Genomic DNA, 137,762 nt, shown 5'->3' with positions numbered 1-137,762 from the left:
TTGGCGCACTTGCATTCATACCCTGCAATTCAATGGGTAAATTTTAAATTTTCCACTGTTAAAGAGTTTCCTCGCGTGTTGCTCGGCAACATCCACCACAGCGATTTATTGGCCTCGAGCATTACCAAAAGTAGTACCTGCCGGACATTGATTACCTCTGGATATTCACGCTTTATGGCCTCCCCCAACTTTTTTGTGAGGCAGTCAAAATCTCGGATTTCTAGAGAGCATATGGACACTAGAGTAGAGACGAGAGCCTTCTCTGTCAGTAGCCTCTTGGCCGTTTCGGAGAAAATACTCTTGGCTTCGGATCTAATTCAACAAAGACCCTTCATTTTCCGTATAGAAGGCACTTCTGTTCCACTTCCGCAATAGTCTTGCTTTCCGTCGGTTTAATAAGCGAAACCGTCTGTCAATGATTTACTTTACACAGCGTCCTTGTCTGTAGACAAACGAATGTTTGACAGCGTAGCATGTTGGTTCCTTTTGTCCTTCTTTGCTTTCTTTTTTAGACCCTGGAGACTATTTGGATGAAGTCTCCTTTAGATGCGCCTGTAATGTGCGCGATCGATTGTCGTGTTGCGCCTAAACGCAGTCTACTCTTCCTCTTTCTCTGCTATTTCATCAATTTTTTGAGTTGTTTTAATTTGATTCTCCATTGTCTATTCAAGCTCTCCGCTTTGAATTTCAAATTTTCTCTGAAATTTTACTTCAATGCATCGTATGACAATAGCTATTAATTTCCCCGCAACGTACTTCCTGCGTAGACCATTCCAGATACACTCCCTGTTGACCCTGTCCAAGGCCTTCTCAAAATCGACGAAGAATAGGCGAAACGGAGACCTAAATTCCGCATGTTGCTCTACCATGATTTGAAAGGTGTTAATGTGGTGATTACAGGAGGATGGGGAGTGAGGATCGGCTTGTTCTCTGTCGATCAAGCTTCGATGTGTTCTTTGAGGGGTTCCAGGATGATTTTAGCTATTTCTTTCTGACAGCAAGAAGCGCACAAACGCCCCTCCAATTGTCGCATCTATCCTTCAAAGTCTAACGAACACCCCTTTCTTTTACTCTCTGGGAAAGACTTCAGATTGTAAAGAATTAGGAACAATTGTAAGTAGCACCCCCGTGAAAACCGCAAGGGTTTCAAGCAATAGTTCCCAGGGAGAAAGCGGCTTAACTTTACTTGAACGCATTGATGGCAAAGATAATTTCGCTTCTGTTTGGAAGTGGAACTTTACTGGGTGTTATACGATTGAGAAGCGTAGTGAAGCTCTCTTCCATCTCTTCAGCTGTTCATCATGAGAAGATAAAAAGGCAACCGTTAATAACCCTCCTAGGGCCATCGAAAGGCTTATAAACACCTGAAACCTCTTTCGTATCACGTTGTGGAGTAGCGAAATAGTTATTATTGGCTGCATCTACTGCTTTCCTAATTAAGGCAATGGTAGAATTCCTTTTGTCACATTGTACAATACGTTGCATTTCGCACATTTTTACGCTCGCAGCGATCATCAGAGATCTCAACTCCTTATGTTCACAAATCCGCTTTCGCATATCTGCGATCAGACAGGCTTTATGACATCCTTTTTGGAACATCGCTGACAATTTGTCCGGCGCCAGAGTTAAAGGCACTTTTGATGGTCACTAATCAATATTCTCGGGCGGTTATAAAATATAATATATGAATTGTGTTGTTTGCGCAGCAAATTCTCCTAATCCTGAACAATAACCATATCGTTCGATACCATTGTCAAGAAGCGTACGCACGTTCCAGAAACAAATCAGAAACTATTAGCGTGTTAGGCCAGTCTCAGTTCTTATCTAAGACGTTGTTGTCACTTCCGTAACAAGAAAGTTCCGATATTTACAGATTTGCTAGCTCACAAATTTCTATTCCTTTTAGTTGTTTTATACGACAAGAAGGAGTTACTTTGAAGGTCTTTTTAAACCCCATATCCATGGGTGACTCTTATCTGGATGGAATCATTTTGGATGCAAACTTTACAGTTGTCTCGCGTGAGGGAGCCACCTCTCGCTCATTTACCTTCTAAACATATAGACGAGAAGTTGGATATACTCCTTCAGCTAAGGCTCGATACGTTTAGTATTTTTCCCAATTTACATCTCCTGGCATTGTACGGTATAGCATGTATTCCGAGAATAAAGCGGATAGTCCGGCAATAGTATAAATACCTGCGTTACCCTGGACGTGATCTCTGACCCACTAGCTTCTCATTAAGCAGGGAGCAGTTTCTTAGATAATCCCTTAATATTCGCAAGAGATATCTCGGCACGTGTAAAATATTGTCTAATGCGCCTAGAATATCTTTCTATTTTATGGGGTTGCAGGAATTTCTGACATCAGGCGTTACGAGCAGCACCACCCGTCAAGTCCTGCTACCGTGTGCCTCAGTTCGATGAACTACATTAATGACTTGCCTGTCAGCATCCACTGTGGATCTCCTTGCTTTAAAACCCAACTACCGTGGGGATAAGTCTCCGACAGCACGTATCGCTTCAGCAGGGTCCTGGTGCATTTTTTTTCGCCGAGAGGACTGTCTCTTTATAGAGAAAAGTGAACAGTCCTACGCCCTTTCCGCGCCGCTGTCATCATTCCATCGGTCCACCTTCTGGGCCTTAAGTGAACAGGGCTTCCGCCGAGCCCCGAGCTTTGCTCCTGTTTATTGCGCTGCGGAGTCTTCTTTTGACTAATCTGTACCATCCCATTGTGGTACATGCCTCTTTCCCGTCGTTTAAACTTTGTATTATGCGGTAGAATTTGTGATACTCACACGGAGCAATTTCCGCCGTCCACCACTATATTGAAGGCTTGCCACACATCAATGCCCTCCTGGGAAGCTCCGCAAGTTAAGTTACTATCATAACTGATTTTCCGACAGTGTCAACTACAGCGTCACCACCCCCAGGAGTGCCTTCCTGAGGCAGCTCCAAGAGCTTCAACAAATCTCCCGGTATTCACGTTCACGACGTTCCACACAGAAAGAGCGTCTATCTGATATACACCGGGAGGTCGCCTTAACCACTTCGAATATGGTGTATTGATGAGGCTTGTTGAGAAGTCTTTTAACGATACCCATAATTCTGGCGCGAAGATTAAGTTGAGGTGGATCCGATGCTTGAAACTACGAGCCCTGCTCACACCGCCATTTTGAGAATTCGTTTCCCTCTGGAGTCGGGGTAACACATGTCCCATTCAAGTGCTCTGTCATTGAAGTCACCACTGGTTTTCACGCTGTAGAGTCTTCTTTTAGCTGATCCGTTCCTTGTAAATGTGATGTGTGACTATGCGTCGTCTAAACTTTCTGCCAAACAGCGAAACTAATTATTCTCTTTTTACAGGTCGCCAGTAGAAAGTCTCCTCCTCCTCCCGTAACACTAGAACCTCCTGAAGTGTCCTCCAGCGTGGCGTTGCCTGATCTAGGAGCTTTGACAAATTTCCCGATGTTCACCTTTGCAACATTCCACGCGCAGGAAGACTGTCAGGGTGGTGCATGTCGAGAGGTAACTTCACCCATTTCGAATGCGATGCATTGATGGTCGTTCGCCGGAATAATAAGTCAACAATGCTTTCTTCGTAGTTTGGGCTGACATGGTTGCTGAAAAGCGTTATCCCTAAACACCAAATCCACACAATGCGAACTCTTTGGCGTTGGCCCCGAACATGAAGTCAAGCTCGTTCCCGAAACCAGCGACGACGACTCGTAGTAAATCGGGATACCATGTGGCTGGATCCGAGGTGTTCCGGTACTGTTCGGTCACTAGCGTTAGATCCGCTTTTTTCTCGGCAAAGCTATTCTGTTTTTAAAGTCCGCTTGGAATCCAGTTTCTCAGATTATACTGCAATCGAAGTGGAAGAAACTTTGGATCACTAGACCGGTAGCACTGTCATAAATATAGCGGAGGAAGGTGGCTTTTAAGAGGAAAATAATATTCCATTTGCTAGCAAGCAAGCGCTTAGACAGGAAGTACAGATCAATACTACACACAATGTAGGGATCCCTGAGTCACAATGTCGTCTTGTAGGAAATAACAGGAGTTCGGGTCGAAAAACAGAAGATGATATTATTGATCAAAAGTTAAATTCATCGATTGGCTACGATTCCGAGGACGAGGAATTAAATAATATATATGGGTCTCCAATGCTTGCTTAGCTATTGAATTGATAATGAACTTTCTGCTGAAGATAGGCAGATATGATGCTTAACACCATTCACATCACAGATCAATCAATTATAAACCTATTGTCTCCGTGAGCGCTCGTCCTTATGAGCCGTTTATCGAAAACATATCTTTACAGGAATGCATTCTTACAAAGTATTTTATGTTCACCTTTTTATTCTTGCCCAGCTTTTCATCTCCAAGAGTTTATTAATGCACTTTCAGGTATCCTTCGTTTGTAGTCCGCGAACTCATTCCAGCGTCTTATTGCAGTATGTATTGTGTGTCCTTAATGATTTCAACAAATTAGTAATTTTAGTTTTATTTTTTTGCAGTTTGCAGCCCAGTTCCGAAAATATCTTTATTTCTGTTTTTTATTTCTAGAGAGAGAGAAATTTAATCCTATAATATGGAAATATAGGAATCAGCGTCTCCTAAGTATATTTTTAGCGCATATGAATGATAAAAGGTAGAACTTGAGACGGGATTATGTAGCCCAGTTGAAAAAAAATATCGGATCGCTCGTAACCCACTCTTTCGTTCAAGTTTTGTTGGAAGGAATAATACTATATGCTCAGAATTTCATAAAACTTTTATATAATTTTTCTAAGAAAGTTTGAAATAAGGACACGTCCTTGAACTGACAAATGCTCAGAATATTTTCTACTTTAATTCCTATGAATTTGTTAGAGAGACATTTTGAGAGAAAAATGCTAGAGATCCTTTTTCTAAGTGATTAGAGTATTGAAAGGAAGAAGTATCCATATTGTATCATTGCATGTATACCTTAAAGGTTGGAAGTTTCAATTCCGAAACAATATCAATACATTTTTTACAAATATTTATGAATATTATGCTTAACATAGTATGGTTTTGTGATATTGGAGCAAATAAAATAAAATATCAATTCGAGAAAGTCGATGTAGATTTAATTGTCTGAATGATGAGATGATGTGGATTTGTACCATTCTCTCTAGAAGGGGGAAATTTCATCAAACAAAAAGCAGAAATGTATTTTTTATTCTATACCATGCAACAGAAAACTTTTCTACTAAATATTCTTTTTAATTATTGTGAAACACAGTTTTACAGAGCAGTAGAAATGTTTTTTGATAAGTTGTATAAGGCGAAACCAGGGGACCAAAATGCAGATGATTACAGCCCAGCAGCATTTTTGGCAGACCAAGTCAAACAAGTAACACAACAGCTAAAAAGCACTTAAGTGCAGACGCTTAAAGAATGCATATGCGTTCGAGATGCTTCTTATTGAAGTACTCAACTCCAACTCCTCCTTTGCCTTTCATATCGAATATTATCACCATTTAGTACTATAGGTCTAGAACACTAATTTCGCGCCGGTGTCGTTATTTGTTGCGTATCTCCGTCGAATGTGGTGGATATTGAAACCTCTCATGTTTTCCTGAGGTACCTGCACTCCTCTACTCACTCGTCGCCGATCTAAGGAGAGTTGATTCCATTGCATGGCATAGCCCGCAATGCAATTGTTGTCCCTTCTTAATATGTAACCTATCCACTGCCACTTCCTCGTTTGTGATAATATTAGGCCAACGTACTCCGATGATAGTAGTCCGCGTAGTCGAGGTGTTTGGGGAAAGACGTCATAGTCCGTTGAATTTCTAAACGTCCGCCGGACAAAGCAGCATGAAACCTGTAACCGATATTTTGAAGAAATACTATTGGCGATAGGATACAATCCTGGCGGACTCCTCTTTGGACTTGAAAATCCTTTTAGATTTTACCTCGGTGCAACACGTGACATTTTGCGTCATTATATGTATGTCGCTCTGATAATAGCTATTCGTTTCTCCGGAATATCCCTCCTGCGTAGAGCACTTCAGATACACTCCTTGTTCATGCTACCTAAAGCTTTCTCGAAATCGATAAAAAGCAGATGAACTGAAGATCCGCGCACTGTTCCAAAATGATCCTGAGGGTGTTGATGTGGTCAATGCAGCATGATCCGGAATGGAACCCTCCCTACTCCTTGTCGATCAAGCTTTCGATATGTGCTTTGATGCGTTCCAGAATTATTTTCATTATTATCAACGGCGAGGAGCACGCAGCATCTGGACTCAGATAATCTGGCAGCAATGAACGCTACAAACTCCACATTAAGATCTAGGGGGAGGAGGTATAGGAATACATTGAGAGCTTCTACTGAGCAGGACTGGCTGCCACCATACAGCAGAACCGTACGTTAGTATGAAAGGATTACACCCAGATACTTTACACTGAAGGAAAAAAACCAATCTTTGTTCATTTAGCCGCGGGAGAAGGAATTCGGGAACCCTTGTCTTGGTGGCGAACAGCTTCAGTTCCGTTTTGATTGGATTTATGCCAAGTCCGCATCTTGCGGCCCACAGATACACCTATCCCAACGCTCCTTCCATTATGTCATAATGAAACATCCCTGACATCAATATCATTAAGTCATCGGCATACGCCACCATCTACACCCAGCTCCTGTTGGATATGCGTAAAAATTCATTCATCACTATCAACCAGAGCTCCGGAGAAATGGCACTACCCTGAGAGGTGGTCAAGCGGCTACCTCTCACATCAGACTGGATTACCCAATGCGTTAGATACCAAACTAGACAGATCTTCAGTCCACCACGGTGGCAATATCGTGGCGACACATTTCCAACAGCTATTGGTCATCTCCATTTCAGTTGATCCCTAAATCAAACGGCGAATGGAGACCTTGCGGGGATTATAAGCATCTGAATGCTCAGACAATTCCCGATCGGTACCATATTCCACTCATCCATGACTTTGCGCATTCACTGATAAACTGCTGTGTTTTCACGACCTTGGATCTGGCCAAGGCGTATCACCAAATCCCTGTTGCTCCCGCTTGTGCAATGCTACGAAGACATTTCAGAGATTCACCCACTATGTCCTACGAAACTTAAACTTTTGTTTCGTTTACATGGATAATGTATTGGTCGCATCTTCTTCTGAACATTTAGATCACCTCGAGTACATTTTTCAACGTCTCTTTGAAGCCGGCTCCTTCTAAACGTTGAAAAATGCAAATTCCTACAGAAGCAGGTGAAATTTTTCGGCCACATGACTACCCCTGACAGAATTCAACCAGACCCAGACAAGGTTGAAGCGATAAAAAACGTTTCCCTGCCAACCACGGTGAAGGATCTGCGAAGGTTCTTAGGCATGTTGAACTTCTATCGTCGTTTCTTGCCAAAGAGCGCTCATTACCAAGCGATCCTCAACGTTTGCTTACCTTGTCCCAGAACCAGGTTGCATGGTTTACTGAGGCCGTCCAGGCGTTTGAACGGTCAAACAGCAGCTTGTTGATGCTACACTACTGGCATTTTATCGACCAGGCACCCCTAGCTGTGTTCGTCGATAACGCAAGCACGCAAGTATTGCCTCACAATCATCGACAGGTTTACGCGGTGGCCTGAAGCAATACCTCTGGCTGTCATTATGCCACAATCATGTGCCGAGGCCCTCCGTCGAGAGTGGATCCCGCGCTTTGGTATACCTGCCGTAATCATCACATACTAGGGAATGTAGTTTGAGTCTACTTTTTTCTCGAAGTTAGGCAAGTTTCTTAAGTTTAAACACTACAGAACTACTGCATACCATCCGCAGTCCACTGCGACGCTGGAACATTGGCACACTAAATGTCGGCTTAATGCTCGCGACGATCCGTCGTGGTCGCGGTCCTTGCCTTTCGTCCTCTTCGGCCTTCGCACAGCCCAGCGAGAGGAGTTCACGGCCAGCCCAGCGGAAATGGTGTGCGGATAGGGTCTGCGACTCCCCGCCGACCCGGTGCTGGACATCAGAGCAGCATGCCGGAGTTGCTGCGCCTGCTTAGGGACGCTGCCAACTTTACCTTCACGAAACACGACGACGCCGGAGGTCGACAACCCCCCGGGGGCCTCGAGACATGTTGTCCTCATTAGAGCGGACGCTTCCTGGAGGCCACTGCACCCCTCATACGAGAGTCCCTTTAAAGTCCTTCAAACTCGACGTTCGAGGCGGGATCAAATGGGTCGACTTGTCGAGGCTGAAGTTCTTCGCTGAACGCTTCAAAAAATCGCCCCCATTGGCGTAATCACGTTGACGGGCTCCTCCGCTGAATTTGCGCGGTTTCAGCTGGGGACAGAGTGATGTGGCATCACGTCGGAGGCACGGACTACGACAGCATTGCCGTGAGGAATTCGCTTCTACCGACGTGGCTGGCGGCGTGGCACGAGGCCCAGCGCGCGAACTTCCTTACTCGTGTATTTATCGCCGACGCGATTCTTTTGTAGTGAGAAAAGCAATTCATCTCTCACCAATGATTCTACCCCTCTTTACAGGATAAAGAAAGATTCGGAGTTTTCCTTGCTACCGAATGTGGAATAGTGGTTCCCTGCTATCTGGACTTCAATTTGCTGACGAAATTTGCACGCAGATAAAAGATCGGAACATGGGCCAAAGTGGATTTCGAAAGCCTTTTCTTGACCTTTGACTCCACTCTGTCATGCCGATCTTACTAATTTGCGCACCGGAAAATTTGCTTTTGATAATTTAACCAGACTTCCTCCAGTCGATCCTCCTCTCTGAAAGGGTTGAAGGCCTCTGCAGCGAGATCTAGACTGAAAAGTATCCAACTGTGATCTGAGGAAGACTTCTGGTCAGGTACGCTCCGACTCTCCACCCTAAGATTGCTTAGTAGGGTAATGTCAAGGACCTCCTCCCAACCGTCACAGTTCTCCGTGACACACCCACACATTTGTGTTAATAAAAAAATCAAAGAATGACTCAGTCAAGTGATAACCATAACGTATCGTTTATTCAAAAGTTAACTTAAACACTAAAGATGATCTTTTCCACTAAACAATTATGAAACTTGTCTATCTTCAGCTTCCTCCATTGGAACGTCGCTAGCTGTTGCTCCCCTGTCAGGAATATAATCATCTGCTCTCCTATCAGGAAGGTCTTCTGCAACAAACGGCGTCAGGGGTATATTCTCATTAGGAATAACGCGTGGAGGCACCGCGCCGGGCTTAAGGAGTAGATTCAGCGATTCAGAGTAGGACATGTTGGGCTGTTTACGAATCTTTAGTTCAGCAATTATATCGCAGTCACTTGTTTCGCCTCTATTGCGCCATTTCTCCACGAAAATCCGCTCCATTTTCAATACTTTCTGGGTTTTTGCGAAAACTTTGTAGAACTGATTCGGTGTGATATCGTAGAGCGGGTCGACAGCTGGCGGATTTGGTTCCTCTTCGAAGAAGACATTGGTGCCGATGGTGAAGTCGTAGGAACCTGGAAGACAAGGGAAAAAGAACGAGGTAAGTTTTCCAGATGGTTTTCTGGAAAGAAAACTTCGAAATTAGGATGATGTTGAGTGAACGTCTCCTTTGCAACTGGATGACGGGTTCTCAAGCATTTGGAATTTATACAGTCCCGACAGATAAAGGATTAGGTTGCAAAGACATAACTTCCGAAAGTACAATATGAACACAAGTCAAACACTTTAAACTAGGAAAGTTTACCTCGAAACAGCTTCCCGTTCACCTGCACGATTGGGTGGTTCGAATCAACCCCGATTATTTTGAAGTCCAAGTTCGGACTTTCCAGCTCCTCGGGCCCAACATACGACTCAAAATCTAAATAAACTAAATATTCCTTCTCTTCATACTCCTCATCGTCACTCATGATGCCGCAAAAAGCTTCGAATGAAAGTAAACGTGCACCACCACCACCTTTCTGTTTATATACAAAATTGACAGCGTCAGGATGACAACTTGGATGCTGTAAACAGTGGGAGACAAAAAGTGTAGGAGGATTACTTGGGATTGTACGAGTATGGTTTCTTGTAGAAATGAATTTTTATTCTTTGGGTTTTAAGGCAATTGTTAGTTGTTTTTTCGGTCTCCGTGAAATTGTAAATTTGTTTGAATTGTAATGAGCTGTGGGCTCACCCATTTTGACAAGCCACCACCCCCATCCACCTGCCAGCGGAAACGAAACACCCATAAATTCCCCCTAATCAGGCAACACAACAATTCGTTCCATTAAATGACGGACAAATTTTCTGTCTGCGCGACAGCCGTGAACGACACTCGTGTGTTGTGTTTTTCTTTTTTTGGTTGAGTGCAAAAGTTTTTCTTGGTTCCGATCAGCTCACATTGCGTACAAGTGCATGCGATTACCTGTCGCGCGTGAATCCAGTGCGTATATTTGCCAGTTGCGTAGTGCGAGTGAATTGTAATCGCCCGGAATTGCATTCACAGTGGTGACCGTCGCAATCGCGCAACACAATCGTCGCCTTGTGACCGTGAAGAGTGCAAAGGCGAACCGTTCGTGACGACCGCTAGCCGTTAAGTGTCGTGTGGTGGAATCGCAATGTCTTCGATGAATGCAATTAATCACAAATTGCAATCGCTCGAGCAGCGCTTGCTGGCCGAAACGGCATCATCACGTGATATATTCTCGACGCCGCAGCAGCCTCGGACGCCCCACCCGCAACAATGTAAGGCTCCCCATTTTTAATTCCTGATGCGCCACAGAAACCCTCGCTCCCGACCCGCAGGATATCAGTCGGGGAGCGCGTGAACGCGTTCCGCCCCAAATGCCGGTGCAGTGCCGCTCCGGGGACGAGACCACTCGTCCCGGGGTCAGTCTGATTGGAAAGTGCGGGCTGCCTGGCAAAATCGGCTGCCAAATGGTGGCCCCAACTTTTTTGTCATTTTGCGAAGTCGCAGATTTTTGACAGCTCGCCAGCCCAGTCGCCCCATTACGAAATGGGTGTTGCCAGTTGCCGGTCACTCGGCCGACCGTGTTCCACGGTGTCGCGTTCCTGGCCGCTGTGCCCGTTGGGTGTCGACGCAGTGTTTACACATGAAACTTTGATGTGTTTTTGTTGATGTTTTTCTCATGGACTTTTTGTTGATTCCGCTGAAAAACAGAAAATCGCGACAGTGATGCACGGCTCAGACGACAGTGACAGCAAAACGAGAAGTAAAAATAACGCAGAAACAAAATTCCATGTCTGCATCCGCACCCGACTCGGCGGCTGGAGCTATTTTCTGAATGCCATCGCGCCACGAGCAGGGAATATTTAGGAATCGCACATTTCTCCTGCCGCCGCCTTATCACAACGACATTCCTCCCGTTTTATGCGAAATTCCGACACCTACAAAAACGCAGGGCGACTGCTCTCGCATTAAAAAGTTGCCATGGGATGATTTCGAGCGTGCGAAATGTTTCTTTCTTCCACACGGCATTTGTGCGCCGCCTGCCATCAAGTTTTATTGTCGTCATAATTGTTTATTGCACACGATAGAGCGCTAGATTTGGATAATTGAATTCTTACTATCTTGTCGGAGCATAATTGTTTCTGGAAAGTCATAATGAGATACTCCGGAGTTGGGGCCATGGCGGCAATCTCGCCTCAGGTCCGTAGTCGGCCCGAGTGGAGTAAAAAAGCGGCGCGAATTTCGATAATGTTTATGCGAGAGACGCGCCGATGGAGTGGCATTCAAAGTACAATTTCCGGTTGGAAATTCCTCCGCATAGAGATTACCTACTTATTAATATTTTTTGCCGACAGTTTTAATAATTGCGAGAAGCTGATTTTTGTGAAACAAGGTCACGGGTGGTTGCGTTGATATTTGCGTTCTGCTGAACAATTCGAAAAATGTTTTTTTATGAGTTCAAAAGCAAATTTCGATTAAATGTTTCTTAATGATTGATGTGGCTGGTGGGAAACTCGGTTGCCGTTAATAATAAAATTGCTTGTCCTCTGCCCATTTTGTTGTTGTATTGAACGAGAAACTGCTATTGGACCAGCATCCATTCTCCTTAGATTTACAAATTAATTTGACTGCTTGCTAAAAAATGGCTGACTTCTTTCGAATTTCTTCTTTTTCGTCTCATTCTTTGCTAATTTGAAACATGATTATCGTAAGTGTGAAAATGGGATCACCGCTGTTGGTTGTCATTTACATAGTCCACATTTCCAATGGAGTCATTGATATGCTTAAAACCTCTTTCAATTGTTCTGCGCCAAACAATTTTCCGTGAATTACTGGAAATGTATCATTAATTGAATAGTATTGCTAGGAATAGAAAGGAATGGAGTCTGCCATATGCTCTTTCTGCTACAACTAATGAATTTGTCCGATATCTGAAGCGTAAGTCTGCAGGCTTCCGTCTTAAATTTTACAAGCCACTAGGGAAGGAATGCGAAGGTTACAAAGCTTCTTCTTCTCCTTTAGCCTTTATCCCGTTAACAAGCGAGGTCGGCTCGTCGTGATCGGTTGCGCCATTTTATTTTAACAAAGGCTTGAAATGGATTTAGTCGCGAGGCCTTCAAATTACCATCCAGCGTATCAAGCCACCGTTGTTTCGGTCGACCTTTTAGCCGCTTACCACTGACTTCGATGTTTATACCAATCTTCGCAAGCGAATTTTCCTTAGCGCCAACTACATGACCATACCATCGAAGACAATTCTCTTGCAATTTTTCCATGATTGATGCAACCCCATGTCGATCGCAGATATCCTCATTTCGGATGTGATCAAGTCATGCGTGCGCGCGCCACTAGTCCAACGCAACATCTTCGTCTCCATCACCGAAAAGACGCCGTTCATTGTCTTTTATAGTCGGCCAACACTCAGAATTTAAGATTTGAAAGGTTCGTTGATACATCGATCACAAAGAACGCCAGTTGTGTACCCGCACTTTATCTAGGTGGCGCTAATGCGTAAGAAATTTTATAACGCAGTTCTTCATTGGCTGATAGCATTGGCCTGAGATATTTAAATCGCTCAGTTCTGACCATGGAGATCGGTCGGCCAAAAATCCAGTTTTATTCAGATTCATTCCTAGATCGTGTTGCGTGAGGCGATCATTCCCTTTTTGGAGAAGTTGCTCGAGATCATTTTTGCTATGAGAAACCAGGCAAAACATTATCGACATAAAGCAGTGTATAGGGCGCTGGACGTCGGATGTTCCGTATGATAGTCATAACAAGAACAAGAGGAGTGGTGAGAAGGAACTTCCTTAATGAACACTGACAGAGACACGAAGCGGTTTTGATACGCCCGCAACGCTTCGAAATTTAGTTTTTGTATCTCGTAGGACAATTAATAGGGGGAATTGGTTCCAATTTCGTTGAAATCTGTTCGAAATATTCTCGCTATCTATCCGTCGCGGCTCGTTGGTATGTAAGCAAAGTACTGTCATTAACGCAACAAAAGTGCTCGATATCATGTGTGTCGGACAAGTCGATACAGATTTCTCACGCCGTCCCGACTGTTCAGTTTATCGGATAGGTGTTTGTTATGGATCGCGCACGTGACAGTGATCACATTTTTTGCTTCCCGGTTGGCATCCTTATAAATTTGTAAATTCTGTCGTTGAGAAACTTGTGGTAGAGGCATTTCTTTTCACAAAACCTCGTTGAACACCTATCCGCCTCGTTCCATGGGATTGCGCTGATTTGATACACCCGTGGGTGATTTGATCAGCAAAACGAAATAGGCCGTGGATAGGTGACGTATTAGGGAGAGGCGACAAATGGATTTCAGTGGAATCCCCTCCCCCAAAATGGCAGACAAGTTGGTCGCTCCAGGAGCACTTTGCGCAGAAAAGTGGAGGCGAAGCGCGGGCATCTCGGCAGCTCCTTGGAAAGCATTCCAACAAATTGCAACCGATGGTGCGTAGGTGTGGTTGCTGCGCTATGCTCCACCAAGGGGTAAATGGCAATCATATATATAGAGGACATTGAATAGCATCCTCAATTTCCTAAAATTTAGATAAAAAAATTAGATTCTGCAACTTCAGGCTTGTCTATGGTCTGAACCATGGACAATTCAATTGTATCACAAAACCCTTGCTCCGATACGACAATGCAATACATGATCCACAAACTCCTCTTTGCAACTTCTTTTCCTTGCAAGGATTGCATTATGTAATTTTTCCCCATAGTCTCCAAAATAATTTGAATAAATAACGCCGTAACGCGTTCGGTGATGCATCTGTGAAACTGCATCTGCTTGCGTTTTGCCAGCGCTGTCCTTGTGATTATGTTATGTAATGTAAATAACTTATTTGGGACTACTTTCCGATGAGCGAAGCAACGCCAACAAGAGAAAAAACTGTCCTTTTTTCCGGGTCACGTCAACTGAACCTCGTATCTCCAGATTTTTCGTCTTCCGGTTTTCCTTGTCCTTGTCCTTGTTGCATTTGCCGCTTTGTAATCATTTTCGATGTACGCATACAAAAGATTATAGTCAAGCTACTTCCGATGTCCATTAACCCGCAAACCAAATTAACACTGCGTAGTCTTTCTCTCAAAAGCCGCATAACCAGGACGATGCGTCGATTAACTTCAAAAGCACTGCTTATCTGAAGGCAGAAAGTTAGTAAGCAGCTGTAGCACTCAGGTGTTTATTACGCCCTTTATACTATTCCCAGAAATGACCTGTTCACAATCTGAGAACATTTTCTAGAAGCAGAGAGTGCGCAATTTCTTCATTGAAAAGAATCTTACCGATGTGTCTTCGTCTGAAATCTGAGTAACCCAGGCAGCTGCACATGAAGTGCAGGGTCGTCTTCTTCTCCTCACATTGTTGGGTTTTCATGTCCCACTTCTTAAATGACAACAGCCCCGGGTTCTTTCGCGAAGCAAGAGTTTCTCCACTCGGCTGCGTGATTCGTTGCAATTTCATCCTTCAAAATAGACTTGACTTGGCCCCATCTTTGTAGATCAGCTTCCTCATTAGCAACGATGTTTGAGTGCCCCTTCACTCATATCAGAAATGTTTCGTTTAGTAGGCCAAGTTTCAGTAGCAACTGAAAGCAACTTCACACCAACTGGTGGCTTGATATGATGTTGCTGTTTAGTGCTGCTCTATGAGTGATCCGTCGGTGAAAATTATTAGGTATGTAATCCCAAAAGACTTGTGGCCATTTATGGACCATTCTTCTCTGTTTGTGTTTACGATAAAGTATGTCTTTTCAAAGAGGGGGAGCCACCGGATGTTTGTCAAGGAATTTCTACATGGACTTGTGATCATATATGATTGGCCGAGCCTATACGGGCGTTAATTGCTTTCCGTTTCACCTCCACAAGAATGGAAGTAGGATAGTTTCGAGTGCTGCGGTTGATGCAGTATTCATTACTCCAGTAATACTTCGAAAACCGAGCCTTTGGATCTTCGCCAGCTGCTTCCTGCTGTTAGCAAAGTTCAGTCTCGACCACCAGACGATGCATGCATACATCAGAATAGGTTTTATTAGGGATGTAACACTTTGTGTAGGCACCAACTGTGGTTACATGGAGAGTTGCATTCAAGCGGTCGCAAACTGTGTCCGTAAATTTGCCAGTAACTATTACGCAAATAATTGGGGAAAGACCGTTGTGTCCTCCAGGAGCCATAGCAATCTGTCCATTACCAGAAGCCATAACAGGAGGGAAAATCGCTCCCTGTGAGCAATCCCTAATACACCCTGGCTCAATATTATGTAAAGGATCCAACTGCATATTCTTTTTGGGACATCGTCTATGCAATTTTTGCCGTCAGCTCATGGAGTGCTATTTGTCCGGATTTGCTTTTCTGGTAGGCGTGTTGATTTTGGTAAAATTGCCACTTAGGAATGCATGTATCTCTAATGAACCGATCTACTAGCCTTTCCAGTCTTTTTAGAAGAAAGATCGTTAGATTGATAAGTTGATAGTTTTTTGCGTCCGTGTTGGTGGGTTTCCCTGGTTTGGGAATGAATATTACCTCCATATCGCGCAATTTATTAAAACATAAGCATGTGCTAGACTTGCGAGGCATATATTCCGAATATGTATGTACGGCATCCATTCCCTATATTACTAGCGCTAAGAATGATGGCTCCTCCCAGCACATTTTACTCACCCGAGTTATACTACTTTGCATGCCAGATTTCAGTCTCTCAGTTGAACTCTTGATGCACCTGTCGGTCCGAGATGAGATTTTAGATGATGGGTGGGAAGTGGATTTCAAGCAAATAGTTTGCCGTTTCTTCATGGTTTTTTGTGTACTTACCGCTGTGTAAACATAGATAACACAGCCTCCGCTTATTTTTTTTTGTCAAAGATCCGCTTCAGCTTTGAGGTTGCCTCAAAATACTAAGTCTCTTCGGAAAAGCTTCCTCATGGTGATCTCATGCTCACCAGCTGAGTCTCTTTGTTCCAATTCCAGCCAGCGGCTGAATCAGACTTCAGAGCGCGATTGTTTTGTCAAATTCGAGTTCCACTATGGTGTTTTATTCTTCTTTGACGTATTGAGTGGGCAGCTCTCTCTCAAAAGCTTCTTTCATACTATTCGTGATCATCTGGGTTGTTTTTTTAATTCCAGCAATGAATTTAATGCGCCTCCCAGGGGTCGTAAATTGGGCGCTGAGTTCCGGGCGCAGGAAAAGTGAAAAATCCTAGTTTTGATGGAAAGAGACAGTATTGTTACAAGTTTTACATTTTACAGCACTCGTGGTTGTTGAAAATACTGTATAAAAATCCAGATGCAGTATCCAGCAATGTTTGAATTTGAGTGCTCCAAAATTCTTCTTTTGTTTCAATATCTGTTTGTCATACGCCCTTTTCTCAGAAACAGCTATTCTGATTCGGGACTTTTTTGCGAAATATACGTGGGCCTCTTCAGACGGGGCCACTTTCAGCGAAATAGACCACGTGCTGATCGAACGCCGTCACCTCTCAGTCTTGATTAATGTAAGAATGTATAATGGGGGGGGGGATATAGACTCGGATTCTTATCTCGTTGGCATAGTGCTCCGAGCTCGAATTACAACACCACATACAATTCCCTTTGACAATCAGGTAAAAGTGAATACTGAAGCCACTCACAACACATTCATCTATAAGGGGGGAAATGGATGCCGCAATAACCGCAGCTAACAGATGTCCTGGAGATGAAGCATCAACAAATAATCTTCACGCAAGAATAGTCGGAACGGCTGGTTCGACGATGAATGTAAGCTAGCAATGGAACGGAAGAATACTGCATTCTCAAAGAATGCGGGCACGCACAAAGACTTATCACGAACTCCGTCGAGCGGACAAGCGACTGGGAGAAACAATAAAAGTACAGGGAGCAATCGCACCAGGCACAGAAGGAGGAAGTTTTATCAACGAGTTAACAGGATGAAGCCTTATACACCTCGATGCTCATGCTGCCGAGACAAAGGGTGAAATCTAATTTCCGACAGACAAACGACGGACAAATGCTGCCACCACCAAGCAGCACCAAGCCTGGGAGAAGCACCAAGCACAGAAGAAACAGACCGTGCAATTCACCAGCTTAAAAACCATAAGCTGTCAAGAGCCGATGGAATTACATTCGAATTGGGTAAATATTGAGGCGACCAATTACACCAACTGATGCTCAAAGTATGCGACAGCGAATCAATGCCTGACGACTGGCAACGGGACATTATCTGTCCCATACATAAAAAGAGAGATATCACGCAGTGCAACAATTATAAAGGTATCATGTTGCTGAGTACCATCTATAAGATATTCTCCGCTATCTTTCTAGGCCATACCAAAGAGGCTTCATTCCAAGCAAATCAGCAGCAGATCAGATTTTCTGTTAAAATATGGACATCAGTTGCATCATCTTTTCATCGACTTTAAAGCCGCCTATGACAGCATAGCCAGGGTAAAATTTTGAGAAAATTCAAGACCATTCAACATCAACAACGGTCTAAGACAAAAATATGCTCTATCATGCGTCCTCTGTAACCTGGCCCTGGAGAAGGTGATTCGTGATGCAGATGTAAACGCGAGAGGCACCATACTCTTCAAGTTTACCTAACTACTGGCCTACGCTGATGATATTGACATCATGGGAAGAACAACCCGGGATGTACAGTCTACCTTCATCCAGATCTCGCATGCGGCGCGAGAGAAGAATCCTCTGAAGAATTACACGACTATATCCGGTGAAAAAAAATGTTGAATCCCCCCTTTGCATGTATACGGAGCCCCTTTAAACTCCACCTAAATTTATGCCGTTCGCTGTATGCATGGGATTTCATAGTTCCCATCTGTCTATCAAATTTCGTTCGCATCGTTTTAGCCGTTTTGAAGAAAAGTGTGTGTGACAGAGAGACAGACAGTGAAGCGATTTTAATAAGGTTTTGTTTTACACAAAACCTTAAAAACATAAAATTTCCGAAGAAAATATAACGAATAAGATACAGTTAATACAAGCCTGCATGTAGTGTACAGTTACAGTCTTGAATGAAGTGCTCTGACACACTTCAAGATCCTGATTCCATATGGATTGTTGCGCTAATGATTATTAACAAACGACGTGATTGAATATTAAAGTTTTATGTTTAACGTTATGGGACTGTTCTGAGCATATTTTAAATGTAACTCAATACTGTTTGACAACAAAATAATATCTCAAATTCGGTAACATATTTATTGCCTTTGCTAAAAATATACTGCAGGTTTTCAACAACCATTCTTTTGCTAATACATACCATAGTACCCAGCAAAACAGCTATGCGTATGAAGTTTTTATATTTGTGGAGGCTTTGAACATTTTTGAGTGACATCCTAATGTTGAGTGCTTCTCTGGTATCATCGCTTCTTGCTATAAAAATTTCATTCAATAATTGATAACCTGGAACAACTATAATTAATCTATCTTCAATTCAACAACAGTGAGGTATTTCCCAACTCAAATTCAAGTTATATCCACCCAACTCCTCTTTGAATTATGATAATTTTTTGACAATTTTTTCATTGAGAACTCCAAACCGCTTCCGCAATTCTTCAAAAGAGCTGCAGTGGCAAGCTTTTTGGTAGATCTGATTTCTCAAATCGAAATTAAAAGCTATCGCATTTGGGAAATGTTGACTTATTTTTGATCCTGAGACATTGATGACATTGAAGACGATTTGGTTAATCCGGGGAAAGAAATGTCTAAATCAGCAAGTGTATCGGTCGATTCAACAGTAGTCCCTTCAATGACTACCTCTTTTCTGGGTTTATTCAATGGGATTTTGATGTGTACAGTGATGGTTGAACACGAGCCTCTTGATCTCGTTACTCCGGGTCGCCATGCATTCATGAAGACTGGGATTCGAAGTCAGGGCAATGAGATTTCGAGGGCATCACGTCGGCTAACTTTTATCTTGGTCTCGTGAATTTCCTACTTCCAACTACCGTTATTTTGAATTTTGGATAATAATTAAGTTACTATATTTTGTAAATCAAATGCGTTCAATGGAAAACAAGACTTTTCACACTGAAATCTTTCCCCGTCGTTCGTCTTGTGGATATATGAAATTTTGATTTAGAAGACAATACATTGATCTATATTTTTTTCTTCTCATTATTTTACAGTGGGACAGACAACACCTACACCTCGCCGACCATTAAACTTGCCTGTTATACAGGCACAACAGACAATCGAATCCGAAACAGACAAAAAACTTAAGAAAATTATGAAACAGACAGGAATTTTAAAAATCAATGACACATCATATAAAACAGACATTAAAGACTTAGAATATCTCGGGGACTTAGGTAGCGGTACTAGTGGTCATGTAGTTAAAATGCGACACATACCTAGTGGGACAATAATAGCTGTAAAACAAATGCGACGTACCGGCAATTCTGAAGAGAATAAACGTATTCTTATGGATTTAGATGTCGTCCTCAAGTCACATGATTGCAAATATATTGTACAGTGCCTGGGATGTTTCATAACAGATCCAGATGTGTGGATTTGTATGGAGTTAATGGCGATGTGTTTCGATAAATTGTTGAAATTGATGAAAAGTCCAGTTCCTGAAGAGATTATCGGAAAAGTCACAGTAGCGGTAAGTAAATATAAAACATATAATTTAATATAAACAGATTCTAACTTGCTAATATTTTCCTCTCCTTTCAGACGGTCAAAGCACTCTCATATTTAAAAGAAAAACACGGTGTAATACATAGGGATGTGAAACCATCAAATATATTAATAGACGAACGAGGCAATATTAAGCTTTGTGATTTCGGCATTAGCGGCAGATTAGTCGATTCAAAGGCGAATACACGATCAGCTGGATGTGCTGCATATATGGCAGTAAGTATCAACTATCCACCTAGCTTTAGTTATAAATGAATGTACACAGATCTAATTCAGATTTTTCTAATTAAAAATAATTAACGTCAAATGTAGGAATGCGAACAAAGTTCTTACGTATTAAAATCCTATTTGTCTACTTGCTACTAGTAATCGACAAAAAAATTTCACAAGCAGACTATCGCTATTTTGGGTGGTATCATAGTTTCCCTTCTCCTTTAATTTTCTACTGCTAAAAAGTATACCTTTGAAGGTAAAAGAATTTCTCCTTTTGGATTGGGCTGTCACGAAAAAGTACAATGTACTGCAGAGACGAGTGGGGCTATCATTTTTACACCCCAGCAGTAAAGATGGGTAGATAACGTATGTGATATGGGCTCAAAGTGTAATGTTAGATTACCATCACCAAGCGCGAACCAAACATCACTAAACATCACCAGTTATCAAAGTGGTGATGATATAACTTTTGTGATAAGTAATCCTTTGTAATGTGATATCACATTATGAAACATCACCATTAATTAGTACAAGTGGCGACGGTGGCGCCTATCGAGTGCCGAATTGATGCCGGGTGTCGCTTGCGAATCCGTTAGTGTTATGATTCCATGTTCTCTTGCCTGGCTTTAGTCGGACTTCGGGCTAGAAAAATGATGTTGAGTGCAGATTCTTGGCTTTAAATCAATTATTTATTTGTGAACTTATCGTTTGTAATACACGTCGGCTCCTAATTGATGTACTTATGAGTTTGATCTAGATAATATTGTAGGAGTGTCCGGATAGCTGAGTGGTTAGAGCACAAGGCTGTCGTACGGAAGGTCGCGGTTCAAATCTCGCTGGTGGCAGAGGGATTTGTATCGTGATTTGACGTCGGATACCAGTCGACTCAGCTGTGAATGAGTACCTGAGTCAAATCAGGGTAATAATCTCGGGCGAGCGCAATGCTGACCACATTGTCTCCTACACCTACACCTACCTCCTACTGTAGTGTACCGTTACGGTCTTGAATGAAGTGCTCTAACACACTTCAAGGCCCTGATCCAATATGGATTGTTGTGCCAACGATTATTATTATTAATATTGTAGGAAATATATGTTAGTGTTATGATTGACGTGGAAAAATAACACTTTGGATAGCCAATTACGGCTGAGCTGCTATCCTGGCTCGAGGAAACGCGGTTTACCGTGAAAAAAAGAAAAACAATAATTTATTTCTAACAAGTCTTGAATGGAATCTACAAGCCCAGTGCGTCACCCTAGAAAATTCTACGCACAAGCAGTTGTTTGCACCGCAATGGTGGCGCATGCTTCGTATCTGGTTCAGAGCGTGGCTTAAATAGTTGCTCGCCCCGTGACGGTCGCGCGTGTTTCGTGGCCGGTTCAGTGTATGGCTTAAGCAGTTGCCTGCGTCGCGACGGTGGCAGGTATGTCGCATCCAGTTCAAACTCCACAACCAGCCCCCGCTCAGTGTTGATCGCAGGATGCGAGCAGAACGTAACGCGTTTCACTGTAGCTTGGTCCGTTGGCGTTGGTTGTGACGAGGACTGTCGATTGGTTGGGGAGTTCGGAGGCGATGGGAACTTCGATTTGTCCGTCTTAGGTAGGTCGGAGGACTCCACGAACGCTGGCTTCAACGAGTCGGTGGAGTAGGATCGTCCTTGTCCGTTGATATCGATTATGAAAACTCGATCGCTGATTCGACGCAGTACTTTGTGTGGTCCTGAATATGGCGACTCCAATGGCTTTTTTACCGTATCGACCCGTTTAAACACGTAGGTGTAGTTCTGCATATCTTTAAATATGAAGGGCTTGTGTAGAGCGACGTGTCTGCATGCAGGGATCGGTTTGGTGGCCTGAGTGAGGCGTCGCAAACTTTCTACGAACGATGGTGGATTGGCGAGGATGTGATTCTGCGTTGCAAGGAAGTCCCCCGGTACTCTGCAGTCACTTTCATTCGTGTTTCTTCAATCGCAAAAATGTTGCTATTTCTCTTGAAGCATCGTGTACGGTAGTTCTAGTCGTTCTCTCCCCCCTCCCCTATCGTTTTGATTATTAACCCACCTCCTTTACATCCTGTTTCTCAGTTCTTTTCGATCGAAACCTTCCATGCAAAACTACCTTTTTTATCGCTTCAACGCTCATGCTTTCGTCATAATGTTTTCCAATCCATCAGAGAAACCGTTGATTACAAAGAAGAACCCTGTGGGGACATGTATTATTGATGCGGAGCGCTTAGTTCTTTAGTCGCATAAAAAAGTTTAATTTATTTTTATCCGATATTATACGCCCGAAGGTTTCTGGGACAGTATTATCCATACGATTCGTTTCCAAATATTAATTAAATGTTTAGAGGTCAAATTATTTTTCTTTCTTCAATTTATTTGGCGGTTTCAATATCCCTAAAAGCTGTCTGTCGTCCTGCCCTACGCCATCGCTCCATCTGAGGCAGGGTCTATCTCGTATTCTTTTTCTACCATAGATATTGCCCTTATAGACTTTCCGCGCCGGATCATCCGTTTCAATACGGATTAAGCGATCACAAACGCTTATGTTTTCAAAGCCGATAACAACAGGTTTCATTTTGTTTTTCGTGTAGGGTTCAGCTCTACTGAACCCTCACCTGGAGAACCAGTTGGTACAATTTGTCCCGTTGTTAGGCGCGGGAGACTCGCGTTCATCCTTCTTCGTCTGTAGCTTTTCGTTGAAAAAGAACTCCCAATGTTCACCACGTGGAGGTAGAGATATGGTTTGGTAGTTGAGCTGTTGGTGTTGATTCAGCAGCATCCCCCACAAATATACATGCAAATTTGCTAAACAATGAGCTCCGCTGAAAAGTACTCAGAGCTGTCTGCAAAGATATTGGGATCTCATAATAGGAGTAGGAGGTAGGAAATAATAGTAAAATAGTTGCTGTGAAGATAAGGCGTGAGTGGAAGTTTGTTGACCTCCAGGTAATCCATCGTCTTATGGGGGTATAAATCCTTTAAGCATTTTGGGGAAAGTGCTGGAACAGGTAATATCTTGGTGGTCTATTTTCTGTAAAGCGGTCTTATTATTGAAACTTTGAAATTGACTGAAAATGTATAGATGTACGGAAAGCATCAAATTGGAGCAACTAAAACCAGAGGTGAGAAGTTCCTAGCGACGATTGATAGTCGCAGTTGCTTCGTTGCTTTTGCCGATAGCCCGGAAGAAGGGCCACTCCAAAACAACAGAACGAATTAAGAGAGTATACAGCATCATATAGCAAAACACAACTCAACCTTCTGAATATAGCATTAGTTGTGGTTCCAAAACATCTTATGAACGTCGAAGCCAGAAATTCGCGAGGTAGAAAATCCAAACAATAAATCACATAATCACACACTAATCATAAGCCGGACAATGTGGGAGTGATGATAAGTTCAACGTAAAATTTTAGGCACCTTAATTTTCTTACAAAACGTCCAGTGCAGTATGGCACAAGTGAGGATGATGCCGAAAGAAGGAGATATGTGGCATAATTATAGTTGCTTAGGCTTAAGAATAGGGGGAAAGGAAGAAGGTGATTCCCGTCGGACCTGGAATTTCCATGGGATAATAGAGTGGCCCGCATAGTTTTCAACCCTGTCCAGGAGCTTTAATCGATTTAAAATTTCTCCAAAACAATTATAAATAGAATAGTAGGTTTCGCTGACGACATTCACATCATGGAATGTGCAATATTAATCGCTAAAGATATATTCCTTACTAGTCTCCGATGTATATTACTCACAAAGTACAAACGGTTAAATGCAGTTGGTCTAAATGTTTAGATTAAGCCAAGAAAAAAATGGCAGACTTTTTGTTTTTAAATCGACATCGCCGCTTTCAGCTGTCCCCTACCTGACATTAAGAGAATGTCCGTTAACAGTCGCAGGTGTTGCTTGCCTTCTGATTGTTTCTGGCAATCTCGGCCAGCTACTCCATTCCTTTGGTGAACTACGGATGGCTGCACATTTGTTTGCATTGCATATATATGATTGCTTTTCACTCCTTGGTGGGGTATAGCAGTCAGCGACACTTACGCGCCATCGCCCGCGGTTACCTGAAATGCGCTTCAACTCCCCCACGACTTTCCGAGACGCTCGCATTCTTGGGAGAGTGGATTCTACTGCATGTCATAGCCCGCAATGCAATTGTCGCCCCTTTTTAATGTGTGACCTATCCACTGTCACTTTCGTCTTCATATCACATTCCATATGAGTGCCAGGGCTGTGCGCCGAACCATTTCTTCATTTGAGATAGTGTCCGTCCAGCATACGCGGATGATACGACGCAGGCAGGCATTGTAGCGCTTGTAGTTTTTGAGTAACACTGGAGTTCATCTTCCATCTGCTACTCCCATATAGCAACATCTAGTTCAGTGCCGCCGTCGGCAGAAACCACGCTTCCTAGATATACTATACTATAATCGCCGCTGTCGATGTTCTGGCTATTAAGGTTGGAAGAGTGTGATGACTCGCCAGACTGTGAACTTTGGTTTTGATAGTGTTTATCGTCAGGTTCAACTCTACTTGCCTCTCTTCCCAATTTCAGAGCCATTTGATCAAAGTCCATGACCCGGTGAGAGAGCAAACAGATGTCATCAGCATAGTCGAGGGGTTTGAGGAAAGGTATCATTGTCCATTGAATTCCTCAATATCCTCTGGACAAGGCAGCTTGAAGAACGTCGCCGATAAGAAGAAAAAAATAATATCGGTGACAGGATGCAGCCCTGCGGAACTCCGCTTTGGACCTTATCTTCCAAGATTTTGCCTCGGTTTACACGTGGCATTTTGCGCCATCATATATAGCTTTGATAATAGCTATTATATTTTCTCCGGAATGCCCCTCCTACGTAGAGCACCTCCAATACACTCTGTCTTCACGCTATCGAAAGCCTTTTCGAAATCGATGAAGAGCAAGTGTTCCAAAATGATCCGTAGGGTGTTGATGTGGTCGATGCCGGAGAATTCGGAGCGGAACCTAGCCTGCTCTCTGTCGATCAAGCTTTCGAGATGCTCTTTAATGCGTTTCTGGATTCCTAAGATTTTCGTACGAGTGGAAGCAGCAGATCTGCAGTAACTACAGGTGCAGTGATAAATAACTCTGCGGGGAAACTGTCAAGCCCAGCGGCTTTACTTCGTTTAAGTGCATTGATGGCCGAAATGATTTCTCTTCTGCTCGGAAGAACAGTCCGTATCCCCATATTACGGTGACTAGCAATTTCATCCGCAAGATGAGGGACCTCACCGGATGTAATACGGTGAAGGATTCTGATGTAATGTTCTTTCCACCTCTTAAATTGTTGATCATCGCGGATGAGAAGTCTACCGTTGACGTCCTTTACAGGATCATCGAAAAATTTGCGACCACATGCAAGCTCTTTCGTGATGCGGTATACAGTTCTGAAATCTTTGCGATCTGCGCATCTTCCGCTTCCCTGACCAGCGCAATAGCAAATCACGGCATTCGCTATGCTGAACTTCTCAGGTTTTCGGTCGGTATCGGTGTTCGAGCGCGTCACACCCAACATCACTCGCAGGGTCAGTAGAGCCTTCAGCCCCTTCCGTTCATCGATCCGCTTCCATGACTCCGCAGTCAGCCAGATCTTATGACGTTCTTTCGGGACATGGTCGTGGACGCCCTGTGCAGCACCCCAGAAAAGAACAGTTTTGATGGCGGGCCAATGCTTATCGATATTCTCAGGTGGGTTACTCAGTAGATTGGCCGTTCGGTCGAGCTACAGCTGGGTCGTACAAGCAGTTTGCAGCTTCCCAACCCTGCAAGAAGTGGCAAATACAACACGCAAGCGATCGTCAGCGACCATCAGATGATGATCCTTACGCACATCCAGAAGACAACTCCTAAATCTACCGTTGATCTTGAAGGGGTCGATCTGATTGCTCGTACGGCGTCGGTCAGTTGAAATCCAACGGACCTTATGGCAGGCTATGTGCTAGAACAATGTACCACCAATGACGAGGCGGTAGAAGTTGCAGAGATCCATGAACCTCCCACCATTATCGCTATCGAATACCTTCTAAAATCGCTTAAATCCAATCCTTCTGAATATTCTTTTTCTCCTTGCCAATCAGTCGCTGACAGTGAAATCACTTATTTTGGCAGCCTCGCTCAATGTGTCTTCTTAGTTTTATTGTTTGAAATGCTCATTATATTTTTGCACTGGAAAGATTTCAAAATAGAGTGATAAAAAATGTGATACCTTATTCCTAAACATTCTATTTTTCAGCCCGAACGAATAGATCCCAAAAAACCTGAATACGACATACGAGCTGATGTCTGGTCATTAGGCATAACAATAGTAGAATTAGCAACAGCATCATCGCCCTACGAAGGTTGTAAAACAGACTTTGAAGTACTTACAAAAGTTCTAGAATCAGATCCGCCATGTTTACCTAAAGATAGAGGATTTAGTAGAGAATTTAATGAATTTGTTAGCAAATGGTAAGTAAATGTCTTATTTCTCTTATTTTTCTCTAAATATTTGTTTTCAATTGTGTCTAACTTGTATCTTCTCAGTTTGAAAAAAGATCATCAATCTCGTCCTAAATATCCGGAACTTTTAGAACAATCTTTTATTAAAATCTACGAAAAGAAATTCGTAGACGTAGCAGCATGGTTTCAATCAGTTCTAGAACGAACTGGTAAAGTACCGCCACAACGCAGGTAAGGTATGCATGTGATATTCCTTTGAATAGATTACAACTCGTATTTTCCCCTTTGCCGTTATCGTTCTACAAATAAACAGAAGGTTTTCTTCTTCCATTTTGTTATTTTCTTTCTGAATTTGATTTTATCTTTTTATTATAATTTCTTTCCTTCGTAGAAATTTTCTCCTGATATGCACCGACCAAAGTGGAGACTAATTTCTTAGTGTTAGCGTAACATGAAATGTTGTAGAGTTAGAATAACCGTGATATGTTTGCCCCATTCCCTTGACATTTTTGATTTCTTTCTACTTAACTGGCAAAGAAAGGAAAGAGTTTTTGCATGTAATCTCACATTTTAAAAACATTTAGAAGTGTACTGACGTAATAAAAAGAGATAGTTTCGGTTTTATAGTGTTAGGTTGTCATTCGAATTGACAAATAAAAATTTAGTACTCGATAATGTAGTAGAAATAGATACAAATAGAGAAGGTCTCAGAGGAAATGAACCAAATTGCTAGTCACAAACCATTTTTGTTTTGATCGGACATTCCATATTTTCAAATTTCGTTATTAGACACATCTTTGAAGGAAAGGTAACCCGTTTTATTACATTTATTAGTATTAGGTTGGGGGAAAAAGAAATGTCGTATTTGTAATCGAAATTTGACGCTTCATTTCACATAATTAGAATTATCCGGTATGCGCCGTTTTGTTCGCAAACTTGTTACCATTTAGAAGGCAACTTCATTATCCCCCCTTATAAAACCTCCCCTCATTTGCAAAAAACTCAGACAGCCAGTTTTCGCAAGCCTCTTTTGAGGCCAACTTAGTAGCACCAAGAGCGTTTTGCATGGACCAGAAAAGATGGTAATCACTTGGTGCCAGGTCCAGACTATACGGCGGGTGCGATAGTAGCTTCTGGTTAATCGCTTGCTTCAAACGGTCGAGTTGCTCATAGTAGAGGACCGAATTGAGGGTCTGGCCATAGTTGAGCAGCTCATAGTGGATGATTCCCTTCCAATCCCACCAAATACACAGCAAAACCTTCCTGGTCGTCAATCCGTGCTCGGCGATGGTTTAGGCTGGCTCGCCGCGCATCGACCACGATTTTTTTCACTTGAGGTAGTCGTACGTGATCCACTTTTCATCACCAGGCACCATCCGATCCAAAAATGGGTCGAATTCGTTCAGTTTCAGCAGTGCATCGCTGGTGTTGATTCGGTCCAAGAAATTTTTTTTGCGTCAACTCGTATGGCACCCAAACATTCAGCTTTTTTTGGAATACAATCTTTTCCAAATGGTTCCAAACGGTTTTATGGTCTATACCCAGTTCCTGGTCCAATCGAGCGAATGCTCACATGCCGGTCTACTTGGATGATTTCATCAATTGGCCTACCAGTACGGGGTGTATCTTCGACATACACTATACCAGAACGAAATCGATCGAACCAACGCTGTGCTGTACGAATCGTTACAGTATCGGGCCCATAAACTTCACAAATTTTTTCGGACGCCTTCGTTGCATTTTTACCCCTCGGGTAGTAAAAACGTAAAATATGACGAATTTCTTGCTTGATGGACTCCATCTTTGACACCCTATAACTTGAGACTGAAACGTACGATCACAACACTGTCATAGAGACACTTGTAGCACAGATTGTCGTCTTCCATTCGCCTTATAGTATGACCCGATGCGATAAGTACAAGACAAAGGTCGCCATCTATTGACAAAATACATTTCTTTTTCCCCAACCCTATATTATCCCCATGTTGCAGTTGCTTAGAGTAAATCCGACACTCGAAGATACTTTTGTTAAAAAGGAAACGAATATATTTATGGCAGGACTATATATGTTAGGAAATCTTTTGGAACATTTCTCATAAAATTATTTTCAATAACAGGTTCAGGTATTGCTTTTCATACCCAGTCTCAATTCAACTCTAAAATAACGACTCTTTCCCCTTTTTCTAATCTCTAACTTTCTACGGCTAGGCTAACACCAACCAACGGTTTTTATATTAAAATTTTTACTTATTGGAGGCAAGTCCCAGTTCATCCTTGAATTTATGATGTAGGGCTTTGAATCATTATCTAATCGTCGTTGCTTGATTTACCGTTTTCGATATTTCTCTACGGTGCAAGATGCAGGATACCTTTCGACGGGGTTAAGTGAAAAAGGACTTCTCTCAATACGACACTACACACGCATTATACTCTCCATGCATACAAATATACACACCCTATAACATGATCTGATTAATCAAGCGAATCAACAAAATAATTACAGTTTGTTTTGTTGTTATTGTTACGTTTCCCCTGATTGATTTTTTTCATTTATTTGTAGGTTACTTAGTTCTTAATACCCCCCTTTTCAGTAAGTATTTTTATTACATTTTGTTTAATTTCAAATAATAATGGAATATGTTTAGTTCCTCATGTAAATAACACTAAAATGCACAATACACAAATCAAAATCATATGCACCCTCATCTACTACATAAACATGCTCGTTGTATACTCTCCTACTAACCCTTTCTGCACCGGAATGATAGTCTCGAACTCCTTTCCGCATTTTATTTATTTTTTTTGGTTCTCTTATTTTCTGTAGATAATTTAGTAACGCTTTACTAACTTTACCTGCATTGAAAATGTATGATATAAGCACTCACTTATTTGCACTGCAAGCAATGGAACAAAGTTTGAGGGGTTTTGTTGCTCATGGCAGACTATCTGAAATATTGATCGCTGCCATTTGAGTGTCAAACCAAGCTTTGATGAAATGTTCGACAATATATAAAAACTGTTCGCGCTCATTGTGTCCGATAAAGTTTATGTTTAAAAAAAAAGGAAAAAATTCTCTATAAATGAGTATTAATGCAGAGTCTTTTCGCCATTTAATGTATTTCAATTGACCACAACAGCGCCATTTTAATGATATTCTTTTTTGTGTATCCTGAACTGTGTGAAAAATTCAAAATAATTTTCAAAGTGAAAATTGTAAAATTATAACATTCACATCTGTATCAGCCGCAACTGAGCGTCACGATTTCTGCGTCTCCCTTCATATTGCAGGTAGTCCTACCAATACAACAGGTTACAGGGTACAACTTGTTGACTATAAGTTGAAAGATAAGAGTATTGCTAGACAATTTTTACTCTAAGAAAAACGGGTTTAAAAAATATTGCAATCCAAGAAAATATTTACCACGATTGGGCCAAATTTATTTTTTACAAATGAGTTGAATTTTTGGCTATTCACAGCGGTGGAATGTAATTGATCCAAAGCTGGCAGAAAGTTCTTGCAATGCACCGTAAAGCATGCTCTGAAAATCCATCTTTATGGGAACTTCTCTACGTCTCTCTCTCTCCAGTGTACACAGACTAGACAAGCTAATATCAATACGAAACGTCAAATTGCTGATGATATCACTCAGACCGATATTATGTGTAGTGAGATTTAATCAACATCTTATATCTCTGACACTATTATGGCTAAAGGAAAGTTATGAAAGTCTCAGAGATATTCGATTTCGAAATTCCAATTTGGTATGCTATTGCTAGGTCGGATAGCCCCATACATCATTGACCCATACCAAAGAGGCTTCACTCCAGGCAAATCAGCAACAAATCAGACTTTCTCTTTGCGGCAAGCGATGAAAAACTGTTGGAATATGGTCATCAGTTGCACCATCCCTTCATCGACTTTAAAGCCGCCTATGATAGCATAGCCAGGGTAAAACTGTACACGGGCATGAGAGAATTCGGTATCCCGACGAAATTGATAAGACGGACTCGGCTGACCCTGACCAATGTGCGAAGCCAGATAAAAGCAGCAGAATCACTCTCGAGATCATTCGATATCAACAACGGTCTAGGACAAGGGGATGCCCTATCATGCGTCCTCTTTAACCTGGCCCTCGAGAAAGTGATCCATGATGCGGAGGTAAATGCAAGAGGTACAATCCTCTTTAAGTCCACCCAACTACTGGTCTATGCTGACGATATCGACATCATGGGAAGATCGACCCGAGACGTACAAACTGCCTTCACTCAGATCGAGCAGGCAGCGCGAGATCTTGGGCTGCACATCAATGAAGACAAGGCAAAATATATGGTGGCCCTCGTCAGCCCCAAAAACCAACCAACCAACAACATCAAACCGGACTGGTCAAACGGGAAGAATAAAGATAAGAGACTACAACTTTGAGACCGTTGTTAATTTCTCCTATCTAGAGTCGAGAATCACAACCGATAACAGCTACGATGATAAAATCCGCGCACGGTTGTTGTCAGCCAGCAGAGCCTAGTTCAGCTTACAAAAACTGTACCGCTCGGAACGTCTTACTATAGGGTCAAAGCTCTTACTGTACAAGACAATCATCTTGCCAGCCCTCATGTATTCTTCGGAAACTTGGGCTCTTAGCAAGAAAAATTACGAACTCTTGGTCGCGTTGGAGAGAAGAATGCTCCATAGAGCCAGAGATGATTTCATAGTAATTTTATAAGATGCGGCACATCAAAGAAGAAGAAATTTTTTTATCTGGTGAAGTTTCAAACCATGGCTTATCTTCATTCACGACAAGTTCTCTACGTAATGCTACATTTGTGAGTTCCATATCTGAAAATACAGTTACAACAGTGAAATTAATACTCCGTAGTCTCTCAACTATATGTACAAATATTGAAGCGGTCGTAGCACAATCGTAATCGGAATATATGATTTGCTTCCAATGTTTATAGCAACTTGTACATATTTATATACATGTAAAACTCAGTCGTTGGAAATAGGAATTAACGGTGTCGTACAGGGCAGAGGCAACTCATCAGACGCTGCCTCACCTCTGCCCTGGGAGCAGCGTGAGGGAAAGTGGCAACAGGTGGAAAACGCTCCTTAATATATTCTCAAAAACACGACAATGTTGCGAATTATATCCAAGTTAGACCGCCAATAGTTTGAGCCTTAGCTAGACCAAAACTAGATAATAGTTTAGGATAATGAGAGATCCTAAGTCCACATCCACTTGATGTTGGACCGGACCAAATGAAGAGCAATTTATTCTCACGTTTTTTGGTCCATGGACCCCTCGTTTGGGGCATAGCACCCAAACACTCAAAAATAGGGACTAACGGTTTCGTCGAGGGCAGAGGGAAATCATCAGATGCACGCAGCATCGTGACTGAAAGTGGTAACAAGTGGAAAACGCTCCTTTATATATTCGCAAAAACACGACAAGAGTGCCAATCGTTGGTCTTATTATACTCAAAAGTATTTCTGATCTTCAAGATAAAACACGCAGTCGTTTCTTAATATACTTTGATTTTGATAGTAGTTGCAGCATAAAATCCACAATTCCAGGATTTAGTTTTATCTTTGAAGCCTATGTGTCCGGATAGCTGAGTGGTTAGAGCGCAAGGCTGTCGTACGGAAGGTCGCGGTTCAAATCTCACTGGTGGCAGTGGAATTTGTACCGTGATTTGACGTCGGATACCAGTCGACTCAGCTGTGAATGAGTACCTGAGTCAAATCAGGGTAATAATCTCGGGCGAGCGCAATGCTGACCACATTGCCTCCTAGTGTACCGTTACGGTCTTGAATGAAGTGCTCTAACATACTTCAAGGCCCTGATCCAACATGGATTGTTGCGCCAACGATTATTATTATTATTTGAAGCCTATTTCTTTAGTATCGGCAGTGCTACTTTTCTCTTGTATGAAAGCCCGTATGCTCACGGTCCAGCAGAGTAAAAAGAAATAGCAGAAGAAATATCCTCACTAACGCATCTCTGTATTCGGATAAATTTCATCTTCAAATTGAATGACATCTTACCTCTCAAAAGATTATATAGCATCTTGTACCACCTTTTTTGTCTCCTGAGCTTTATACTTTTGGATCTGTCGCTTTAATTACCCTGCTGCCGTAAATACTGGCTCGAAAAAGCGTCGTCCTTTAATCGCCTTTTGCTTTGCAAAGCCTCCAGAAGTATGTCTACGAGCTTATAATCGTCTTGCAGAAAATGTTTTGAACACACACGAGTGTTTTTGAAGTCGATCCTCCTACATTTTTTACCAAGTTTTCTCCAGTCTTCGCAAATTGTTTCATTCTTCGGAAAACGAAAGAAACTCAAAGTGCTTCCGCTTTTGCTTTTATAACAATGACAACCACCTCACCATTTTCAAACCCTCGAGAAAAAACTGTGTGATAAAACCAATCGAGATTAATTTCGCGGCCTTGGGAAAACAATAATTTTAAATACCTGCCTTTGTTCAAATCATAACATTGTCGGCCAGGGCGTTATTGTGGTACAAAGTCCACAAGTTATTTACCCACAAATCCTTTCGTTTTTGACGAATTGCTTCACGCAAACGTCTCATAACTCCCAAATTATACTCCTTACTCACTACCTTTCTAACAAAAATTCATGACGCATGTAATCGATGAAAACCGTTAGCATCGTTTGTGCGTGATTCATTTGATGAATGCTGGATTGGGCTCAGCCTTGAAAATCATGCTTTTTGCGATGTCAACGCGGCTCCTTTTTTGCAAGAAATTCAATTCTTTTGGCACCAACCGTACTGAGACGTAAATCATTAATAGAAAATGCATAAGCAATGTTCGGGGCCTCCACCATCTCTCTGATGATAACTTTGCCGTTGTTGACCAACTTGCTATTTATGTTGTCGATGTGTTCGTCGGTTTTCGATGTCGATGGCTTACCACTACGTTCATTAGGATCAGAAAAATAAACGAGCGTATCTAAACCATTTGTGCCACTAGTAAATGATTGTTTTGTTTAGAGTACAATATCTGTCCATTGAATTATGAACACTAAGAAAATATGTATGTATGTTCTTTTTCGTCGTGATCAGTTTCATCATTTTATTTTATCAAATGCCTGATCTGCAAGCAATCTCGAGGCTTTTAAATCCCCATCCAGTGTATCAAACCACCGTTGTTTCGGCCGGCTTTTTGGTGGTTTACCATCGACTTCGATGTTCAGACCAATCTTGGCAAATGAATTCTCATTGGCGCGAATTACGTGACCGTACCATCGAAGACGCCTTTCTCGCTGCAACTCCATATCAATCGCGGATATCCTCATTTCGGATGTGATGAAAACGTGTCACGCCACTAGTCCAACGCAACATCTTCGTCATTACCGCAAGGCGCCGTTCATTGTCTTTTATAGTCGGCTAACACTCAAAACCATAGAGAACGACAGGAGAGACTACATTCCGGTAAATTTTAGATTTGAGAGTTGCATTAATGCGTGAAACAGTTTCATAGCGCAGTTCTCCATTGGCTGATAGCGTTGATCCGAGGTATTTAGATCGCTCAGTTCTGGGCAGATCACTCCCGCTGACAGTGATTGTGCCTGTTTCATGGGGATCGGTCGTCAAAAAATCAGTGTTATTCAGATTCAATCTAAGATCGTGTTGCATAAGGCAATCATTCCACTTTTGGACAAGTTGCTCGAGATCGTTTTTGCTAGTATATGCTAGGAGAACATCATCTGGATAAAGTAGTGTATAGGGCTCTGGACGTTGGATGTCCCGTGTTACGGTATTCATAACAAGAGGGTGCTTCTTTGATGAACACCAACAGAGACACGAAGCGGTTTTAATACACCCGCCATACTTCGAACTTTACTTTTCGCAACATGGTAGAGCAATTGAACCCAGCATACGAGTTCTTCTGTTGTCTGTGTGTTGTGGTAGAGCATACCAGATGAGTTTGTGTGGCACATGGTCAAATGCTTTCTCTAGATCCAGAAATGCAATGTAAAGAGGGCGATGCTTCTCACGGTGTTTCTCCATGACTAACAGCACAGCAAAGTATCGTTCTTGTCATTAACTCAACAGAAGTATTCGGTATCCTGTGTGCGTTCGCTTCGGCTTTTGGCAAGTTGATACAGATCTCTCTCGCCATCCCGAGTGTACAGATTTTTGTAATGGTGCACTCGGGTGACAGCAACCGCATTTTTATAAATTTGTAAATTGGCCAGTGTTTTATCGTCAAGAAATTTGTGGTAGAGGAGTTTCTTTTCACGGACCTTCATTTCAACATCGCCATTCCAAAGCTAAGTATCTTGGTTGATGCACCACTTACCTGCCTTGGTGACCCCGAGGGTTGCAGAGGACGCTTTGTGGATCGTGTCTTTCATTTGGTTCCACGATTCGTCCACATTCGTAATGGTTGGTAATCGCGTGAGATCATTTCTTCTTTCTTACGAAATCGCCACCATTTAATCACGCTGTTTTATCGGGGACTTAATTCGCAGGATGACAATCAACGGTCCATGTTGAGGTGCGATGGTCTCATAAGGAACGGCTTTGCAATCAGTGACGGTGGTAAAATGTCGGCGTCTTATGAGAATATAGTAAACTAGCGATTTACTATTCCCACTATAAAATGTAGGAAGATGGTTTGATGAACCATGTATTCATAAGTACATGGGTGTCCGCAAGATCGATTATACGCTCGCCAGCCTCATTGCGCGCTCCAAACTCCTTCCCCCCATGGTACCTGTTGCCGTCTGCCTTGTTACCCAAAGGTCGCCGGCAACGATGATATAGTCGTCAGGCACGGGACAAGCCTTTTCATCGAGAAGTTGCCAGAAGGCATCTTTCTCGGCATCAGGTCGACCTGTCTATGTTGCGTACGCAGTGAAAAAGTGAATAGTGCGATCAGTTTATATAATGGTGAGGTTCATCAGTCGATCATCGAATCGTTCGACTTCTTTAATGGCATCATGAAAACCTTCTGAGATGGTAATGCCAACATCGTATTGAGTGTGTGGGCTACCAAAATAGAGAAGTTTATAGCCATTTTGACCGCGTTCCCGTTCAATGTCGCAGCTTTTGGCACCAGACCATCGGGTTTCTTGCAGAGCGCAAATATTAATGCGCCTTTTCCGAAGGGATCTTGCGAGTTCCCCGGTCTTTCCAGTTAGGGTACCAACATCTAGCGTGCAGACACATATTTGTTCGTTTTGTTCGGACTAACTTGCTTACGTCCTGACGCCGTCCTGTGTTGACTGAGGTGGACGCCCTAGCATTTCTCCGAAGCTTGTGACTCAATCCGATCATCATGTTTGTAACGACATTGTATGCATTTTCTTGGTCGGCCTGTCGCGGGACCTGTCACCAAGAGAGATCAGGTAGGATTTAGCATAGTGGAATAATTCCAACTATACTCTTATTTATCTCTTTCCCTGATCTCAGCACTTTATTTTTGTTTTACTGAGGATAGTACAGAGTACGTTCCCTCAAATCCTCCTCCTTTACCTGGGCTTGGGACCAGCATACTATGTTAATACCATGGTGGAGTTGTTATTTTGTCACGACGAATGATACAATTAAATTCAACGGAAGTGGACCATTTTTCCATAGCAAAAATTTTATTTTGTATCGATTATAACAATTTTAAAAATTGATCGCTTTTATCTTGTGTCCTTTCTTGTTACTCTTTTGTTAGGGGTGTGACATGAGAAATGAATCTAAATGGTATATATCTAAATGTGGAGCCAGCTGCTCTATTTAAATAGTATCTGTTTGTGATTATTGCTAGTCTATTATTTACATGCTAAATAAATAAAGTATTTATGCTTGCTTTTATATTATGTAATCGCCAATGTGAGCGTCTTAATATTGATAAAACGCTCAATGTGAATATATATCAATTGATATCTAATACAATGCAATGCTATCTCCTAATTTTATCATTCTGGACGTATTAAATATGGGACTCACTACTCCTAGCTTTCACAATAGTGGAATCAATCTTGCAATTCGCTACCACAATATCTGACATGTATTTTCGAATCCTTTTCCAGACAAACATCTCTATCGGAAATAAAGACATCATCATCCGCATCAGCATCAATAGCAACAGTTCCAACAATAACAACAATGAATAATCGTTTAGGGCAAATGAAAGCGTCGCAAATACCAAACTATCAATGCAATAATTTCAATAAGATTAGTCACCATCCGAATCAATTACAACCACAAACAACGCAACAACAGCCACAACAACAAAATATTTTAAGCAGCAGTAGTAATACGCATAGCAGTAACTTCAGTAGCAATAGTCAACCGCACCAAATCAATGCCAATAAATTCGAAACTACAATATCAAATAATCATCAATCGGCAGGAAGCAATTTGTTGCCATCATCGTTACCACAACCAATTACAAAGTCATATGCTTATCAGCCCTTGCCAAGAGATATTCCTACAACAAATGGCTATGGTCAGTCATCGCATCATAGCCTGAAAGGTATGAATGACTATAATAAGGACGAAGCAGATATTGTTAGTGAAATGAATAAAATGTATATAAAATCACCGTTTGGTCAACGTAAAAATGATTTCAAGTCAACGCAGCATGATAGTGGTAATTTTGTTTACGGTGAAAGCCCAAAGAAGCAATCGATGCTTAGTAGTTTAGGTGAGTTTTTCTTTTACTTTTCTAAATCGAATTTTACAAACTGCGGCGAGAAGTTTTATTTGTCTAGGATTATTGAAGTCTTATCTACCTTTATAGCATGGTGTTTGTACAGCGAGTAGTTTTAGGGCAGTGCTCATTTCGTTTGTGGATAATCACCATTTTGTTTGCGACTTCCTGGAGGAGATTTTCTTCAAAACTGATTATTGCCACTTATAATTCGTTGTACGGACTTTAGTAGTTGCGCATTTTAACGAAACTTAATAGCTTTCTTATAGATATTGGGGATCTTAGTTTTTTTAATTGGAAAAGAACGAAAATTTGACCTGAAAATATTTATCTACAAAGCCCTAAGTAATAATTCGAAACGTCATAGAAGCATTTTCCTTTAAATTTATCTGATAGACTTTGCTTGGAGATTAACGCCATATTCTAGCGTACGAGCGTTATAAATTTGTAGAGGGTTAGTAAGCAAGTAATCGATAGTTCGTCTCCGGGGTCCTGAAAGGTAGAAATTCTTCAGGACGACTGTTGCGTGCCAACCGACCGTGTATACAGGTAAACTTTTTATATCAAAAAGTTTACCTTTTTATACCAAAAATTCTGCACAGAAATCCAATCCAGGACTCCTCCAGTTGTTCGAGATGTTTATGGCTCGTCGAACCTCCTCTGCTGTAACATCCGCAAAATTAATGAATGGCATTGTGGCATGATGGGCGCCTTCATCGGTAATCCACTCAGCATGCTGGGTAGGTAACCGTCAAAATCCACCCCAATACTCTTTTGCTTCCTTTACTGAAAAGATATAGTACACTGTCTGGGCGCTCGGTTGGGATTTGTTGAGAGGCGAATAACTCTCATCTATCAGTTCTATGTCCTAAGTAGCTCTCCAGGTTGATGTCTCCAAATTATTCCCAGCCCACCATGAAGTATTACTTCCCGAGGAAAGCTCTGGTTCACACCAGCACGATTAAATTACGCATCCGTCGGGCTTTTCGAGCTCGGTTCAGTTCCTCCTTTTCTTGTATTGTTTCGTTTACTGTGCTCCACGTATCCACTAGATTATAGCGTCCGATAACTACGTTGGAGGTATCGTTTAACCCCCCTCTTTCATCCGTCAATCTCGGACAACGAAACATAACATACTCCAGGCTCTCACGTGTAGCGGCGCATTCGGGACAGTCAAGGCACTTGTCCAATCCACAGCGAAACAGGTACTTCTTCTGCGTACCGTATCCCGTAAGGAACTGTGTTTGGTATTAGTGGTGGAATTCTTCATGTTTTCGCTCGAACCATCTCTCAATGTACGGAATCGGTGTTAGGGTCCAGCGTCCTTTCCCGAAATTATTCCATCGTTGCTGCCATTTTCTGTATAGCTGCTTCCTAGTGGCTTTCGGGAGTCCGCATTCACATCGGGGGAATTTCTCCTTCTGTGGTAGAAAAAGTGCGCCTTATTCGCTGGGAGATCCAAGGGAATCTTTCCCGCGATTGGGCGGTATACCGAACTTACACTTCATCAGTCTATCACGTGTCTGGTGCTCTTCCCAGACAAAAGTTGAATTTCATTGACCCTGCTATAAGCAACCGCTGATTATCTTTTGGCCATTCAATATTGTTGATCATACTTGCTAGAGGTGCACTGGCGTTTGCTATCTTTTCTCGACATAGTCCAAGTGCCCCTTCAAGCTGAACATTACTTTCAGGTATCTAATGGTCGACTTTGAAATTGGTAATAAGGACCACTTTCGTCTTTCCGCCAGATTAAGTTCAACCAGTCGTAGCCATGCGTTAATGCCATGAATGGTTGCACTTCCACGTCTTTAGTAGTCTCCATCTACTACCAGCGTCAGGTCGTCTGCAAAACGTTGCCCCTGTTGGCATGCGAAACTGAAGCACTTCGTTCTATGTCGCACAGCAATATGGGACCTTGGGTACAGTTGCCGTCACAACATATTCTTTCCGAAAGGTACAATTCCAGTTGGTCGAATTAAAGGAATTTCTGACATCTAGTGTCACCACCGCACAGCACTTACCACACTTACTGTCTGCTAATTCGATGAACGGAAGTAGCCTCTTGTACATCACTCTCCAAATCTTCCCCAAAGTGTTTTAAAAAACCGATCGGGGGATATGAAGAGGGTGTACGAAGTGGTTTCAAATATGCTTATGAACTATGTGGGCCTGATTTTAGCAGCGAAATTGAAGGCTATGTTTGGAATCCTGTCCCATATCGGAGGCTAATTATCCCCAATCGATCACCCAGGGAATGGAGAAGTCGTCCTATTGAACCGTTGGCTGAATGAAGTCCGGTTTTTTTCGTGTTGTGGAAAAACGAATTGAAATTATTTTGAACAAATGTCGCGGGCACATTACGCGGAGTGGTTTTTGCCCACGAATCTTTTTCATTACAACCCCACGCGCCCCACATGTCCATATTTGCCTCAATGCATAGCTAATTCGAAGATGGTAGTATTTTTTCTCCATTTGCCGATATTCTAGCTGACTGACGTTTTCCAACGCCATTTCCTTTAGATCTCGCCCTTCTTCTGAAGCTAGCAGCAATGTCTCCTCCTAGGAAGCTCCAGTTAACCAGCCAGTTATTCTGGATTTTTTAGTTCTGTTACGCATTCGACTGTCGCCTTCTCCGTTTCTCATGTCGAAAGAGATAGCCTGAGGTAACTGTAGGTGTAGTGTTCACTCACCCGCCGCAGCATCCCTCTCGTCAACGAGGTATTGAGATAAGTCAGATCGACGATCAATCCTAGCCCTAATGTTGGCTAGTACAATGTCCAGCTCCGCGAAGGTTTCAAGTAGGATTTGGCCCCTGATGTTCCCAACTCCTTCCGCTTGCGATTCAGCTTCCTTCTATATGCCGGGCATCTGCCACTACCTGCAAGATTCCGGTCGTCCACTGCCTTTTTTCCCTCGCACAACATGCATCGTGGATCCACCCTATTCTTAACTTGTCCACGGTAATCAGTTTAACCTCTGATTTCACAGGTAAGCTAATAATAGCGGTCTGCATGCCCCCTTTCTTCATCGTTTTTATCGTACTCGCTTCCATTTCATTAAGGTTAAATTGATCCCTTATTGGAATACAAATATCTTCCGTGATGTAACCTCTAGGTGCTTGTACATGATCACTATCTCTTAATTTCGAGCTTTTACTTCTGCTTGCTCGTCTTTTCCATCTGCCCGCAAAAACTATCCACTGATTTCTCGCTGAATTTATTTAGCTTCAACATCAAATCCTCTCACTATCGCTCAAGTCTGTCTAGTCTGGATCAGCTTAGACTTTCCGAAGGATATTGACATAAGAAATATCTCCTTTGTAGGATATAATAATATGATTATAATCTGGAAAGAACTTCTTTTCTCCTTTTGCCGCTTTGTGCTGCCCAAATTTGTCCATGGCGCGGGTTTACGAATTGCCGATTCTTCCCCTTTTGTTAACGCTGGGGGCCAGTAGCTTTCCCCGAAATTTCCGCTGCTCAGTTTTCTTTCCTGAAGAGACCTTTTTCTTCTTGGCTACTTGTTGAGCACCAAGGGGTTCATCAATCCCATCTCTACTCCATTTCCCCGCACCAATTTGTAGCCATGAGCGGCATTTGCTCTCACCTCTCCATGCGCGAACATCTCTCGATGCTTTCATTTCCGAACTTTCCCTTATCCGCACGAAGGGACCCGCCTGATGGAAAATTTGGCAACTCCACACATGCTTCTTTGTGGGTTTTTGTAGGAAACGTGTGAGAATACTTTGCAGTGATATTATTACTTGCCCAACCTCATCATCATTTGTCTTACATGACCCTGAGCTTCCTAGCAAAGATAGAAAACTGATTGAACCAAGCCAATGGATAGCAATATATACTTCGTAGGGTAGCTAGGTATCAGTGGCCGCTCCGAGGAGCCCAATTAGCGCTTTGGTGCGCCGTTTTGATGCCACAAACTCCTAAGACCGTGACTGTTGTTATGGGAGTACGGAGGCAGAGTCCAGCCGACTCGGATCTTCAGAAAGCAGCTCTCCGACCCTGCAGCTCGAAATCTCTCTGAGATCACCAAAGAATGGTTTACCCAGTGTCCGTGACTCTAGACAGAACTGAAAGAAAGTACATGAGGGTTTCCCTTCCTTCTCCGCAGGTTCGGCAATGCGTGTTGTAGGGTATGCCGAGCCTGGCGGCATGGTCCCCTATGAGCCAGTGCCCCGTGCAGACCGCCGTATACTTTGTAGACGGTCTTTATTTTTCTCAACATATTTCCGGCAACTCTACCTAAAATTTGTAGACCGAAATCCTCTTTCAACTTTAGAGCTATTGGTAATATAGTATTAACTGTAAACTTTGTAAGATTATCTAACATTTTGTTAGGATCTCGGTAGCTACCTGCGAATATATGCATTTTTATATCTAAATATCTCTTCGTATCTTTATTAATTAAAACATTAAAAATAATAAACTGAAATTACAAAAATCGCAAACATACTAGTCATAATATGCATCTCACATTAAGCTCCCTTTCTCCCTCAAACTAACAAAGATCCTTCTCTCAATACTTCCAGGCCAGACGCTAATACGTAATTTAACAAATTCACCGTTCAGTCAGAAGAAAATTCAGCAACAGCCTGAGGGTTTTTGGAATGTATCGAATCCGCCGGATGGTGGAGGTGGAGGCGATTATGGAATAACTAATAGAAAACACTTTGATGTGAACAGTGGAATGTCAAGCGGTGAAAGTGCATCACCATCACCAATAGCTGCTCGCAAACGGTTTCAAACCACAGTACCAATCGTCAATGATGGCAGTTCGGAATATGCACGATTTCCAGGCAATACTAGTCCAATCGGTAAGTGGTTTATTTGATTAGTATTGATTATAAGAGGTTCGACCCACAGAAGGGTTATATCAATTGTAATAAATCGGAATACGTTTCAAATTGTATTGGATAAAATCCTTTCTTTAGTTCTTCAGCGATTTTATCACCAACAAAATCAGCTTCGCGAGAAAGAGCGTGAAAAACAACAGCAGAAACGTGAAATGAACACTAGCACAAATCCATTTGTCAATAGTTATATTCCGAAATATCACCCCGCCAACCAAATACCCTCACAACTGAACAACCAAACTACTAGTCAACAACATATTTCCGATGAGTTAGCGCAAAGTACTAGGAAGTATTCAACATCACCAACGCTACATCACAGTCAACAGATAGGAAGCCATGGAACTGAATCACTGCATCAGCAACAACAAGAGCACAATTGTAGCCCCAGCAGCAATTTCCATTCGAATATTCCTGTCTACAATAGTCAGAACTTAGCGAGTAGTCCTAAGCAATTTTACACAACAACGACTACCGTAGTGAATAGTACTAGCAAAAAATTTATGTCACCTCCCCAGACGCCAACAAACACCTATGGAGGTCACAGTGGCGGTACAAGTTCTGGTTATGGAACACAGAATGTCTACAGTAATAACCTTTATGGGCGCACTACGACGAAAAATGCCTCGAAAGAGGGTAATATAAAAGACGATCAAGGTAATATAGCGAGTAGTCTGCAATTTGGTTTCTAGTTAACTTTTCTGCTCGCTTGTATATAAGCAAGTTTCATTTCAATTAGATCACATATGCGGAGGTGGGTCCTAAGTGCATTGAATGGTTGTCAAGCGAACCTATTATTCAACCCACCGCGACATGCATATATGATGTAATTGCCAACCCTTTCAACTGCTTATCCAAACAAAATATATTCACTGATTTCTTTCGATTTTTTCTCTTTTTTTCTTTATCGCTTTTGCTGTTGTATATCATCCATCCTATTATGTTCTTCGACACGCTGTGCCCAACATATTTACCATGCACAATAAAACTAAAACGTTGCAATTCTTTTGAAACAAAATTGGAATATTTTTTCGGCCAATTAATATTTGTACAAAATAACCACTGCCTACAATCAAATCAAACCAAAAAAAACAATAACTAAAAAAAATACACAAACAAATCGACAAAATCTTCCATCTCTGGAATATAGGATGGTTCCATTCAATTACAGGTGTTGTCAAAAAACATTTTGCCTCTTATGTTAAATTACATTTAACGTCTGGAGACAAAGATCGAGGTGACAACAACCGCACATCTTGTAACAATTATTTACGAACGAATATGAATAACACAGCAACAACGACCGCAACAATACCTACTCAAGCGACGACGATAACAACTACTACAATACCGACGGCAACAACAATAAATCCTCTAATGACGACTATGACGAAAATGGCCGAAGGAGGTGAGAGAAATATATCGGTTGGTAGTAGTAATGGTAGCCAATCAAATACTTCGGTGAATGGATTAAAAATTCAATCACCAAGCCCGCATCGAGCAAATAACGGAAGCGGATTAGATAAACGACATCGCAGTCCTGATCCACCCCCACGATATAATCGTGGCCAGTCACCATTATTGTTACGAAAGAATCTATTGGAATTGGGGCAATTGCAAGGATCACCTTTACTAGCTAGAAGGTAAGTGTTTTTCTTTATTCGTAGAGCTCGACTTGTTTGTATTGAGCAGAAAGAAATTGGTGCAGCAGTGCCCTAAGGCCCAGGCATTTCATTTCATTTTAGTATCATACAATTAAATGCAAAGTTCTAGTTCCATCAGACAATATTTAGAAATGAAAATTATGTTTGTGCGATACCGAAAAAATGTATTTTTTTGTCGCGAAGTTTGTATTTTATAATACAAAATAAAACAAAAAAAAAATTTATAATAATTTTTGGCCGACCCTGATGTGGTGCCTTTGCTTTCTTATCGAAGCTTCTGAAATCGTTCTATTATTGAACTTTCGGCGATTGGAGGCAATTAAATGCATAGCTGCGTTATTTGTGATCTTCCATTCGTCCAGCAATGGTAATACCCGATAAGAGAAAACAATTTTTCTACCTCTTTTGCTTGGAGATGATTCTATTGCTGCATCTGAAATTTTTATTTCGTCTGGCATTCCGGCATTGACATCATTTAATTCCCAGAGGATGATATAAGTTGTGCACTGAGCACGGAAAACAACTTGTTACTAAGCCACAACAGGAGCCTCGGACTGAGCGGATGACACAACGACGAACCCAGCAACGACAACGGAATAACGATTTGCGCATTTTCTCATGAAAAGTGCGCACCCTGTACAGAGATGAAGCTGCTGAGCAGCTAGCCGATACCCTGTGCCAATATAAGGCTGATGTAACAGCGTTACCGGAGATGGTTTCCTGGAGAAGAGTCGCCACACCATATATTATAGTGGCCATCCAGTAAACCATGTTTCTCGGAGTAGGTTTCTTAGTTAGCCAAAAATGAAACCTGCTGTTATCGGCTTTGAACACATAAGCGTATGACTATGCACTCTGCGCTTGCGAGGCAAATTTAGAAATATAAGCCTTATTAACGTTCACGCCCCTACAGAAGAGACTGCAGAGTCGGAGACGGATACCTTCTACGAGGTAGTAGAACGAACCCTCGAAGCCTGTCCCAGATATGATATCAAAATCATACTTGGGGATTTTAACAACCAAGTAGGGAAGGAGTCCGAATTCAGGCGATACGCTGGTTCCCATAGCTTACACCAAAATACAAATGATAACGGAATGCGGATCATTCAACTGGCAGTGTCACACGAAATGGTAGTTGGAAGTACCTGGTTTGCGCGGAAAGCGGTCCACAAACATACATTGGCCTCTCCAGAGGGGACCACTTTCAACCAAATTAACCACGTGTTGATCGAACGCCGCCACTTCTCAGCCTTGATGAATGTCAGAACATATAGGGGGGCCAATATAGACTCGGATCACTATCTCGTTGGCATGGTGCTCCGAGCTCGAATAACAACACCACCCAGAATCCCCTCTGACAATCAGGTGAGAGTTAGCACTGAAGCCATCCATAACACAGCACTCCAAATTAAGAACTTTGGTTTTATTGTACGTGCCTCTCTTTCCAAATCCAAAATCATTTGGCCAATGTTCATGAAACAAACACAGGTCATCACCGTAGTGTTTAAGCGCAAAGATGCCATAGTCCATTGAACTACTCCAGCGTGAAGAAGAAATAATATCGGTGACAGAACACAAGCCAGACGGACTCTGCTTTGTATATCGAATTCTGAATCTGAGATTTTCCATCGGTGCAAGACGTGATATTTTGCGCAATCATAAGTCGCTTTGATAATAGCTAATTTCTCCTGGATGTCCCTCCTACGTAGGACACTACGCTCACCTCGCCGGGATTTCAGAAGGTATGGGAGCTCGAGCGCGTCACGCTCGCCATCTATCGCAGCGACGAAAAGAGCTTTCAGTCCCTTCCTTTCATCGATCTGTTTCTATGACTTCGCAGTCGGCTAGATCTTGTAACGTCCCTTCGGCACGTGGTCGCCGACTTGAGTAGCGCTCGAGAAAAAAAAACGTTTTTAATGGGACATCAATATTCTCATGCGGGTACCTTGAACCTGCTGTCCGATCAGCAAGAGCGCTCTTCCACTATCGAGCGAGAGCTAGATCATACCCGATGTGTTAAACTTGATGGTTCGCAGCTCTCCAACTCTGCGAAAAACGTCTAATGCAACACAAAAGCGAGCATTAGTTGGTGATCACTTTCGAGATCGCCATCAGCGCATCTCTTGTGACGCACATCCAAAAGATAATTCCTAAATCTACTCCTGATCGCAAAGTGGCGAATCTGATTGCCCGTACGGTGTCGGTCAGTTAAAGTCCAACTGACGATATTGCAAACTCTGTGTTCGAACAATGTACCACCAATGAAGAAGCAGTGGGAAGTTAAAAAAAACACAATACTTACACCATTGTCGTTCTCCAGAGTGCCACCACTTCGCTTGTCCAGCTTATATCGATGTAATTCTTGCCCGAGTTGCAGAAAGCGAGCGAAGCTCCCCATCGATACCGTTGGCAAAGAGCATATGCACTTCCCGGATATCAACCATTATCCATTTTCGATAAGTCGTAGCTGTGAGACCAGTCCTTACCCGAGGTGTTGTTGACGTTGCGGCAGCAGTAAAGTTCTGAAATTTGACACAAATGTTTATCCCTTTTAGTCACCTTGTTTCTACAACTAGACAATAATTTAAGTGTATTCTTAAACCCCAACTCACCAAACGAATTTCACCGCATTCTATTCTCCAGTAGTCCATAGGTGGATTTGGGGATATTGTCTGTTTGTTTTTAGGTGCTTTGGGGATATTGTTATGACTGACAACTTTGCCAAGACAAGGGGGATTGTTCTAAGTTCCCTTAAAGTTTCGAGATTTAGATCAAGATTAAACAAGCTATTTTGAGGTGGACGGGCGGATATTGGAAATGCCTTGGGCCTTTACATTAATTTCCTTCGGTGGAAGAGTATAAGTAAAGAGCTTGGTTTTGCTCTTCAATAGCAGATTCTCTGTCATTGCATGATCCTGTTTTACTTTTTAAGAAAATATAGTGACTGATTTTTCCTGATTTCATAAGCAGCTATTGGTTATATTAGGTTGTTGCATATGAAATGGCCGATTTGGTACTAACATTTCAAGCGTCTGTAAAGCTTACAAAAAATTATTTAATTAATCAAAATAGGTGCCAGTCGATTCAAAACACTTCTCCCAGCGAGATAGAGGAGCCAGTTTCGTAGAAACCCAATTTTCCTGCCAAAAATGATCCAAATGCTTAAAAAAGTGGTAGTCGGTTGGCGAAAGGTCCGATGAACCTTGAACCGTTGTTCTGGATATATGAGGTCGTGCATTGTCGTGAAGGAGTACCACACCATCTCTGTTGAACAATCTCGGCCGTTGAATACTCAATTTTTGGGACATTTCCTCGAGTTGGGCACAGTATTTCTATGCATTTATCGTTTCTCCAGGTGCTAAAAAAGATCACTGGATAACTCCAGCTGTAGACCACCAAACAGTCACTATTACCTTCTTCGGATGGAGGCTTGGTTTCTGCATATGCTCCGGTGGCTCATCAGCATCTAGCCATTGCGCTGATCGGCGACGATTGTCATATAATATCTACTTTTTATCACATGTCATTATTCTGTGAAAAAAGGGATCGCTTCTGTTGCCGAAGAGTAAAGGACTGCAAATTTCCATTCGAAGCGCCATGTTTTGCTCCGTAAGGGCATGCAGAACCCATTTGTCGAGCTTTTTCACCTTTTCAAGTTGTTGCAAGTGCAGAGAAATTGTCGAATAGTATCCGCCCAGTTTCTCTGCAATGTTTCTCACAGACTGACGTGTGTCGGATTCGACTAGCAAACGCAGCTGGTCGTTTTCAATCGATGATCCTGGATGAAGGTTTACGTCGCCTGACCGAAATTCTTCGAACCACCGCCGTGTGATTCGTTTGCTTACCGTATCAGCTCCAAATGCGCTGTTAATGTTCCTGTTCGCCTCCGCTGCTTTATGACCGAGTTTGAACTCATACAGAAAAAGTATACGTTTGGCTCTTGTCCATCTTTTTTTCCCTTTTATTTATTTACTATCACAACGATGGTCAAAACTGAAACGACTCCTTGATTAAATGTCTTTATACTTCATTATCCGACACCAACAGCGCCAGCTGGCGGTGGTTTGATACAGCAAAATCGCAACTAACTTCTCTTGATTGCCAAATCGGCAATTTCATGTACAGGGGTAGGTAGGTAGGTATCGGTGGCCGCTCCGAGGAGCCCAATTAGCGCTTTGGTGCGCCGTTTTGATGCCACAAACTCCTAAGACCGCGACTATTGTTATAAGAACAGGGAAGCAGAGTCCAGCCGGCTCGAATCTTCAGAGCCAGCCCGTAGCATTCACGAAGGAAAGCAGCTCTCCGACCCTGCAGCCAGAAATCTCACTGAGGTCCCCAAAGAATGGTTTACCCAGTGTCCGCAGCCTGGCTCGAGCCAGAGCTGGGCAATCGCAGAGAAAGTGCATGAGGGTTTCCCTTCCTTCTCCGCAGCTTCGGCAATGCGAGTTGTAGGGTAAACCGAGCCTAGCGGCATGGTCCCCTATGGGCCAGTGCCCCGTGCAGACCGCCGTAATCTTGAATGCATTTGCACGCGTCTGGCACAGGAGCTCTCGTGATCGGACTATGTTATAAGCGGGCCAAATTCTCCTTGGTTTGGCACAGCTTGTAAGCCTTCACCATCTCAGGCCTGCGGCTGCTAGGCAGTGCGAGTAGACTCAGCCCCCGACAGCCGCCAGCGGAACACCGACTGTATTCGCCGAGGGACTGCCAAGAGCAAAGCCTTGCCTGGCCAATCCGTCAGCTCGCTCGTTCCCCTCTATGTTCCTATGCCCGGGAACCCAGAGGAGAGTGACCTTGAGTGTGCCGCCCAGATGGTTGAGCGCCTCTCTGCACTGCCCCACCCCACCCGGGAAAATGTCGTCGTTGAGTACAAGGCCTTAGTGGCCGCTTGGCTGTCGGTCAGAATGGCTATGTTACGCTTGGGGCTCGAATCACGCTCCAGCCATCGACAGACCTCCAATATCGCCAGTACTTCCGCCTGGAATACACTGGTGAAACCTGGGAGACCATACGACTTGGATACACCGTGTGTATTCGAGAAAACCCCCGCGCCGACTCCATAGGCCATCTTTGATCCATCCGTAAAGAATACCGTGTCATAGTCTTGCAACACGCCGCCGGTCTTCCACTTTGCCCTGGTTGGAAGGTCCACAGCAAAGTTTCTCGTGAAGTTCAGCTTGCGTGTGACATAGTCCGTGGGGGATGCCCAGATTTCTCGAGGTATTTCATCTAGGATGTTGCTGTGGCCGTAGGACTTCACTGCCCAGGATCCGGACTCACGTAGTCTGACAGCACTGCACGCTGCAACATATTTGATGTGGAGGTCTAGGGGGAGGAGATGCAGGAGTACATTGAGAGCATCTGCAGGGCAGGACTGCAGAGCCCCAGTAGCACCTGCGCACGCGGTTCTTTGAATCCTATTAAACTTCGTTCTATTGTATTTCTTCTTCAAAGCCTGCCACCATACAATAGAGCCGTACGTCAAGATCGGACGCACTACAGCGGTGTACATCCAGAAAACCATCCTCGGCCGGACACCCCATTTCTTTGCAAAGGTTCTCTTGCAGGCATAGAAGGCTATACAGGCCTTCTTAACCCTCAGTTCTATGTTCAACCTCCAATTTAGCTTAGGATCCAGGATTACACCCAGATACTTTACATTAGAGGAAAGAACCAATCTTTGTTCATTCAGCCGTGGTAGATGGAATTTAGGTATCCTTGTCTTGGTGGTGAATAGCATCAGTTGCGTTTTGGTTGGGTTTATGTTGAGTCCGCATCTTGCGGCCCACAGGCATACCTTTCGCAACGCTCCTTCCATGATGTCGCTCATAATGGACAGAAACATCCCTGATACTAATATCATTTCATGTGCAACAATCTACAATTTTTGGTGACCGTAAATTCTCCGCGTGTTCTACAGTAGTTTACCTCTCTAACTAAATTAACGATTTAGTTAGAGCGGAACATGTCACCGGCTTCTATTTGTTCGGTAGTATTGCTTCCCCGTGCAATCAAGCAATTGTGATTTGCAATCCTCAGACCAATTCCTCCCACCAACTTTTATTATGGCTTGTATTTTTTAATTTAAGAAACAACTCCATTACAGTCATGGTCTGCTTTGTAATAACTGCGGCTCTGTATCAAAATATTGCGGAGATAGTAAAATTCCGCTGTTTCACCCTTTGACTCTTTTCTGTATCACTTTCAGGGGTAATATTGTTTTAAGTTAATTTTCTTTTTTCATTTTAATCCTAGGTACAATACATCATCTCCGCCACTTCCGCCTCCGCGACGTGGCTCAGAAAGTGTACCAGGCTCACCGCAACACTTTCGTACTCGTATCCACTACACGCCAGAACCACAACGTCGAATATATCGTACAATAGATCAATGAGTAGCGCTTCAAATAATGGTGATGTGATATTGGTATGGATTTAGCGATGACTAATATAAAACTCTCAGAAATCCAAAACTGCTGATTTTACCTCTACCACGATGTGTGTGCAATATCTGCTATGCTGCCGGGATACAGGTACAACCAACCGTAGCGAACAACTCGACTCAAATTCTCTTAATCATTTGCGAATTCTTCGGCAACTTAAACGGTCACTATCTACTACTATACTAAATCTATAAAATTACTACTGCTATAACATTTAGATGGAATAGAAAACAATATGCTGGGTACAAAATACGAAAGCACGAAAAAGTGGAAATGACAGAAAAAATATAGTCATAACAGATAAAAATTCGAATTTGATATTATGAGAATATGGCATAATTATTCTTGCATAAAAAAAAAGTCACAATTTTTATATAATGTGGTATTTTTAAAATGTGCTTCACTTTTGAAACTAAACGAAATTAAAAACAATAAACAACATGCAACATGTAACTTTGTATTCAACGGCACACTATTTAAACGTCTATAACCTTCGCATGTACTCCATATATCTCTCCTTAAAAATAGCGACTACAAGCGAAAAAATAATGTGAAATTGAAATCAGGTTTCCTAAATATTATCTTAAATATGTACATATATAAGAGGATCTGTATTGCATGTATCTATAAGGATAGATGAGGAAAACAAATAATTTATTTAAAGAAACGTGTTAGACGAGTGCTTAAATGCAAATAATATTCTCATTGAAAATTATATTTAGATAGCAGACAAATCTTTTCTCCCAAATCGAATGATTATTTTGCTTAAGAACTGGTTAAGGTATTTTGTTACCAACTAAACTGGAGCTTCTTTAATTTATAGTCATTATCAATTATCTACAGGAGTGTATGTATATGCATAGTGTGCATAGAGAGTTTCCTCAAAAAATCCTGATATAGCAGCTTGGAACGTTTGAGAACAGTAATCCTGATAGTTTTCTAGGCTCTGTTTAGTAAAGGTAAATTAAGTTTAATAACTTTTAAGAGAAAGATTGTATTTGCAAGATCAAACTATGAAACTGCCACCGGTATGGCAGTGCCTTTTCTTTGGATTCCTTTGTCGTCAACAAATTCAGTGAATATTTTTGACTAGGTTTCAAAATTTTGCACTAAGAACTCGCTATCATCACTGCAACCATAATTATTTGAACCCCAAAAACGGATTGATGCCTTTTTCTCAACGTTCAAAGCTGACTATTAACGAATTGGGGGATTTTGTGAAGGGATCACTGAACCCCTGTATGTTTTGTGCTTGAGAAACGAAATGCCTTCTATGTATTTATCTAAATATTGAATTTCTAGTAGATATTTTAGCGAGATCATCTGATTATATTGCGTTGCGTTAAGACTTATTAAAACACCGAAAACAAATTGAAGGCGGTGCAAACTGATACCAATGCAGTTGCTTTTGGTTTCAATTTGTTTTAAATTGTTTACTTGTCACAGGATATTGTTTCTTTCATCATTCTCTCTTCCCTTCAATATCATGTATTTAACTTATACCATAAATGTTGTTGCGCTTAATTACTTTCTCTTCCATAAACAATAACGTTTCAATACGAAATCGATAATATTCGTTTAACAGAAACCTATAACGAGCATGTAATGAATTTTCGGAATAATATGTTAGACCTTGTAACGAACCTAAAATAAAGTGCATACGTATTTATATGAAAAAAATATTTGCAATCACTATAAATGAAAGCAACAAAAATATTTATATAAATATTTACAAGACCTAAAAAAAACTATTATTTTTTAAGACTTTTATTCATTCACTTTTGAATTTGAATTGAATTTTCTCGTGTTATGAAACTTGGAAAAACGAAAAGCGAAAACACAACCGTAACTGCATGATAGTTTCCTTTCTGTTCAAACGATACAAATATTAAATAAAGTGCGAATGGATAATACCACACAGAACAGAGAACCATAGACACGCATTCACACTTAAAAACCAACACATTATATTTTAATGTAATTCGAAAAAGGAAGAATCATACAAATTCATTGCGAAAAATGACTGATTGTATATATATTAATTTTTATTATTAATTAATTTATATTAAAACAACCAATATGTATGATGAGAGGTAAAAAAGAAAAATAAAACAAAAAAAGAACTACATGCAAAGTAAAACAAACAAAAAAATTATCGTTAGCGCATTATTTAGGAGAATACATAAATTAAAAAACAAAAAAGGAAAGAAAAAGAGTTGATAATGAAAAATAAAAGGAAAAGCGTAAATAAAAAGAAATATAAAGACATGCAGAAAAAACAATAAAAGAAAAAATACGAAAAAAAACGTTCAAATAGAACAAGAACCGAATAAAAAAAAAATATAGAAAACTTGAATATTGCTGTTCTCCTTTCGGCATTGTTGCTTCTTGTGTTGGCTTAGTTATTAGTTTCCAACTGAAATTTAATCTTAAAACGTAAGGTCCACCTTGTGGCATTTGTTGCCCCCACGATGATAAAATATGCAGATAACAGCCGTTAAAAAAACCACAACATAGGCATTCAGAGAAAACAGATCAAGAATGGAAGTTATGCACCGTTATGGGGAAGTATCTACTTACAATTTCAAAACCATCATCATCAACACAACACCATATGTAACCAAATCAGCAGCGAAAAATATCACCATCATCTCCATCGTTTGGCGTTTCATTGGCAACGAGACTAGAGCAACCTGGTATAAAATACCGATTCAAGTAAGAACGCTTATTCATCCCTTAGCCTCTGTGATAAGAAGCGTTATTTTGTCGACTGTCAGGTCCCACCAAAGTATAGGGGCTTCGTCGATAGAAAGCCTGAGATATTGCCCTTATAGACTTTTCGGGTGGGGTCATCCCCATCCATACGGATTAAGTGACTCGCCCATCGTAACCTATTGAGCCGGATTTTATCCACAACCTGACGGTCATGGTATCGCTCATAGATTTCGTCATTATGTACGCTACGGAATCGTCCATCCTCATGTAGGGGGCCAAAAATTCTTCGGAGGATTCTTCTATCGAACGCGGCCAAGAGTTCGTAGTCTTTTTTGCTAAGAACCCCAATATCCGAAAGTTATATTGGGTTGGGGAAAACGAAATGTCGTATCTGTGATCGAAATTTAACGCTTTATTTAACATACTTAGAATTATCCGATTTAAGCCAAATATGCGCCGGTTTGTTCGCAAACTTCTTGCCATTTAGAAGGCAACCTCATTATCCCCCTCTTTATCTGCAAAAAAAATCAGACAAGTTTTCGCAAGCCTCTTTTGAGGCTAACTTAGCACCAAGAGCGTTTTGCATGGACCGTAAGAGATGGTAATCACTTAGTGCCAGGTCCGGACTATACGCTGGTTGCGATAGGACATCCCATCCGAACTCCCGTAGCTTTTGGCGGGTCATCAAAGATGTGTGAGGCCGAACGTTGTCCTGGTGGAACCCAACACCAATTGACCAATTCTGCGCTTCTGGTCAATCGCCTGCTTCAAACGGTCGAGTTGCTCACAGTAGAGGACCGCATTGAGGGTCTAGCCATAATTGAGCAGCTCATAGTGAATGATTCCCTTCCAATCCCACCAAACAGACAGCAAAAGCTTCCTGGCCGTCAACTCGCGTTTGGCGATGGTTTGGGCCGGCTCGCCGCGCTTCGACCACGAACTTTTTCACTTGAGGTTATCGTACGTGATCTACTTTTCATCACCAGTCACCATCCGCTTCAAAAATGGGTCGAATTCGTTCCGTTTCAGCTGTGCATGGCAGGCGTTGATTCGGTCCACGAGATTTTTTTCCGTCAACCCGTGTGGCACCCAAACATCCAGCTTTTTTTGGAATCCAATCTTTTGCAAATGGTTCCAAACGGTTTTATGGTCTATACTCAGTTCTTGGCTGGATGATTTCGACGATTTTATCGGTTCCTACGACGATTGGCCTACCAGTACGGGGTGTATCCTAGACATCCACTATACCAGAACGAAATCGATCGAACCAATGCTGTACTATGCGAATCGTTGCAGTATCGGGCCTATAAACTTCACAATTTTTTTCGGCCGCCTTCGTTGAATTTTTACCTCCCAGGTGGTAAAAACGTAAAATATGACGAATTTCTTTATTGGTGGACTCCATTTTTGACGCGCTATAACTTGAGACTGAAACGTGCGATCACAACACTGTCAAAGAGATACTTATAGCACAGATTGTCATCTTCAAATCGCCGTATAGTATGACACGATGCAATAAGTACAACACAAGATATGCTTAAGTGTCATCAATTGACAAAATACGACATTTTTTTCCCCCAACCCAATATAAGGGGAAGGTTTGGGCAAGATCATTGTCTGGTACAATAAAAGCTTTGATCCTATTCTGATACATTTCGAGCTGAAACAAGTTCTGTTGGCTGCCAACAACCGTGCGTGGGCTTCATCGTCATAACTGTTATCGGTTATGATTTTCGACCCTAGATAGGAGAAATTATCGACGGTCTCAAAGTTGTAGTCTCCTATCTTTATTCTTCTCATTTGACCAGTGCGGTTTGATATTGTTGATTGATTGGTTTTCGGTGCTGATGTTGCCACTATATATTTTGTCTTGCCTTCATTGATGTGCAGCCCAAGATCTCGCGCCAATTGCCGCCTGCTCGATCTGGATGCAGGCAGTTTGTACGTCTCGGGTGGTTTTTCCCATGATGTCGATATCGTCAGCATAGGCCAGTAGTTGGGTGGACTTAAAGAGGATCGTACCTCTTCCATTTACCTCAGCATCATGGATCAATTTCTCGAGGGCCAGGTAAAAGAGGACGCATGATAAGGCATCCCCTTGTCGTAGTTGCCCCTACGATGATAAAGTATGCGGTTTAACGGTAAAACAGTGCCAGTTAGAGATTCAATATACGTTACTTCTCGATAATAAGATGAAGCCGAAGCAAGCCCCGCGCCGCGAGTGCGGAACTCATCCTTACTTGAGGAACACTAAACCACAGCGTGTAAATTAGGCGGAACCAGCTTACACTATCGCCGGCCATGGACTGGGGTGATGTTGGCATCACCACACAACTCCTGCATTCGGCCGACAAGATGATTACCAACAAATGCCCTGCCATAATCATCGACGACGACCAGAACTCCCCTCCTGAGGACCAGCCCGAAACGGTGTAGCAAATTCCTCTATCAATTACATCCAAGGATTCCAAGACGAATTCAAACTTGCTTCAGGTAAGCCTGTCTTCAAGCGAACACAAACGGATTCGCGCTTCTCGGACACCGAGACCCCAGCAAACAAAAACCGCTTCCATCATCTGACAACGAACATTGCCCCGAAGTGACCCCCGGCAATGTTAGTTAATAATAAGAATAGAATTAGCTTTCTCTTTCCGATTTTTCTGTATGGATTCACTGGCAGGGCACTGGGCCTTGTTATCAAGAATATTGACAAAAATGCCAAATTTGAAATTACAGGCTCAAAATCCGGCTCATTTGCGCCAATATCCATAAGAAACTACTCCACCTAATCGAAATCACCAAACTGAAAGGTCATTCCTTCACGCTGAAGGAGGAGAGGAAGCAACCCTCATGCTTAGAGGAATCTCCCCTCCCAAAGATGTGGCTTCGAAAATTAAGGAGTTAATGAAGGTTACGGCTCTCCGCGTATCTAGGCTTTCCACCCCGTGGTCATAAGCCAATGACACCAATCTGAGCCTCTTTCGTGTGACCCTCAACTCTAACGCAGATGCCAACTTAGTCACTAAACAAAATATCCTACTCTATCAGCGGATTAGCTGGGAAAAACCCAGAAAAAGGGACGATACCCAATGTTTCAATTGCCAACAATTTGACCACGTTTCGTTAAACTGCGGATAAGTTCCCAAATGCGTCAAGTTAATATTAAAAAATAAGGCAATGGGAGTAATTATTCGGAAGTGTCTCGGAAAAAAGAAGAGTTGTGGCGTAGCGGGATTAGCAACATTCGAAATTTAATTGTAAATACAAATTGTAAAATAAAATGTTTTGATTAAAGTAATTGTAAATACAAGTGGTAAAATAAAATGTATTACTAAAGAGGTACGTGCCCCTCATAACTCGGTGCTGCATCATCCGAAATCAAAAAATCGGGAGAGATCGAGAATTACATACACCTCTTGTGGCCTAGGATTAGTAATGCGCTTAAAGGATTTCAAATAGCGCCTGTCCCAACAAGCAGACATGGCCAACTTAAAACGCGACTTAGGAGCGTAAAGTACTCGAAATCGAAGGAAGAAGAGAGCGGGATCTATAAAATCACATGCCCGGAATGCACCAGTATACATATATAGAAGAACATACCAAAGAAGCGGAACTAGTGACAAAAAACCCACTACGGCATGTTAAGTCTGTCGTCGCAAAACACATAGTAGACAGTGGCCATAACATTTCATGGGACAACGTGAATATTATACAAAAATACATAAAGTCCACAAACTAGATGCCGCAGAAATCTGGAAATATTTAAACAGAGTAACGCCAGGTTGTTGAACGCCGATATGGACAATTGCTTATCTAGCTTACTCCAGGTAATTAGGGTAAGTAATTAAGGGGGTATTACAATTTCACTCTACGATGGATGCAATTAACATGGTGGTAAACTTGGTAAAAGGTACACTGATTTCTGGCGGCTGCTGTGCCGTGGTGGCGCTGGATGTCAAAAATTCATTCAACTCGGCCAACTGGAATAGAGTTAAAGGGGCGTTGGCTGACATAGGTGTCCGCGGATGTTTCTCTGATACGGGACGGATGAGGGCCCCAAAGTACATTGTCCCAGCCGAGGTACCACAGGGATCGGTACTTGGTCCCCTGTAGTGGAATATCATGTATAATGGGGTGCTTGCTCTTCCCGTCCCAGAGGGAACTACGATTTTCGGCTTTGCTGATGACCTAGCTGTGGTTGTTGCAGCAAAACACCCAAGAGATGTGGAGGTTTACGCAACGGAAACAGTGAGAGCGGTAAAGTCCTGGCTAGAAAAGGCCGGGCTGACCTTGGCGGACGTGAAAACGGAAGCGGTCTTAATAACGAACCGCAGGAAAAATAACACTGTGAAAATGGAGGTCGATGGTTGTATCAAAGCCGGCTATCAAATACCTGGGGCAATAATTGACACCGAATTGAGCTTTAGGGAACACCTAGAGTATGCATGCCAAAAGCCAGCCAGTGCCACCAAAAATATTGCCAAATATTGGTGGACCGAAACATTGCCGGAGTGGTGCGCTTCATCCTGCTCTACTCGTCACCTATGTGGGCAGAGGCGCTTGCAGATGGGACGAGTCTACGAAAGGTCGGTGGACGCACAGGCTCATTCCCAACATTAGGGTGTGGCTTGAGCGAAAACATGGGGAAACCACCGCTTTGAGTTGGATGATTCTCTGAATTGTCCCAGATGCGATGGTATACCGGAGGATCCAGAGCATGTGATGTTTCACTGCCACGATTTGCAATGGAGAGAAGGAGCTTAAACCAGGTGCTGGGCAGTAGCGTGACCCCGGGGAGCTTGGTTGCGAAGATGCTGGAGTCCGAGGAGAAGTAGCTTACGGTTGGTTTCGCATATATCCAAATGCAGGAGGAGTTGCTGAAGGAGGAAAGCCGCAAAAAGGAGAAGGGCGGGTGCCTAAGAGCAAACCCACCCCGCAAAATAATGCCTCAATGGTGGTACCGCGGGGCTGGGGCTGGACAGACCGGGGGTGCTTTTTAGTGGGTGTGAATCCCATGCGCACCCGCTGTAGCTCCGGCGTTCGGGCGGCGGAGCTGCGGCGGACGTGTCTTTCTAAGATTTTCCACCTCCGTGTACGCACAAAAAAAAAAGGTTGGGATATAGAGTTAAGTGAGATAAATTATTACAAAACCAGCACTGAAGAAGGACACATTTTGTGTCCAAAATACGTATCTGCTATCTTTAAATAAATAAAATCTATAGTTAAACTAGAAATTTTTCCTTTTAATAGTTTTACTTAAAAAATCAAAGTTCTTTCATTAGATGGTCGCTTTCCCCTGGTAACGCTGGGAGGGTTTTTCAAATTTCAATTTTTCATTTTTTGGGAACACTTTCAAGTGAAAAACGCCATTTTTGCGGAAAAAATCATTTAAATAAAAAATTTTAATAAATTTGAAAAAGAACACTCCAGTGTTACTTGGTAAATTATGTACAGAAATATTGTTCATAATTTCAAAAGGATCGGTGCAGTAATTTTGATGTTATCAGGGGCACTAACTTGTGTGGGATAAACGCTTTGAAATTTTGAAGACTAAAAAATTGGAATAAAACGTTCATAAGCAAATTTAATCGGCTTAACTCACACTAAATCATCGTTGCTAAGTCCATAAAGGATGTTGCTATCATCTATGATGTCTAATCTTTTTGCTCCTGTCTACGATAAATCCTGTCTTCTTTAGTCTGTTTTTCTACTTCCGGCTCCCATTCATGGGTGCTTGGTCCCACTACAGATTCTCATGCCTTACATAAAGGCTAGTAAAGCAAAGAACCTTCATCGAAGGCATAAACTTCCTCATAAGCTGCGATCTCAACGATGACAGAGGTTCCATTCAAGTGCTTTGGTAAGATTTTCCAAAATAAGTTATTTCGAACTCTCATTATTGTTCTGCGTAAAACCTCCGACACATCGCTCCAGGAGAGCATCTTTGCCCAGAGCTGAAAATATTTTTTTTAAAAATTGTGGGTTCCTAAGTCCGCATCAACTTAATGCTGGAACGAACCAAATGGGGAGCAACTTACTCCCGCTTTTTTGGTCCACGGACCCCTCGCTTAGGGCTTAGCACCCAAACTTGGACGAAACGCGGAGCAACTTACTCCCTCTTTTTTTGGCCCAGGGACCTCTCGTTTAGGGCTTAGCACCCAAACTTTCCAAAAATTAGGCGTTGACGGCTTTACGGTTTCTTACCAGGGCAGAGGCAAATCGGTAGACACTGCCTCACCTCTGTCTTGGGAGCAGCGTGACCGAAGCGGCTCGCAGATGTTGAGTGCTCCTCTATATCATTAACATCTCAACATTTGCGAGCCGCTTCGGCCACGCTGCTGCCAGGGCAGAGATGAGGCAGTGTCTGACGATTTGCCCCTGCCGTGGTAAGAAACCGTAAAGCCGTCATCGTCTAATCTTTACCCAGATCTTGGGCTTGGCACTATACGTGTGTTTGAACGAATCCAATGCATTAGCAGCTGCAGCCTTCTGCCATTCGCACCACGAGTCCGCGCTGAGTCATGTATTCTTGAAAGGTTCCCCATTCAGAAAATTAAAAATTTGATTGTAAATTAAAAACGTAAAAGCTTAGCTTTATTAGGAGACTTCGCATTTGAAATGGTGATGTAACTCTGCTACAAGGTGTCACGAGGTCATTCCACCTTAAATTAAGGGTTTATTGTAGTAAGAAAATGGGAGGATCGATGTAAAAAAATTGTTTTTGCTTGTCGTCGTAATTACAGCACAAAGTAGCAAAATATTTCATTAAGCAAGAAAAAGACATTGGCCCATGGGGGGATCGAACCCACGACCTTCGCGTTATTAGCACGACGCTCTAACCAACTGAGCTAATGGGCCACATAGACAGGATTTGTTCAATCGTATATTCAAACATAAGTAATTAATCTTTGAAGTATTTATAATTAAAAGGAAATTCCCAGAAAAAATAAGATAAAATATTTGATTGATTTAACATGTAGCATTCAATACCCAAATGAAATTTAATTTTCATCCGTCGAAAGGCTTTCAGCTGGCTTTTGTCACATTGACATTGTTTACGTACTTCTTCCCGGTAGGAACCGAAAAGCTTCCAGAATTGATTCGGAACTAATTCTTTAGATTCTACATCTCTGGCCTCCCCGCGTATGCAACTGTATGTTTTTTATTCGGAAATAGTAGTTTTACCTGCCCAATTACCATATCCGTCGAAACAAATCAATTCGAAATGCTCATTTATTAATTATAATGGTTTAAAAATCGAAATCTTACATGCCGAGAAAGAAAACGGAATGATTGACTGACACTTCCTGCGACGTGAGCGAGAAATTTGAATCTTACCTACGCGAAAGCACTCGTTTAGTGTGTGCTGCTGGTTACGTTTAAAGTAATTAATCAATTTTTAACAGAAAATAGAGAAATGGTTACGTGAAAGGACAATCCTTCAATTTTCCTTACGTTTCGGCAGTAATGGTAATAAGTGTGTCGTGAATGTCAGCTTATTTGATGCAGGCAAAAAATGAAATTTCACACTAAATTTACTGGAAAACTATATAAGATTTCGTAAAAGTAAGCACGTCACCAAAAATTAGTGTAAATTTTTCTCTACAGACATTTCATCAAGCGCTTTGTAAAAGAGAGCAATGAAGGACAAGGGTAAAAACCCATGAAACAAAATTTTAAACGTACATTATGAAAAGTGGATAACGGGTAGTAAGTCGACAATGCATCGTCCTTTCGCATGACCTTCATGATAAAGTATCACTTTAGAAACCGTTTATAAATAGAGAAATAAATTAATAAAGTTCAAGTTTGCAAAAAACCATATTTCCAAGGACTCTGAATTCTCGGAAGATCGTTATTTTTGCCGATAAATCAAAATTCAACATATTTGACTCGTGTGGAAGGTCGTTTGTATGAAGGCCCAATGAACAGCTCAATTTAACAAATGTTCGTGCTACTGTAAAACATTGTGGTGGTCACAGTAGGAGCTTTGTATTCTGGAGGTAGGTCCCGAACTCATTCTCGGCTCGCCAACCAGAATGGGCGATCGGGTAGTAGCCCGTCGAGCACCTCAACGAGTATTGCAATTTGCTGGTATCACCGCATCTTTGCCCACAAAGCAAAGGCCTGTACCAGCCCGTGCTTGTTCACATCTTCAAAAAACTTAATTCGTAGGGAGTTCCGGCGGCGGCTACCCAAGACCCACGCCGTCTAACAATATAGAATCCCTTGAGCAAGCGCCATTACCTGGTCGACCCAGGCGCAGACGCCTCAGTTCTCCCAGCATCGCGGAATCACAAACTGATTCCGCAACAACTCAAACTAGCGGCGGCAAACTCCTCTACCATGCACACTTATGGCTACAGGCAGGTAGACGTGAATGTAGGACTTCGAGGAACGTTTTCACGGCGTTTTGTTGTTGGGGACAGCAGCAGTCCCATATTAGGCGCAAACATTCTATGCTACAATGGACTGCTACTGGATCTGGAGAATAGGTCTCTTATTGAGCCTGATAACTCACTCAGGTCTTCAGAAAAGCGCGCGACCTGCTCTACTGTCAGTCTTTCAATCATTTTTGAAAAAGTAGTCAACCCTTGCAGTCACACGCTCCTTTAAAAATACCGGAGCATTACTACCGAAAGTAGTCTCCCGCAGCCAGCTAAGCATGATGTATAGCACCTTATCCGCACTACTGCCTCTCATATCTTCTCGAAGGTGCGTGCATTACCACCCCAGAAGTTCGCTGTTGCTAAGAAAGAATACGACACACTTTTAAAGCAGGATATTTGCGAAAGAATATAACACACTTTTAAGGCACGGTATTTGCAGACCATCAAATACCTGCTGGTTTTCTCCGCTTCACATAGTCCCAAAGTCCAACGGTGAATGAAGACCATGTGGGGATTACAGACGTCTGAATGTTCAGACAATTCCAGTCCCTCATCCAAGACTTTGTGCACAACCTCGCTAACTGCCGTATTTTCACGATCTTGGACTTAGCCAAGGCGTACCATTAAATCCCTCTAACTCCAGAAGATATTTCAAAAACGGCAATATGCACACCCTTCGAGCTCACACGGATACCTCTAACTTGTTAGAGGTTCATCCAGTCTGTCCTGCGAAACTTTAACTTTTGTTTCGTATACTTGGGTGATGTTTTGGTCGCCTCCTCCTCTGAGCATTTGGAACATCTCGAATGCATTTTTCAACGTCTCCTTGAGCCCGGTCTTGTACTTAACGTTGAAAAATGCAAATTCCTTCAACAGCAGATGAAGTTTTTAGACTATAAGATTTCTTCTGAGGGAATGCAACGGGTCCAGACAAGACTTCTCACAACTTAAAACAGTCAAGGATCTGCGAAGGTTTTTGGGCATGTTAAACTTCTATCGTCATTTCTTGCCTCAAGCCGCACAACATCAAGCGATCCTCCTGCTTGTCTGAACTCAAAACCAAGGACTCACGCGCTATTGCGTGGTCCACAGACGCCGTTAAGGCAGCCAAACGACAGTTAGCCAACGCTGCACTCCTGGCATTCTCTCAACCATACGCACCCTAGCCATATTCGTCGTTGCCTCAGACATCGCAGTAGGTGCCACCCTTCAACAAACCAAATCTGGCAGTTGTTGAGCTTTTTTTCCAAGAAATTGAATGCAGCTAAATAGAACTACAGCACCTATGATCGTGACCTATCAGCCGTGTACATGAATATGAATGAAATACTTCCGAAATTCCTCAAAAGGCAGGCCGTTCACAGTGTTCACGGATCACAAGCCTCCCACCTTCGCCTTTAAGCAGAAGCAAGACGAAGCGTCCCCTCGCCAACTCCGGCCCCTAAACTTCATATGCCAGTTTACTTCGAATATCCAGGCACGTATCCGACAAGTACAAAGTAGTTGGAGACGCTCTGTCACGCGTTTCAGAGGTTAAAATAAAACCCTGCCACGATTTTTCGGCAATCGCCGAGGCACAGAAGGATGACGCAGTACTTCAGAACTTCAGGGGCAACTCCAAATCAAATTTTAGGGGTTTCCCCTTCTCCGCCTCTGTGAGACCTCTGAAAAGGGACCTAGGCCATATATTCCGGCCACTCTTCGCAAGGAAGTATTCCATGCAGTACACGATCTTGCGCACCTAGGTATTCGGGCAACGAGCCGGCTAGTCACAAGCAACTATTTCCGGCTCTCAATGAATAAGGATGTTAACTCCTGAATCAGACACAGCAGTGCGTGTCAGAAGTGTAAAGTCAACAAGGACGTACAGAAAGAGGTAGACTCATTCCCTCGGTCTACAAAGCGTTTTCACACGATCCACATCGACATCATTGATCCTTTCGAGAGAATGCACTTCGAGTCTACTCTGTTCTCGAAGTTAGGCAAACTCCTGGGCTGTTGGCTGCGTACCACCCGCAATCCAATGGGATGCTGGAACGCTTGGATAGAACACTGAAGGCCGCTATAATGGCACATGATGACTCTTTGTGGTCGCAAGTCCTGCCTTTCCTTTTACTTGGCCTCTGCACAGCTTATCGTAAAGAGTTTGCCACCAGCTCCGCCGAGTTAATATACGGGGAGAATCTGAGACCCCTGTTCGATACCGGGTCAGTATTTTCCACCACTTGGCTTTTGTGTTTGCTCCGGGATACCGTGGTCAAATTAAAGTCACCCCAGCCATTCCGTCATTTTTTGACCAGGGCTAACACCCCCAAGGGCCTGAACCCAAGAACGTCTCCGTGTCCAAGTTAAAGCCTTTTGTCCCCGGGGCTGAAATCTCGGGGAAGAAAGGTGCACGGCGCGTGAAATTTGAGCTGCGCCCCTAAAATTGATGGGCCAGGAATCGCGTTTTGTCGCTGCAACCCAGTATCAACGGGGGATGGAGTAGTGTGTAGCCGCTTAGCGGAGATTCATCCGAGTTCCACACAAAAGTTTGTTTTTGTATTATTTTGATTTCAGTGAAGTAAATGTGGCGTTTTTTAGAAATTAAAAAGCCAGTGGCGGCTGAAATATTCAGAAATGGAAAAAAATTTACTTAACGTTGCTTGCTTAGAATTCCATTAGGAATTGCTTGCCATGTATTTTATCTCGTAGTTTTGAGACACTCTGTATATTGGCAAGTTAAGAGGGGATTCCCGGAAGATCAAATCAGAAGAACATGTAACTGAACTTTGACAATTTGTTTGACATGACATATTAAATACTCATAAGAACTTGAGAGTCGGCGCTTTGCTACCCCGCATAGCACATTTTGTAATACTCTCGGTAAGCACTAGGTGAACGACAACTTATTTTAATGTCATTCTCAGTACTCTCCCCCGCCATTAGGTATTTAACTAACTCCAATTGGAACTTTGACAGTGACATTGTCTAAGTACTGCCACCGTCGATTCAAATGAATTAACCCATCATCCATTGAACTGCCATTTGTCTATCTCCCGGACGGGTGACAGCTTGCACTTGCCAATGAAACCGACGGTCGTCGTTAAGCGGGAAGCGTGTTTTGTTTTGTTGTTTGTTATTTCACAAGTAATGGAGTAGTGTAGATTTCAATGTAATCAACCCATCGATGAACTGAAGAGTTGTATTTGTTCTAAGCCTTTAAGATGCAGAGGAAGCGAGCTAATGATGAGAATGATGCCTCAACAACGCAGACAAAAAGACGGCGGCAAGCACCCGAACAGGTAAAAAAATCTAGCGCGTTTTTATTTAAAAATTGAAAGGGATCTGGAACCCAATTTGAATTGGAATTTGATGATGGTTCTTCTAGGATGTATGAATATACATAAAGTGTAATAATGCCAAGAAGAGGATGTAAATAAAACTTTGAAATGTTGGAGTTGGTTAGTCAACAAGCAGGGACAGGAATCAAGGGAGAGTTTTTCCACACTTGATGAAGAAGAGTAATTCGTGGTTAGAAAGCGAGTATTATTAGCGCCCCACTCAACTAAGGTTCTTTGTTGTTGAGTTGGGCAGTGACGAAGGCCACTCGTTAGAAGCCGTGTTCTTTTTGTTTTGTTCTCCGGGACATCGGCAAGATCACGTGAAACGAGGAAGGAAGGGAAAGTGGTAGATCGTTGCCCATAAGCTTGGCGACGATGTTGACTGTACAGTAGACTCCCGAAATAACGAACCCTCAACTAGCGAGCTAGATCAAGAAAGTTCTCAAAAATGTTCACGGTATGGAACAGCAGCGGGAAGGTATTGTCTAGCGCATTTCATCCACACCGAAAAGGGGACCCTTCGGTTTGTCACTCTCTTGATATGAAGTGATTCGGATGAATCTTAAAATACTTCAGCAATTGCCCTGTCAATGTCTTCTGCGTCATCCTCAAGCAAGGTCGCTTCACTGGGAGCATTCAACTTGAGGCCATCTTGCAAATTTTCGTCTGTCACCTCTCGATAAACTTGCTTTATAACAACTGGTGTAGGAGATATGGCAAGGAAGCAAACAAGCAAGGACTCAGGAGCTGACTTACATTGGTTACTGTTCAAAGAGAAGGAGGTTGCGGACCATCGTACATTCAACTATCATCAGGCGGCGCGCCACCTACTTTCACAAACCATCCACGAGAAAAGCACCTTTGTGGCTATAACTAGTGAGCCATATCAAAATCACGATAGTGGTCAAAGACCAAACGGGCGAGGGGACACTCGCGGAGCATAAAACCGAGGTAGTCTTGATTACCAAGCGAAGGAAGCAGGCGTCGATAAAGATCAGGATTGGTGAACACATCATACAGTCGCAGCCAACGCTTAAATGCCTAGGAGTCATGGTTGACCAAAGACTGAAATTCCAATTCCATTTTGAAAATTTAGCGACCAAAGCTTCCGGAGTGGCTACAGTGTTGGCAAGAATGTTACCAAATATCCGATTGAGTGCATTGGAAACGTTGCGACGCTTACTGTACAACATCAGACGAATCAGCTTGTGTGATGGCAGGCATGATTCTCGTCGACATCTTGGCGAACGAAGGTCGACGCCTCTATGACCCATCATATGCAATCGGCGAGTCCTATACCTATCGTCGGCAATTGGCACAAAGTGAATCTATTTTGGAATTGCAAAAAAGATGGAATGATTCACCTAAAGAAAGCTAGACACACAAATGGATCAAACGAAGGCACGGTGAGGTTGGTTACCACCTAACTCAATTCCTAAGCGGACACGGAGGGTACCGTGCATAACTTTATCACTTCGGGCGTGACCACTCCCCGTATTTCTCGACATGCGTGATGATTTCGGAGGATGCGAAAATTGGTGCCGGGGCACGTTTGGAACCCGATAATGTCATGGACCATATCTAAAGCTTCTTGTGTGTCTGTGAATGCTAGGTGGACTGCGAAAACTTTTTAAAGGAGACACAGTTTCCGCGACATATCGCTAAATGGTTCAGCCAGAGAAAAAATGACAAAATCACCCGACGGATAGCGGAAGCGTGCGATGCTACTATGCGCAGAAGGCGACTGCTCCCCCGTAGGCAAACCAACTATTGCATGTTCCAAAGCAAGGAGGTAAAGCCTCCTTAGGTATCGATGGTCGACAGGGGACGACCCAGTGGACAGTTAAAAGAGGCCATTCGGAGGAGTATAAACAACTACTTAACAGTTGTGCGACCAAGCCGATATAAACCCGTGGGTGGGGCTTACATGGCGGCAATGAAAAGGCTGCGAAAGATAATGGCCAAACTCAATGAGTGTGAAATGCCTCCAGTAACTGAGGAGGAGTTACGGGAAATATATGGTAGGATCGGTGACGATAGGGAGGATCGAGAGGGAACGCACAGACATTTCCGTGGCCGCTTAAAAGGGGCCATTCTGAGAAGTAATATTACTGCTTTAAACATGAGAAGCGTGACAATATCACCTCAAGGACTTGCCCGCGCGTAAAAGAGGTTGCCACCCTGTTTCCTCGCCAGGAGGGGTAGAACGGCGGAAGGAAAACGGTGGTCAAGCTCAACGAGTGTGTAATACCTCCGGTAACTTAGGAGGAGCTGCGAGAAACATGTAGTAAGATCGGTGGCAACAAGACCTTAGGTTTACATGGCATCCCGAACATAGCTTTGAAGCTGGCAGTGAAGACTAGGTCCGACCTTTTCGCTAACACCTTCGAGGCATGCCTAAAAGAAGAAATACTCGCTGGCCAGCGGAAAAAGCAAAAAAGGTGGTGTTCCCTCCCAAACCCAATAAGCATTATATCGGCCGATCTGCCTGCTGGATACAATGGGCAAGATGATGGAGAGAGTCATCTACAACAGACTGCTATCCACTGTCGAAAGGAACAATGGCTTGTTTTTTGGTTTTTGACGTGCCCACTTTACAGTCAATTCAATAAGCTTGGTAGTAAATCTGGCAAAAAGCTAGCTGGTTTCTGGCCGCTGATGTGCCGTGTTAGCATCGGATTTCAAAAATACATTCAACTTCGCCAACTGGAACCGAATTCAATTTATTGATATTTAGCGAGTCTGGTTGAAAACTACCTTTCACAGAAGACTCTCTGGTATGGGATGGATGAGGGCCTCAAAAAGCATATAGGAGAGCCCATATACCATAGGGCTCGAAAGGGCTACGATAATCGGCTTTGCGGATGACTTGGCTGTAGTCGTTACAACAAAGCACCCTGAGGTCAACGCGACGAAAACAGTGAGAGCGATAAAGTCCTAGCTGGCGGATGAGAAAACAGAAGCGGTCTTAATAATGAACTGCAGAAGGAAGACGTTCGGTGGACATCCGGTCTTCTCGAAGCCGGCTATCAAATACCTCGGGGTGATGATTGAAGCCAAGCTGCTTCATACGTCATATGCGTGGGCGGAGATACTTGTAAACTCTCAGGGAAGGAAGCAGGTAAATGCGGTTTATCGGTTGATGGTTCTGAGTGTTTGCAGTGCTTTTAATAGTAATGGGGGTGATGGGCTCGGTCCCAGCCGACATTCTGATGAAAGAAACGAGTATGCTGTACCATGCAAAAGATTTTCTGAGGTGGCGGCGAAGAAGACTGGGCCACAATTCTGAGAAGAACCTCGATGGTGGCATCGGGATACGCTCTATTCACTATAGTTTGCTGGCCGGGATGCAGTAGGCGAATGTTCCAAGGGCCTAATCACCTTTCTGTAAAAGAAAAGAGTCATATATTGGTATAATAAGCGAGACGACCTCCGACATTTGATTGATTTTTTTTAGAAGTCGGTTTTGGTTTTCTAAATCATTAATAGTATTGATTGATTTTCTTATGAATGGGGGCTGGGATATGTTCTGAAATTTGGGTGAAGTTTGTGTGGGAATGTTAGAACACTTTGCCGTCGTTATTCTATAGGTATTTTGTGCGTTTGCTCTTTTTAGATTTTTTTTATGTCAAGGGGTGCGCGGATCGTTTTCGATAGAAGAGGTTAGTGTTGCGTTCCCGATTCTAGAAGCATTAAATTTTGAAAAAAAAGGTTCCGTTTTAGGATTTCTAGCGGAGTAAAATGGAGAAAAACAATGACACTTGAGAAATTGTCAGTTTTGGTGTTATTTGGCGATATTTTCTTGCAATTGGATATTAGCAAGTTACTTGAGTTGAGATGAGAAAGAAGATGAGAAGTTTTCACCTTCGGCGAATCAATGTCTTGCAATTTTACTTCGCCGAAAATCCTAAAAATTTAAGAGTGGGACTTCTGACCTTCCTGAGCCCACAGAAGAGAAGTAATCTCACCACCCCACCCCCGTCTCCATTACCTCAAGATGACGTTCATTATCTTTTATAGTCGGTCAATACTCAGAACCCTAAAGGACGACAGGCTCTTATGTTCCTTGGACAGAATCTTACTGAGCCTCGCGGATTCACTTGTGATTTCGACGTTCTGGCAGTATTCCAGCCAAGACCGCCTCTTGGCGGTCCTGATGGCCGACTTGTACTTCTTCAGGCAGTCCTTGTATGGCTGCCAGTATTTTTGCCTGTAGCAGATGTTGAAGATTTCTCTGGTCAGCTTCCTGAGGTTAGAGAGATCTTCATTCCACCACGCAGCTAATTTTTTGTATTTTTGAAAGAGGGAATTCTCATTTAAATCGCTGATTTTTCTCGCACACACTGTAAATATGTTTTTCTATTATTTTTCCAGATCAAATCGCAAATTGCATTACTACATGAAGATAAAAACGAAGGAGTTCGGAGCGGCAAAATTATTAGGATACACCTAACGAATTTTATGTGCCATGGGAACCTCCAAATTGATTTCAATCCCCAGGTGAACCTTCTTATTGGTCGTAACGGGAGTGGCAAGAGTGCAATCCTGACAGCACTTATCGTTGGGCTTGGCGCGAAAGCGAGCAAAACAAGCAGAAGTGGACAATTAAAAAGTAAACTAAGGTTAATTTCTAGTGAAACGTATTTACAATATCGATTTCACACACAGATTTCATCAAAGCAGGGGAAAATAGTGCAACCATCGAAATTGAGATAGCGAATGTAGGTGTTGGCGCTTACGATAGTGATACATTTGGACAAAAGATTATAATTAAACGAAAAATCACGCCTACAAGTTCAGCTTATGAAATCAAAGATGCATACGGTCACGTTGTTTCTAAGAGTCGCGAGGACTTGATGAAAATAATGTTGTTTCACAACATCCAAACAGACAATCCTGTTTTTGTGTTGAATCAAGATGCAGCCCGGAGTTTCCTGAGAGAGTAAATTTCTATGAAAATAATTTGATATAACAAAAACAAATATTGTTTTACGTTTTCAGCATGGTACCCAAGAAAAATTACGAATTATTTTTAAAAGCTACACAAATGGAAATAATTTTGGAGAAACTCAACAAATGCGTTCAACTCTATAATAAATATAAAGCTAAGCTCACCGTTAGTACAAAAGTAAGTAGATACAAGTTTGGCTTTCTTTTTTTCTCTGGGAAATTTAACACTGAGCACTTTCAGCAATTGGAACACGCTGAAAAAGAATTAAGAGAACTTGAAGTCAAATATGAAAGACTAAAATCTGTGGAAGAGATTAAGGTAAATAAATAGTTGGGTTTTTCAGTTTTTTTTCAAAGAACAATAAATCTTATTAACAGCAATCTATCAATCTGTACAAATTACAACGCCTGTGGCTGCGCGTTACTGAACAAGAGAAAAAAATTGAGAAACTACAGAATGAAATTACAGCCAAAGAAACTGAAAGGGATAAAATCAATGACAAGATCAATAGTAATTCCAGTGATGTTAGTTTGAAAGAAAGGTTGAAGTAAGTACCGTTAGAATCAGTCGCATTTATGTGGTTTGTGCATGAAATCGTCCCCGAATCTCTGAAGCATATAAAATGATATCTGATTTTTATTCCGGTTTACCTACAAACCGCTGCCAGTGACCAGTTAAAGTTTTGTTCTTGTTTCTCAACAGTTTTTCTTCTTGATTTGCGTGGAACTTTGTTTAACTTCGTAATGTGCGGGGTAGAAAGCACTCAGTTGTTTTTAGTTATGTATTTTATTTTTCTCTAATGGAATCCCGCGTTAGAAAATAACTATGCATGCCAATTACCATATCCGTTGAAAAAAAAAACATTTCAGAACGCTAGCTGACATTTCAACGCTGTAACGCCACTGGACGAGTATTTTGTTTGTTACTTTTCAAGTAATCATATTTTAACAGAAAGGATGAAATGGTTACGTGAATGGACTTATTTGTTGCTTCTATTGGCTCTGTTCACAATTGTCTTCTTCTTTTTCTTCAGCCTTTGTCCCAAGCGGGATTGGCTCGTCGTGATCGGCCTCGCCATTTGGCCCTATCAAATGCATGATCTGGTTGCAATCGCTTTTAAATCCTGATTCAGCGTATCAAGCCACCGTTGTTTCGCTTTTCAGATTTTTACCATCGACTTCGATGTTCAGACCAATCTTGGCAAGTGAATTCTCGTTATCACGAGTCTAACGCAAGATGACGTTCATTGTCTTTTATAGTCGGCCAACAGTCAAAACCATAGAGAGCGATAGGACAGGCGACATTACGATAAATTGTACATTTCAGACGTTCGTTGATAACCTCGATCACAAAGAAAACCAGTTGTGGAACGTCACTTCATCCAGGTTGCGTTAATGGGTGAAGCAATTTCATAAAGCAGTTCTCCATTGGCTGATAGCATTGACTCGAGATAATTTAATTGCTCAGTTCTGGGCAGGTCACTGCCACTGACAGTGATTGTGCCTGTTTCATGGGGATCGGTCGTAAAAAACTTCAGTTTTATTCAGATTCAATTTGAGGCAGTGTTGCATGGGGCGATCATTCCATTTTTGTGCAAGTTGCTCGAGGTCATTTTTACTATTAGCCGCTAGGAAAAGATCATATGCATAAAGCAGTGTATAGGGCGCTGGACGTTGGATATTCCGTGTGACGGTGTCCATAATAAGAACAGAGGAAAAGTGAGAGGACGCTTCCTTGATGAACACCAACAGAGCCACGAAGCGGTTTTGATACACCCGCCACACTTCGAACTTTACTTTTCGTGGTAGAGTAATTGAACCAAGCGCACGAGTTCTTCTGGCCCTAAGTGTTGTCGTAGAGTATACCAGATGAGTTCGTGTGGCACACGGCCAAACGCTTTCTCTAAATCCAGAAATGCAATGTAAAGAGGGCGATGGTTTTCACGGTGTTTCTCCATGCGTGAACGCGCAGCGTGTATTGTGTCAATAGTTCCACAGTTCTTGACAAATCCGGCTTGATTCACGGTTATTTCAACGATTCCGCGAATGCCCGATTAAAGAATTCACTGAGCCACAGTGTTGGGACCCAGCTATTCGCTTTCCAGAGCGATGTTGTCAGGTCCTGGTGCTTACCCCAATTTCTTATTTTTTATTGCTTCCCCGACTTTAGTCCCGTTGACACGAAAGTCCTGGGGGTTTAACGTGAGTAACTGTCTCGTGGACTTAATCCCACGGTCTTTTTAAGACACGGATTGAATCAGAGCCCCGCCGCAGCAAGCTACGACGGTGCCAGTCTATACCGAGCATTCATACTGGTGGATGCAAGACCTATCAAAGTCTCTACCGAACTAAGGAGTATGGCACCCGTGTTGAAACGCAACACCACGCTGAGGCCCGAAGGTCTCTGTTCGCTTGAACCCAACTACAACCCCCATGAAGGGGCCAACCGAAAACAACCGAGTTGAAGGCACATACAACAAGAGTTCACCTGAAGTATGTGAATTCAGGGGCTATCCCGGCTCCCATGGTATCAGTATACCCCTGGTAAAGTTTCGCGACTATTGCCACTTCAGATGAGTCCCCGTGTAGACTCTGGTCTGATCGCCCTAATTGGGCCTCTAGAGCATTCGCCTACTGCATAACGGCCGACAAGCCAATCCGATACATAGTCTCCCGGTGCCACTACTTTGGAGGTTCTCCTCGGCCACTTGGTTTTGGTTCTGCCAACAGTGTTGCCGCTCCGTCTGCCTCTCCGCCAGTTGCGCTGAAAGGTGGAACTACTCCAAATGTCGGCAATGGTTGTGGAAGTAGAAGGTGAGCAAATTCTTCAGTTGAAATCTTCTCGAAATATTCCTCCCATCTATACGTCGCGGCTCGACGGTTTGTAAGCAAAGTACCGTTCTTTTTATTAACATAATAGAAGTGCTCGATATCCTGTGTGTATTCGTTTCGGGTTTTGGCAAATTGATACAGATCTCTCTCGCCATCCCGAGTGTCCAGAGTATCGTAAAGATGTTTATAATGGGACGCTCGGGTGACAGCGACTGTTTTCTTTGTTTCACGGTTGGGATTCTTATAAATTTGCAAATTGGCGAGCGTTTTATCGTCGAGAAACTTATAGTAGAGGCATTTCTTTTCACGGGCGTTCATTTGAACATCGTCATTCCAGAGCCAAGTATCTCGGTTGATGTACTGACCCCAAGGGTTGTAGAGGCCGCTTTATGGATAGTGGCCATTGTGATGATTGGCGACGATTGTCGTATAATATCTACTTTTCATCACATGTCATTATTCTGTGCAAAAAGAAATCGCTTCTGTTGCGGGAGAGATTTCCATTTGAAGCGCCATGTTTTGCTCGCTAAGGACATGCGGCACCCATTTGTCCTTTCACCTTTCCAAGTTGTTATTAGTACCGGGAAACTGTCGGAATAGTGTACGCCCAGTTTCTCTGCAATGTCTCTAACAGACTGACGTGTGTCGGATCCGACTAGCAAACGCAGCTCGTCATTATCAGTCGATGATCCTGGATGTCTACGTCGCTCACTTTGAAGGTTTACGTCGCCTGACCGGATTTTTTCGAACCACCGTCGTGTGGTTCGTTCGATTACCGTATCAGCTCCAAATGCGCTGTTAATGTTCCTGGTCGCTTCCGCTGCTTTATGACCTAGTCTGAACTCATACAGGAAAAGTATACGTTCTTGACACCAACAGCACCAACTGGTGGTGGTTTGATACAGCAAAATTGTAACTAACTTCACTTGATTGCCAGAGACATGCATATCAAATTCCTTTGCATAGTAAAAAAACAATAAGACAAAAAGACATATCAAATCGGAAAAGAATTATTGGTTCGCCCCTATAAATACCAGGAAATATTCTATTAATTATAAAACACAGAATAGGTGAATTTTCTGCACATACCCAATGTATGCATGTCATGAGTCAATTATGTAGAATGAAAATTTAACAATTTTTGTTCTTTCCAATCAGAGATTTGCAAAGAGAATGTGATGAAAAAAATTCATTGCTGCAGGGGGAGAATCGAGCACTGATCAATCTGCAAAATGCATATAAAGAAGCGAATTGTAAATACCAAGTCGAACAGCAACAACGTGTGAAACTTAGGGACCGCTGCAAGCGAATTGAAGAAGAAATAGAAACCATAAATGAGGAAATTTCTAAACGTAAAGAGTCGTAAGTTATAATTTTATTGTTCTAATAATAAACAAAACGTGCTAAATTTAGTTTGTTTCATTTCTGCAAATTTCCACAAGAGGCTCATTCATTACAATATTTAACGCTTATTAGTTAACTTTTTTCTATTTTATAGGAACTCATCCCAAATCACCCAAAAACGGCTTGAAGTAGATCAGGAAAAGAAAAGGCTGGAAGATCAACGCCAAGAAGTTGAATCTATGATTGCAACGCTAAAACAAGATCTACGGCTAAATGCACACAATAAAGAGCGACAAACGGAGGAATATGAGTCAGTGAAAATGCAGAAAAAGTCTCTTCAACATAAAATCGGTAACTTTATAAATTTCATTATTTCGAACTCTATTTGCAAAGAAAACCATTTTAGCTTCCAACGAACAAGAACTAACACGAATCGGAACATTATCAAACGATCGTCTTGAAGTTTATGGTCAACACATGAAATCATTAATTCAAATGATTGAAAAAGTTTATAATAACAGAAAATTCTCAGCTTTACCGAAAGGTCCGCTGGGACGATATTTAGAAGTACCTGATAAAAAATGGCGTGGAGTTGTAGAGCAACTTCTTGGTGGTCATCTGACGAGTTTCATTGTCAATAATGGTCAAGATCGTCAAGTTTTGGATAAAATTATAAAAACACATTTTCCTCAAAGTCGACACACTATAATTACTGCAAAATTTCGTGGCCAGGTAAGTTGAAAGTCAATGTAAAATTGGTATCATTTTTCAACGAAAATTCTTTATCATCATCATCAACGGCGCAACAACCGGTATCCGGTCTAGACTTGTCTTAATAAGGAACTTCAGACACACCAGTTTTGCGCTGAGGTCCACCAATTCAATATCCCTAAAATTTGTCTGGCATCCTACGCCATTGCTCCATCTCAGGCAGCGTCTGCCTCGTCTTCTTTTTCTACCATAGATATTGCCCTTATAGACTTTCCGGACTGGATCACCCTTATCCATACGGATTAAATGCTCACCGCAACCTGTTGAGCCAGATTTTATCCACAACTAGACCGTCGTGGGGCTAGCAATTCTTCCAAGGATTCTCCTCTCGAACGCGACCAAGAGTTCGCAATTTTTCTTGCTAAAAACCCAAGTCTCCGAGGAATACATGAGGATTGGCAAGATCATAGTCTTGTACAGTAAGAGTTTTGACCCTATGGTGAGACGTTTCGAGCGAAACAGTTTCTGTAGGCTAAAATAGGCTCTGTTTGCTGCTAACAGCGATTTCATCGTCATAGCTGTTATCGGTTGTGATTTTCGACCCTAGATAGAAGAAATTTTGAACGGTGTCAAAGTTGTAGTCTCCTATCTTTATTCTTCCCGTTTGGCCATTGCGGTTTGATGTTGGTTGGTTGGTTTCTAGTGCTGACGTTACCATCATATATTTTGTCTTGGCTTCATTGATGTGATCTCGCGCCGCCTGATCGATCTGGATGAAGGCAGTTTGTACGTACGCGGGTCGAAGCATGATAGGGCATCCACTTGCCTTAGACCGTTGTTGATATCGAATGGTCTCGAGAGTGATCCTGCTGCTTTTATCTGGCCTCGGACATTGGTCAGGGTTAGCCTGGTCAGTCTTATCAATTTCGTCGGGATATCGATTTTCTCATGGCCGTGTGCAGTTTTTTTAGGCGCCCTTAAAGGCGATGATGGTGGCGGTTCGTCCATCTGGAGGGGCAATTCTAGATGTCCGGAATCACAGCGAACACGACTAAGTTTAATTATGCCATTGTCGGCCTGGATGAGGAGTCCATCCTCCTGGTGGCCGACATCGTAAAATCGGCCTCCTACAGCGTATTGAAAAAAAAGTTGATCAAGCGCCTGTCGGTAAGTGAGTCAGCTAAGCTGGATCACTTGCTGGCAGGTTTGACGTTGGGCGGTCGAACCCCTAGCCGTTCTTGTTGATGCTCTGACATCGCAGTAGGCGCTCTTCATCAAAAGGCGAATCAAGTCTGGCAGCCGTTGACCTTCATCTCTACGCAGTTAAATCCCGCTCAACGGAACTACAGCACCTACGATCGAGAACTGTTCGCCACGTACTTGAGCATTAAGTACTTCCGCTTCTCCCTAGAAGGCAGGCTGTTCACAGTGTTCACGGACCATATGCTTTGAAACAGAAGCCTGACAAAACGTCCCCCGTCAGCTTCGACACCTGAGCTTTATAAGTCAGTTCACGTCGGACATACAGCACGTGTCTGGCAAGGACAACATAGTTGCTGACGTTTTGTCACGTGTCTCCGAGGTTAACATCCCTGCCTTACTCGACTTTTCAGCTACCGCCAAGGCGCAGCAAGATGACGCAGTACTTCAGAGTCTCAAATCCAATCCCAAATACAAACTTCGGGAGTTGCTCATCTTCGGCTCGAACCTCTCTGCTGCGAATACTCGGATAAGGGACCCCGGCCATACATTCCGGCCACCTTTCGTAAGGAAATGTTCAACGCGGTTCACGACTTAACGCATCCAGGACAACGCAAATCGGTTAGTTATCGAGAAATACTTCTGGCCCTCCATGAATAAGGACACCAACTCCTGGGCCAGAGAGTGCATCGCATGCCAGAAATGTAAGGTCATCAAGGATGTAAGAAAAGGAGTGGGCTCATTTTCCCGCACTACAATCCACATCGTAGGTCCTTTGCGAGACTCGCACTGTTTCAGGTATTGCCTCAGAATTATCGACAGGTTTACGTGGTGGCCTGGGGCAATATCTCTGAAGGACATTACGATGCAATCTTGCGTTGAAGCCCTCGGTCGAGAGCGGATCCCTCGCCTTTGCGTCCCTGCAGTGATCATCACTGACCAGGGAATGCAATTTGAGTCCACCCTTTCCTCGGAGTTTAGCAAACTCCTGGGATTTAAACGCCAGCGGACTACGGCACACCACCCGCAATCCAATGGGATGCTAGTGCGTTGGCACCGGATGCTGAAAGCCGCCATTATGGCTCGCGGCAATCCGTCCTGGACTCAGGTCTTGCCTCTTGTCCCACTTGGCCTCCGAACAACCCGCCGAGAGGAATTTGCTGCCAGCCCCCCGCGTAGCTGGTATGCGGGGAGAACCCAAAGCTCCCAAGTGATCCGGTCTTCGATAAGAGATCGGGTCTCACAGATTCGGGATTGCTGCGCCTGCTAAAAGACAACCTTCATCGCATGAAAACCACACCCCCGACACACAGCCGCACGTCCTGGTCAGGATGGATGCTGACCGGAAGCCGCTGCAGTCTCCATACCGTACCCGTATTCTCGAGCGAGGAGAGTATTTCTTCCAACTCTAGATCGGAGGACACAAAAAGACTGTCTCCTTATCCAGACTGAAGCCCGTGTGCGCTCCAAATCAACGTCGTGTTCACTTCGCAGAATGATGGCAAATGCAGTTCCGGGTTCAGTCGCTGAAACCTCTAGGTTTCATCTGGGGGCGGAGTGATGTGGCGCAGCAGAGTTAACAACATTCGAAATTTATTTCGAATATTGTTAATTCGACTGTCAGATGCCACTACCATCCTTCTCCGTCTGCATGTTTTCGTTAAGAAAGAGTTCCCAGCGATCGCTACGTGGAGGTGGAGATAGGGTTTGGTAGTAGAGCTGGTGGTGTTGTTGTCCAGCAGGCGTTTCCCAGGTTTCCAGGTCCCCATTTTAGACGCAGACTTCCTGCGTCACTATGGTAGCTATGCATGCGCTGGTAGATATGCAGTATAGATCTCTGATGGACTCCACAACTTCTCTTCGGTCGCCAGGGGAAATTTCGAACTGCTGGAACAACAACGCACTTTCTATCATTTTTGAGGATGTTGTCGTTCCACGCATTCGCGCACTCCTCCATTACTACCGAATCTAGTCTTTCTCAGCCAGTTAAGCATTATGTCCAGCAGCATGTCAACACTAATGTTTCCCCAATCTTCTCGAAAGTGAAAAGTTACTTAAGCAGGGTATATGCAGACCTTTTAAGAGCAGTTCGTCATCTCCACTCCATTTGGTCTCCAAGCCCAATGGTGGATATTATAGACGCCTGAATGCTCAGACGATTCCTGACGGGTGCCCCATTCCATTCATCCAAGTCTTTGGCAAACTGTCATTTCTCGACCTTTATCTGCCTGGCACTTAACCTACATCAGCCAGTTCACATCGGGCATTTAACGCATGTCCGGTAAAGACAATTTAGTCCCTGACATCCCAGCCGCAGTGAATTTTTCGCCAATCGGCGTAGGCCAAAAGAATAACGCAATTGTTTAGAGTCTACAAAACCGAACTTCAAATACAAGTTCAATGAGTTTTCTATTTTTGGCCCACATTCATATATTCGGGCCGCTTTTCGTAAGGAAGTGTTTAGCTCGGTGCATGCAAGTGCGCATCCTGGCATTCGGACAAGAAACGGTTAGTCTCCACCAGGTATTTCTGGCCATCCATGAACAAGGATGTGAATGCTTGAGCCGAATACCAAAGGTGTAAAGTCACTAGACATGCTAGGGAGGTGTATTCCCAACGTGCTTCTACACGGTACACCTCGATATTATAGGCTTTTGCGAGACCCGCACGGCTACAAGCATTACCTCATGACCCTGAGGCATAACAGCACAGTTATATGCTGAGGCCCTCGGTCGAAAGTGGATTCCGCGATTTAGTGTTCCCGCAGTCATCATCACAGGGAATGTAACTTAAATCTACTCTCTTCTCGGAGCTCAGAAAGCTTCTGGCATTTAAACGTCAGCGAACAACTGCATACCACCGACGGTTCAATGGGATGCTAGAACGTCGGCATCGAACGCTGAAGGTAGTCATTTTGATGAGTTATCCTAGTCGCAGGTCTTGGCTTTCCTTCTGCGTGGCCTTCTTACAGCCGTCCGCGAAGAGTTTGCTGCCTCGATTCCCCGACAACGTGGTCCTCGACAGGAGAAACGGCCCTGGAGAGGCAGAATTGGCAGAAGGAAGCGAGAGCGCCGCGTTCGTTTTGACGTGCGCGTTTTAATTAACATTTATTTGCTATGAAAATAACTAAACCAACCCTACTGATGCACTGGAGCATTATCAAAGGAAGGGAGACAACAACAAGAACGTGTGAGAATCATAACTCAGGCTTCAACCTGGACGAGTTGCAATGCCACTAATCAAAGGCAAGTTTTACTAAGCCACCTTACCGCAGACATGCGAAAATATATAGAAATACTTTGTTTGCGGAAATAGATATTATAGTCGAGACATCCTTAACCGGATGTCATAACTTATTGGTCAGCCAACTTTTGCAATTTGGGGATGTGTGCTTTCGATTGTTGTCATCTTCAATTTCTAAGTGATTTATTACAATTTCTAATTAGCTATAATCCAATGCGTTAAAGCTAGATACCTGATAATACTGAACTGCTTCCGCTTTTCCTTAGCAATACAACGTACAAGATGGGTCAGTACCAAAAATACGAGGCGCTCATCTACTTCTGGACCTCATAAAATGTTCCGATCCTGACGTTATCAATTGCCTCATCGATCAAATTAACATCGAAACAATAGTCTTGGTTGAGGATCAAAATCTTGCCGTTCAACTTACCAAAGATGAATCCCAAGTTCCAGCAAATTTACGAAAAGTCGTCCTGTTGGATCCGCTTATTGAATATTTTCCATCACCATTATATCGTGCATACTCGCTGGAACCTCGAAATCCGCGCTACATGCAAGTGAACATAGATGACAGGAAAAAGTAAAATTCGATTATTGTACAAAAGATGAGCATTTTTGAATGTTATCTCCTTTCAGGGCTTTGCGTGACGAAATTTTACGCAACAAAGAACTGCAAGAGCAGATTGATCAGAAACTGCAATCATTCCGACAAAAACTCGGAAATTTCGAAGAATATCAAAAGAAGAATCAGACACTACTACGTAAACACGAATCATCTATGAATGACATCAAGCTTCAGATTGAAGAATTGAATAACTATGAATTCCCCAGTGAGAATGAAAATGAAGTGTTGGTAAGTTACCGCAATAATTAACCCTAATTTCATAGGCAAGTAACATATCTCCTTACGTAGCGCAATGAAGTGCAAAAACTGGAAAACAGTCGCAATCTGATTCAAACCAAGCTGAAAGAAAAAGAGTCGAATTGCATGGAACTGAAACAGGCGGCCCAGGAAAAGCACCAAGCAGTTCAGAAGCAACAGGAAAAAATTAAATCGTTCGAACGTGAAGTGAATTCGTTGATGGTAAGCAACTTTAAGTGGGCCTCGCCAATTGACTCGTAGAAAACTTTTGATTCCGATTCGAATATTTTAGGAAGAGCTGAATGCAAACAAATTGGAAGTAGCAAAGAAGGGCAATTCTCTGCGTACACTTACTGCGAAATTGAGCCAGCTAGAAGAAGATATTAGTAAATTAAAGGTATAGTCGCTGGTATTCGATCAAGAACATTTTTTATCCGGTTCTTTCCCTTTAACAGACTCTTATTGCTAATGAAGAACCCCAGTTGTCAGAATACCACCAAGAAGCATCCAATAATGGTGAACGTGTCGATACGGATAAAAGCAACTCCGAATTAAACCATCTGATTAAAAGCTTAGAAGTTAAAATGAAGTCGGTAGTATCAAAATGGTCTATTGAGTTCATTGCAAACAAATATTTATAATTTCAGGCAAATTTGTTCAATCGAAGAAAATATACATGATGTGGCGGCTCTGGTAGAAGACAAGAGGTTAAAATTCCAAACGGATCAACAGCTTATGCAAACCATTTCGGACTCTTTGGTTTTGGTAAGTGATTAATCGCGTCATTACGTGTTTTGCAAGCTTTCAGGTGAAGGATAGTGCCTTAAATGCACATATGCATGGCCGCTGTAAATCTTGGTTTCATGTTTTAACTCTCGATGGTACTTTCCGAAAAGTTCACCCTGTTTTTCAGTCGTCTTGAATAAACAGTTGTGGGTGGGCTTGTAGGATATGATTGTGTTCGTACTATTGTTCAGGTGTGTAGGGCAAATTAAATAACACACGCCACGGAAACTGTTAACAACATTTATTACTAAACAATCGCCAAATACAAAGCTCGTTACGAAAATGTGCGTGTTGTCTGAAGGTTTGACTCCATTCCACTTCATCGCGCCCTGCGTTGATAACTCCACACCCCTACATCACTCCCTCCGCAGTGATGGCGTCCATCACAATGTTTTAATACATTATTTCGTCGACGATGCGAAGGGGGATATACCCGCAAGTTTGGCTGGTGTTACCTAATAGGAGGCAACATATCACGTGAGCGTATGTCGGGCGCTAGCGGTGACCGACTATGCATGGGCACGGACAACGCTGGTGACAGTGCAGCGCTCGTACGCCGGACTTCAGGCGACGGCTCCGCTGAGTGGAAATGTTGCATATCCGCTGTTGAAGAAAATGTTCCACGCCGTTTCGCTGGTGCACTATTCCTTGCTCGACCCGGATCAGCTGGCGAGGTTTGTTGCTGTATAGGCTGGGCTGGCGTAGACGGCAGCTGCGCGCGAGAAGTGACTAGTAACACGACCGGATCATGGTCTGGTGAAAAGCTGGGTCGAGGCTCCGATGTCGGAACGCGAGTTGGAGCTAAACCCGCCACACCGCCGAAAATGACACACAAGGTGACGTGGATGGGGCAACCTCAGCCTGGAGAAACGCTGGTTTTAATCACTCGGTTGAGACGTTGATTTCAACTAAATAGACTGTTGGGGTTACCCTTTGGAGAACGCGGTGCGGACCGGTGGAAGGTTGGGCCAACGATTTCCTCACTGCGTCTACTCGCACAAAAACGTGTGAACAAAAACTCAAGTCTTTGTATAAGAAAGGTGTTCTGTTGTTGCGGTGAACTCATTTCTCGCATGTGCTCCCGCAGCTTGTTGACGAAATCACACTGGTTGACGTTGTCGTTACCGTCGACGAACCATTCGCCGGCAGCAGCTGGATCCAAACCTTCGTGGCACATTATAGAAGCTTTAACGACCGATGCCAACGCTCAATTGCTCCGTTGGACGCTGGATGGTACGGGATGGTGCGAGTTCGTTTACAACCGGTCAATTTCGCCAGTGACTTGAACAAAACGGTTTCCAACTGTGCGCCTTGATCCGCGCGCCAGCAGTCGTTAGCTGGCACGCCGTAACGAAATACCCACGTTGCATAGAACGCGTTAGCCATCGACTCTGCTGACTGGTCCTTAAGGGGGCAGACCTCGGGCCAACGTGAAAACCTGTCCAACATGGCGAGGCAGTATCGGAAACCGCCCGACGCCGCAAATGATCCGATAATGTCAATATGCACCTGCTGGAAACGCTGGTCTGGCATCGCAAAAGGTTGGATGAACTTTTTGGTATGCATCGCCACCCTAGAACGCTGGCACTGCAAGCATTCGCGTGACCATTGCCGAAAGTCGCTACGCATTCTAGATCAGACGAATTTCTTCGATACTGCTCGCAAGGTGGAACGAGCGCCGGAGTGCGAATAACGATGGAAAAGATCGAAAACCCTGGCTCCGCATACTCCTAGGAACAACGGGTTGGCAGGGAAATGTCGCACCAAATAGTTGAAACTTGGATAGGAACAGCTGTCAGATCCAACGACGTTGTACCAGTACTCAGCAACTGCTGCAACTCTGAATCGCGAGATTGCTCATCCGCCAGGTCTTGGGGGTCGAAATCCGTTGCTATATAAATCTCTTCCACACGAAATAGGGCGTCTGCAACAATGTTGGTGTGTCCCGCTATGTGTTCGATTCGCGGCGCGCGGTTGCTTTATTCGACTTCTGAGTAAAAGCGCACACGAGCGGTTTGTGATCCGTCCTGAGGACAAACTGAGTACCCTGGAGTAAATGCTGGAAATGACGTATGCTAGTGTATATTGCGAGGAGTTCGCGGTCGTACGTGCCGTAGTTCCGCTCGACCTTTGACAACTGCCGCTGGAAATAAGCAAGCGGCAACCATTGCTTCAAAGGCCATACCTAAATATTTTATTTTATTGAAATTTGGATCATTTAATTTTCCTTTTCCTTGCTCCAATCATAATGCGATTAACAGCGTGTAGCTTTGCTTGCTATCGCTTCTTGTACATTGATCCCTGGCGTCAAAATAGCTGTGTCATCAATAAATACCACTATCTTATCTTCGTCACCACTTTGCTTGAAATGCTGATTAAGCACGGCTGAAAGATGGTATGTGTCCCAGGGCGAAATGTGGATTGGTACCCAAGATGGAGCATAGAACTTGGGAAACGCCTGCCGAACTAACACCAACAGCTATCCCTTCACTGGCTTATGCATCCAGAATATTGCCGTGGACGAAGACCGATGTGGATGTCCAAATTCCGAATGCATCATCCAAATTCTGCCGTGGAGCGGATGAACCTGCCTCGTGACATCGGAGGTAGGGGCGTGGTTGACGTGGCGGCACAACATCATCACTAAGTCGACTGACTCGCTGCGCGCTTATTTTTACAGCAAAGAGCAGGCGAGTCCCTTGCATGCGGCTGTCTGCAAGGCAGAATTTGGACTAACTCCACTTAAGGAAGGATCGATCTTTCAATCCTCTGAGTGGGGTGAAGTCGGACCACGAGCGTATCAATGAATGGAAGTCGAAGGCAATGCACAGTAAACACGTGAATTGTCTTTGGCAGCCATTTATCGATTTACATTTGTCGAACAGATGGCTGTGTGCTGGGCAGCTCTTTGCTGAGACGGAAGGGTTCATGCGTACCATTTAGGACGGCGTGGTCGCCACCCGAGCTTATAAAAAGCTTATTATGAAAGAACGGGCAATTATGTGGCAATTGATACACAAGAGTTCACAATATTTGTAATAATCATGAATGAGATCTTTGAACAATTTTCCACAATGACAGAAATCAATTCGTGAACGATATCAGCATTGGTGTTGAACCAATCGTTTTGATAGTCTGTGCGGTTAACACTGCTTTCGAAAGGCACTGATGCGACCATGCAAATTATAAATGTCGTTTATGCAACAACAGTGATTTTCACTGCTTTAGACTCCATGCAACACTCCCAATGCTGACTTCATGAATGACACGGGCTTTCGTTAAATGACTTCTACAACGTCGTTAAAAGTGTCCATAAATTGTAATTGGAATAGTTGTCACTGTCTGCATAAAAAATCACAACACATTTCCCCAATGAGCACCTGAACGAAGCCAGAGGAAAGAAGTCACAATTCAGACACTTCTTCTTCTTGGCCTCCGTTCGTCCAGCTCCTCTTTCTCGCCACAATTCCCTAAAAAAAACTTCTCCTTTGTTACCCGCCAGTCCACTGTTCTTTCCGAGACCCGCTCCCCATGCCCCTACTTTCGCCTTGAACTCTGTTAAGTTCATGTTGCAGCAACATGCGCGTGCGCCTACGGATGCGGCAAATCATTCCCCTCTGTCAAGATTAATTCGCCCGAATGCATTCAATAATGTGCAATCTGCGGCGAACATTAGGGTGATTGCACATTATGAAATGCATTATTTGAGCAAATTAATTCAGAAAGAGACGAATGAGATTCCGCTTCCATCGCGAAGCCGCGGTCACTACAACTATACCTGGGGATTAGTCGCACATTACAAACGCAGTACAGTACAGTTGGCGGCTAACCACAGCTCAGGCCGCAACTTCATTCAACCGTCGCGTTTGAAATTTTGTTGCGGGTGTAGTACCTACAAGTATGCACGGTTACATATTAAAATCAAAGAGCATCTAGCCGCCTACGCCGGTCAACCGTAAGTGCGTATTAGCCCTTACATATTTACCATCCGCAATTTCTAAATCAGCTAGAAGTTCACATCTACCAATCAACCAAATAAACTAACGATTTATCTTTTCTAAATTACAGTTGAAGAAATCACGGCAGCAAAGATTCAGGACACTAAAATGTCTCCTAGAACACATGGCCATTCGTGTATCACATACATTTAAAGTAAGTAATAATATCGGATTCAATGAACGATGACTATAAAATAACCATTTAAACAATTCCAGCACATTCTGAAACTACGCGATTTTGACGGCGAGCTTAGCATCGATCACGCGGAGAAAACTTTAACAATGACCATAGTTCCAAGAGACAAACATATCAAAAATGCCGTATCAAATACCAAATCTCTGTCTGGTGGCGAACGATCATTTTCAACAGTGGCATTGTTACTCTCTTTATGGTCGTGTATTGATCATCCATTTTATTTTTTAGATGAATATGACGTTTTTACGGTAAGTGTAATTCAATTTACCAGCACAGGTTTTATATGGTATTAACGGGAAGAAAAATATTATTCAGGATGAATTCAACCGGAAAGTTATAACGCAATTACTCTTAAACGAAGCAAAGAAGAAGTCACATCGGCAGTATACATTTTTATCGCCGCAGGATATGTCTTTTGTGGAGGCTTCAAATTGGATAAAAATCCACAGGTGAATATATTTTGTTTCAAATTTGATATTCTTTTCATTAAAGTTAGAAAGGGGAAGGAGGAGGTTGAATATCAAATCAATTAAAATAGGTTTATTTGAGATGGTGTATCCCTACTGTTGCTACTTCTTTACAGAGCGTTATATTTGTTTTTTTCCTGTTTGGCCCCCAATAGAGTATTTTACTTGTATTTTTTTTATAATGATCTTTGTGTGTCTTGTGTCGCCACATACGTCATCTTTGACTTCCCCTTATTCGATGATCTCTCACAACAAATTTCGCGAGAATATGCTTAACAAATCCATTGCATTATCCCCTAAGATCACGTATCCAGTGGCCTATTGCCTGCGATAAGCAAGCTTCTGCGAATTTGAACACATCTTCCAGCGGCAGGCAGTGCACAGATTCCTCGTTGAAGAAAATCTCACCGAAGTTTTGTCGACTGAGGAGACCACTGGATATGAAGTATTAAGCCGTCGTCTTCTCTTCTTCACATTCGTTCCATAAAGCCGAAACCATCATCTCAATTTTTCCATGTGGTAGTTTAAAAAGCAGTGTCCTGTTCAAAGCCTTGTTTATTTCTTAAGGAAAGGTTCTTTTAGATTTTTTTGAAAAAATACAATTACCAAATACTCCGGTACGAAACATATTTAGCGAATTGGAGTGTCTCAAATGCACCTATCTTATGCGCGAGACGTTCAGCTGCGAATTCACCCATGCGGCACCAGATGACTTTCTGTGTATCAGAAAGAATTAGAGTCGATATTATTATATACTTGTACTTGTTGGAATGCACTATAGGTGGAAACACATGTGAAAAACAACCAATACCTCACAAAGTCGCCTATCGAGGAAGCATTCTTATACGGAATATCCGAATAAGATCCTGGTGTGAGTATAATGTAGCACATTTAATAAGAAATTCACTTTGAGCGATCGTGGAAATCTATGTAGGTAGGTATCAAGGGCCGTCCCGAGGAACCCAATTAGCGTTGTGGCGCGCCGGTTTGATCCATAAACTCCTAAGACCGTAACTGCCGTTATGAGGGCAGGGAAGCAGAGTGCAGCCGACTAAGATCTCTAGAGCTAACCCAAAGCATTCACGAAGGAAAGCAGTTCTCCCGCCTTGCAGCTAGAAATCCCTCTGAGGGTTTCCCCCTCTTCTCCGCAGCTTCGGCAATGCGAATTGTAAGGTATGCCGAGCCTAGCGGCATGGTCCCCTATGGGCCAGTGGCCCGTGCAGACCGCCGTAATCTTGTAAGCATTTACACGCGTCTGGCACAGGAGCTCTTGTGATCCTCCTTGAGTTGGCACAGGTGGTAAGTCTTCGCCTTCTGAGGTCCATGGCTGCCAAGTAGTGCGAGTAGATTCCGCCCTTGACAGTCGTCAGCGGTGCACCGACTGTACCCGCCGAAGAACTGCCAAGAGTAGAGCCCCGCCTGGCCATTCCGTCAGCCCGCTGATTCGCCTCTATGTTCCTACGCCCCAGAGGAAGGTGACCTCGACCGTGCCGTCCAGACTGATCAGCTCGTTTCTGCACTGCCCCACCAGCTTGGATGTTGTCGTTGCTAAGTACAAGACTATCGAAAGACTTCCAGTATCACCAGTACTTCCACTTAGAATACGCTGGCGAAACCTGGGGGACCATACGACTCGTATACACTGTGTGTATTCCAGAAAACCCCCGTACCGACTCCACAGACCATTTTTGATCCATCGGTGAAGAATACTATGTCATAACCTTGCAACACACCGCCGATCTTCCACTTTTTCCTGGTTGGAAAGCCCACAGCAAAGTTTGTCGTGAAGTTCAGCTTGCGTGGAGAAACCCCAGATTTTCCGAAGTACTGCGTCTAGGATGTTACTGTGGCCGCAAGGTTTCGCTGTCTAGCATCCGGACTCACGTAGTCTGACGGCACTGCACGCTAGAACGTATTTAATGTGAAGGTCTAGAGGGAGGAGATGCAGGAGTACATTGAGAAATCTGGCGGGCAGGATTGCAGGGCCCCAGTAGCACCTGCACACGTGGTTCTTTGAATCCTATTAAGCTTCGTTCTATTGTGCTTTCTGCTCAAAGCCTGCCTTGCAGGCATAGAAGGTTATACAGGCCTTCTTAACCCTCAGTTCTATGTTCAATCTCCAATTTAATTTTGAATCCTGGATTACACTTAGATACTTTACATTGGAGGAAAGAATCAATCTTTGTTCACCCAGGCGTGGTAGGTGGAATTCAGGTACCCTTTACTTGGTGATGAATACCATCAGTTCCGTTTTGGTCGGATTTATGCCGAGTCCGCATCTTGCACATCTTGGCCAAAACTACTCCCCCTCCAGCGCTAGTCGGTAATTGTGGACAGAACGATACCTGCCTGCTTGGGCTTTTTGCGATGAGTTGCTAAATTGCGAGCCCAATGATGGTGGATACTGGACTCCGAGGGAATAGGTGTCAATGTGGAGGTTGAAGTCGAGAGATGTGCTGGCTTTAGGTCGTCGGTAGGCGTATTGCTGGTCACTGGTGTCCAATCATGGATATGCAAGCTTGGAGTTTTCGACTAAATGGTTGATTTCTTGATCTCTCGCTTGGGCTTCGACGACAACTTCTGGAATGAATATAGAGAGCATGTCGACGACACATGTACGTGAAATACCTTTGCTACATCGTTGTCCTTTACGAGCTTTAAAGTTACCTGGTGCTGCAGGATGTAGTTTAGTTAGGCCTGGAAGGCGTAGACCAGTGGTTGATGTCGGTAAAAACTATGAAGGAACGGTCTTTCTCAGGGCTAGATTGGGGTTCTGCGATAAGATGGAGGTTGTGGTAGGAGTGCTGTTTTATACATATGGTTGTCATGTACCTCTTGATGGGGTCTAGCGAGTCAACCACACCAACGTGTCATCAGTCGCGGTTACCTAAGATGCACTTCAGCTCACCCCGCAATTTACTGAGACATCTGCATTCCTTTTCTACTGTTCTACGCCCTTGCTGTCTTGCTGCTTCAAAATACAGTGAGCAGTCCGTTGAAAAGGTCGTTTAATGCAAATAATATGCCAGCAGCCTTCAGAATGTAACGACGGAAAAAATTGGGCATATCCTTTGAAATCGAAGCAGTTTGGCGACAGTCATTGACCTCGGAAACTTCCGGATGGCTTGGATCTTGGCCCTATATGATATATAGCGAGTTCAGCCTCTAATAGGCTAAAAATAGGTCGTGATTTCACTTTTTTAAAGAATTATTGCGTGATTTTCACAAATCTCAAAAATCTATCTTGCTTCCAGCGTGTCTGGCTTCACATTGCGCATTTCTTCTAACTTTAGCTCTGCCCAACCATTCTTTACACTTTTCAGCTCCCTCATTCGAAGTATTATCGAATATTGTTCAATGATTTTATCCTAGAAAAAGTTCAATGCAATTTCACTCTAGATCCCTTTTCTTTAAAAAAAAAGAACTCTTCCCCCTTGTGGAGTATCCTGCCCGATTCTTTTCTCGATAAGTGTACCCTCCGTAAACTCCCTAACAGACTACTTAGTCTCTACTGACATCACTTACTGTACGCCTTCGTATAGCACGCGTAATACTGAAACTTCTAAAGTGTCTGTCGCAGAGCTCGAACTTTAACATGTTTCTACTCTCCAATTCCGAGACTAGGTCCGTTAGATTTTTACTCATACTGTAGTTTCGATCGTAAGTTAAGCTTTTTCTCCTCCTTCGGGGGAGAGTCCCTAACTTGATTATCTCCGTTTATTATCCTTAAATAAATAAATGTATTTTTTATTTAATTATAACATTTTTTCCAGGATGGCCGACCCTCGCTCTTCGCAGTAAAATGTAATATAAATAGCTAACAAAAGCAACAAAGTTTAGTAACAAATAAAAACCATTTTTTGATAAAATCGGAATTATTCCTTTTATTTATTGATTCAACTATAACATTTCAAGTCATAAATTTCCCAATATAAATACACTGTAAACTTCTCACATTAATCTATCTGCCCCCTGTTGCTGAAAACGCCCCAATCGTAATATTCGATTGAACTAGGATCTCTGTCGGTGGCACCTACCAACAGAAATTGCATCTACTCGCAATAAATTAAATATTTTAGCCACATATTGCCTGTTTTCAAATAATCACGCGTGCCGGCGCTAATTTCTCTTGTACTACATACAAACTCATTTTCATCTGCACCGAAAATTAAACGATATAATACTGTTAAAACTAAAACAACTGAAAATTGCAGATACACGTGATTTCTGCTGATTTTTCCTAACTTTCATTTTTTTTTGGTTTCATGACATCGGCCCTTCCCTGAACTGTAGATTGGAATGAGGTGTTGGGTAAAGTAAGAACATAACATCACATACTAAAGTTGAGAGAAGTTCTCAGATGAGGATTTAGCCTCCATTGCTTTCGTTCTGCTTTCATTGGGGATTTTCGAGTGATTAGGTTGTCTCCTTAGAATATCGAAAATCGCGTATTAATCCCAATTCGAGCAAGATTATCGCAGGAAGGAGTTTTGAGTTGCTGAGCCTGTGCCACTTGTGATCGACTGCCAAACGTCTTCGCTCGGCTGATCATTGATTCACCTGAAAATAAATAATTGAGGTAATGAAATAATAAATGAAGATGATCTATCCGCGGCAACAAAATAATTTTAAAAGTCCGCCAAATTTCAAATTGGTAAATCAACAAATAAATCATAAACAAGCCAGAATACCATATAAGGGGGTGTGCGTTGTCTGTGAAATTTCCTATACACGTTTTTCCATTATTATAAAGCTAAAAATTCAAAATATTCTTTGATATATGCAACTCCGCCTTTCATATGAGTTCACTTTATATGGTAACGACGTCATACACACCTTAGGTTGCCATAAATTCAAGTGAAAAACAAATTTTTGATTTTTGACTCTGATAATAGTTTGATTTTTTTCAAACTTTCCAAAATGGCCTAGTGGCAGAACTCTCTACTGCAGCATGCTCTCTGCTCGGCTACTTTTGGACTCTTCGAGTTCACACGGATGACCTTCGGATTGTGCAATGCGGCGTTGAGAAATGCAAGTTCCTCCAGACACAGGTGAGATTCCTCGGCCACTTCATTCCCCCTGACGGAATACAGCCCGACCCAGATAAGGTGCAAGCTATCTCAAGCTTTCTGCGTTCGAAAACCGTGAAAGACTCTTGGGCATGCTAAACTTCTATCGTCGTTTTCTGCCCAACACCAGTCCGTTTTGAACGCGTACTTGTCTGGCCTCAAAACAAAGGACACACGAGAGATTATGTGGCCTGAAGAGGCTGTCCGCGCTTTTGACAAATCCTGACAACAACTGGCTGATGCTACACCCTTGTCATTTTCTCGACAAAACGCATCCCTAGCCGTTTTTGTTGATGCCTCTAACAAAGCAGTAGATGCTGCTCTTCACCAAAAGGTGAAGTCTGGCAGCCGTTGAGCTTTTTCTCCAGACAGTTAAACCCCGCTCACCGGAACTACAGCACCTACGATCGAGAACTGCTCGCCGCGTATTTCAGCCTTAAGTACTTCCGCTTCTCCGTAGAAGGCAGGCCGTTCACAGTGTTCACGGACCATAAGCCTCTCACATATGCTTTGAAACAACAGCCCGACAAAGCGTCCCCTCGTCAGCTTCGACACCTGAGCTTGATAAGCCAGTTCACGCCCGACATACATCCCGTGTCCGGCAAGGACAACGCAGTTGCTAACACTTTGTCACGTCTACGAGGTTTACATCCCTGCCTCACTCGACTTCTTGGCTATCGCCAAGGTGCAGGAAGATGACGCAGTACTTCAGAGCCTCATATCCACCCCCAAATATAAATTTCGGAAGTTGCCCATCTTCAGCTCGACTCTCTCTCTCTGCTGCGAATACTCGGAAAAGGGACCCCGGCCACCTTTCGCAAGGAAGTGTTCCACGCGGTTCACGACGTAGCGCATTCAGGCATTAGAACGTCAAATCGGTTAGTCACCGGAAAATACTTCTGGCCCTCCATGAATAAGGACATCAACTCCTAAGTCAGAGAGTGCATCGCATGCCAAAAGTGTAAGGTCACCAGGCATGTAGGAAACGAAGTGGGCTCATTTCCCCGCACTACCAAGCAGTTCCACAACATACACCTCGACATCGTAGGCCCATTGCGAGACTCGCACGGCTAAAGGTATTGCCTTACAATCATCGGCAAGTTTACGCGGTGGCCTGAGGCAATACCTCTGAAGGACATTACGGCGCAATCTTGTGCCGAAGCCCTCTGTCGCGAGTGGATCCCTCGCTTTGGTGTCCATTCAGTGATCATCACAGAGCAGGAAATGCAATTTGAGTCAATCCTTTTCTCGGAATTAGGCACACTCCTGGGATTTAAACGGCAGCGGACTGCATACCACCCGCAATCCAATGCTAGAGCGGTGGCACCGGACACTGAAAGCCGCCATTATGGTCCGCGACGACCCGTCCTGGACCCAGGTCTTGCCTCTTGTCCTACTTGGCCTCCAAACAACCCGCCGAGAGGAATTTGCTGCCAGCTCCGCGGAGCTTATATACGGAGAGAACCCAAGACTTCCAAGTGATCCGGTCTTCGATAAGAGATCGGGTCTCACAGATTCGAGATTGCTGCGCCTGCTGAAAGACAGCCTTCGCCACATTAAAGCCACACAACACTCGTCCGCGCCTGCCTGCGCGCTCAAGGAGCTGGACAGGTGCACGCACGTCCTGGTCAGGACAGATGTTGTCCGGAAGCCGCTGCAGCCTCCATAAGAAGGCCCGTACCGTGTTCCCGAGCGGGGAGAGCATTTCTTCCAGCTCGAGATCGGGGGACAGGAAAAGGCTGTCTCCTTATCCAGGCTGAAGCCCATTTGCGCCCCAAAATAACATCGTCTTCGCTCCGCCGTATGATGGCGAACGCAGTTCCGAGTTCAGTCGCTGAAACCCCTAGGTTTCATCTGGGAGCGAAGTGATGTGGCGCAGCGGGGTTGAACAACATTCGAAATTTATTTCGACAGTGGCCACCATCGGTGTTCTCCACCACCATCTTCGTTGGTATAGACATGAAATTTGTGTTGACGAGAACTATTGATTGATTGATTGATAACTCGGCGGGAAACGACCAAAAGGTCAACGAAAACAACAATGGCTTCATATGTTACATGCTGATTTGTAAGCTCCGCGACTCCATCCAGATTAGACCTAAGACCGAACAAAATTGTGCAACTGAGTAAGACGGGTCGACCTCACCTCTGAACGGGACAAAGGCTAAAGAAGAGTCTTGTATCAATAGTGCGCGGGCCCGGACGTAGAATTCACGCTTAGTAAGCCAGCCACCGGTGCAACCAAGGTGTCCAAAACCCCCATACATCGGCACCATTAACAGCTAGACCATTACCATTTTTGAGGAGCATGTGCTGTAATATATCTCGCTATTCCTGTGTGGACCATTTTGTCACCAGTTCTAGGGTATTTACTTTTGTGGGCGTCAAAGCAATTCCTTCCATTTAATCGCAACAACGACCGCAGTAAACACCTTACTTTCCATTGCAATTTCTACCACAAAATTATCACCTTCCGCCGATTTTACAATTTCATCCTTGCAAATAAATCCTTTGGCATGAACCCGCTGAACAGATTCCTACTTCTCAACCTGTTCGTCTTTATTTGTCCTTGCGATTGTTATGGTGAGCATTCGCTTCATGCTAAATGCCATAAACAGAAAAGAATAATAAATAAAAGTGACAAATCTCCGAAAAATGGAGACTTCATAGTCCGGACAGGATAGAGGGACAATGAAATATCGGATCCAGAGGTGGGTTAAAATTAGACTCTGCCCCTGTATCTGTCTCTGGTTCCATGGCTTCCTGTGCTGGGACCTGGGAACGAGAAATGCTTTATGAAGGTAAATAAAAGCGACACAATCACTTCCTTGTCCTTTGTGGGGAAGCATACAGAAGCGGATGTGAAATCCAGTCTACGTGTGATCATATGTTCAGCTCGAATTGTAAAAAGTCCTTTTGTATGCCAAACGCGTGCCCTATCTCCTGAGAAGAAACTTCAGTCCAGTGCATTGACTTGGTCTACTCCAGTCTAGTCTTTGTTTTCTCTTTAAGAGATGCTAGCAAGTGGTACCGTTTTATTGGGATTTGAACAGATCCCTCATCTCCCTTAAATGCTGAATATGTAATGAGATGTTCTCGTCTTGTACGTGACAGTGTAGGATTTCTTTCAGCGATTCATTCTGAACTGAATCTGATTTTGGATGGAAGGACAGCGGGCGTTTTTGTCCCGGGATTTTTGATTGAACATTTGTAAGGCAAAAATTGTCTTCAGCGCCAGAAAAATATTGAAAGCATTTACCAGTGCAAGGTCAAGGATTACAAGCAGTTCTTGGCATAGCTAAGGATTTGAAGTAGCTTCTGGACAGATGAATGTGTCATTGGAACTGGCAATCTGAAGGAAGAGGCATTTTTTGAATTCTGCTAACCAATCTAGAAAACTAATGCCTTCACACACTTTCTAATCATCGGAAAACGAAGCACAACTTAATCTATTTGTTAAGTAACATCCACTTGGTAATAACCCCTGTTCAGCTATTTCAAACTAGTAATCCAATACTCACGATACGTTCGTTCACGATAACAATTCTGCTTCATCGTCGTTATATAGTCTTCCTCGACTGAGTTCTCCAATCGCGCCAGCGATCCCTGGTACTCCGTATTAAAGTTCTCCTTCACGTAATACTGTATCCCCAAGTGGTTCGTTTGCCGACGCACAGGATACTTTCTGAAATGTAGGAAGAACCTGAATTTACATCCCCAAAAATTCAATGAATGAGCCACTTACGAAGTCTGGGCTAAGCTATAAATTGGATCTGAAGTAAGAAACGAGGACATAATCGAGATCAAGATCAGGACGAGGATCAAACCAAACGCCAAGCTCGGTTGTTGGCTTTGCTCGCGACGTGCATAGTGAGAATGGTGACCACCGCCTGTCGTTGGACGCCGACTCGTTTGAAAGCCGCCAAAGAACATGTTGAACAATTCCTCCGCCGAAATATCGGACTCGAAGCCGCGTGCGTAAGCATATTCGAAGTTGCTGTGTTCCGAGTGATGGAAATGTGTGTGATTGTAATGATTTGTTCGCAAGTCGTCGCTCTGTGACCCATACAGGTCATAGTCCTTGCGCTTCTGCACGTCTGTGAGAACAGCTACCGCGTTTCCAATTGCTTTGAATGCCTCAGCCGCACCAGGAGCCCGATTTTTATCCGGATGCAACTGCAGTGCTAGTTTCTTGTACGATTTCTTTATCTCCGAGTCAGTTGCCTCTTTCGTTACCCCCAAGACTTCGTAGTAGTCCTTGCACTTTTTGATTCTCTTCACAATTTCCAGCTGCTCAACTGTGTAGTCCACCTCCGCGTCTGATTTGCTGTCGCTGGTCGTTCTCTGTTTCTCGCTTTTCCGATGCCGGACCCCTTCACCATTGGCCTGGTTCTTTGAACTAGATGTTCCTGACATTGAGCTGACGTGTTGCAATAAGTCCTTGGCCCGCTGTGATGGGTACAGATTCTCGGCCTTTCGTAGAAATTTGTTTGCCTTTTCGTAATTTCCGGTGTTTATTGCACTAAGGGCGATGTCAATGCAACGATCTGCTTCGTCACGATTCCCTTCCATATTATACAATCAATTCCAAGCTTATAATTGGATTTGAAGGCGTTTTATTGAATATTCGTGTTTAATGGCAATGGGTCGTGTTGATAAGTCAATACGTTAAAATTTCACCAGAAATTTGTTCATTGAGCACTGGAATTCTATAGACGGGGACGACCGGCAAATTGTGAGGGAATAACCGAGCTAGGAAAATTCCAATTAAAACAAAATTAGACTCATCCCACGGCACTTTAGCACATCAATTACGATACTCACTTTTTACAATATCAGCTGATTGTAGACTGACTGGGCCTGTGCACAAGTTAATTGTGGGAACGTTCAATACTCGAATAAAGTAAACATTAATGCTACTTGCTAATTAGTATTATTTAAGCCCAGTACGATAAAACATATCCGCTGACAATATTGAAATTTTCAGAAACTTATAAGATTAAAATTAAAAAAACCTAATAAATAAAACTATGCAGCTTTTCCTACTTCAATATATTTTTATTATTAGTATATACGTGCTTCGGGAGCTACTAAGCCTCTTTTTTGGTACTTTAGCTACTAAATCTTTGGGAAATTTATCTGTTTTTAAAAAAGAAAAGTTAAAGTCAAAGATACATATGTAAGTACAAATTGTAGAAAAAAAGTACACATGCAGGTAGGGATGATGATATTATGCTTTTTGCGTTAATGACTACCAATAAGCAGAAATTAGTGGGTGGTGTGGTTTCTACAGTGCCCGACAAAAAAATGTTCGCGCTCAACACTTTTATGATTCCACCTTTTGATTTACGTCTAGACAACATTAAGTGTCGCCTAATGATGTCTCTTTTGGGATTTAAAGTTAAATATTTGTGTTATAAAAAGATTGTCATATTCAGATTTAATTTTGTATCAGTTTGCTGGGAGATTTGAAAGGAAAGAGAGAGAGGGCTCCCTTAATTTTGTGTAAAAAAAGTCAGGAAGGAAAAAGTTAAATGTCGAAGAAAGGGACTGTAATCTGGTTTTACGGGAACACGGTGATAGTAATAGGGAAATAGGGAGAAAAATCAATTGTTCTGTTGTAGAAATTTTTTTAAAAAAGTATGCCAGAGATAGTAGTCTGGGACGAAAACAGGAGAGCGGGAGGAAGCAAGTGATTACTCCCCGGGCCAAGCGATCATTACAGCGAGCATCCTTGAGAGATAGATTTGCAACAGCTCCTCAATTACGTACTGAATTGCTGGAAGAGGAAAATGTGGCAGTTAGTGTGAGAACGGTGCAGCGACGGTTGAACGAATTAGGACTCAGAGCTCGAAGACCAGCAAAAAAAGCCGATTTTAACGAAAGCTATGCTCGGTGGTCAAAGGGTAGTATAGGTCCCAGAGCGAAACGTGGATTTCAAAACGGCGAACCCGATAACGACAACGGATTAACGATATGCGCATATTCTTATGGAATGTGCGCTCCCTGTACAGACCGAATGCTGCTAAGCAGCTAGCCGATACCCTGTCCCAATATAAGGCTGATGTAACATCGTTGCAAAAGATACCATGGACAGGGACCGGTTTCCTGGAGAAGAGCTTCTACACCATATATTACAGTGGTCATCCAGTAAACCATGTGTTCGGAGTAGGTTTCTCAGTCAGCCAAAAAATGAAACCTGCTGTTATCGGCTTTGAAAATATATGCGAAAGGCTATGCACTCTGCGTTTGTGAGGCAAGTTTAGAAATATAAGCCTCATAAACGTTCACGCCCTTACAGAGGAGACTGCAGAGGCGGAGAAGGATACCGTCTACTAGGCAGTTGAGCGGACCTTCGTAACCTGTCCCAAGTATGATATCATACTTGAAGATTTGAACAGTCAAGAAGGGACGGAGCCCGTATTCAGGCAATACGTCGGCTCCCATAGCTTACATAGGGATACCAATGATAATGATGATAATGATCAGTTAGCAGTGTAGCACGAAATGGTTGTTGGAAGTACCTGGTTTGCGCGGAAAGCGGTCTAAAAACATACGTGGGCCTCTCCAAATGGGACCACTTTCAACTACCACGTGCTGATTGAACGCCGCCACCTCTCAGCCTTGATGAATGTCAGAAAATATGGGGGGGGGGCAATATAGACTCGCACCACTATCTCGTTGGCATAGTGTTCCGACCTTGAATTACGACACCACCTACAATTCCCTCTGGCAATCAGGTAAGAATGAATTCTGAGGCCATTCACAACACAGCCCTCCGCAACACTTCTAAGACCAAAATGGATGCCGCAATAACCGCAGTCAACAGAGATCTTAGAGATGAAGCATCAACAAATGATATTCACAATCCCCTGAAGAACGTTATTATTGATACGGCCACAAAGTCAGAACGGCTGGTTTGATGATGAAGGTAAGCTAGCTACGGAACGGAAGAATGCCGCATACCGAGTAATGTTGCATTCTCAAAAAGCGAAGTGACTTCACAGACGGAAAAAGGAAGCCTGGGAGAACCAACAAGTCTGTGAACTAGAAAAGTATAGGCAGCAACCGCACTAGGCGCGCAAGTTTTACCAGCATGTCAGCAGGATGAAGCCTTATACACCTCGATGCTCATCCTGCCGAGACAAAGAGGGAAATCTGATTTCCGACAGAATAGGCATTTTGGAGCGATGGGTTTGATAAACTACTGAACAATCAAAACATCGGCGAGTTAGAGGTCCCGCCAACTGAAGACGACGGACAAATACTGCCATCACCAAGTATAGAAGAAACAGTCCGTGCAATTTATCGGCTTAAAAATCATAAGTCGCCAGGAGCCGATGGAATTACAGGCGAATTGGTTAAATATGGAGACGACCAATTACATCAAGTGGTTCATCAACTTGTGCTCAAGGTATGAGACAGCGAATCAATGTCTGACGACTGGCAAAGAGGCATTATCTGTCTCATACATAAAAAGGGAGATATCACATACACATTTGTATCGTGATTTGACGTCGGACACCAGTCGACTCAGCTGTGAATGAGTACCTGAGTCAAATCAGGGTAATAATCTCGGGCGAGCGCAATACTGACCACATTGCCTCCTAGTGTACCGTTATGGTCTTGAATGAAGTGCTCTAACACACTTCAAGGCCCTGATCCAACATGGATTGTTGCGCCAACGATTATTATTATTATTATCACACAGTGCAGCAATTATAGAGATATCACGTTGCTGAGTACCATCTATAAGATATTCTCCTCTATCTTGCTAGGCCGGATAGCCCCATACGCCCAGAACATCATTGGCTCATACCAAAGAAGCTTCACTCCAGGCAAATCAGCAACAGATCAGATTTTCTCTGCGGCAAGCAATGGAAAAACAGTTGGAATATGGACACCAGTTGCACCATCATCTCATCGACTTTAAAGCCGCCTATGATAGCGTAGCCAGGGTAATACTGTACACGGCCATGAGAGAATTCGTTACTCCGACGAAATTGATAAGACTGACTAGGCTGACCCTAACCAATATGCGAGACCAGATGAAAGCAGTAGGATCACTCTCAAGACCATTCGACATCAACAACGGTCTACGCCAAGGGGATGCCCTGTCATGCGTCCTCTTTAACCTGGCCCTGGAGAAAGCGATCCGTGATGCTGAGGTAAATGCGAGGGGTACGATCCTTTTTAAGTCCACCCATATACTGGTCTATGCCGAAGATATCGACATCATGGGAAAAACGACCCGAGACGTGCAAACTGCCTTCATCCAGATCGCGAGATCTTGGGCTGCACATCAATGAAGGCAAGACAAAGTATATAGTTCTAATGTCAGCACCAAAAACCAACCAACTAATAAAATCAAACCGCACTGGTCAAATGGGAAGAATAAAGATAGGAGACTACAACTTTGAGACTGTTGATATCTAGAGTAGAAAATCACAACCGATAACAGCTATGACGATGAAATTCCCGCACGGTTGTTGGCAGCCAACAGAGCCTATGTCAGCTTACAAAAACTGTTCCGCTCGAAACGTTTCACCACAGGGTCAAAGCTCTTACTGTACAAGACAATGACTTGCCAGTCCTTATGTATTCCTCGGAGATTTGGGTTCTTAGCAAGAAAAATTGCGAACTCTTAGCCGCGTTCGAGAGAAGAATCCTCCGAAGAATTTTTGGCTCCTTACATGAGGACAGACGATTCCGTAGCCTACATAACGACGAAATCTAGGAGCAATACAACGACCGTCTCGTTGTGGATAAAATTCGGATCAACAGGTTGCGGTGGGCGGGTCACCTAATCCGTATGGATGAGGATGATCCAACCCGAAAAGTCTATGGTAGAAAAAGAAGACGAGGTAGACCCTGCCTGAGATGGAGCGATGGCGTAGACCAGAACGCCAGACAACTTTTAGGGATATCGAATTGGTGGACCTCGGCGCAAAACCGGGATGTCTAGAGTTCCTTATTAAGACATGCCTAGACCGGATACCGGTTGTTGCGCCGTTGATGATGACTATTGACTATTAAGTCTAGGCACGTGAGTAGAATCTCTGTGTCCTGACAGGGAGATAATATTTGCGATCCAAAAACCCCGGCCCTCATCTTGTTGAATTGCTAGCAATTGGGTTACCTCCAGTTCCATATATTACCTCGCGCAGTCGGTGTTCACGACCGACGAACCTGTTAGGAGAGTTTTGTTGGTTGATGCAATGCCTTACTCTCATCATAACAGAGTTGGTCACAGTTGTTGCGTCTATAACATATCATCGGATAGAAACAGTGTAGCCGAGTTGTATGGTCTTCTGCGATTCACCAATGTATTCCAATTGGCGATACCGGAGGCCTGTCGATGGCTGCAGCATGGTCCGACTCCCAAGCGTAACATAATCACTTTGACCGACAGCCAACTAGCCATTAACGCTTTGTACCCCGCAGTGACATCTTCTAGGTTGGTGGGCAGTGCAGGGATGTGCTGAACAGTCTGGCCGCACGCTGAAAGTCATTTTCTTCTGGATTTCCGGTCATAGAAGGTCCACTGGCTAGAATGTACTCGGGAAGTTGCGGAAGAGGAGACGGGAGACCCTCAGGCACTTCCTTTGCAGTCGCCCAATTCTAACTAGAGCCAGGAATCTGCTCCCCTTACCCTTCCCACAGCAGTTAATGTCTTAGGCCGGGTGCAAGATGGGACGCAGTTTGGTGAAGTGGAGTGACTTTTTGTGAAACAAGGAAATTATTACAACAGCGAATGTTTGCATGCAGGGTGACGTGACGTACCTTGAGAGCATCCGTGAGCTGCGTGAGTGTCGCCGCAAATAGTCCACCATTGTTAAATAAAAGGGACTACAGAGGTCTAGGTAATTATTGCCTAAAAAGAACTCTAGCGTCACGAAGATGAAGAAAAAGAAAATGGAAAAAATGTTCGAGACGTTGGTACCAGTCTATTGGTTATACCTAAATTAAAACTAAAAGCAAAAATTTAGGATTTAATTAAATTTATATTGTTTTTAGTTCAGTAGTTTGAGATCGTAAATGAAAAGTTTTTACAACAGTAGAAAAAAAAAGTGATCGCCCCCGGGTGGGCTCGAACCACCAACCTTTCGGTTAACAGCCGAACGCGCTAGCCGATTGCGCCACGGAGGCCGTTGTCAATTCTTCCCCTCTTCTCACACACATAACAGTTGCTTCATTCATCTCCTTCAGCATCCACCTCTTCACCTCCCTCCTCATCTTCACTCATTCCAACCAACACTTCCGTCATCGGTTCAGGATTCTCACAATATGCTTGGAACTTGCCCTGCTTCACTCCGTCCACGTAGTGGAACGAATTAAAGCAAATACGGCACATGTACACCGGGTCATGCATGTGCCGATTGCTGCCGCGCACTACGAATGTGTACTCCCGCTCGCCGCAAATACTGCACGACGGTTTGCTTGTCTCCTTCACCGACTTCAATAATGGATACGGCTTGCTGGACAGGCAGTCGCCCGGTGAGATGAGTTGGATCCACGAGAACGTCAGCAGATGCTCACAGTTGCCGAAGTGCTGGTAGACCTGCGGGAAACCAATCCGCACGAACAAGTCAAGGAACTTAGTCTCCTCCATTTTCGCGGTCTTGAACTTGGACGTGAAAGTGCCCCTCGGCCGTGTCTCTGCCCATTTCATAATCACATCTGAGTAGTCGGGATTTGCCGGGTTCCGTGTGTCGTTGTAGAACGTGTCGGTAATGAAGAAGAATCCTGGGTCCACGTCCAGCGGCGGAATATCCCGTTCTGGATTCTCACTGACATCATAAAGCGGACGCTTGCAGGCACATGAGATTTTATCCCGTAGTTCGGTTAGATATTGTTGGCCACGGACAATGAACTCCTGCGAGAACTTCGGCTTAGCATAAATTCCAACATGGTATGAGGTAAATGGATGATAGACTCGAATTGATATGAGGACATCCTCGTAGGGCTTCAGGTCTCGTTCGCCACAGTCGGAAGGGTCCAGGTTGTGCGCGTAATTGAATACGGTGGGTCCGAATGGGTTGCCGTAGAACTTTTTCTTATACATAATCAGCTCGCGCAGGGTGTTGAGGTGAAGACTTTGTTTGGGAATTTCCACGATTGGCTTGCGGAGTTGGCTTTTTATATTTTTTGGCTTGAACGGAAACACCCTCACATCGTCCGGCTGACTTAAATGTGCATCCAAGTCAACCGATTCCTGCAACTTCTGGTACGTGTCGGTGTCGTCTATTTCGAGCAGTCGCTTGATGTCCTCATCACAAGCTGGTAGCGGCAGGTTCCCTTGAAGTAATGTTTCACTTCTGAACGTATCCAAGAATTCTTTAATATTGATTATGTCGGTTGCCGGGAACTTATAAACGTTTTCCATTCCTAAGCGTGTAAAATCCGCGCGAAACACAACAGCTGACCGTTGTTGATCATCACCCGTTTGACGGGTGGATTGAAAGAAGGGTAGGTTATGACACGTTCAACTTCTCTCAGTTGAAGTCGACTTTCTCATCATCATAGCAGCTGCCTTGTGGCTGATTGTAATCTCTTTTTTGCCGATCAAATTGTGGTTCCCAACATGTTTCGGATATTTTTCTGTGATAAATCATCATCAATTACGAGACAACTAATAGGTGCAGTGAAATCTCGTCCGCCAACATGCCTTTTGGCTAGTTCTAGGAACTTGTCGACAGTGAAATTGTCCTACAATGTGTTTGGCGAGCCGGAGAGCGACACTCCACCTGTTGTTATCATGCACGGCCTCTTCGGTTCAAAGCAAAATTGGCGGAGCATATCTAAAGCACTTCAGGCTAAATCCCGACCACCTCGACAGGTATTTGTCTCTCGAGTTTATCATTGTTTAGTATATTACTTGAAACAACAATTCTATGTGAATTTCATTCAGATTATAACACTTGATGCCCGGAACCATGGCGATAGTCCGCATAGTCCCGAACACACTTATTCCCATCTTGCAGCCGATATCGCAGCTTTTTTAAAAGAGATGAATATTCCCAAAGCGATTGTCATTGGTCATAGCATGGGCGGACGTACTATGATGTATTTGGCGCTAAAATATGTGAATATGCTAAGAAAAATACACGAGCCCCAAACTAATATTCCCTCTTTTTAGCCTGAACTTGTCGATAGAGCTGTTGTAGTGGACATATCACCAAAAAATGAGGGTCGAAGCTTCACAGGAATGGCAAATATATTCGAGGCGATGCAGACAATTCAAGTTCCTCCAAATTTGAGCATGAGCCAGGGTCGGCACCAGGTAAAGGAACATCTTCAAAAGGCCGGAATTGATGCAGCAACTATTGATTTTCTACTTTTGAATCTCAGAAAGAGCGAAGAAAAGGGGTAGGTTATATTAAGCACAGTACAGCTGTTTCCTTAAAAAACAAATCGTCTTCGCAACAGCTTCTATTGGGTAGCAAACGTACCTGCACTACAAAAATACTTTGACAATATCACTCAATTTCCATTAGATGAACTAAATTCTGCGACATATGGAGGCCCCGCTTTATTTATTGCTGGTCGTAAGTCAGATTTCGTAAGGTAAGTGTCGTTGAAACAACAATTTTTGCCAGAGTACAATTTTTGAATTGCAGTGAAAATCATTTGCCTGCGATCAAGGCTTTATTTCCTAATGCCCAACTGGTGTGGCTTGATACCGGCCATTTAGTTCAACTGGAAAAACCAGCCGAATTTATATCGTTAGTATTGGATTTTATCAATACGAAGTGACTGGGATAGATCTCATTATTTTTAAAGAGAGCTTCCGTTGTAATGAAGGAAAATGTAGATATAGTGTAGCAAATTTTTTCCCAAATCATAAAGATTATATGCTAGGAGGTGCTTATTAACAATAGAAATATTAAATTATCGAATTTATTATGATAACTATGCCTTTTATTTTGTATGATATTCTATGGGGGCTTTACGTCTAAGGACTGTTTTGCAGCGTCAAGCCAAAGGTGATTGGCCTTCATTAAAAAACCAGGCAATGGTCCCTGTTAGAACTTTAGGATTGATGGATGGGTACGTAAGTTGTATAGGATCGAGATTTTTTGGCTCCATATTGTAGCCTATTTTCTTATTGTATGTTCTTGCTTAAGGGGACGTGAACCACACCCACATTTTTCAACAAACAATGCTTTTTTTTTATCGACAATATTTCATCTAAGACACGCGACTTGTAGAGTCAGTATACCTGTTTTGCGCTCGAAATTTGGAGCTGTAATATCGTTAAAAATGCCTTATAAAGATACTAGCGCAATTTAGACCATATTCCCTCCTACAGGATACTGTAATCCTGTAGTGTACCATTATAGTCTTGAATGAAGTGTTCTAACTCACCTCAAGGCCCTGATCCAATATGGATTGTTGCGCCAACGATTATTATTATTTTTTCCGAGTTATCACAATCTCGGCAGATCCCGGATTTTACCTAATACTAGCACTAAGTGCCAAGCGTTTAGGCTCGGACGATCCTACCTACTTAAATACTGCGCGCTGGGCGCTGGTGGTGGTGGCCAGTGGTAGGTTAATAGGAGAATCCGTCGAGAACTCCCCGCAACATCGAGCACGTATTCAGAATGGTATACTTCTGCATGGTTTGAACCAGACTGTTCGAAAATTCCAGGACATCAAGGAAAGCCGTGAGGGATTTAGGTACAGTACCTGTAGCTGACAATATTATGGGAACTACAACCACCCGCTCGAGACGCCAAATTTCTTTCTTTTTTCTGCACTGATCGTCCTCCACCCGTTCTTTCATGATGAGCTTTTTATAAGCTCGGGTGGCAATCATGCCGTCCTGAATGGCACACATGAACCCCTCGGTCTCAGCAAAGAGCTCCACAGCACACAGCCATCTGTTCGAGAAATGCAAATCGACAAATGGCTGCTAAAGACAATTCACGTGTTTACCGTGCATTGCCTTCGACTTCCATTCATCGATCCGCTCTTGGTCCGACTTCATCCCACTCAGAGGATTGAAAGATCTATCCTTCAAGTTAAATGGAGTCAGTCCACAGTCTGCCTTACAGACAGCCGCACGCAAGGGACTCCTCTGCTCTTTGCTGTAAAAATAAGCGCGCAGCGAGTCGACTTGGCGATGATGTTGTACCGCCACGTCAACCACGCCCCTACCTCCGATGTCACGCGGCATGTTCATCCGCTTCACGGCAAACTTTGGATGATGCATTCGGAATTTCAACATAGTTGTCCGTATCCGCCGCTGGACGTTTTCCAGATCGGTCTTCGTCCACGGCAATATTCCGAATGCATAAGCCATTGAAGGGATAGCGAATACATTCAACGCGCTTATTTTATTCTTCCCCGAGAGCTTTACATGTCGCAGACCTTCCTTCAGATCACCAACTCGAGCATGGGTTCCTTGCAGAATTCCTAGGTACTTGTAGAAGTCTGTCTCGGTCATAGCTTCGATGCGGAGGTCACCAATGCTATGTCCGGCATGCGGCTCGTGATGACCTTTGCGGATGGCTTGGATTCGACATTTGTCTAATCCAAACTCCATCCGAATATCACGGCTGAACATGTCTATTATTCGCAACAGACTTCTAAGATGGTTGTCAGTACCAGCATACAGCTTGATGTCATCTAGGTACATCAAGTGTGTCAGTTCGCACTTAGCACGTAGGCCATATTTTATTGCAAAACCATGCCCTCTAGCATCATTCAGTAGCCATGAAAGGGGGTTTAGTGCCATACAAAACCAAAGAGGACTCAATGAATCCTCCTGGAAGATGCCCCTCTGTATACGGATGGGCTCTGAGGTATTAGAATGTTGTTGGTCTCGAGGTGCGCATTGATCCTTCCACTAATAATGGACATGATGAATTTGTAGAGGGTTGGTAAGCAAGTGATCGGTCTTGTGTCTGCGGGGTCCTGCACCCTGTCCTTCTTAGGGATAAGGTAGGTAATCCTCGCAGTGAGGAAAGGTGCAAATTCCTCCGGCCGACTCATGACCTCATTTATACTGCGTGCCAACCGACTGTGTACGCTGGTAAATTTCTTATACCAGAAATTCTGCACCCGATCCAGACCTGGGCCCCTCCAGTTCTTCGAGCTGTTTATGGCTCGTCGAACTTCCTCTTCGGTAACATCCGCAAAATTCATGCCAGGTGTATTGGCATGGCGGGTGCCTTCGGCGGTGATCCACTCAGCATGCTCAGCATGCGGGTAACCCCCAAAGTCCACCCCAATACTCTTTTGCTTCCGTCACCGAGAACTGTATTGTCTGGGCGCCGCTCTGTTGGGATTCGTTGAGAGATCTGAAAAAGCTCCGCTGGTTCCTCGCGTATGTTGCATTCTGGACACGTCTGGAATAACTTTCGACATACCGTCTCTTTTGTCAATCAAACCAATAACACGAAAGCGAATCTTCTGACCGTGCAATCTGATAGCCGCAACTGCACCACAATACACAAGTGATTGTAGTTGCAGCAGCGACATATCAGCACACAGTCAAAATGCAATCTCATCATTGATTTGAGATAGAATTCTCGGAGTTGCTGGAGATACATAGAGCCTGGGAATACCTGGTCTATGCAAAGGATCCATATCCGAGAATTCTATACACGTTCTTTGGAATTCGTCCCGAACCTCAGCTGGACGGTGGAGAAGAGTGCTTCGGCGAGTACTGAAACTGTTGCCAGCAGTGCTGCGTGGTGTTGTGGATGCCGTTGCCTCTGCCCCCATCGACTCCCCAGTTTCTCCGATGACCTCAAGTCGAACACGCTCTGTAATGGTGGCCGGGATTGTGTCGCTGCGAGTAATAAAGCGGTACTGGTCTGCGACTAGCTGCACAGTCACGTGCACGAATTGCGGGAAACGCTCGACGAATATCTGGTGCAACAAGGGACGGTAAGATATTGTACCCGCCATCGCCGTAATTTAGCAGCAGATGATGAAGAGGTTCATATCTTCAGTCCATTTCATCCGCTGCCTACGCGAACCTGTTGAAGTGGTCGCCACAGATTGTGACGAAATAGCTGCAGCAGGCGGAGAAATACTCCTGGTCGTCGTGGCGCCTAGACGTCGAATCGCCCCACGATTAGCGGTTTCGACGCCGTGGTGTCCATTACGAAAGCCCGGCCCAGTCACCAAGTCAGACGACTCCCGCCGGTTATCTGTACCGGACCTTAAATTCCTTCTTCTTCTCATAGATGGATTTGCATTTTATACCTAACTGCCAGGTGTGGGGATAGCTTCCTCAGTAAGTAATCTGCAAGACTGCAAAGTTCCTGCATTTTCTTCACCTACCCCCTGAGACACTGCGGTGGCGCACAGCCATTCAGACTGAAACTATCCATCTATCCTCCTTTCGCGACCGGGCTTGGAACCGGCTTTATTATTATAAAGATATTAGACTTGCTCAAAAGCGAACTTCACGTCCAAAAAAATGAAGGGACCATAAAATTAGCACTGGTGAAAACTCACAACACTCATACTGCCCAGCCGGTGAGAAGTCGTGGTGCAACTGGCGTGAAACTGAAGCAGTTGGGACACTGACAAATTCCTCCTTCAGTAGATAATGAGGTGCAAGCTATTTTGAAGCCTATATACGAAGATTTAACATCAGAGGGTTTATTGAACCACCTCCACGAACGCGCAACCTGCGCGAAATTATTTGCGAAAAGGAAACCTGGTGTTCGGAATGTCATACAATCGGCTCTACTCGTTCGAAAAAGGGCCAAATGAGCAATTCCAAAGTGAAAGCCATGCGTGTGGTCTTTTTTGATCAAGGAATCTTTACCTCCTGCGAAAATCGTGCTGTGTCATTTGCGAAAACAAATCAAATAGATAGATCCAAACTTCCCCAGTTTATGGAAGCTCCACTAGGACCCTGCGCCGCGCCACACCGCTATGTTCGCATGGGGGCTGCAGAGAGACCATAATAGTATGAGCAATAAATTATTTTTTTATACACGCAGTACTTATTGATCACACCAACTATGTCTACGTTCCTCATTTACTATTACGAATGAAACACAAAATATTTAGGGCGGAAAACGCATTTCTATAACATTTATTTGGTGCCTAACGTTCAAACATTGTCACAATTTGTTTTATTTTTAATAAATAGCACATTTCACATTTGATGTATATTTCTTGAATTTCAAAACCTAAACATTTCAGTTTCACTATAAGTAAAAAATAAATGCCGACAAACAAACGAATGTTTTTATTTATGCAATCATTGTTTATTGCAATTGATTTAGATTTTCGACTTAGAACATTTCAAAAATATAAATTCTGCAGATAAAAACTGGGTGTTGCTATGTCATGTGCTTTTTGCATTGAAATTATTCAAATTTCTTTTGAGAAAATTTTTCTTTTCACACATAAATTATAGTAACCTGACAAGATGTTAATGGTCAGTTATTTCGTCGTATATTTGATGATTTAGGACGCTTACAAAAAATAGTCTTATAGGAGAAAATGAAGGAGATGGTCTGTATATCTAAGTTTCTTAGTTTACCAGTAATTTTTTCTTCATTTCATCTCTGCATTTCTTAGTCATTTTAAGCTACATGCGGTCCTCTTAGCTTCACAAAAATCAATTCATTTTTGCATTATATTTTCTTTAAATATTTCAAATAAATACATTTAACAAATCTTATGCAAACAAATGTGCTACGCCTAACAATTATTAAGATTTCTTCTTATTTCTTTTGGTTTTTTTTTAGTATTTACTATTTGAAATTATATTCAAAATTGTTTGATAAATATAAAAGAAACTCCCATTGTCGCAGCATTTTGTATTTGGGAAAAATATAGATATAACGATAAAATTTGTTTTCTTTTAAAGAACAGTTACACACGAGCACTAATAGTGCAAAATAGTGAGACTTTGACTACGTCAAAAGTGTAATGTTAAAATAATGACTAAGACGAAGAGTTAGTCACAAATTTGTTAAACAAGAGACGCCTAGACTGGAATGATAGAAAGCATTTAAAATATTTAAAACTGAAATCTGTTGATCCGATCAAAATGCAAGGTCGTCCAGTAATATCTACCACTGTGTCCTAGGTGGGATTAGGTTTTGTGCAACCTTGGTAGGTAATAAATGCGCAAAATTTGATCAGATCTGATCTCAGATTGAAAAATCAAATGACATATAAACGTCAAAGCTTTAGTTACTTTTATGCATTAGAATGTTCAATTTGTAACAATTACATATATGCTAGCTTTAAATTTCTTGATTTGCTTCCATATTTAGGCGATATGCACATTACAATTTCAATACAGGATATCCCCTTGTGTTCTGAGTAATCGCTTCGGGGAAGCGATTGCATATCATCAATTACAAAGTTTTCTATCCAATCGTAGTTTACTTTTATTTTGACTAGACATTTATTTTGAATATAAAAAATTGTAAGATATTTTATCTTAGTTGCTAAAGAATGTATTACGTACAGTAATTGGATGGAACTTGACAGCAGTTTCTTACTTAATATTTTCGATTTACTTTTCTTGTCATGATTTGTGACTAACTTCTATCCGAACCGTACTCTTTGTAACTAAAATACAACGACTCGATTCGACTCAGTAAATAGCAAAATAAATAGAAAGATAAAAAGGTAAAAATATTAATACTGAAGCGAATAGAAAACGAATGTATAAAATATTAACTGGAATGTGCCGTCTATGTTGTGTTTTCGTAAAATACACGTTGCCACGCAAGTACATCTTCACAATAAAAAATGATTAAAAATATTCATGACAATTGCAGTAACATCTAAAATAAGAATGAGTGAATACAACTTTGAAAATCAGATCGATACAATAAGGCAAGAAAGGTGATTTTCATTTATTTTTGCTTTCATTTTAAAAATAAATTTCTTGTCTTCCTGTAATTAGTAGTCATCATTCATCATTTTATTATTTTAGTATCTCATCGATGAGGGTTTGTGTTTGATTTGAACCTAACTCAATCAATCGAAAAATTCTTTCCGATATTGAGTTTGAGTTGTTACATTCTCGTCCGACACTTCTACTCTATGATCTCCCCAATTGATTTTAATGAATCAGGCCTCCGTCATATGCATAATCGGCTTTATTATGCATCACTAGGCGATCTTCGACGAAATAGAAGCTATCAGAGCGCGTCTCAAATGGGTTTGCTATCATTTCAGTAACTGTAAAGATTCAATATACATTTTAGTACCAATAAACATTCAATTCAGGAGATTACAAGTCAAATAAGTGGAAATAACTTACTTAGATCTGGTGGTAGGTTTGGAAATTCGTAGATGTGCTCGCATGTATTTTTTGAATAAGGAATGCAGTAGCCAAATTCAAAATCGAATGTTTTAAGTAGACGATCACGAAAGAAGTGACGTTCGATCATACGAAAACGATTAACTGGTTTAGTACCGACCGTGAACTCGACACTAAGGAAAAACACGAAAGGTTAGTTATGAACGTAAAGTCAATATAATACGTGCTGTGATCTCCTTAATTAATTATGAAAATGAAAATGTTTTATTGCAGATTGAAGAGTTATATTCGGATAAGCAAGGATGAAAATGTTCGGAAGATCATGGAAGAAAATCAAACACGTCAAGAAATACCAATATCTGTGAGGGACAAATTTTGACGATGTACGAGGTCTGATCAGGAATTTTCAAATTGCGGGCCTTCACGTTAACGTTGAGATCTCGTTCGCCGTTCATTTTTTTAGTGGGAACCATTCTAAGTAATCTCCATTTTGTTTTGTTGCTTTAACCTTCTCCAAACCGATTGTTCAGCTCTTTCAGTGAAATCTGTTTTTCGCATTCCGCATTTTTTTATAATGGATGTGAAGGAGGAACAGTGTTTTTGTGTGAAATTTTGCGTTAAATTGGGCGAGTGGTCCACGGAAACTTTTCAAATGCTGCAGGAAGCCTTTGGTGATGAAGTGATGAGTCATTCATGGTATGACGAGTGGTTTGAATCTTTCCAGGAAGGCAGAACATCAACGGAAGATGACTATCGTTCAGGAACGCCTTCAACCTCGATTAACGAATTTCAAGTGGCCAAAGTAAATGCCCTTGTGCCTTCAAGTCGTCGTTTGATGATTCAAAAGATGCAGAGGGGTGCGACATCTTATTTGGGTTATGTCAGGATATTTTGATCCAAAAATTGGAGATGAGAAGAATTGCAGCCAAGTTCATTACACAAATAACGACAGAGGACCAAAAAGCTCATCGCCTGGCGGTTTGTCAGGAGCTCTTGGAAATGGTCAATGCTAGGTGAAACTTCTTGGAAATCATCATTACATGTGACGAATATTGGGCTGTTCCCAAAACTCAAGTACCCAATGAAAGGACAGTGATTTCAGACGATAGAAGAGATCAAGCAAAAAACGTTGGAACAACTGAACAGCATCCATGAAACGGTGCTTTTTAGCTCCATGGAAGAATGGAAACACAGGTGGGAGAAGTTTATTCGCTCTCAAGGGGAGTATTTTGAAGGAGATAAACTAGAACAATTGACAACATATTGGTAATAAAGAATTATTGAGCAAATCCTGGAATTTTTTGATCAGACTTCGTACTGTGCTCCCCAGCTAATAATTTTCTGTAAACCCTCTTACAAAAATTTATAATATTGGCTATGCGGTTTTTAAAAGTACTCGGCGCTTGCCCACGAAAGAGTAGTCCGCGCACTAAATAGCAGAAGTAAGTTGCTTCTCAAATATGTGCAGCCCGCCATCAAGTAGATGGTGGGCTCTGGACAAGCTCATCCCAAAACAAAACCCTCTTACCATAATCTATCTCACTCTCTGCAGTTTCATATCCCCCAATTTAAAGGTACTCTATCCCAGACTGCGTTTTATAGAATTAGATACAATAGAGTTGCGAAAACAAGGTAAGAAAACAGGCGAAAGTATAATTTATCAAGTATATGATCCGTTTAAATGGACGAATAAAGTAGGGAGTTTTCAACGAAGTCGTAAATTAACCAAATTAGCCTCGAATTAAGACCGAAACGAGGAAGTTTTCCCAGTAGACAGAGCTGTTGCTTACAAATCATGAAAAATCGAAATATTCCTCTATATGAAGTAGGAATCCAAACATATTATAATTCCGTTAAACCAGGAAAATAGACGACGGGTGGAGGTTTGAAATCCGGTCGCCTTGCATGTTTCTGTTCGTCTTTGTACTGCCCCTCTTCCGTAAATTTATCGAAAACTGAGCTTGTGTGGATGTCCTATATTCTAAAAAGTAGGAAAGAAGAGATCTACAACAAGAATAGAGCCACAATATGGGCAGACTGATTGCAGCTGTATTCGAAGTAGGTTAATTACCTTCGATATAGCTTCAGACTACTACTGAATCCGATCTAAAATTTGACAGATCAATACCGCCCTAAAAAACCTTCAGTGAAGGGTTCGTTTTGTCTCGAAATAACAATGATATTTAACGAATACCTGGAAGCAAAATTAATACCAAAACAGAGCATGATCGTTTATTTTGTCTGAGATATGGAAGTATAAACTCTTTAAGAACAGCTACCAAACTAAAGATTCGTTGCAAGCCACGATCTTCAAACCGGCTCTGCTCTCTCAAGGCTCTACTTAAAATCAACAAGATTGACCTGAGAGATGGTTTCTGACAGGCTTCTAACTGCTAAATTTCGGACCAGTTTAAGGAGGATCACAATGCTACACAATGCCAACGGAGACATCCGATGTAGTGCAGAAGGATGCTTTTTATCAGCAAATAAACGCGCTTCAGGGGAAGCCTCCTAAAAGTGACATTGCGTGATGGGTGATCTGAATACCAACATAGGATCTGACCTTGCTCGGAGTGGGGAAGCATAGTCTTGGCGACCATAACAACTTCAACTTCCACCACTTCGTCATCGGTAGCACACTGTTCGAGCACATAATCTGTCATAAGGTCAGTTGGGTGACGCCGTACGAGCAATCATATTGACCACTTCACGACCAGCAATAGATTGAGGACTTGTCTTATGGTTGTGCGTAACAAGAAAGGCGCTAACATCGGCCTCGAAAGGGATCACCATTTGGTGGTCGCTTACTTTCGCTTGCGCGTTGTGTCCGACATTTCCCGCAGGGCTGGGGGGCTCGACAATGGGAGCGCTATCTCGCTGATTGAACGTCCGACCTACTGAGTAACCCCCCAAAAAAATGCTCTTTTCTCGAATGTTGCAAAGGTCGTCGGCCACGTCCCGAAAGGGCGTCATAAGATCTGGCTGACTGCGGAATCGTGGAAGCGAATCGATGAACGTAAGGGGTTGAAGGCTTTACTAACCGTTTCAAGTGACGTTGAGCGTGATACGTTCGAACTCCGATACCGAGCGAAATCCCGAGAAGTTCAGCAAAGAGAATTTGCTATTGCGCTGGTCAGGGAAGTGGAAGATGCCACAGAACGCAATGATTTCAGAACTGTACACTGCATCACGATGGAGCTTGCATGCGGTCGCAAATCTTTCGATGGTCCTGTGAATGACATTAACGGTCGACTTCTCATCAACGATGATGAATAACTGAAGAGGTGGGAAGAAAACTTCACCAGGGTTCTTAACCGTTCCTCCTCTTATGAGTAAATGGCTAGTCACCGTAACATGCGGATACGGACTATTCCTCCAAACAGAAGAGAAATCATTTCGGTCATCAATGCAATCAAACGGAGTAAAGTCGCTGGGCTTGGCGATTTGCCCGCAGAGTTATTTATCGCTGCGCTTGCAGTTACTGTTGATCTGCTGTTTTCACTCGTACGGAAATCTTGGGAGTCTGAGACTTTTCCCAGAGTGGTAGAGGGGGATGATCGTCTAGATCCCAAAGGAAGAAACCCGTTTTGAGTGTGACAATTGGAGGGGTATCTGCGTGCTCCTCGCCTTTGCAAAGATAATAGCTAAAAAAATTCTGGAATGCATCAAGGAACACCTCGAAAGCTTGATCGACAGAGAGCAGACTGATTTCCGCTCGGGATCCTCTTTCATTGACCACATCAATACCATACGGATCGTTTTGAAACAGTGCGCAGAATTTAGATTGCTGCACCTACTCTTCATCGACTTCAAGAAAAGTTTCGATAGCGTGAACAGGGAATGTATCTGGAGTATTTTACATAGGAGGGACATTCCGGAGAAACTGATAGCTATTATCAGAACAACATATAATGGCGCAAAATGTCATGTGCTGCACTGAGGTAAAATCTCGGAGGATTTTGAGGTCCGAAGCGGAGTCTGCCAGGGTTGCATCCTGTCATCAATATTATTTCTTCTCAATATCGGTAATGTTCTTGTATTCGATTTTTAGTGCTGATGTAACTGCAGCGGGTAGCATCACATCCACTAACGGAAATCCTGCGATACATAAACGAATCCGGGATATTCCGGGGACGGGGACGGAGAAATCGAGTACAATGGACCACTAGGTTCTGAGTGCTCAGAGGCTTTGCCTCTCTCCCACCTCAAACATACACACACACCCCAGATATCCACCGAGTGTGCCGCAATTCCAAGCAAATAGAAGATGGATTCATTAAGTCGGCAATATTGTGGTGCAATTTGGGGCCGAGAAGTGCTGTGTTCTAATGTGGTTTGGATTTTGGTGGACTTGGTTGTTGCTCGATCGAATTTGATCTGATGAAAGATGTTTCCAAACCGTTCTAAGCTGCGAGGTTGGGATAGTTAATCTCAAAAACTTTCCTGTTGAAGGTATCTAATTTAATGATTTCTTTTCAGTGAGAATCATTCTTCGGTGTTTGGGGGAGGTTCACCCGTAATTGCGAAGATGGCATGCCTTGGTGTTGGTGGTGCGCCTTATACACTGCTTTATGCAGATGATGTTTTCCTATCGCCTCATGCAACATGGTCTTAAATTGAATCTGAATAAATTGAATATTTGACGACCGATCCCCATGAAATGGGCAGAATCACTGTCAATGGCAGAGATAAGCCCGAAACTGATGCTCAATGCTATCAGCTATCCAATAGGAAACTTAGTTGTGGAATTGTTTCACGCATTAGCGTTTCACAACTGGTGTTCTTTGTAAGCGACTTATCAACGAACGTTTCAAATCTAAAATCTACCGCAGTGTCGTTCGCCCTGTCGCCCTCTATGATTTTGTGTGTTGGCCGACTAAAGACAACGAATAGCACCTTGCGGTAATGGGGTCGAAGATGCGACGTTGGACTAGTGCTTCAGTTTGGCAAACATTCAAAATCTTGTAAGAAATTGTAAAGCCGATAGTTAATCCTTGCATTGAGTGTTTTGCAAAAACTTTGATTAGGGATATTGGTCTGAAATGGCGGATGTCCGTGAAATTTTCGTTTCTTTTTGGGGACTACACGGATGATTCTCCACTCAGGTGTTACCGATTTCTGCATCCATAAAAAATTGAAATTGCACGCTCTGGCAGCAGGGTCAGTTAATTCACTTTTCGTAGTTTGACAGATTTTATTTAAAAATAGTCGTTCATTTTGTTTGTTCGGCTATTGATGCAATGCTGTGTCGCACCGATTCAGCTTACGGTGACTCCCGACAACAACAGAATGGCTTTTGCCTATGATGCCAACGTTTTCGATATTTATGTGCTTCGTACAAATGTTTATCTTAAAAGACGCAGTGACGAATGGAGATTGGGTGGATCTATTACAGCCGTAAAAAAAGAAAGATACAACAAAGGCACGAGTTGTGTGACTGTGGTGTGTGGTTATATTAGTGAAAAAATTGAGTGGTTATTTTAGTGTAAACAGAATAGCAAAAAAAGAAAAACGGCGGGGTTAGGTTAGATATAGAAGATGAAAGGAAGAACGAAGCTAGAGTCTGATTGCAGCGTATTTTATAGAACTGGCCAGGTTTATCCAGAAGGATCTATCATCTGAGGTGAGGAGACCACGGTAATCCAACTGAGGTTGGTCTTATGCCGATAGAACTTTTTGCATTGAAAGGTAATGTGATAATTCGTCTCATCCGCAACGCAGCTATCACAGACTGGCGAGGGAACCACGCCGATCTTGACCAAGAGGGCTTTCAATAAGGAAAATTTGAGTCTATTCTGTTTAGGGTCTTGACGTCACCCGGCAAACCATGGCTTGATGGGAATGTTAGGGCAGACACGAGAAAAAAACAGACCTTTATCTAAGAAAGTGAGTTCTAAATCCTCGAACGAATGGTGTTACGTGTTAGTTGCCAGACTCAGAAAAAGCATAAGGAGGGCGAGTCAGGGTGCCGGTCGTTCTTGCTTGTTTGGCAGTATCATCCACCATTTCGTTGTAAGAATTCCCGCTATGCCCAAGCGCCCAGAGATTGCGCAATTTTCCTCATTTCATGGTGGCCACAAGCAGCCAGGTAATTGACTGAGGTTTTGTTAATGAGGGCTTTAGTGGCTCGAAGGGAGTGGGTGATGATATTCAAAAGCCAACAAAATGTTCGTCCTTCTGACAGGTCAGTCATAACGTGCACACGATCAATTTGGCGGCATTCTGCCTAATACGAGATTGATCGTGTAGCCGGGTTAATAACTGTTAAATGAAATAGTTAAGATTTGCTATTGCTTTTCGCTAGTATAATATATTATCCTTGCATATACCGATATTTCGGGAACTATTTGCTCCCTTCATTATTATTTCAAATAATTTAATGGCTGGAAAACCGCAAGATTATACTTAGAACTTTTAAATGTTCATATTTATTTCAACTTCTCTTCGGCCTAAATGAGTGATTATTTTGGAAAAAAATACAACTGAACTCCCACCTGGAATGTCTAGGAAGATGGAAACCTGCCAAGTAATCATTGTTTACTTACGTCGCTCCAACAGTTTTCAGCTTCAAAAATTGTGGGGTGAATTGATATCGCACGTAGCGTCCCGCGTTCGGATCAGTTGGTTCGTCCAGGGTGAGCTCTTCCGTTGCCAGAGTCGCTTCCTCCACCGAATTTTCCGGATACTGTTCACTCGGCGGCTTGGCAATCTCAAATAGTACGGCGCCACTTTCTAGGTCACGAATTTTGAATCGGGTAAAATCAATATCATAAATATTCGCGTCCGGCGTGCATAAGTAATCATCTGTGATTTTATTGAGTCGCAGAACATCGTCTGGCGTTATGATGCATTCGGGCGATGCAGACGTGTCCAACGGTCCCTGGCCGGATTGTATTGGATTTATTTTCTTCCCGATTACACTCATTTTCCTTTCGTATAATTTTTTTTAAACCGATTCTAGCTGAAAAAGGACCTCACAATTGACACTGGGTGACGGGGGTAATCGATTCTTTGAGTGGCTCACTTGTAGCTAGCCATACACAGTTGTAATCCGAGTTGTATTCACGATTCCATTAGAATTGGAAAATTCGTTTTTTGTTTTCAGGAAGGAAAGCAGATTGCACTGAATATGCTACCTGTGGTTGAAAGGAAAAAGGACGTCCTTAGGCAGGAAAAATCCACCTCCCCTCACAGTTCCGATGACAAGACAAATGTCAAAGGACAAAAAGAATTTTCAGTTTCTGTTTGTTTTGTATAGTAAGTAGGGTTGGGTAAAGAACTTATTCAAGTAATTCCTCACAAGGGGAGAGATTTCGACTGAATGATTTTATGTTTGCGAAAAATAAATTTAGAACGTAAGCATTCCCACCTTGTACAAGTAATAATATTATAAATCATGATTTCATTGAATTTCAGACAGAAAGCAATGTCGTATCCTTGAATGAAATCGTAAACAGTATTGCCATACGCACGACAGAAAAGCCATCAAAATGTCTCCACGGTCAAAAATGAAATCGTCGCGGCCATATTGTGCGGCAATCATCGGCGTGTTTCGTTTGACTGGAATCAACTCCTGCGAATAATTGAAATTGGCTCGCCATTCGTACGATTGCACCTTGAAAAGGAGCACGGAAAGGCTTCACAGGTTGTTGGCTACCTCACCGCCCGATCGATTTCTAACCGCTCGCCAGAATACCAACGAAATCCGACAAACGGCAAAGTTCTCAGCACGCGCCGCACATCGTCGTTTCTAGTTCTCGTACGCAGGTAAGATGTAATCCAACATCCAAAAGCAAACAGAAAAGTCTCGAGCAGTAATTTCAGTACGAAAGTATTCAAACTAAATCAACTTTCCTCCACTGTATTTAATCAACCAAAGTTTTTTGATTATTAGTTTGAGAGAGAATGAAAAGTCAGTCGAGATCGCAAAAGTGCCTTAAGTAAAGTCTTTTTAGTTCTGTGTCCGAAAAGTTGAGAAGACTCGTCGCCGCCGTTCAAAGCGTAAAATGAAAACAAGTGCGGAAATGGACTCGAAGTTGTAAACGCCGCGAAAGTTCGCATTATGAATTCTTAATAGCCAAATGCAAATTTGATTTTTTTTTCTGTTCAACACTTCATTTCCTATCTCGAAAGAAAATGAAGTCCTAAAGAGAAAAGTCAGTGAAAATAATCAGTTCAGAGTTTCTTTTTGTTGTAAAAAGTATGCGACAAAGTCAAGCAAGTAGTTTTGTTCATTTTACCGTTGGTTCGTTTGTTGGCAGTAAACAGAACGTTCAAGTAACTAAATTCCAAACAATTTTGGACTAAAAAATTGAAAAAATTCTAATCCGGTGGAAACGCATCTTCAGTGATTGATTTGATAGTGCCCAAGATGAAGGTAAGGATCATCGGACATTTGACGGGAGTTACTCACGTCAAAATAGCAAATACATAAAATGAACAAGAGAATAACAAGTTAAGAACAAGTTTAAGGAAGGAAGAGCTGCAAATGAGTTTTAGCCAATGTTTTTTCACAGTAGATTCTCCAAGTCTGAGGCGAATGTGATCGGGAGGTGGCCCGCAATGGCTCCCGGTGGTCGGCGTCCGATAGCGTGTGCTTAATTGGTTCTTAGAGCATTGAATACTTGAATGGAACGATCGTGATACCGTGGCAAATCCATTGTTATTTGTAGTTTTAAAGTGGTTTATAGGCGCGGAGGAATATTCAGTGAATTGGACATAAATGGATTCCTCCAAGCCTAGCATAGTTTCTAAATGCATCTTAATATTTCCACACCTAGAATTCTTTAGATTGAGTCATAAGTTTCTTCCATTTCTAGTTTCACTATCGAAAAAAACATAACCTGTACCGAGTGGGTGAGGACGTCCGCGTTAATTGCTTTATTCCACTTTTCGCTCATTGAAAGGAGTGTATCGCGTAGAATTTTGTGGTTATCATCCTTATGAATCCGCTCAACCTAGATCACATTGCAGAGCATCTTGGTGTAAACACCTCCAGAATGGGCTTTGTCCTACCCCTTTGTTTCTCATTTGGAAGGTCTTGGTGTCAGTTTCAGTTCGCAATCATCTAATTCTGCAACGAAAACTGTGGATGACCTAGATGTCTAGTGTTAATATTCAGACTGCAAATCATAATGTTCGCTGGCAAGCAATTGTAGTTGTCGTGCGTGGAACTATCCTCTTCAAGGATGTCCTTTCATCGGTGGTGGTCCTCACCTTGACGTTCACGTCGCTTCGATTGCAATTGCTGCTTTCTAAGAATCATCTGGGAATTTTCGGAAACAAGACAAGCCTCAAGTGAAAGGCAGTTACGTCTCGATAAGGACTACCAGCCAAGTCCGCTTCTATTGTAAAAGTAGATTTATTTTACCGTCGTAGAAAAAAGACTAAATATTTGGAACCCATTGCACATCCAACGTAGTACCAAAAGGACCTTCTTTCGGTGTATTTCCGATTTTTACGATAGTCGTTGGGGCTTAGGTTGACAACATAGGAATGGCGAGCAAAGCGTCGAAAACAAAGGGTGACATATAACACTGCGCATAGTCGCGTGATGATCGTCTTTTGATTATTTTCAACGCGTTGCTCGCTGTTTCACTGTGTTCAGCCTTAGTTAGTGCTTTTAAACTTTGTGGTTATCGGAGCAAATGCATTTCTTATTTTTCTGTAATGATGCAGCCCTCAAATCAGAAAAGAAATTGATTTATGTGAATCAATTGGATATTCCAACTATTTACGAAACTTTCCCGGAGGTTTGCGCCCTCCTACTTTGTTTTAAATCAGCATCAAATCTAGCGACACTCCTGTTGCTAATTTGTGAGCTACAGTTCGGTTTCGAGGTATTGCTGTGAGTAATCACCCGATGTGCTTTTGTTGTAATTTTTTTTTAATGAAAAACTTTGATTCTGCTTGTGAAATTTGTTTATTTAATTTAGAATTTATTCCATCAAATCTAGAAAATGATATCAGCCAAGTGGCCGCCGCCACATCAGTTCTGGCCACCATACTGACCGGTTTTTGGCATTTTTCATTACACTTGCCAGAACTCTGGGCGACAAGTTCTCGCATTCCTGGTGAATATTCTCTTTAAGGGATAGATAGGCTAAGGTGAATAGATGACTTCGAAAAACCCCATAAAAAGAAGTCTGGAACGCTTAAATCGGGTGACCAGGACGGCCAAGTCAAATCACCAAAAGGAGACTTGAAGCGACCCGGAAGTGCTTCCTTCGGAATATACGTTATGGTTCGAGCAGTGTACGCCTTTCCACCGCTCTGTTAAAACCTCATGTTCTCCATTCCCAATTCATCCAATTGAGGAAGAAAAAAATTGGTAATCATGGCTCTGTTGCGTGCGCCCTCCACAGTCGTCCTTTGGCCCACGGCGTTCTCAAAGAAAAAATGGCCCGATGACGTCTCAAGCGTAAGCAGCGCACCATGTAGTAATTTTAAGCGGTCGATGCACCAGAAAGGATTATTATGTTGTGCTAAGATGGAAATGAGCCTCTTCGTTGAGATTCAAAATGGCTTGGGCGTAGGTTAGACGTGTTTGGCGGTTAACAGCTAACAACTGATGCACTGTCTGCACTTTGTAAGGGAGGATCTTCAAATCTTCCACCTAAATTCTGCGTAGGGACCGTCGGCTAATGCTCAATTGTGTGGCACATCGTCTGATCGTTGTTCCAGGTTCGTTTTCGAAATATTGGGCAACAGCAGCAATATTCTCAGCAGAACCGCTGCTTCCGGGCGGCTAGTCTTGCGAACATCTCGCATTGTCCCAGTCTCTTCAAGGCGAGTGGTCAAACGCCGTAGTGTTTGTCCAGTTGGTGTCGGACGGCCAGGAAATCTGCGACGAAATTCATGCAGTGTCAAAACAGTATCGTTGAATTGTTTGCGCAAAAAATGGAAACAAGTATTCTGCGTTCTTGCGGAGTAAACCAATTCATGGTTTGTTGATTTCTATTCTGCCTTTGTTTATTTCGCAAATGACAAAACCGAATTGACCATTTCTTCTTCTTCTTTTTCTTCAGCCTTTTTGTCCCGTTCACAAGCGGGATCTTTTCGTCGTGATCGGTTTCACCATTTGGCTCTATCAAATACCTGATCTGGTGCAATCTCGAGGCTTTTAAATCCCCATCCAGCATATCAAGCCACTGTTGTTTCGCCCTACCTTTTGGTTGTTTACCACCAACTTCGATGTTCAGACCAATCTTGGCAAGTGAATTCTCGTTAGCGCAAATCACGTGAACATACCATTGAAGATGCCTCTCTCGCAATTTTTCCACGATTAGTGCAACCCCATAACGATCGCGGATATCCTCATTTCGAATGTGATCAAAAAGTGTCTCGCCACCACTCCAACGCAAGATCTTTGTCTCCATTACCGCAAGACGTCGTTCATTGTCTTTTATAGTTGGCCAACACTCAGAACCATAGAGAGTGACAGGACGGACGACATTGCGATAAAATTTCGATTTGAGACGTTCGTTGATATGTTGATTATAAAGAACACCAGTTCACTTCATCCAGGTTGCGTTAATGCGTGAAGCAACTTCATAACGCAGTTCTTTATTGGCTGATAGCGTTGCCCGGGGTATTTAAATCGCTCATTTTTGGGCAGATCACTGCCGCTGACAGTGATTGTGCCTGTTTCATGGGGATCGGTCGTGAAAAATTCAGTTTTGTTTTTATTCAATCTGAGACCGTGTTGCATGAGGCGATCATTCCATTTTTGGACAAGTTGTTCGAGATCATTTTTGCTATTAAATGCAAGGAAAACATCATCTGTATAAAGCAGTGTATAGGGCGCTGGATGTCCCGTGTGTGACGCTGTCCATAACTAGAACAAAGAGGAGTGGTGAGAGGATACTTCCTTGATGAACACCAATAGAGACACGAAGCGATTTTGATACACCCGCCATACTTGGAACTTTACTTTTCGGAACGTGGTAGAGCAATTGAACCCAGCGCACGAGTTCTTCTGGCACTAAGTTTTGTCGTAAAGCATACCAGATGAATTCGTGTGGCACACGGTCAAACGCTGTTTCTAGATCTATGAGTAACCGTGCAGCGTGTATTGCGTCAGTAGTTCCGCAGTTTTTGACAAATCCAGCTTGATTCACGGTTATTTCAACGATTTCGCGAATACGGTTGTCAAAAATGCGCTCAAAAATTTTCATGGTATGGGAAAGTAACCGGATTGGACGGTAATTTGAACATTCTGCTGGACTTCCTTTCTTTTTCCATATTGGGACAGTGGTATTTTTTTGCCAGTCAGATGGTGCTCTTCCTTCCTGAATTACCCGATTAAAGAATTCACTGAGCCACAGTATTGTCTCCCAGCAATTATGATATAGTCGTGAGCAGGCACGTGACAATTCTTTTCATCGAGAAATTGCCAGAAGGCATCTTTTTCGGCATCAGGTCGGCCTGTCTGTGGTGTGTACGCGATGAAGAAGTGAATAGTGCGATCAGCTGATATAATGGTGAGCTTCATCAGCCGATCATCAAATCGTTCGACTTTTTTAATGGCATCACGGAAACCTCCTGAGATGGCAATGCCAACACCATATTGAGTGTGTGGGTTACCAAAATAGAGAAGTTTATAGCCATTTTTACCGCGTTCGCGTTCAATGTCGCAGCTTTTGGGACCAGACCATTGGTTTTCTTTCAGAGCGCAGATATCAATGCGCGTTTTCCGAAGGGCTCTTGCGAGTTGCTCGGTCTTTCCAGTTAGGGTACCAACATTTAGCGTGGTTTTATTCGTTTTGTTCGGACTTACCTGCTTACGTCCTGACACCGTCCATGCGGCAACAACCCTTGCCCAATTCTCGACCAGACCGGGGCCTGTCTTGCTGCTCCGACTGAGGTGCAGCATTTCTCCGAGGCTTGTGACTCAATCCGATCATAATGATATAAACGACATTGTATGCATTTTCTTGGTCGGCCTGTCGCGGGACTTGTCGCCGACTGAGTAGGATTTACCATAGTGGAATAACTCCAACTATACTCTATTTATCTCTTTCCCTACAAAAGCTAGATTAGATGTATTCTTTCAGCACCTTCAGAGCCTTTAACGATGGACATTGTTCCTCAAAACATTGGCACATGGAAAATTACTTTTGGCGCTCATTCGAAGGCTCGAATTCTCTAATTTACCTTCCGGCAATACAATCATTTTGCGAATGAATGTTCAGTTTGGAGATTTTTCTTTTCACAGAAAATAATGTTCGAAAATTGGGTATCTGTATTGTGTCATGTCATACTAGAATAGCCTAGTCGTTCAAGCTCAGGTAGTGGTAGGGGACCAGTGAGAGGTCCGCACACTAAACATCATTGAGAGTTTGTTGAGAATTCGTAAGAAACAGCACCTGAGTATCGTTTGCATTCACACTGTTTTTAGTGCAGAGGTGAGGCAATATTTGACAAATTGCCTCTGTCAATAATGAAATTATTTTTGTTCTTTTCCAGTAAACGTTTTTTCTTTTCATTTTTCCGGTGTTTTCCTCGGTTGATGATATTGAAGGTTACCTAGAACGATGACTATCTTGAAGTGGTTTGAATGTCTCGAAAACTAAGGTTTTTGACGGAACTAAATATCTGCTATAATTAAACCGATTGTCAGATGAGTACAGTTCCACCTGATTTGAAAATATTTTATTTAAATCATTAGAAATCTTGCAATCACAAGTTCTTTTTAAGGATAATAATACTTCAACCTTCTATTGAAGCCAACAGCCATTGCAATTAGCTCTAGGGCGACCTATTCGTCGGCGCAATGGGAATTGAATCTCTTTTCAATATTTGCCACTTTCGTCTTCTGTTCTCCATTTGTTATATGTCTCAAGCTTGGAGGTTTCGGGTAACACTAGCGGTCATTTTCCATGTGCTGCTCGTATACAGCATATTGATGTTATTTTTAAGATAGTTACGTTTTCATATGTTGAACAATATCACGAAAATGGATTTAGCGCTGTTAATGTAACACATCACTCAATAAGTCTCCGATTTAACTAAGAAAAACAATTTCTTATTAGAAATTTGACTTTATTGATCGACATATTCTACTTCAAGAGTGATATATTGTGTCCATCGTTTTTCTAACTTTCGATATTTTTTTGGTAAAAGAATTTGTCTGCTCACGAAATAGACTTCAGTTCGGCAATCGCTTTTTCATTTGCGTATAATTTCTTTCTTTGTTTCATCTTTTTGAGGTCCGCAAAGCCAGTAATCTTTGGATCTGTACTCTTCAGGCGGGCGGCGAAGCAACTTCAAGTGTAGTTCATTAATTTTCATCATTGTTTTGATCGACTTATGACACGGCCCATTGTTCTGGTAAAATCGTACTTTTTTCTTTTGCATACGTGGCCATTTTTTCTTTATTTCTTTCCTCAATCGATCAAATAATGCCATATAATACTCGGTATTGATAGTTTTACCAAAATACGGATGCCATAAGCTTGCGCGCCGACTGTTGCATTTTTCGTCGGTTTGTATGGCTTTCACTGGCTGCTGTCCACTAAACTGGCGATCTTTTTGATTCAGTTATGTAGTGATGAATCCATGTTTCATTCATGGTCCCATACCGACATGAAAAACCCTTTTTATTTTGTTTGAATAAATCTAAATAGTGCCTCTCTATCGGTGACGCGTTGTTGCTTTAGATGCGCTGTTAATAAATGCGGCACCCTCTTCGAAAGCAACCCACGCTTGCGCAAATTTTCGTGTAAAATGCACTACCTTCTGATATCTTTAAGTTGTTTGCTAGTTCACGCGAATTCACTTTTCGGTCTTCCGAAACGATTTTGTGGAATTCATGAACAATATATTAGGTTATTGCAAATGATATGGCCGTTTTGGTACTAAAATTTGAAACGTTACAAAACGTTACAAAAATTTATTTATTTAATCACAATAGGTGCCAGTCGATTCAAAACATTTCTCCCAGCGAGATTCAAGAGCATATATGCTAGTTTCGTAGAAGTCCAACTGTCGAGTGTTGACAAATTCGTCGAAGGCAATTTTGACAGCCTCTTCGTTCCTAAATTGTTTTTTCGCCAAAAAATGATCCAAATGCTTAGAAAAGTGGTAGTCGTTTGGCGAAAGGTTCGGTGAATATGGTGGATGAGGCAGAGTCTCATACTGCAATTCGTTCAACTTTTGAACCGTTGTTCTGGATACATGAGGTCATGCATTGCACCATCTCTGTTGACCAATCTCGGCCGTTGAATACTCAATTTTTGGTGCATTTCCTCCAGTTGGGCGCAGTATTTCTATGCATTTATCGTTTCTCCAGGTGCTAAAAAAGAACAGTGGATAGCTCCAGCTGTAGACCACCAGTCAGCATTACCTTCTTCGGATGGAGGCTCGGTTTCGGCATATGCTTCGGTGGCTCATCAGCATCTAGCCATTGTGTTGATCGGCGACGATTGTCGTATAATATCCACTTTTCATCGCATGCCACTATTTTGTGCAAAAAGGGATTGCTTCTGTTGCGAGTGAGTAAAGAACTGAAAATTTCCATTCGAAGCGTCATATTTTGCTCCGTAAGGGCATGTGGAAGCCATTTGTCGAGCTTTTTCACCTTTCCAAGTTGTTGCAAATGCCGGGAAACTGTCGAATAGTATACACCCAGTTTCTCTGGAATGTCTCTCACAGACTGAGGTGTGTCGGATTCGACAAGCAAACGAAGCTTGTCGTTGACAATCGATGGTCCTGGATGTCCACGTGGCTCACTTTGAAGGTTTACGTCGTCTGACCGGAATTTTTCAAACCACCGCCGTGTGGTTGGTTCGCTGACCGTATCAGCTCCAAATGCGCTGTTAATGTTCTTGGTCGCCTCCGCTGCTTTATGACCGAGTTTGAACTCATACAGAAAAAGTATACGTTCTTGGCACCGACACCAACAGCGCCATCTGGTGGTGGTTTGATACAGCGAAATCGTAACTAACTTCACTTGATTGTCAAATCGACCATTTCATATGCAACAACCTAATAGAATGCATTTCGAGCATGCATCCTGGAAAATACAAACATGCTGGGTAGTTATTACATGCGATGGCGTACTTTTCGTGTATGCGGACATCTCCAATTAGAAACGTACAAATTACCCATACCGTCTCTCTTATCATTTATTAGCTCCGTCTATCCGAATCCCATAAAGTTGGACAGATCTCTCTCTCAAGCTCCACTTCTTTATCCATCAATCGTAGCGCCATGCTGAATTGATACTCAGTGAATACTCATTCAATTTGTGGAAGATTCACTATTTACACGGGCGGTAGTACCCGCTGCATGGTTCATTTTCAAAATCACCACCATTTCCTAACGCTTTGGCGTTCTCATGCCTTCGAGTTTTTCCCACCTAAATATTTTGTATTACAAACATCTTATAGCTCTTACAATTAGCCGTATTATCAATGAAATCAATCGAAATATTAATTCCTTCTCAAGGTTTTATTTTTCTAACACTTATTTGCGTAGCAACATTTGCCACTTTGGAAAATAGTCTGCAATTAAATTTTCAAAGTAATTGCTGATCGGAATGAAGTAAAAAGGAGATAAGGCTTCGAAGCCTTTTTTAACTTTGAGTAATTAATCAATATGTCTCAATAGTCGTCTACGGTGTGCATCAAATCAATTGATGCCCTCGTTTTTCTAGATATTTCACCTCCTTCCTTTGTTTTCGTTGCCATCTCCAAAGAAAAAAGTCGGTGGGCAAACATTAATCTAAAAATTTGACTTTTGGTTTAGATTATTAAGTATCTCCTCTTGTTTCTCATCAACGGTTTAGTAGTCGGCAGAAAATTCTCCTCGAAAGCTATTAAGGTTTGAATATGATTTCAAGAATAAATCATAAGTTCGGAAAGTGTGACGGTACTAAACTTTGTGTATTTGATGCTCTGCTTCCTCTCTTCATCGTTTTGCAATGACATCGTTTTTTCCTATAATAGAAAACAAATATTTTCATATTTTTCATATTTTTTTCCATATATCTCCACTCTAGGATTCCTTTTAAAGTGAATTGCACAGTTTCGAAAACATACAATCAATACAAAGTGTTAATATCATTCCTTAAAATTTTTTAGCGTGCCGCGGGTGATTATTGTAGGCATTTGAATCACCTACTGCAGCCATGGAATCCGATGAGTCGAGACCGGGCTCATCGGCATCGTATTCATCAGATTCGTCCGATAATTCGGATAATTCACGGCAATCAAGTCCAGCCCGTCAGCCGTCCTCACCTGGACAGAAGTCGGCTCAAAGTTCCCGCGAAGGATCTTCATCGAGAAAGTCTCGGTCGCGTACACGATCTCATACAAAGTCCCCATCACAATCGAAATCAGCATCAAGATCTAAATCTCGCTCAAGCTCATCATCAAGCGAAAATAATGAAGAGCCGGTGAATGCGGCAGAATCAGTTGAAAATGATGAAAACAACACGGAGCTGAACCGAAATGATCGAGAAGGTTCAGCAATTTCTTCCCGCAGTAGTAGTAATGCGAGTAGTAGAAGTAATCGGGCTGCAAGTGAAGGAAATGTCTCTCGAAATCAAAGTATATCCCCAGTGAGAAAATCTAGAAGCTCACGGAATAGCAGTGCATCGAGTGCTGCGTCGAGAAATTCAAACATGAATGGGGACGATGATGAAAATAAAGAGTCGGCGCTGAATATGAGCCACGAAGATCTCAGCGACGTCAGTGATATGGACAGTGAGAGAAATGAGAAACGCAACAACAGTCGGCACAATGATCATGGTTCTGATGAGGAAGATGAAGCAGCTCCGGAAGCTAAAGAGAACGGTGAATCAGATCACGAGGATGAAGTGGATCATACATCAGCTGCCAACGATGACAAGGATAAAGAGGAAGAGACAATCATAACTGATTTGAGGCAGAAACTTGATCAGAAGAAAAATCAACTGAAGGCAATGGAAAGTAAGGAAAAGAATGGAGAAGCGAACAACAAAACAAATGGTTCAGTATCCGAAGAACTCGATGATCTGGTGAAAAAACATGATGAAGATGCTCTGGACTTCGAAGCTGAAGAGGGCGAGTGTCAAGAGATGACAAAAGAAGAGGAAAAAGCAGAAAAGGAAGCGCAGGAGAAAGAGAAGAAAGAAAAGGATGGCGAGCTTGAAGAAGGCGAGGAGTTAGAAGAGGGTGAAGTCAGCGACGAGGAGGAAAAACGCCCTGAAGAAACCGAACCGAAACCAGTATGTAGATTCTATACACGTGGTCAATGCACATGGGGAATGAGCTGTCGCTTTCTACATCCCGGCGTGACCGACAAAGGCAACTACACTATGTTCGATATGGTGCGGCCGGTGCCTGTGCCACATGGTGGAGGATTCCCAGCGGCCCACCCTTACCATGACTATAGAAATGAAAGACCCCCACTGCATCACCGCCCACCCATACATCATCATCCAGCGTACGCAGCGGCTCATCACGAAGCACGCGTAATTCCCCCGGCAGTGGTGGCAGATCAACCTGTCCCAATGGTTGAAAGTGCATGGGAACGTGGTTTGCGCACAGCAAAAGAAATGATGCGAAAAGCAAACAAACGAAAGGAACAAGACATGGATTTCGAAGATAAAAAAATGAATTTGTCATTATCGCAGGATGAATTGGAGAAGGACAACTATTATATACGCGATCGAGCTTCGCCGCCAGAAGTATGTTTAATGAGTAGTTGCGAGAGATTTGGATTATTGATTTGATTTATTTTCTAGGTTTCTCCGTCTTATGGACGTCATCCTATAGCTGTGGCTGCAGCACACTTCGAACCGGACATGTACAGTCCGCCGGGTCGAGGACGTGGCCCACCGATGATGTACGATGAAGATCCATATGGACGAACCGTACGTTATCGCGAATTGCCCCCTCACCGTATGCCGCAATATGAAGACGATCGTCGTGTGCGTCCAGCTCGTGAAGTTATCGTTCAAAGAGCAGAACCAATCGGCCGCGGGGACGAATGGAATGACCCGTGGATGCGGTCCAAGTCGCCTGGTCGTGGATTCGGTTCTGAAGGGCGAGATCGTTCTGAGAAACGTGTGAGGCGCGACCGTCGTAGCTATAGTAGTGATTCTTCATATTCAAGTTCGAGCACATCACGTTCCGGATCTAGTTCAGAATCTAGTCGATCTCCATCACCTGAGACCAGACGTAAGAGGTATAACAGCACTCACAGTTCCACACATAAATCACCAACACGTCGTCATGTGAAGAGTGTGAGATCGCGCAGTCCGAGATTGCGAAGATCACCGAGTAAGTATTTGATTTTAAGTAGTTTTCAGCACTTTATCAATGCATTACTAACAAATTCATTGCATTGTAAATTCCAAGCTGCTCATGTTGCGATGAATGAATTCAAGGAACACAAAGTGAAAAAGAATGTTGAAATAGGTATTCCATACGGTTCGAATAATTGTTTTTTCATTGATTTCTCGTTTAATAATTCCCATGAATCCACAAGACAAAGAATATCAAGATAAGATTCAAATGCCCCCGCCCCCCAATGTTCCAATGATAGTACAGCGGAACAAGAAAATTCCCACTCCTGCCATCAACACCAATTGTTTTACAATTCCCACAATTTCAGAAATCAAGTCGAAAGAGTCGAATGCATCTAATAGTATTTTGAATTACTCCCATTGGCAAGACATGTATTTATCAAATTTACTTATCCAAGGTATTCGACGTTCACCGGGGAAGAAACGTGGACGTATGTCATCATCGCCTGTATCAGAAAAACGACTGGCTTTGAGTCCAGTATCAAAACGAAAGAAGATGTCACCCATATCACGAAAGGCTTCTGTTGACAAATCGAGGAAACATCGTCGAGGAGCATCTAGTTCATCTGGTTCAGGTTGGTTTGCTTTTTCGATAAACGGTTTGGACGATATTGACTGTTAATTGTATTGTTCCTCAATAGAATCATCAGATTCAAGCGGTTCTGAGTCGGAGTCATCATATTCATCCAGTTCTGATAGTTCATCGCGTGGTAATACACCAGTGAAAAGAGCTGGGCGAACAGAAAAGATGGGTACTGAAAGGAAAGTTGTGAAGAAAGGTAAGTCTTTTTTAACGTAATTACAATTGTTGAAGTCTTCACATGGAAGTCACAAAAATATTTCTTTAAAGTTATTTAGCTGCCTCACCAGAAAGAGGACGCTTCTTTCAATCAACTCCGCTCACCAAGTGCATTTGGGTGTATAAGATGCGGGGGAGGCAAAGTCCATTGTTTATGCATCGCATGATTTCCGTTCGTGGATGTGATGCTATCCGCTGCAGTTGTACCACATCAGCATCAAAAATTTGATGACTTGTGCGTCCATAGGCGGATCACTCATATAGAAAGTTTTCCGTGGATTCCACGTCCTCATTACAGGATGAACATATGTCCATCTAGTGAATTATGGCCTGTCAGAATGCCCACAATACTTCTGCAAGTCTTCCTGCTTTTCGACAGGATAAACTTTGCGGTATGTTGGTTTGGTTCTGACAGGAAAAATTTGGTGTGTTTAGCAGCCATAAGGCTCTGCCATCTGTCAATATGGGAAGCTTGTTCTCAGTTTTTGAAAGCTGCTTTAGACAATGCCGCTTACATACCTATTGCTGGTTCCGCTCCGGGCATGGAGGAAATTGAAACTTCTTTTGCTAAATGACCGGGTACTCAGAGCAGTTTCACCTTATTGAATCTACAAAAAGAGTTCGATCGGTTTCTACATTCCTGATTGATTTTTGAAGTGATCAAAAGACTCAATGCCGCTGCCGCTACCAATTGCGATGCGCCTGCCCTTCAACCCCTCGTCAATCATCCAGATTGTTCTCCCTTTTTAAGGTTTTGTGTAAACACAAAGCCTTATTAAAATCGGTTTACTGTCTGTCTGTCTGTCTGTCTGTCCGTCACATGCATTTTTCTCGGAGACGGTTATAGCGATTGACACCAAATTTGGTAGAAAGGTAGGAACTGTGAACGCTCACGCATACAGTGAATTACATCCTTTTACGTCGAATTTAAGGGGGGGTCCCCATACATGCAAAAGGGGAGTGTAAAATTTTTTTTTATCAAATATAGTCATGTGGGGTATCAAATTAAAGGTTTCGATTAGTACTTTTCAAAGCCGATTTTAGTTTTAACATTCGTTGGAAGGGTGGGGAGCGCGGGGGGTTGAAAGTGATCACTTCTTTAAGGGGGCCATTCTCAGAAACTACCAAACCGAAAAATCTGAAAAAAATCAGTAGGCTGCCACTATATAGTGCCTGGGCTCCGAAATACCTTCCATGCCGATATCTGTTTAAATAAAGTTAATAATAGTATATTACTACAATTTTTTGTAATTGGCTAGATACCTTCCTTAAGTTTATCGTAGTACCATGAAATTTTGCAGTAGGCTATAATATAGAGCATGATCTTACCAAGTTTGGTGGAAATCGCACTATTACTAACAAAGTTATAATACCTCAAATTTGTTGCTTCTTTGAAAATTCAAGACTATGAATGTCAATATCACCCGAAAGTGGATACTCTCACATAACATATGGATATATTACGTGCTACGTACTAAGAAATACACAAAACCTTTCGTACCTGAAGCGTCCAGCTTCCGGTTTCCCGACTTGTTTTATGTGTGGAGGTGAACATCTTAAAAAGATGCTGCTGCGTCAGGTTGTAGCAGTGTGTGGGATTCTCACCCACTAAAATTAACCCCCGGAGAAGTGCCCCGCTCATATCTCCGCGGGACCACCGTGAAGTATTACTTCGCGAGTAGGACTTTGGTTTATAGCAGCATGACTATGTCACGCGTCCGTCGTGCTTTCCGGGCTCGATTTAGTTCCTGCAGCTTTTCTCGTATCGTACTTGCGGCTGCGTTTATCGCAGCATTTCCTCCACGAAATTGTGGGGTCCGACAATTACGTAGAAGGCATTGTTTAAAACCTTCTTTCAATCGCGAATTTCAGGGCAATGGGTCCCCGGACAGTTCGGGGACTCATCCAATCCGAAGCGATTCAAGTATTCTTTGTATCCGCCGTGTCCCGTAAGGAATTGTGTTAGGTGGAAATTCAACTCTTATCCCCGCGATGACATGCACAGCGTCATCTAATACTGTCCTATATGCAGTGCACAACCTCAGCGCGATTGGCCGGTATGCCGAACTTACCCTTCCTTGGTTCACTGTGTTATCCAGTGCGCACGCCTAGACAGAAGCCGCGTATAGAAGATAGATTTCACCGATAAGCAGCCGGTGACTAGGTCTTAGCCCTCCAATATTAGGCATTCTTACAAGTTCGTAGTACTGATGAACAGAACAAGTGGTTCCGGAAATATTGGTGTTTGCAAGACTGTTCCTCATCAACACCCTCTTCCATTCATCCATGATTTCACACATTACTTGATAAACTATCGTATTTTCTCGACCTTGGATCTAGCCAAAGGGTACCACCAAATCTTTGTAGTGAACTTCTCTTCTAAACAAAAGACTCTCGCGTGATTGTGTGGTCCGTAGAGATTTCCAGGCAATTGAGGCTGTGAAACAACACCTGGTTGACGCTGCACTTTTGGCATTTTGTCAGTCAGATGCCCCAGATACAGCGGTAGGGGTTGCTCTTCACCAGCGGGTGAATCAAACCTGGCAATTGTTGAGATTCTTCTCCAAACAGTTGGACCCAGCTTGACGGAACTACAGTGCCTACGATGCTGAGTTACTCGCGGCGTACCTCGCTATTACTTCCGTATCTCCATTGAGGGCAAGCCGTTTACAGTGTTCGCGGACCACAAACACCTTAAGTTCACTCTCAAACAACAGCCCGACAAAGCATCCCCTCGCCAATTGAGCTACATCAGCCAGTTCATTTCATATTTAACACATGTCTGACAAGGACAACATGGTTGCAGATGCTTCGTCACGTGTCTTCGAGGTCACAGTCTCCGCCAAAGTCGACAGAAAACGCAGAAGTTCAAAGCCTAAATACAGATTTCAAGTATGTGGATTCAAAGGGTTTCCTATCTTCGGCTCAAACTCGTCCCCATTCAGCGGGACCTCGGAAAAGGAAGTAAGGCCATTAATTCTTGCCGTTTTCGTAAGGATAATGAACCGATTAGCAACAGGAAAGTACTTCTAGTCCTCCATGAACAAGGACATAAGTTCTTGGTTAGACAGTGCATCGCATGTCAGAAGTGCAAGGTCACCAAGTATGTAACGAAAGAAGTAGGCATATTCCCTCGATCGATCAATCGCTTTCACACCATTCATGTCGACATCATTGGCCTTTTGGCAGAATCACAACGGATTCAAGTTCTGCCTCACTATCATCGCCTGAAGCAATACCTCTGACTGATATGTCATGTGCTGAGGCCTTCTGCCGAGAGTGGAATCTTTGGTGCACCAGCCGTAATTATAACAGACTAGGGAATGCAGTTCGAGTCTGCTTTTTTCTCGGTCTTAGGCAGGCTACTTGGTTTCAAACGCCATAGGACTACCGCATACCATCCACATCGCACACCCAATGGGATATTGGAGCAAAGGCACCTGAAGCTGAAAGCTGCTCGTGCCGATTCATCTGGGTCGCTTCCTTCAAAGTACTGGAGTGAAGCATTCACAAACTCAATCTCGGCGTTCGGAGCGGGCCCATCTGGGTCTCCCTATCGAGACTCAAGGCGTTTACGGGGCAACAGGTGGCATCTACAACGCAAAGCGTACGTTTCGCCAAATGCAAGTAGGTCGGAGCTACGTCGGTTACGGGAACCTGCACGGTTCAGCACACGCGTCCCACTGGATTTTGCTCTTCCCGGATACATTTGGGCTAGTGCGTGTCTAACCCACCATGCAACTTTTTTACCGCTTTATCCTCAGGATATAGGACAAACCTCTTCAAAGCATTCTAAAAGTGTTTGATTCAGAGTTTTCACTTAATCTTCTATCGCCAAAGGAATCCCTAGTCGCCTAAGGAGCTCGACTTTGTCGCCAAGAGGTTCATTGAACTTTGTCCAATTCGTTATCGTTTTTGTATTACAGACTGTTCGCATGCAATAGTCAGACCAAATTCTAAATAACGGCGAGCTGAGAGTGACACTTCATCTAGCACTTGCCAGTTTCTAATTCGAACGACTTTGAAATGCAGATTGTTAAGTTAATTATGTCACTGCTTGGCACCACCAACGTAGGGTCATTAGACCAGTTGAAATGATAAAAACAAACAGCTTCTCTCCTATGGGATTGCAATTGCTACTTCCTGGTTCTGACAGGCAAGTCTGTAATCATCTCTCCTTTGCGGCTAAAGTTTTCTTCAGCCGAGCCTTCCTCTTCCGTTTTCTGGAAGAGTTGGGTAACAGTGTCACGGACAGGGCGGCCGTAGTCAGGTTTCCAGTTCCTCCCAGTAAGGGACTTGCTGTACTATCCTTTCCGACTAATCGCGCCGTAGACACTGAGTGTAGGTTTTCCACTGAAGTGGAGAGCCTGTCTTCCATAGATTTCTCCGTGGGGGAACATGAATCTGGTTAGGCCTCCAAAATCCGTGCCACGGCCACGACTTGATTTCTCAAAATCGCGGGTGGTTCTGATGTTTGTGACTCCTTACCACTTTGGGTCAAAATCCGTTGCTTCCATTTTCATCCGTTTTGGGACACCCTTAGTGTAGTAGTAAACTACCACAGACTCTCTCACCACGACAAGGTGGTATCCGAGGGGAGGATTTTGTAGTAGATCTGATGTTGATTCGGCGTTTCCCAGGTTTTATGCTTCATCATACTCTCCACCACTCTTTGACCGCCAATTTTGTATGCCGCCTCAATAAAGTCTCCCGTCAATTCGTTCACTCACATTGCCAAATCCTTCTTTGTTTTTCGGTTCGTACTAAACCTTTTTCGATCCATATGCACCTTCATTGAAGCGAGTAAATCGTAATCTGAAGACGATTAGTCAGGGGAATGCAGAGTTGTTTCAAAAATCCAAACGAATCCAGGAGTTGCTTTGTAGTATTGGCCCAGTGAGGTCTGGAATTATCGTGCAGCATGCAGACCTGCTGCAATACGTTCTGCATCGTCATTTTCAATATTTATTAGGCCCTCATAGTATCTTGCCCCGTTTGTTGGTTTTCTCTGAACCAGATATTCAATCAAAATTATTCCTTTATTGCCCTGAAACTCGGGTACCATATTTTGTTTAGTGGACAACCTCCATAAACTTTTTAACTTCATTAAAATTTCAACTGAAGTTTTCCCTTCACAACAAGGTAACAGATGGCGACGCGGATTTCACACTTGGCGGGAAATTGGATCGATATTTTTTGCAAGATATGATCCTGGGTCAAGAGTTTTCAACATACTAACCTTGAAGGTGTGGAGTCAAAGCTGTACAACGACTTTGCTAACATGGCGAAAAAAAGTTCCTTGCGGCTGTATTACACTCACTTTCTGGACGTGCCTCGTACTTCACTTTCACGATTTCATTGAGCTTTTATGAAAGTCAAGGGTGGCTAGGAAAAGCCCCGATTGTGATTTCATAGAGAGTCCTAGCTTTGCCTGTGAAGAACTTTGTCTTTATTGATCACGAAATTTGTGGTGTGGGTGCTCCATTTTGAGGTCAGCCATAATATCCTCGAGATTAGTTTGTCATTATATCTTCGGATGATAAAGGGTTGTCTTCTTAGGTTTGGAGGGATTGTTCTTCAATCAGCGAAAAAATTGTTGGGTGTAGTACTTACAGATTAAGTACTAACTTTAACTTTTCTAGATTTCTTCATTTTTACGCAATTGGAGGGATTGATTCTGCGCTAATGATGTGTTCCCTGCATCTCCGTCGATTCACTCTGCTAGCTGCATTTGTCCTCGTGGCTGCTTGTGATTCTCATCACATTATGTACTACTTATAGATTCTGTAGAGCCTAAATTGTAGAACAATTAACAATCGGGTCCCATTGTAATCTATGAGCAACACACCCCGAATTTGATGTCGGTGCCATCAAAGCGCATCCTTAGCTTTTAGAAGTCGAAGCAAGGGTGACTTCTTGTAAGACACTGAAAGCAGTTTAGGAGAGGTATTCTAAAGATAAAGCTTTGATCGTAATGGGAGGTTTTAATAAACTAACATAAGGAATTCTAGATTTCAGCAGCTTTCATTCATTGGTGTTTGACCACGCAATGGTGGTAAGGCCAATCTTATATTAGCACGTTGCCTGCGGCGCTGTATATGCTACGGCGCTGCATATGCTACGGCGCATTTTTAAGCACTCTTTTGCTAGCAAATGATTTCTATTGACAACGTGTATAACGATATGTCCCGATTTGCCACTTTTAAAACTTTTTCATCAAACTTTAAATATCGTAAAGCGAATTTTTAATTTCCTACTTTCTTTCCAGTAGAAATGAAGAAGCGTTCACCAATCACAATGGAAATCAAAAAGTCTGCATCATCCAACGCCACATCAGCATCGTTAGACAACAATTCGTCTTCAGCGGCGTCATCCAAGAAAACTACGCGACGTGAGGAGTTACTAAAACAATTGCGAGCAGTCGAGGAGGCGATCGCTAAGAAACGATCAAAGTTGAACTGATTTATAAAATAAACTTAGTTTAGTTTTACATTTGCAAGAAGATAACATCAATTTGGAGATTTCTTTCGCTAAACGCATCGATTTTTTAGCAAAGAGTAGTCTCGAAACACTTCAAGCGATAGCCCAAAAAAATAACTTGTAACGAAAGAAAAACCTAAAAATACATATATGACCAGCTGATGAAGGTATTAGAGCGGGCGAATAAGTAATTCACGGCTCCTCATTTTCATCTTATGAACATTCATTTCTGTTTCTGAAAAGGCTGATTTTTTGTTTCTTTGTCGTAATGCCTTCATAGCCGCCTACATTGTTTCGGTTTCGGTGCCGGTGCCGACTGTTAGGATTGATGAGAAACCATGAAACACTTATTGTCTAGAGAAATGGAGAGAAATCATAAAACACTTTATGTCGCTAAAAAAGAAATTATCCCTAAGAACAGTTAAAGGTAAAATATAGAAATATATTTTCATATTATGTGTAACATTGTCTACTTATGCGTGCGCATTCGTATGTACATGAATATTGCGTCGCTATAATTAGATAGCGATTTCCCCGAATTAAGGCTTAGAGAAAAGTATCCAGAACAAACTAATCATGAAAACTCCAAGGAGCTACTAGCTCTGATTGTAGATTTAGAAAAACCGAGAAGATCGGATGGCGTAATGCAGTGAAGGATGCGATATGTATGTAAATAGACAACTGAAGAGAAAACGGAGAAAAGCGCATCCTTTGTTCGTGTATTTTCTTTCGACCAGCTATGAAATGTATATGTACATTAATAATAAGATTTATTCTAAGTTGATAACTACCCGTTTTGATATAATCTATAGTCTTTAGTTTTTTTTATTCATTTGAGAGAGAAAAGAAAGAAGAAACTATTAAACGAAAATGCATCAGTTTTTGTGTATTTCTATGCTTCACAACATGAGTACATAATTATTACATTCTGTCTAGATTTTAATACAACACAGACAAAAAATATGTTATTTATTAAATGGATTAAAAATAAAATGCTTCTTTTATTTAATTCTGTCGCGTTCTTGCTACACTGCTCCCGAATTACTCGTGTACAACCGTTTCAGCCGCAGAGTGCTCTCTATGCTGCGGTTTCGAGCAGATATTGGCTCCTTTGATAGATTTTTTCCTCTCATCTCCGTGTAATATTTTCCAGGCTGCTTCCTTCGGGTGTCCACATCATTAGTCCTGGCAGTAATTTTTTGCAAACCCATTGTTGCAATTTATAATTCATTCCCTACCAGATGAAAAATTCTTTTCATAATGTTCAAACATCACCATTATCATCAATGGCACAACAACCGGTATCCGGTCTAGGACTGCCTTAATAAGGAACTTCAGACACCCCGGTTTTGCGCTGAGGTTCACCAGTCCGATATCCTTAAAAGCTGTCTGACGTCCTGACCTACGCCGCCGCCCCATTTCAGGCGGGGT

At 42.8% G+C, this 137,762-nt stretch overlaps 8 protein-coding genes and 2 non-coding genes across 13 annotated transcripts; 4 read left to right on the top strand and 6 right to left on the bottom strand.

Moving 5' to 3' along the window:
* Positions 1 to 8,975: 8,975 nt before the first annotated feature.
* LOC119653406 (general transcription factor 3C polypeptide 6) lies at positions 8,976 to 9,970 on the bottom strand. The gene is made up of 2 exons (XM_038057970.1): positions 9,717 to 9,970; positions 8,976 to 9,486 (listed from the first exon to the last, which is right to left on the bottom strand). Exons 1-2 carry the CDS (start codon positions 9,877 to 9,879, stop codon positions 9,059 to 9,061), a joined length of 591 nt encoding a protein of 196 aa, XP_037913898.1. The 5' UTR covers positions 9,880 to 9,970; the 3' UTR covers positions 8,976 to 9,058.
* A 264-nt stretch (positions 9,971 to 10,234) lies between these two features.
* Positions 10,235 to 52,606, top strand: LOC119653405 (dual specificity mitogen-activated protein kinase kinase hemipterous-like). Its single transcript, XM_038057969.1, has 10 exons — positions 10,235 to 10,696; positions 19,578 to 20,056; positions 20,128 to 20,307; positions 26,558 to 26,772; positions 26,848 to 26,994; positions 36,813 to 37,429; positions 41,985 to 42,269; positions 42,387 to 42,962; positions 43,456 to 43,948; positions 50,225 to 52,606. Exons 1-10 carry the CDS (start codon positions 10,570 to 10,572, stop codon positions 50,361 to 50,363), a joined length of 3,258 nt encoding a protein of 1,085 aa, XP_037913897.1. The 5' UTR covers positions 10,235 to 10,569; the 3' UTR covers positions 50,364 to 52,606.
* Positions 52,607 to 59,910: 7,304 nt separating this feature from the next.
* Trnai-aau lies at positions 59,911 to 59,984 on the bottom strand. The gene has a single exon. It is a non-coding gene; the product is annotated as a tRNA-Ile (tRNA).
* A 4,581-nt stretch (positions 59,985 to 64,565) lies between these two features.
* LOC119654480 (structural maintenance of chromosomes protein 6) lies at positions 64,566 to 89,303 on the top strand. The gene is made up of 19 exons (XM_038059901.1): positions 64,566 to 64,800; positions 69,214 to 69,451; positions 69,508 to 69,781; positions 69,841 to 69,967; positions 70,031 to 70,108; positions 70,168 to 70,337; positions 73,780 to 73,983; positions 74,120 to 74,316; positions 74,372 to 74,697; positions 79,386 to 79,699; positions 79,756 to 79,972; positions 80,033 to 80,203; positions 80,274 to 80,378; positions 80,437 to 80,570; positions 80,629 to 80,746; positions 84,836 to 84,919; positions 84,982 to 85,209; positions 85,277 to 85,410; positions 89,202 to 89,303. Exons 1-19 carry the CDS (start codon positions 64,723 to 64,725, stop codon positions 89,227 to 89,229), a joined length of 3,225 nt encoding a protein of 1,074 aa, XP_037915829.1. The 5' UTR covers positions 64,566 to 64,722; the 3' UTR covers positions 89,230 to 89,303.
* On the bottom strand, positions 89,285 to 95,334 carry LOC119654481 (dnaJ homolog subfamily B member 14-like). The gene is made up of 3 exons (XM_038059902.1): positions 94,243 to 95,334; positions 94,019 to 94,182; positions 89,285 to 89,988 (listed from the first exon to the last, which is right to left on the bottom strand). The coding sequence occupies exons 1-3, from the start codon at positions 95,067 to 95,069 to the stop codon at positions 89,858 to 89,860; spliced, it is 1,122 nt and encodes a 373-aa protein (XP_037915830.1). The 5' UTR covers positions 95,070 to 95,334; the 3' UTR covers positions 89,285 to 89,857.
* A 5,174-nt stretch (positions 95,335 to 100,508) lies between these two features.
* Positions 100,509 to 101,936, bottom strand: LOC119655389 (snRNA-activating protein complex subunit 3). Its single transcript, XM_038061260.1, has one exon. It carries the CDS (start codon positions 101,881 to 101,883, stop codon positions 100,690 to 100,692), a length of 1,194 nt encoding a protein of 397 aa, XP_037917188.1. The 5' UTR covers positions 101,884 to 101,936; the 3' UTR covers positions 100,509 to 100,689.
* On the bottom strand, positions 100,573 to 100,646 carry Trnan-guu. The gene has a single exon. It is a non-coding gene; the product is annotated as a tRNA-Asn (tRNA).
* A 49-nt stretch (positions 101,937 to 101,985) lies between the features above and the next one.
* On the top strand, positions 101,986 to 103,409 carry LOC119655390 (protein ABHD11). The gene is made up of 5 exons (XM_038061262.1): positions 101,986 to 102,336; positions 102,409 to 102,582; positions 102,637 to 102,866; positions 102,927 to 103,064; positions 103,118 to 103,409. The coding sequence occupies exons 1-5, from the start codon at positions 102,082 to 102,084 to the stop codon at positions 103,251 to 103,253; spliced, it is 933 nt and encodes a 310-aa protein (XP_037917190.1). The 5' UTR covers positions 101,986 to 102,081; the 3' UTR covers positions 103,254 to 103,409.
* Positions 103,410 to 107,532: 4,123 nt separating this feature from the next.
* Positions 107,533 to 117,003, bottom strand: LOC119654319 (protein unc-119 homolog). Its single transcript, XM_038059645.1, has 3 exons — positions 116,304 to 117,003; positions 109,759 to 109,931; positions 107,533 to 109,676 (listed from the first exon to the last, which is right to left on the bottom strand). Exons 1-3 carry the CDS (start codon positions 116,681 to 116,683, stop codon positions 109,558 to 109,560), a joined length of 672 nt encoding a protein of 223 aa, XP_037915573.1. The 5' UTR covers positions 116,684 to 117,003; the 3' UTR covers positions 107,533 to 109,557.
* A 257-nt stretch (positions 117,004 to 117,260) lies between these two features.
* Positions 117,261 to 137,324, top strand: LOC119653496 (zinc finger CCCH domain-containing protein 18). Of its 4 annotated transcripts, none has more exons than XM_038058132.1 (7): positions 117,261 to 117,525; positions 126,843 to 128,431; positions 128,489 to 129,026; positions 129,105 to 129,164; positions 129,451 to 129,627; positions 129,694 to 129,831; positions 136,123 to 137,324. In XM_038058132.1, the coding sequence occupies exons 2-7, from the start codon at positions 126,890 to 126,892 to the stop codon at positions 136,311 to 136,313; spliced, it is 2,646 nt and encodes an 881-aa protein (XP_037914060.1). In that variant the 5' UTR covers positions 117,261 to 117,525; positions 126,843 to 126,889; the 3' UTR covers positions 136,314 to 137,324. The 4 variants fall into 4 exon arrangements, with proteins under 4 accessions (XP_037914060.1, XP_037914058.1, XP_037914059.1 ...); XM_038058130.1 differs by having other exon boundaries at positions 136,120 to 137,324; XM_038058131.1 differs by having other exon boundaries at positions 117,261 to 118,135; positions 136,120 to 137,324.
* Positions 137,325 to 137,762: the final 438 nt, after the last annotated feature.

Source organism: Hermetia illucens, chromosome 4 (genome assembly GCF_905115235.1).
Source record: "Hermetia illucens chromosome 4, iHerIll2.2.curated.20191125, whole genome shotgun sequence".
NCBI classification, from domain to species: domain Eukaryota; kingdom Metazoa; phylum Arthropoda; class Insecta; order Diptera; family Stratiomyidae; genus Hermetia; species Hermetia illucens.
This window is presented reverse-complemented; position numbering and strand designations above follow the sequence as displayed.

Excerpts from the sequence above, each read along its gene's own strand:
- LOC119653406 (XM_038057970.1), bottom strand. The coding sequence starts at position 9,879 with ATGAGTGACGATGAGGAGTATGAAGAGAAGGAATATTTAGTTTATTTA. Across the intron at positions 9,487-9,716 it reads GAACGGGAAGCTGTTTCGAG|GTTCCTACGACTTCACCATC; the intron begins GTAAACTTTCCT and ends CTTGTCTTCCAG.
- LOC119653405 (XM_038057969.1), top strand. The coding sequence starts at position 10,570 with ATGTCTTCGATGAATGCAATTAATCACAAATTGCAATCGCTCGAGCAG. Across the intron at positions 20,057-20,127 it reads TCGGAAAAGTCACAGTAGCG|ACGGTCAAAGCACTCTCATA; the intron begins GTAAGTAAATAT and ends CTCTCCTTTCAG. Across the intron at positions 26,995-36,812 it reads AAAGTACCGCCACAACGCAG|ACAAACATCTCTATCGGAAA; the intron begins GTAAGGTATGCA and ends ATCCTTTTCCAG.
- LOC119654480 (XM_038059901.1), top strand. The coding sequence starts at position 64,723 with ATGCAGAGGAAGCGAGCTAATGATGAGAATGATGCCTCAACAACGCAG. Across the intron at positions 70,109-70,167 it reads AATCTGTGGAAGAGATTAAG|CAATCTATCAATCTGTACAA; the intron begins GTAAATAAATAG and ends TCTTATTAACAG. Across the intron at positions 85,210-85,276 it reads ATGAATATGACGTTTTTACG|GATGAATTCAACCGGAAAGT; the intron begins GTAAGTGTAATT and ends AATATTATTCAG.
- LOC119654481 (XM_038059902.1), bottom strand. The coding sequence starts at position 95,069 with ATGGAAGGGAATCGTGACGAAGCAGATCGTTGCATTGACATCGCCCTT. Across the intron at positions 94,183-94,242 it reads TATAGCTTAGCCCAGACTTC|AAAGTATCCTGTGCGTCGGC; the intron begins GTAAGTGGCTCA and ends CCTACATTTCAG. Across the intron at positions 89,989-94,018 it reads TTATCGTGAACGAACGTATC|GTGAATCAATGATCAGCCGA; the intron begins GTGAGTATTGGA and ends ATTTATTTTCAG.
- LOC119655389 (XM_038061260.1), bottom strand. The coding sequence starts at position 101,883 with ATGGAAAACGTTTATAAGTTCCCGGCAACCGACATAATCAATATTAAA.
- LOC119655390 (XM_038061262.1), top strand. The coding sequence starts at position 102,082 with ATGTTTCGGATATTTTTCTGTGATAAATCATCATCAATTACGAGACAA. Across the intron at positions 102,337-102,408 it reads AATCCCGACCACCTCGACAG|ATTATAACACTTGATGCCCG; the intron begins GTATTTGTCTCT and ends AATTTCATTCAG. Across the intron at positions 102,583-102,636 it reads TGTATTTGGCGCTAAAATAT|CCTGAACTTGTCGATAGAGC; the intron begins GTGAATATGCTA and ends CCCTCTTTTTAG.
- LOC119654319 (XM_038059645.1), bottom strand. The coding sequence starts at position 116,683 with ATGAGTGTAATCGGGAAGAAAATAAATCCAATACAATCCGGCCAGGGA. Across the intron at positions 109,932-116,303 it reads CTGAAAACTGTTGGAGCGAC|TGTCGAGTTCACGGTCGGTA; the intron begins GTAAGTAAACAA and ends GTTTTTCCTTAG. Across the intron at positions 109,677-109,758 it reads AAACCTACCACCAGATCTAA|TTACTGAAATGATAGCAAAC; the intron begins GTAAGTTATTTC and ends GAATCTTTACAG.
- LOC119653496 (XM_038058130.1), top strand. The coding sequence starts at position 126,890 with ATGGAATCCGATGAGTCGAGACCGGGCTCATCGGCATCGTATTCATCA. Across the intron at positions 129,165-129,450 it reads GAAAAAGAATGTTGAAATAG|GTATTCGACGTTCACCGGGG; the intron begins GTATTCCATACG and ends TACTTATCCAAG. Across the intron at positions 129,832-136,119 it reads AAGGAAAGTTGTGAAGAAAG|TAGAAATGAAGAAGCGTTCA; the intron begins GTAAGTCTTTTT and ends CTTTCTTTCCAG.